A 102,175-nucleotide genomic window follows, 5' to 3' on the forward strand; every position below is an offset into this window, starting at 1 on the left:
ATGGTCATAAGCAAGGTTCTCTCCTCAGTGTAGGGTGGAAGTGTTGAGGAATGTTTAGGTGTCAGTGCCAACACTTTTGGGTTCCTTGTCAGAGCTAGGAGGAGTTTCTTGATCTGGCTGTGGTCAGAGCATTGAAGAGTTGAGAGACAAGCAAGGTGAGCACAGGGATCAGCCAGGGTGACGGTGAACTGGCAGGAGGTGGCACAGCTGGGTGGGCCAAGGTTACTGTGACTCTCAATTCATTAGTCTCCCAGCAGCGAGGGTGATGAGATGGAGGTGGGAGACCCAAAGTTTAAGGGTTACTGAGTCTAACACCTCATTTTACAGACAAGGAAACTGAGACTCAGGAAAGGAGGGATTTGCCCAAGTTCACAGAGTAGGGCAAAAGCTGAAGTGGGACAGGAATCCAGGCCTCCTGACTCCCATATGGGAAGGGCAGAGAAGTGGACAGGAGAGGAATAGGGACCTTCTCTTCCCTTCTCAACCCTTCATGCCTGTCATTTAGCTGTGGCCACGTGGATGATCACAAAGCCCTTGATGTCCGGGAAGTGGGGGCTGATGAAGTCTACCTGTAGCTGCCGTGGGCCGCTCTTGAAAGGGGTGATCTTGAATTGGACCGAGGCCTTCTCTTGGGGCTCCAGGCTGGGCACACTGGGGAAAGAAGATGGAAGAAAGACAGGCCATCAGTCCTGTCTCCTTCCTGAGCCTGGTCTGCCAGTCCATGGCACTCCAGAGCCCTCAGGATCAAGGTCATACTTTGTGGCTTGACATTCAAGCCTTTCAATATGCTTTCAGCTTAGTCGTCCCTTCCATTACTTCTCACTTATTTCAACCAGTCAGGCTAGTCTCCTCCCCGTGCCCTGAACATACCTTATACTTACCCTCCTCTAGGCTTTTGGATGGATTGTTCCTCCTACCTAGGGTGCCCTTCCCATTCCAATTACATCCAAGGCCCAGATTAACTTTTTCTTCTTCCAGGAGACTTTCCTTGACAATACCAGCCAGAGAGACCTTTGACTGGGAAGGTCTCCACCCTTCTTGATACCTGAAAAGCTCCCCAAGTCATCATTTAAAGTCCAGTTTAAATATCAGTTCCACTGGGGCTTTCCCCTGGTCCCACCCCATTCCCACTCAAAGGCTGCCTCTGAGCCCCTAGATTTTGGGGAATCCATCCTTTTGCACAAATCACACTGTCTTCATTTGAAGGGCCATATGTTGCTGGAGTCCTTCTCCATGCAGAACTCCATCTGTTCATCTTGGTGTTTCCAGCAGTTGACATATGAGTCAGGGTACAGGACCATGTGAGTGTGACTGAGCGAATGAATGAAAGAATGAATGAGTGAATGAATGACTGAGAATGAATAAGCAAATAGGTGAGTACACAGATAATTCAAATATGTGTGAATGAGTGAATGAATGTATAAATGAATAAATGAGTGTGAATGAATAGGTAAATAAGTGAGCGAATTAAAGAAATAATATGGATGAATGAACAGGTCAAAACTGAGTTGAGCAGATAAATGAATGAATGAGTGAAAACATGACTACAAGAGTGAATGAGTGAGTGAAGGAGAGAGTAAATGAATAAGAGTGAGTAAATGAATACATAAATGGGTAAATGAGAGAAAATATGAATGTGAATGAGTGGATGAGTTACATGATTGAATAAGTTAAATGATTAAATAAATAAATGAAGAAATGAAAGACTGATGTGTCTAGGCAGTGGGCTGGTTTCTCCCTCCTCCCCTTGCTGGCAGTGTCTTTACAGCCCGTTTTACATGGAAGGCAGCCCTCCCACCCCAGGCTGACACTTACTCGATGCTGAGCTGTCCCTGGAGAAGGCCACTGCCCTCCACCATCAGCGTACAGTCTTTCACTCTCTCCGAGAGCGGGTTAAGCACCATCACTTCTACTGCAACTGCCACCCCCACCACGGCCGGGCCAAGCACCTAGAGGGACAATATCCATAAGTCATACTACCTCCTCCTCATTCTCCCAGGAAACCCACGATCCTGGCTGGGTCAGGGAATGGGGAGTTAAACTTGGCTATCCTTTGCTTCTACCTACCCCATCACTGAGTCAGTCAGTCAGTTTAGTCACTCAGTCGTGTCCGACTCTTTGCGACCCCATGAATCGCAGCACGCCAGGCCTCCCTGTCCATCACCAACTCCCCCCCCTCTCCATTCACACCACTTGTCCCCACCCTTGAGAGCTGAAGCTAGAGCTAAAAGCACAAATCCCCAGCCTCTGATGCCCTCCTTCAGATCTGAAGGGGGCCTGCCAGGAATAGGTGGCCGATTCAGACGGTAGTCACCTTGATGGTAATGAAGTCCTCCAGAGTAATGTCCTTCTCCACCAGGAGCTTCTCTCCTTTGGTCACAAGGCACATGGCAGCCAACAGGATCTTCTTGTCTTCTGTCAGGTCTTCCTTATATTGAGAATAAGATATTGCAATTGGGATCTTTTTCTCTGGAAGGGAAAGCAGAGGTGGGAGTTGGGGGTCCAGTGTTCTTTTTCAAAGAACCCAGAAGAGGAACTCTATGAACCTTGCAACCAATGTGAGACAGTCATTATTATCATCAGTTCACAGGTTAAGAAACCTAAGGCTCAGAGAGGGTAATTTCTTGTCCAGTGTCACATAGCAAATACATCAAGGGGCCAGGATAAGGTAGGATTCAAATTCAGGCCAGTCAGCTACCATGACACCAGACTGTCTCTCTAAGAGCTTCTGGAGATGTGTTTAAAATTCCCCCAATCATTTCAGGTGGAGATATCACAATCCATCAGTGATTCATCCATCAGGAATTCACTCACTGTTCAATGAGCACCTACTATGTCCCAGGTGCAGAGAAGAAGGAGGCCAAAGGCCTCCGTCAAGCTTCCTACTCAATGAGGAGGCCAACTCCTTACAGCTTCTCTAAATCGTCTCTCCCCAGTAAGGCCCAGTTCCACCAGCTGCGGAAAGCCTTCACTGATGCACTTACCCAATGATCTTGTGCCCTCTGCCTTCGGAGTGCCTATGGTTCTGACCATGTCTGTCTCTTTCTCATCAGCTACAAACTCCCTGCTTATGTAATCTCTTCTTTTGAGCATGTGTCACACAGGCCATAGGTGACTGTTAGTCATATATATATTTGATCACTGTATATTTTTCTTTAAGGTACAACACATTCTTTCCAGTTTGCCTAAGCTCTACTATCCCCTACTGTTCTATCGCCACTGCTTCCTTTATTTCTGTTTCCTTCCTGTCCCCAAAGGTGTCTGAATATTCACCCTGTGGGAAAGATCCATAAATGTTTCAAACTCTCTGTTCCTCAGAGCTTTGCGTATAATACATGCTTCTTGAAAGATCCACAAGTCAAAGTTCTACCTTAACAGGTTCTCTAAGTCTAGCAGGTTCTACCAGGAGAATCTTTACTACAACAATAATAATAATTAATAATTTTAAAAGCTAAATTTTACTGAGAGATTAAAGTGTGCTAGGGACTTGCAAGCACATTCGGGGATTATCTCATTTAATCCTCACAACAATTGCATGAGCAAGTATTATTATTCCCATCTTATAATAACATCAACAATACTGATGATCACTACCATAAATTAAATGTTCTTTAGTGGTAGGAATTGTTAGAAATACTTTATATATGTTATGTCATTTGTTCCGTGTACGGTAGGAGATAAGTGGTTCTCAAAGTGTGGTCCCGGGGCCAGCAGCATCAGCATCTCCAGGGAACTTATCAGAAGTGCAAATTTTACGGCTCCAGAGTCAAGAATCACCAGATGCTCCCACTTATGCACATGAAGAGAGCTTTGGATATTAGTTCAGACCATGGGAGAAGGGAAGAGAAAGACTGTTCCATACAATATTCAGAAGAGAGCTTCATTAAGTTCTCTGGGTCATGAACTCCATTGACAATCTAATAAAAGCTGAGACTCTTTTCATTAACAAATGTTCCCAACAGTCCCATCAACCATTAGATAGAACTGATGACTATAGACTACTTCATCCAACAAGAGCAGAATACACATCCTTCTCAAGTTCATACTGAATGTTCCCCAAGAATGATCACATTGTGGGCTATGAATAACACATGAACAAATTTTAAAGAATAAAAATTATACAATGTATCCTCTCAGACCAAAATAGAGTTAAACTTGATATCAGTAACAGAAAGATAGCTGGATGACTCCAAAATATTTGGAGATTAAGCTACACACTTCTAAATGACAATTAGGTCAAGGAACATACATCAAAAAATTTAAAAACATTTTGAACTAAATGAAAATATAACAATTTGTGGAATGCAGTAAAGCATTGCTTATGTAGAAATCTGTAGCACTGAATACAGATATTAAAAAGGAAGAAAGACCTAAAATCAACAAATCATAAATTTCCATCTTAAGAAATTAGAAAAAGAAGAGCAAATTAAATCCAAAGTAAGCAAAAAAAAAGAGAAATAAAATTTAGAAAAAATTTAAATCAGAAATCAATAAAATTAAAAACAAGAAATCAAAAGAGAAAATCAACAAAACCAAAAGCTGTTTTCTTAAAAAATGATCAATAAAACTGGTAAGTCTCCAGCCAGGTTAAATAAGAAAAAAAGAGAAGACACAAATTACTAACAACAGAAATGAAAGAGGTGATATCACTATAGGTCCCATGGACATTAAAAGGATAATTAATATTATGAAGAACTATATGCCCACAAATTTTATAACCTAGATGAAATGTACCAATTCCTTGAATACATTTTCTGCCAAAAGTCACAGAAGAAGAAGTATACAATCTGAACAGGTCTATTTTTATTTAAGAAATCAATAGTGAATCAAAGAATCAATAGTGAATAACCTTTTAAAACATAAAACATTGTGCCCAGATGAGTTCACTGGTGAATGTTTCCAAGCATATAAGGAAGAAATGCCATCAATTCTCTACAAACTCTTCCAGAAGATGGAAGCAGAAGGAATACTCCCTAACCCATTCTATGAGGGCAGCATTACTCTAATACCAAAACCAAAGACATTATAGGAAAAGGAAATCATAGACCAATATTTCTCATGAACACTGATGCAAAAATCCTCAGCAAAATGAATCCAGCAATGTATAAAATGAATTATATATATTGACCAAGTGGGATTTATTACAGGTATATGAGGTTGGCTCAACATTCCGAAGTCAACTAATGTAACCTATCACATCAATAGACTAAAGAACAAAAGTCACATGAACATATCAGTAGATGCAGAGGAAGAATTTGACAAAATCTAGCACCATTTCATGACTAAAATTCTCAGAAAACTAGGAATAGTTGAGGAAGTTTTCAACTTGACAAAGAACATCTACATAACTATTAGTCCAAAAAAAAAAAAAAAAACCTACAAAAACCTACAACTAACAACATACTTAATAGTGAGAAACTCAAAGCTTTCCTACTAAGAAGGAACAAGGCATGGACGTCTTTCTCACAACTCCTTTTCAACACTGGACTAGAAGTCCCAGCTAAGACAAAAATACAAGAAAAGGAAATAAAAGGTGTACATATTTGGAAGAAAGAAATGAAACTGTTCATAGATGACATGATCATCTATGTAGAAAATCTGAAATAATCAGCAAAAAAACTCCTCAAAGTAATTATACTAATTACTAATTATAGCAAGGACACAAGATATAAGGTTAACATGCAAAATTCAATCACTTTTTAAAAATACCAGCAATAAACTAGTCAATTTTAAGTTAAAAATGCCACTTATATTAGCAGCACCAAAATGAAAAACTCCGGCATTAATCGAACAAAATATGTCAAAGATATACATATATCAGGAAAGCTAAACAAACAAACAAACTGATGAAAGAAATCAAAGACTAAATTAATTAATGGAGAGATATTCCATGTTCATGGATAGGAAGACTCAATACTATCAAGACGTCAGTTCTTCCCCACTTGATCTACAGACAAGGTAAACCCATCAGAATCTCAACAAGTTATTTAATGTATTTCAACAAACTGATTCTAAACTGATTTATGTGAAGAGGCAAAAGACCCAGAATAGTCAACATCATATTGAAGGAAAAGATGAACATCAGAGGATCAACATTACCTGACTTCAAGACTTAGTATAAAACTACAGTAATCAAAACAGTGTGGTATTAATGAAAGAATAGACAAATAAATCAGTGGAACAAAACAGAGCTCAGAAGTAGATCCACACAAATATAGCCAGCTGATCTTTGACAAAGGAGCAATGCAAATAAAATGGAGAAAAGATAGTCTTTTTAATATATGGTGCTGGAACAACTAGACATCCGCATTTAAAAACAGATTCTAGACACATACCTTAACCACTTTATGAAAATGAAATCAACATCGATCTTAAGCCTAAATGCAAACTGTGAAACTATAACATGTCTAGACAATAACAAATGAGAAAACCTAGATAATCTTGGGTATGATGATGATGACTAATTTTTTAGATACAACACCAAAGGCATGATCCATGAAAGAAAAAATTGATAAGTTGCACTTGATTAAAATTAAGAACTCCTGCTCTGTGGAAGGACTGTCAAGAAAATGAGGAGACAAGCCACAAACTGGGAGAAAATATCTGCAAAATACACATCTGATAAAGGACTATTATACAAAATATACAAAGAACTGAAACTTCAATAAGAAAATGAACAACATGATTAAAAGATGAGCAAAAAATCTATACAGACAACTCACCAAAGATGTATAGATGCACAAGAAAAGATGCTCACGTCATACATCATTGTGAAATTTCAAATTGAAACAACGAGATAGGACCACATATCTATTAGAATAGCAAGAACCCAAAATACTGACACCATCAAATGCTGGAAAGGATGAGGAGCTCTTCATTCATGAACTGCCATTCATTAATGGTGGGAATGCAAAGTGTTACAGCCACATTGGAAGATAACTTTGGCAGCTTCTTAGAAAACTGAATATATTCTTATCATACCGTTAGCAATCATACTCCTCAGTATTTACCCATATAAGTTGAAAACTTATCTTCACACAAAAACCTGCACATGGATGTTTATCGCAGCTTGATCCATGATTGCCAAAACTTGGAAGCAATCAAGATATTCTTGATTGTGAATGGGTCAGTCAACTGTGATATATCCATATAAAGGAAATTCAGTGATGACGAGAAATGAGCTGTCAAGCTATAAAAAGCCATGGAAGAATCTTAAATATACCTTCCTAAGTGAAAGAATCCAATCAGAAATGGCTACACACTATATGATTTCAATGATATGACGTTTGGGAAAAGCAGAACTGTGATGACAGTTAAAAGATCAGTGGTTGCCAGAGATTTGAGGCAAGGGAGGGAGAAGTAAATAGAGGAAGAGCAGGGAATTTTAGGGCAGTGAAACTATTCTGTGTGATATTCTAATGTTGGATACACGTCACACACTTGTCAAAACCCACGGAATGTACAATACAGAATGAACCCTAGACTATGGACTTTAGTTAATGATAATGTACCAGTATCAGTCAATTGTAACAAATGTACCACACTCTTGCAAGATGTTAGTAACACAGGAAGATGGGAGGTGGTGAGGGAATATATGGAAACTCTTGGGACTTTCTGATCATTTTTCTGGAACAAAAACTGCTTTAAAAAGACTGTTAATTTAAAAATTATAAATTTTTAATAAATTACATATATTAATAGTTACACCATTTGGCTTAGTAATTTCATTTTTGTGAAGCTATTCTGAAAAAAAGCAGTCCAAAAATCTAGACCAGAATACAGGAATTTTTTTCACCAGAGTGCTTGCTGCTACTGCTAAGTCACCTCAGTCGTGTCTGACTGTGTGTGACCCCATAGACGGCAGCCCACCAGGCTCCCCCGTCCCTGGGATTCTCCAGGCAAGAACACTGGAGTGGGTTGCCATTTCCTTCTCCAGTGCATGAAAGTGAAAAGTGAAAGTGAAGTCGCCCAGTCGTGTCCGACTCTTAGCGGCCCCATGGACTGCTGCCTACCAGGCTCCTCCGTCCATGGGATTTTCCAGGCAAGAGTACTGGAGTGGGGTGCCATTGTCTTCTCTGAGTGCTTACTTTAGTCTTTTTTAAAAAATAGCAGGATGGGGGACACAAGTACACTCATGGCTGATTCATGTCAATGTATGGCAAAAACCACTACAATGTTGTGAAATAATTAGCCTTCAATTAAAATAAATGAATTAATTAAAAAATAGCAATAGATAATAACTACCTCAAAGAAGGTAACAGATAAAATAAATCACCATATATTTATTTACAGATTATACATCTGTTAAAATGATGTGAGTGAAGAGCTTATAAAAATATTTATATTATAATGTAATATGAAAAGAGCAGAGCACTAATGAGTTTTTCAAAAAGCAACAGGCTTTAAAAATTTGGAAGGAAAACATGTTAACAATTTGTAGGCGGGTGGCAGGATCATAGGTGATCTTTCCCTTGTGCTAAATCTTTAATGAATGTGCATTACTTTTAATAAGAAAAAAAGTCAGGAAAAAGTGTATGTTAATCAATAAATCCTTGTGAAGTGTTATTTTGTGATTTAGATTCTGTGAAAAATAAGTGAGAGAAAAGCAAAAAATATGGGACACCTCCTTCACATATTTTCACACCTTGTCAAAAAACACAAGCTTCACTTACTGGAAAAGTGGTTCAGAGAACAATGTCTTTGATTGAATCCTTAGGGTTCAGAAAGTGTATGAGAGAGAGAGGGAGAGACAGAGAATATATGGGATGAGAGGAGAGGGGAGAGGATTCAGGGTGGTTGTAGGTTGTGCCTGATGCCTGCAGAATTCTCAGGACAGGGTCTCACATAGGTAGGCACTTAATAAACACCTCTTACTGGTCTCTTGAGAAACACTAGAGCCAGATGAGCTCCAAAATTTGTTGGATTTTAAAAAGGTAACACAAGACATATTCCACATGTTATGAAATGCTCCCAGCAGGTATTTATTCATTGGTAAGTATTCAAACTGAGTAGGAACACTTGAGCATTACATGTTTGCCACGAGATGATTGTGCACTTTTATTATTATCCTTATTATTCAGTCCCTCTGAACCTCAGTTTTCTCATCTGCAAATGCTCAGAAATATCCCCTTCTCTTCTGGGTAAAGGGGCTGGGCCGACCAGGTCCCACCCAGCTGGGGCGTTCTTACCTTCTTCTGGCCCTAGCTTCACTGTGTGGGATTCGTGCAGGATCTCTGCCACTGGCCTGCGGGTGTAAAGGATGGTGGCACCGCTCAAGTTGACTTGGACCCGCTGGGCCCGGGAGGTGAGGCTGGTCAAGCACAGGGCCAGCTTCAGGTCATGGCCCAGCACCGGTGGCTCCAGCACCTTGAACTTGCCGGTGATGTTGGGCTTGGTGGCAGGCTCCAGGAGGTCATCACGCCAGAGACCACGGCTGCCCCCTCTGCGGACCCGGGCCCTCCTTCCAGAGGCTTCCACACTGAACAGCTTCTTCACGGCCTTGCTGTACACCTGCCTCTCCTTCCGGGACCCTGCAGGGCATGGGACATCATGAGGCAGGCACCATCTTCTCTGCCACCTCTCCCAGGGCCAGCTCTCCTCATTTCCCTCTTCTCTAAGCACAACCACTACTCCATCCCCACTTTAATTTACCATGGCTGTCGGAGGTCTCAAATTGGCAGCCCAAGAGCCATATGCAGACCTCAGCATTGTATTTGGATCTGGGACTACTTAAATAAAATTTTAATCAGTTACCAACTTCAGATTAGAAAATTTCACATAACAATAGAGATTGGTAGCCCTCTGACATATGGATGTGAAATCTCATATAATAAAGATAGTTGACACTTTTGTAGACTTACTATGTGCCAGGCACTGTGGTTCTAGATGATATATATATATGTGTGTGTGTGTATATATATATATATATATATATATATATATTTCCACCCTGGCCCAGGATGAAGGTACTATTATCATCCCAATTTTACAGATAAGGAACCCAAGGCACAGGAAATGAAGAAAACTTGTAAGAGAGCTAAAATTTAAACCCAGGCAGTCTGGTTCCAATTTCTGTGTTCCTAATCACCCCCTCTTCCCAACCTCTACATGGCAGTCATGGCCTCGAGCTGAGGAAGCTGTGCTTTCTCCGGATGGGAACATACTCGCTAGTTCTCCATAGTCTCCACCTGTAATTCTCCTGCTGCTGGTCTGCCACACTGGGGTGCCATCTGCAAGCTCCTGAAGACATGAGTTTAGGATCCCCGATCTCCTACTTTCCCTGTTGCTAGCACAGACCTGTCCTCTTTTTTGATCTCCAGACCAATATATGACTGGTCCACTGGCCCACTTCCACCCCTGGGATGTCCCACAGGCGCCTCCAACCCAACCAAATATGCCATCTTCTGCCTGGCAGCATTCCCGTGTCAGCAAATGGCTCCACTGTTTACCCAGCATACAAGTCAGAAACTGGACATGTCCTTGACTCTTCCCTCAACCTTGCTACCCACAATTGGTCAGGTGATAAGTTACGTCCAACATCCTCACTGGCTCTGGAAACTGCCCCCTTTCCCCCTCACTCCTTTCCCCTCAGACCACCATGTAAACTGTCTCACCCTCAGGATAGTTTGCCGCCAGGCGACTGTGAACTTTATTTTCATTTACAGTCCCTCCAAGTCTCCGTTTCCCGTCTATGAAGTGGGGAGAAGAGGTGCACAGGCGAGGCCTGAGCACAGTGCTCAGGAATGTTCCTCCCTTCTGGAGGATGTGGGCTCCACGTCCACTCCAGTCTTTTTTCTACCCTGACCTGTTCAAGACCCATCTCTGACGCTTCCTCTTCCTTGAGCTCTGGGCTGTGCTCCTTCCCAAACGTTCTCCCAAGTACCTCACTACTGTGTGGCCTGGGCGTGAAGGGATTCGTGTGGACCTAAAGGTTCTTTAAGATGTCATGTTTTATTATTAAAATTTATGTGACGTTTTCAGTTTACTCCATAATTTACTTATAAAATATTTTTTACTAAGAAAATGTTTCTTTTCTCTGCCAAAAATTCTAATATGACTTTCTCAGGGAGGCCTTCTCTGACCACCTAATTTTTTAAAAACAGCTTTATTTGGATATATGTTAATTTACCAACACACAATGTACAGATTTAAAAGGACACAGGCCAATGTTTTTTTAATACATTCACTGAGTTGTGTACCCATCACCACAATCTAATTTCATAACAATTTCTGTCACCCTTAAGAAACTCTATGACCATTAGTGGTCACTTCCCATTCCTCCCTGCCCTGCCCCAACCCTAGGCAACTGCTATTTTAATTTCTAATTTGCCTATTCTGGGCATTTCATATAAAGGGAATCATATAATGTGTGGTCCTTTGTGACTGGCTTTTTTTCACTTAATATTTTTAAGGTTCATCAATATTGTAGAATATATCAGTACTTCATTCCTTTTTATTGCTGAATAATATTGCATTATTGGAGAAGGCAATGGCACCCCATTCCAGTACTCTTGCCTGGAAAATCCCATGGATGGAGGAGCCTGGTGGGCTGCCGTCTATGGGGTCGCACAGAGTCGGACACAACTGAAGCGACTTAGCAGCAGCAGCAGCAGCAGTGGATGTGAAGCGGTATGTTGTTGTGGCTTTGAATATTATTAATGCTGTTAAGCATCTTTTCATGTTTTTTGGACATGGGTATATTGTCTTCAGAGAAAGGTCTATTTAAATCCTTTGCCCATTTAAAAATTGGGTTATTTATCTTTTTATTATTGAGCTATAAGAAGTATTTATACATTCTGGATACAAGTCCCTTATTGGACACATGATTTGAAAATATTTTCTGTTCCATGGGCTATCTTTCTTTTTTCTTGATGGTACCATTTGTAGTACAAGTTTTTAGTTTTAATGAAGCCCAATTTATCAGTTTTTTCTTTTGTCATTTGTGTTCTTGATGTCATATCCAAAAAGGCTCTGTTAAACTCAAGCTTATGAAGATTAGCTCCTGTTTTCTTCTAAAACCTTATAATTTTAGCTCTTTGATACAGATCAGTGACCCATTTGAGTTAATTTTGTGTATGGTCTGATGTAAAAAGCCAGGTTTATTCTTGTGCACATGGATAATCAGAGGTCCCAACACCATCTATTGAAAAGGCTATTCTTATTTGCCCTTCATGGAATTGTCTTGACATCCTGTCAAAATCAATTGAGCATAACTATAAGGGTTTATTTCTGGATTCCTCATTCTTTTCTATTGATCTGTAAGTTCATTTTCATGACCGTATCACACTATCTGGGTTATTGTATATTTATAGTTAGTTTTGAATTTGGGAAGTTTGAGCCTTCCAACATTATTCTTCTTTTCTAAGATTGTTTTGGTTATTCTGGGTCTCTTGCATTTCCAAGTGAATTTTAGAAACAGCTTGTCAATTTTGGTAAAAAAAAAAAAAACTCAGCTGGAACTTTGATAAGGGTTTCATGGAGACTGTAGGTCAATTCTGGGGCATTGCCATCTTAAAAAAAAATCTCTCAGTCCATGAAAATGGGAAATCTTTCCATTTATAATTTCTTTCAACAATGCTTTGTAGTTTTCAGTGTACTAGTCTTGTTCTCCTTTTGTTAAATTTATTCTTAAATATCTTATTCTTTTTTTGCCATGCTGTGTGGCTTGCAGACCCTAAGTTCCCCAACCAGAGATTGAACCCAGGCCCCGCCAGTGAAAATACCAAGTCCTAGCCACTGGACAAACTACCAGGGAATTCCCAAAGTATTGATATTTTATTCTTTTGGATACTATTGTAAATGAACTTGTTTTCTTAATTTCATTTCAGATTATACATTTTTAGTATTTTGAAATACTATTAATTTTTAAAAATTGATTTTGTTTTCACAATTTTGCTGAAATCATTTATTGGCTCTATTAACTTTTAGTGGATTCCTTAGAATTTTATGTGTACAAGATTATATCATGTGCAAGAGATTGTTTTACTTCTTCCTTTCCAGTTGGGTTTTCTGCATCTATTGAGATGATCATGTGGTTTTTGTCTTTTTTATTGTTATAGCATACTATATTAATTAGTTTTTAATATTAAATCCACCTTGCATTCCTGCAATAAATCCCTTCCTCATGGCATATAATCTTTTTTATATGTTGCTAGATTCAGTTTACTAGTATTTTGTTGACAATTTTTGATTCTATGCACATAAGGGATATTGATCTCTAATTTTCTTTTCTTGTGATTTCATCATCTGGTTTTGGTATCAGGAATACTAACCTCATAGGACAAATTGGGAAATGTTCCCTCCTCTACTATTTTTTGAGGAAAAGTTTGTGAAGAATTGGTATTAATTCTTTTTTTAATGTTTGGTAGAATATTCACCAGTGACATGTGGGCTTGGTCTTTGTGTATGTGTGTGTGTGTGTGTGTGTATTTTTAAATTACTACTGCATTCTATTTATAAACCTATTCAGATTTTCTAATTCTTCCTAAGGCAGTTTAGGTAATTCTTAGAGAAATTTGTCCATTTTATCTAAAGTTATATAATGTGCTGGTATATAGTTGTTCATAGTATCCCCTAATGAACTGTTTTATTCACAACTCTTCTGACACCAAATGTGTGGGGGTTTCCCATACATACACAAGAAGGAAGGGAGGGAGAAGGGCACAGCACAAAAGTGGAGAAACAGAGAGCAGAGTAACAGAGAGGGAGGGAAAGGGTGGAAGGGGAGTTCCCTAGGGGCTGGTCACTGGGTCTCTATGGATCAGCCTCTGAGCTCCAGCCCCATAGTCACCGAATGCACTGTCCTCTGCCTGCCTGGCTGGCCAGGGCCTGATCAGCATCTGCTGGGTCTTCCCCCGTCACAGGATGAGGTGGGCAGAATAGTGTTCCCCTAAATGGTATGTCAAAGTCCTAATCCCTGGAACCTACGAATATAACCTTATTTGGAAATAGGGTCTTTGTAGATGTAATTAAGACTCCTGGGATAAGATCATCCTGGATTTAAGGTGGGGCGGACACAACTGAGCGATTGAACTGAACTGAACTGAACTGAAAGTCAATGATTGATGTCATTGTAAGAGAAAGGAGACGGTGATTTGAGACACATAGGAGAAAAGAAGGAGGAAAGATGGAGGCATGGAGTGATGCAGCCACAAGCCAAAGAATGCAGGGACCACCAGTAGCTGGAAGGATCAAGGAAGGACTCTCCCCTTAGAGACTTTGGAGGGAGTATGCTAACACCTTGGTTTTGTACTTCTGGCCTCCACAACTGTGAGAAAATAATTTTCCGATGTTTTAAGTAGCTACAGTTGAGGTAATTTGTTATGGCAGTCCTAGCAAGCAATATGCAGGCTCAGAGGCAGATGGCTGAACCGCCAACCTGGCTCCCCTGCAAGCCCCTGGCACCAGCCTCTAACTGAGATCTTGCCTCTGTGCTTAGAGCCTCTGACTAAAGATCAGTGGGGGGAAACTGCCTTCCTCCGCTCTACTCTAAAGCCTGTTGCAGAAAGCCCACCTGAATCTGAGGACAGCCAGTGTGTTCTTTGTAAATACAGTTTCCTTTGCTTGGAAAGCTGGTTGGTTCTTCTTTGCTCAGCATCCAGGCTGACTCAGGGGTAGGGACAAAGCACATTGCCCCAGGGGCTCTGAATCTATGCTTCAGTGAATGGAGCAAGTAGACGGGCCTTGCCATTTCATCCGTGGAATGGGAGGCCTGTGGTTTGGTTGAATAGCACTGCTTAGAGTGAATCTGGAGTCAGGATGCAGAGGGTCCTGTCTTCTCAGAATGTCTTCCCAACCCTTTATCTCCTGGCTAAATCTTGCTCCCTGTAGATGCTCTTCATGAACTCTCCGCCCTGGCTGGATTAGCAACCCCTTCTCTGTGCTTCTCCTTCTAGCCTCCCCTACACTGTGCTGATCACCCTGCACTGTCCTTACACTTACCGGATGGTGAGTTCTCTGGGCTCTTCTTTTTCTCCCTTGCCTCTGAATCATGCCTGATACTTAGGAGGTATTTTATATTTCTGGAATACATAAAAGAACCTGGCACAGTGCATGGCACATTGTGGGTAGTCATGGAAGAGACAGCAGTCTAGCAGAGTGGAGGACCAGAGGCTCTGAGATTAGACAGAAGCTCTAGTTAGCGCCCTGCTCTTCTAGGTTTTGGAAACTTGGAGAAGCTACTTAACCTCTTTGATTCAACTTGCTTACCTGTAAGATGGGATATTTATGAATATTAAATGAAACAAGTCATGGACATTGCTTACCACGATGCTTAACACAATTTAGATACTATTATTAGCCTAGATGTAAAATCAGCTGCCCCACAGTGGGCAGTCAATCAACAGTAGATTATATTATAATTAGATAGTGCAGCCAAGTGTAGAGGAAGAGCATCGTTGTGTTCCTTGGCTGAGTCCACTTTCCTCTCTGCACCTGTGTCTTTCCCTCTGTCAAATAAACGTTATATAAGTGTCTACCTTACAAGCTTGTGGGAACTTCTTTGTAAACACTTGTTAAATAAAAGCATTAAGTAACACGTGAACATGGCCAGCCCACAATCGGCACTCAGCATGGTGACTGCGGTTATTGTCATTACACAGCAGGATGTTGATTTCTCTCATGGCCATGGCTGATGCTTAGGACAGAAGGCCCCAAAGACCTTGTATTCTAAGTTCTAGAAACTCCCAGCAGATGGGACCAGGCATCAAACTGCGGGACATATGAGAGAAGTAGGAGTTTAGAAGAAGCCTTGCCACATACCACCCCTCTACTCCCCACCCCGTGACAGTGAGGAAGAGGCCTGAAGAGGAGAAGGTCATCAACATCAAGGGCCATGTTTCTAGAGAAGGAACTGAGGGAATATGGTAGTGTGTGTGTTTACGTGTGCATGTGTGTGCATATGTGTGTGGGGAGGTGTTTACAGATAGAATCAGTGTTAAAGTTTGGAGTGTTTGCAATAAGAAGGAGCTGGCTGGTAAAGGCTGGCAATGTCTATAGGAAGAGAAAGCTGGCATTTCATTCTGGTGGCATTTCATTTCATTCAGCTCATTACTGAGCTGTGTATTCCCTGAGCACAGAGGAAAAAACTGAAGGAAGATGGCAGGTGGATCACGGCCCGTCAAGAACTCTCTCCCCACCAGCTTCTAAGGGGGACACAGCAGCTGGATGAGTTTGGAGGCCACAGCCCTCCAGAATCTGGGGACAGAAATGACCACACATCAGAGAGAAGCTGTGGGATGGCCAGTGGGGCGGGAGGGGGTCTGCCGCAAGAGGGGCCAGTGTCTCAGGAATCAGCAGTGCCTGGGGCCAGCTTAGGCGTGAGTCCCAAGACTGCAGGCCATAATAGAGACACCATCTGTCCTCCCAAAGCTTCAGAGTGAGTAAGACAGCAGCACACGCCTGCCTTCAGGCCTTGAATCCTTGCCCCATGAAGTCAAAGGTATTTCTTCTCTCCTCTCCTCCTTGGCCTAATACACTAGAAGGCTCAGACTGGTGTTCTCAACTTGGCTGCACATTGGAATTGCCTGGGGTGCTTTTAAAAGTCCTGATGGCTGGGCCACACCCTCTAGAGACTGCAATTCAGTTAGCCTGGGTGCAGTCGGGTTGTTGTGGTAGATTAAAATGGCCATAATACTTTCTTTGCAACTCTTCTCATCAAGAGGTAGAGTGTACTTTCTGTCCCTTCCATCTGGGGTGGTTGTTTATTGTTTGACCAACAGAATGTAGCAAGGGTAAGTTCTAAGTAAAGCCTCAAGAGACCCTGTAGCTTTTGATGTCACCCGCTGGGCACACTGCCAGGATTCTGTGGGTCTGTAGTTGACCCACAGAATCCTGAGCAAAGGGTAATTGTTGTTCAGTCTGTATAACTAAGACTATACCCTAGGTGACTCTGATTTACATCCAGTGCTGCAAACCACTATACTAGAGGGGAGATAGTGGACAGTTGGAGGCAGCCGGAGCACACGCTGTCCCCTCCTTATACAGCAGCCTTCTGGGGTCACCGCCCCAGTTTGTGCTCAGAGGAGGGGAGGAGACTAGCTCTGACTCAGATTTGAACTTGAAGTCTTGATTACCCAAACAACATCCTTTTAACAGGCAAAAATGGCTGAAAAATGCACAGTCAGATCACAGCATTATTAAGGAACCTGTTACTTAGTGGGAAAAGGTGATTTTTAAAGTTTATAGCTGGAGGCACTGACCAGAAAAAATACATGTGTTTTGTGTTTGTACCCCAACAAGCACAGAATCTTCAGTAAGCCACTGACCCCCTAAATTAGTGACCATGGCTTAGGCCTTGGCAGATGATAAACAGGAGTTACTATTATTATTTGGTAGGGCCTATTTGTATGGACTTCCCTGGTAGCTCAGACGGTAAAGCGTTTGTCTACAATGCGGGAGACCTGGGTTCGATCCCTGGGTAGGGAAGATTCCCTGGAGAAGGAAACGGCAACCCACTCCAGTACTCTTGCCTAGAAAATCCCATGGATGGAGGAGCATGGTGCAGGCTACTCTCCATGGGGTCGCAAAGAGTCGGGCACGACTGAGCGACTTCACTTCACTTCATTTCTCTGGTATGTATCCTATTGTTTAGCCTCTAAGTTGTGTCTGACTCTTTGTGACCCCATGGACTGTAGCCCACCAGGTTCCTCTATCCATAGGATTTCCCAAGTGAGACTACTGGAGTGGGTTGCTGTTTCCTTCTCCAGGGGATCTTCCCCATCCAGGGATTGAACCTGAGTCTCCTGTATTGGCAGGTGGATCCTTTACCACTGAGCCACCAGGGAAGCCTCGGTATGTATCCTAAGTGTTCAATAAATAATACATGTTACTATCATCACTATTATTAGTGATTATTATTATCACATGTCAGAATACCTGGCACAGTACATGCAATATATATGTTAAAGGAAATGTAGCTATTGATATTGTCAGATGTGAGAAATCTATTTAGTAAACAAAGGAAGCTGTTAATATAAGCTAAAGACACTTGGCTCAAAGCAGAGAGACAGTGCCTAACCAGGCTGTCACCAACACATCTTATGAGAAAGGGCCTGGTCATGTTGCCCATCTGCAGCAGCCTGGCCACTGGGGAGGCTGATGTAGGCCACTATACGCCCTTACCTTCCGGATACTTGTAGAGGCTGGTGATGTCCACGCGGGAGTCGCTGCCCACCGCCTTGGTGCTGATGCACCGCCCAATTTTCTTCGTGTCTGAGTACACACGCTCCCGGCTCTCATCCTCATTCCAAAGCCAGGTGATGTAGTCCGCGTTGACCTCCGCAAACACGAAAGGACCATCGTGGGCCAGATGCACGTCGCCCTCGCGGATGGCGGTGACGGAGGCCGGGCCACACCGGAACACGCCTGCGCAGGAGGGGTGGGCGTGAGCATCTCCAGGAGTCAGAAAGCGGGAGTCCGGGACCCACCCGGCTGAGCCCGTACCTTCGCTCTCCTCCTGGGGGGTGGCATCCAGAACCTGCCAACCATTGTAAGAGGGGCCCAGGTCCCGCCGGGCAAACCAGCTCTCATTCCAGACATGGAAATTCCTGCCGCAGAGAGGAAGGGGCAGGGTGGCCTCTGGTGAGCAAGAGAGGTTCCCCAGAGAGGGCAAGTGCCTGTTGCCAGCCAGACCCTGGGCCCTGCTCTGTGGTTGAGTTTATGAACCGTCATTCAGCTGTATTGATGAATACATATCATCCACACAGGTACAGGCAGACCTTGTTTTATCCTGCTTCATTCACTTTATCCCGCTTTATAGATAACTGTGTGTGTGTGTTTTTAATAAATTGAGTGTTTATGGCAACCCTTCCTCACGTCTGTCTCGCCTGTTCCCAGCAGCATTTGCTCACTTCGTGTCCCTTTGTGTCACATTTTGGTAATTTCTGCACTATTTCAAACTTTTTCATTATTATATTTTTTATAGTGATCTGTAATATTTGATGTTACTAGTACAACTCGCTGAAGGCTCAAATGATAGCATCTAGCAATAAGTATTTTTAATATAATGTATGTATATCGCTTTTTAGACATAATGCTATTGCACACTTATTAGACTATAGTGTAAACATAACTTTTATATGCTCTTTTGGATTAAAAAATTCATGTGACTCACTTTATTGTGATATTCACTATATTGAAGTGGTCTGAAACCTAACTGGCAATAGCTTCAAGGCCTGCCTTTATGTATACATATATATGTCTATATCTATATCTATGCTGCTGCTGCTGCTAAGTCACTTCAGTCATGTCCGATTCTGTGTGACCCCATAGATGGCAGCCCACCAGGCTCCCCCATCCCTGGGATTCTCCAGGCAAGAACACTGGAGTGGGTTGCCATTTTCTTCTCCAATGCATGGAAGTGAGAAGTGAAAGTGAAGTCGCTCAGTCGTGTCTGACTCTTCGCGACCCCATGGACTGCAGCCTACCAGGCTCCTCCATCCATGGGATTTTCCAGGCAAGAGTACTGGAGTGGGGTGCCATCGCCTTCTCTGATCTATATCTATACCTATGTCTATATCTATATCTAGATCACCTATATTATATCTTGTTGTTCAAGGTCCAAAAATGCAACAGCCAATAAGACAGAAGACCCTTGTTCTCATGCAGCTTACATTCTAAGGAAGGAGACAGATAGGAAGACAGGCAAAATTAAGTAAGCAGATAATTAATAAAACAATAAAGTAACAATAAATGCTGTGAAGAAAGAGAGGAGCTTGAGATGGAGAATAACTTCTGGAGATCTTTTCTAAGTAAATGACATCTAAGATGGGACCTAGAGTAGAAAGAATTAGTCATAGGATGAATGAAGGGAACAGTGGTCCAGGAGGAAGGAACAGCATGTGCAAAGGCTCTTGAGACAAGAAAAAACTTAGTGTATTCAAGGAACAGAAAGTATATGTCTTTGGGCTATGTCAAGCACTAGGGTAGGTAGGTTTCAGATTATGCAGAGTTCTGTAGGCCTTGGTAGGGACTTTAAGCTTTAAGTTTCCTATGTTAAAGATGAGAATATGAGGCTAGGAAAAGTGACACCATTTGCCCAGGATCACACAGTAGAAAGCAGCAGAGAGAAACCCTGATTGGCCTGAGTTGGTGTCTTTTGTCTTTACAGCTGGCCTCCAAACTGTTCTTTGGAAAATATTATAAAAAGCCTTTGGAAGTAAAGGGGAGAACATATATAACCTGCATGGTGACAGAGATCCCAATAACAAAAGAATGGCCTGTCCATTCTGCATAAATAAAGAGAAGAATGAAAATGTTTTTGGTGCTACTGCAACGAGAGGGAGTGAAAAGAACCAAAAATAAGAGAAGAAAAGGGGAGAAGAGAGGCAGAGAGATGGTCTGAGGCTGGACACTAGCTTGGGGGGAAGGGGTCCTGGGCATGCTCCCCTGGGGAGCTGAAGGACATCCTAAGAAGAGGGATGCTGAGGCTGGCTGTGTTTCTTTCTGTACCACATGCTCTTCACTATTCCCCTGCTCTTTAGAAAGTTGGTTTTTCTTGGCAACTTGCACATGTATGAACAGACATTTGGACAAGGTTATTCATGGAAGCCTTGTTTGTAAAGGCAAATGTTTGGTCCGGCCACATGAGGTGGTTAAATAAGCAATGGTTTTGCTGTCCAATTGAAAAGCAGGCCAGGTTTGTAACTTCTCTTCCGCTCTCTAGCTGTGTGGCCTTAGGCAAGTTACTTGATCTCTCTGTGCCTTGGTTTTCTCATCTGCAAAACAGAGACAACAATACTACCTTGCTCACAAGGTTGTTTGAAGGAATACATGAATTTGTACACAGGTACGCCTTGGAGGTATAGTGGACTCAGTGCCAGACCACTACAGAGATGTGGATAGCGCAATAAGGTGAGTTACACAGTATTTTTGGTTTCGCAGTGTGTATAAAAGTTATGCTTGCACTATGCTGTCATCTATTGAGTGTGCAACAGCTTTGTGTCTAAAAAAACAACCTACACACCTTAATGAAGCTGTTGAAAAAATGATGCTGATAGACTTGCTTGACACAGGGTTGCCACAAACAAATCGTTTTTCGATTTGTTGAAAAACGCAATATCTATGAAGCACAGTAAAAAAAGAGTAATAAAATGAGGTAAGCCTGCATTGCAGCACTTAGAACTGGGCCTGGCATAGACTGTGCTCACCAAGTATGATGTTATTAAGTTTAAAACACTATGAAAAAAAAAATAAAACACTATGGAAATAAGGAAACTTTGTATGTACTGATATGGGATTGTTAAATGTAAAGCAAGATGAACAGTATTACATTATGTTGCTGATATTAAGTAGGAGGGGGAGGTGGGGGTGCGTGGAGACTGTGCATATGTGTGCGCCTGTATCCGCAGGGCTTCTCTCTGAAGAGATGTAAGAAACTAATTTCAGCCTTGCATATAGGAGGATGGGGAGGCTTGAAATGGGGGAGGGAGACTTAAACGCTGTAGCCCATTTGGTGCCTTTTGAATATTAAAGCACTGAATGTATCTTCTACTTTAAAAAATTAAATTAAGATGAATTTTGTGAAGCTTTGTGCAAAGAGTTTTGTTTGAGCTGAGAGAGGAGCTTTTTTCCCACACAGCATAGCGCACAAGCAGCCCAGAGAGCAGGAGCAGGCTACAGAGGTGACCCTGCAGAGGCAGTCACAAGAATCTAGGGGCTGGCTCAGAGTCCTGCAGAGTGGAGAGCTGGGGGTACAAGGTCATTCAACCTTGAGGCCCGTTCTTGGTCTCTCAGTTACATGTCCAGAGGCCCCTGTATCTCAGAAGAAGAGTCATCCTGCTGGGGACCAACCCCTCCTCTGCAGGGTGCCTGTCACCCCTTCCAGAACTGGCTCAGACCCAGTGGAGCTGGGCTGCAGATCTGGGTGGGCCACAGGGTGCCCCTGGGACCCAATAGCCGGGGACTCACCACATGCTGTCTTCTGTCAGGTCTTCCAGCGTTCGCCCGAAGGAGTCCACATACTTGTCCACACTCAGGTTCCTGTCCGTGTCATGGGCCGAGTTAAAGTTGGACACAACCCGTGTTGCGATTCCCAAGCACCTGAGGACTGAAAAGCAGGACGCTTACGAGGCTCCAGGACAGGCGGGGACCCAGCCTCAGGGATGGGTGGTCTGGCCCCCCTAGCAGGCGGCCTGTCTCACGTCTGGCCACAGCCCCCTCCCTATCTCTCCCAGGGCTGATGGCTGTCTCCAGGCTCAGAAACACCTCCATCTCCTGGACATTCTCTCAGGGGACTTCGAGAGTCACCACTGCCACCCCCCTGTGAATAGATGGGCTCTGAAGCTGAGAGGACCTTGGGAGCTGTATAATAACCCTATAGTAGCCATAACAGCCCATGAGGACTGGGGGCCCAGGACCACAAGACTCTCTCAAAGGCACTCAGTGAGCTTGAGATTCCTCAAAGATCAAAAGTCGCATAAATGAGGGATCTGGTTTCCCTCTTCATGAACCTGTCTTCTAGTCCCCCATCACTAATAAAGATATTTTTGGTGTGGGGGAGGGATTCTTATGAAAATATATGCAACCAAATGCAGTTGAGTTGACCGGGGGTTGGGGATCTTCTTTCTTGGGGTACCTGTGCACATGACTCCAGCGAAGACCCAGCACTGGCCATACTTGACTGGCTTGAACCTGCTCTTGAACCACTTGTGCAGAATGGCCACGCTGCCACGCCAGTGCAGAGGGCTGGTGCCGCCGCCGTACTTGCCCTGCCACTGGCCTTGAACCACACCCCGGTCGTTGTTGCTGTTCACCTGGACAGAGGAGGCCACAAGTCCACCCTCCGGCAGGGCTTCCCTCTTCAGGAACTTCACCATTGTAAAATCTCCAACTTTGGGCCACCCCCTTATTTGGGGCTACTCCTTCCTTTTAAACTGTCTGAAAATTGGGGCCATCTGCTGTCTTAAAATACTTATCTTTTGATGCCATTTATCATTTTCAGTTACCTTCCTTCGGGATGTTCTATTGTTGAAAATCAAATATAGTTTTTGAGCATTTCTTGTTTTAAGTGATCTGTTTTGGGGACTGTTGGTGGTAATAGCTATAGAGACCCTTTGTTGTGGTTTTTAGTCTCTAAGTCATGTCCGACTCTTTTGCAATCCTGTGGATTGTAGTCTGTCATGCTCCTCTGTCCATGGGATTTTCCTAGCAAGAACACTGGAGTGGGTTGCCATTTTCTTCTCCAACGGATCTTCCTAACCCAGGGATCAAACTCGCATCTCCTGCAGGCATCTCTTGCACTGCAGGAAGATTCTTTACTGCTGAGCCAAATGTTTACTATGTACCAGACACTGTTCTAAAGGCTTAGTACACACTATATTAATCTTTTAAACCTATGATGTACATTCTATTATCTTCCTTTTTTTTCAGATGAGGAAACTGAGATGCATAGAGGTTAGGGAACTTGCTCAAATTGCACAGAAATTTAGAAAGAGGTGACCTGCGAGTTCAGTACTTTGACTTGGGAGCCTGTCAAATCCCACAGGCTTGTAACGCTCTACTGTTTGGGACTGGTCACTGCTTTTGATTCTCTGAGCTCCGACATCTCTCTGAAATCTTGGGGAACTGAGAATATCAAATATGAAAAAACCAGTTTTATCTGTTTTTGGAATCACAGATACCCAGGCACTGACTTTAACAGCCACTTGCTATAGAGAGAGTTAGTAGGCCCTGTGGCTGCCTTCTGAGGAGGAAGCGCTGGCCTGTAACAGATTAAAGATGGCACTCTTCCCACAGCGAGGTGGTTCCATGTACCCTCTCCCTGAATCTGGGCTGGCCTGTGACTGCTTTGACCAAGGACATGGTGGAAGTAGTGCTGCGCCTGTTCCCTGGCCTAGGCTTAATGAGACTGGCAGCCTCTACTTCTTCTTTTTAGAATAATTGCTTGGGGAGGCACCAGCTGCTTTGTCTGATTACCCTGACACTGCCATGCTATGAGGAAGCCCAGCCTATTCACACGGAGGCACTACATGGAGAGACAGAGTGATGACTGCCCAGCCGCAGCTCATGCAACCATCCCAGCCCAGGGGCCAGACATGAGAGTGAGCAAGCACCTGGGCATTCCAGCTCCAGCAGACATGGCATGGAAGAGAACCAAGGAAACATTGACTGCTGGAACCAATGCCCTGGATATATAGTCCCCACAAACCATCCCAGAAATCTTCCAGCATTCAGACACCCCAGCTGAAGCATCTGGGAACAGAGATGTTCTGTCTTCCCAATGCCATGCCCAGTTCCCAGTTCCTGCAAATCACTGATTTGCAAAATTGTCAGCATAGTAAATGGCTGTTTTATATCACTGAGTTTGGGGGTGGTTTTTTTTTATGCAGCAAGAGAGAATTAAAACAAAAGGTGACAGGAAAAATCTTAGGGTTGTTCCTGAGGTTTGGCCTAGGGACCTATGAAGGAGAGTGCGTGCAGGGATGGCAGGTCTCCTCACCATGGCGCTGACGGCTCTGGTGATGTAGACGGGGTTATGGCGGTGGGACACGTCGGTGGCTGGGTCGTCTTGGTAACTAGGGGTTCGGTCCAGGATGGAGAGGCAGATGTTCAGGATGTCCTCCTCAAACTGTCCCCAGAGAGGCTGCTCTTAGAGGTCAGAGTCACACCCACAGTTCAGACCCTCTCACAACCTCCCCCAGTCATTTGTGTTGTGCAAGGGAGCTTGCCTACACTTCCTGCCCCCCACCCCACTCCAGGGGCACCACAGAGGACCCCCAAGTCTCAAAAACCCTCCCTCAAAGAGTTACCAGGAACCATATGCTCAGCCTTAATCACCTTTTTCCCCATGATTTTTTCAAATACACTTGAGTTAGTTGATAACATTTAAGAACTGGGAGATTTTTCACATACAAATTAAGATTTCTGGTCTTTGAAGATTTGGAAGGTCTGGGAACCCTGGGCTGATTTTCACACGTGTTGAGATGGCGTTACCCCTTAGATGGAATTAAACCTTCTGGTATATCATCCCTGCCCAGTCCTGAACCCTCAGTGCTTTCAACCCCTGCCCCTCAGCCTGAGAGTCAAGGTTCTCTACTTGCCCGGAGTCCAGGCAGACAGAGCTCCTCCACAGAACCTCTGCTACTCCCTGACTCCCCTCTTCCACTGCTCTGACTGCTCTTCCTCTGACTGTCCAGATTCTGCCTGACTTTGGGGACCCAACCCCAATATCATGAAGTCTTCTGTACTCCCTGAGGTGGTTTTCCTTCACAGTCTTTTAAATTCTTTCTGCTGCCATCTGTACCATTCTGACCGTGCCACCCCCTCCCACAACATTGCACCTTGCATTGTAACTGTTTATCTAAGCCAGTGGCTCTTGAAGTGTGGTTCCAGACCAGCAGCAGCAGCAGCAGCAGCACCTGGTGACTTGGAATACAAACTCTCAGGCCACCTCAGACCTAATGAATCAGCAACTTGTTGGGGAGGCACATGGATCCCAGCCACCTGTATGTTTTAATGAGCCCTCTGTGTCCTTCCTGTCCACACTCAAAATTGAGAGCCCCCGATCTAAGCTATTTATGTATACTCAATGTACCTTCCCTTCCCAAGGACCCAGTGTAGGCCCTGGTACAACTAATAGTAGAGACTGGATAAGTGGGCTTGGTCTGAGAGTCGGTCTAGTTGTACCTCTTGGGAAGAAGAGGACACACAGAAGGGCTCCTGCACTGACTTTGCTCATGTCCCCAGCCCTCCTTCTGCCTCTCATGCCTCTCACCCCCCTTTTGGTCTGGGCCCCTGGAGACCTGCCCGAAGTTCCAGCCTTGGGCTCGGATGCGCTTCTCCACACCCCGGAAGATGATCCCGCTGTCGTTGAGCACATACTCTTGTCTCTCTTCCTCTGAGTCCAGAAACACGTCGTCCTCTGAAAAGCAGTGGTCAGGCCTGGTGTGAGGGATGGGAAGGTGGAGCCCTGGCCTCACCGGCCTGGGGAAGGGGCTACATCAGGCATCAGCTGCAGGATGGTGCCTAGAGGCAGCTGGAATAGGAGCAGGCAAGAGGGGCTTGCCAGCTCCTAGGCTGCCCCCTGGCCAGGCCCTATTCTACCTGGCTGGTCTTTCCTCAGGCAGGGACCAACCCCACCCCAGGCCCAGATGGAAGGCATTTAGGAGTCCTGATGTCTTTGGATAACCTGACTTAATGCCAATTAAATATTAGTAAGAATTGTCATTCAAGTTCCTGCTTACTGACTTAACCCTCAGTAAGAGTACTGACCCCAGTACCCCTTATGATGTACCTTGCATACTACAAGCATTAGCTCAACGGATTCTCACCAAAACCCTAATAGGTAGACACTATTATTATTCACATATTACAGATGAGGAAACTGAGACTCACAGAGGGCAGCAACTTAGCAAAGCGGGGACTAAACAAGGCTGTCTGATGGCTAAAGCCTGATACTTACCCACTTTTAGGTCTTTCCTGCCATTAAGCCCCATCTTTGCCCCCTGGCCTCCACACGCTAATTCCTGTCCCTCTGGCACAGCACCTTTGGAGTGTCTGCTACCAACTTCCTCTGCCCAGGCCTGCCCCCACCTGGGCCCCAGGCTCTTGCCAGGCCTTAGCACTCATCCCCCTGTCCCCTAACCTGCCTCCCAGACTTTCCTGAAGGACAGTTTCTGGGAAAACCTCAGCCTCAGACTCAGGACCTCCTACCTGGGCACCATGGGTTGAAAAGGAGAACAAACTCGCCCAGCTTCCGGTCACTATGTTTGCGGCGAGAGGAAACCCTGGCGCTCAGCTGGTAACGGCCAATGACGGCATTGGGAGGGCTGGCAAGACTGAAGGTCGTGGTGTTCTCTGTCTGAGCCTCCTTCACTGCCATCCAGGTGTCACCCCGCTCCAGCTCTGATGTCTGGAACACAGCTTTGGTGCGGAGGGCCTCAGAAGCCTGGGGTCCTGGCAGAGAGGAGAGGGAATCAAGAGAGCCAGCCGGCTCCAGGAAGCTCAGCTCTGGAGAAATGGAAAAGCCACAGGCCCGGAAGGCCACCCTTCAGCACCTGAACTGCTGGACAGTGCAGTGGGGAAGGACCTGACCAAGATGCAGGAGGTGGCAGAGTGGAGTCCACGTTGGCTGTCCTGACTCCTGCCCACTTGCCAGATCAAGGAAGAAATAACAAGCCTCTCTGAAACCAAAGAGTGCTTGAGGAATTTCCATACCTTCCCAGAACGCTGGACTTCTTGGTGTGCATAGAATTCCAGAGTTGTCATCTTGCCTGTCCTACTGCCTGCTGGCAGCACCTTCCAACCACCCCAGAAAGCTCAAACCACCTACAGGGACTTGTTTTCTGCAAAGTCTGGGCTGATGACCACAGGGTTTCAGGTTGCTGGTCACCAGACCCATCTTTAAGACTGCAGCTTAGCAGCAGAACGCACTGACCAGTCGGGTACCTGTCTCCACGGTGAAGATGAGGGTCTCCTCACTCTCCAGGGGTCTGTTCAGCTCCAGTGTGAAGGTGAACCTCTGGCCCCTGCGGACCACCAGGTCGGAGCCGGGGTACTCCTGGGTGTGGTGTGCAGTGCCGTTGCGCAGCCGCTGCCAGTCCACCTCAGTGACTCTGAGCCCTGGGCAGGGAGAGCACAGGGAGATGGGACCCAGCTCTCGGACATTTCCCATTCACGCCTGGCTCACCTTCCGACAGCTGCAGGCTGCCTGTTGTTTGCTCTTGGAGTCACTATTTACCAGGTACAGTAGTTTCTGGTAAATTGTGTACCAGAAGTAGTTATTCTAGGTTGTTCTATAGTGTTCACAAACTAAGTCTGGGTTGATGTCCACTGGGCTAAGCTCTGAACTAGCCAGTACTGAACCATTGTTCCTGGGCGAAAATACAGGGCTTGGTTCCTGTGAGCCTCTGGTCACAACTTTTTCATTAACCGAACAAAACATAACCTTGTTTTATGTGTTTCTGTTTAAACACATCTTATTTAGTAAATTGTTGATTCATTAATATTGAACTCATGGACAACAGCACTGTAATTAATGCCCGAACAAAGCTTATCCAACACATGTGTTTTCTCCATAAGGCATGTCACACCTCCCTGTGCTTAGGAATACTGGACAGCACTTCAGAGCTAAACATGGAATCATTTTAAACAGCAAAAATCAGCAACAAAAGGGAGAACAATGCAAATTACATAGCACCAGATAGACCATGAAAGCCACTTGTCTGAGAGCTGAAACAGCAAGGCAGAGTGTGCTCATCTCTGGAAGGTACTCAACGAACATGTCTAGGATGAATGAAGATACCGGGGCTAAGGGAAGTGAAGCCACTTTCCAAAGGGCACACGATCAGGCTCAGGCCAGAGTTGAGCCTGCGAGCTGGTTTCCTACTTTTGACCACTGGTCTGCTGGCTTTCACAGTTTCCTTCATGATCCACTGAAGAAATAGTGTTACCTGTTGCCCCAGTGCCTGCAAACATATAAACACGTTCAGATATAGATAAATCGGAAGTTTCACTAATATTTTCCCTTATTTATTATGATGAGTAATGAATGCTGAAATTTTATGTCCTTTTCTGTCAAAGCTCTTGAGCCACAGACCACCAGGGACACAGCAGAAGTTGAACTAGTCTCATGGCGGTGAGAAAGCTCCACCCCCCTGGGGAACCAGGAAGTGCCTCAGAAAGGGGGTCCTGGAGAGAGCTTACTGTGGGATTTGGGCTGTTTTTAGATGGTTTTGGTGAGAGTTGAAGGAAGCAGGGCTTTGATCTGGACTGGATGCTGTCAGGAAGCAAGACAAGTCTATGTGTATCTTAATTATTCTTATGTAGAAGGCGGGAAGGACGAATGGAGGCTGAAGCTGTCGGTGGAGTGGCAGCATTCATTAGCCAGAATACAGGGGTGTTTACTCATTCTAGGGTGTGGACAACATTCGTGCTTTTGTCTGGTTTCACACAGGATTATGGCACGCTCTTTTTTGTCTTGACCCGTCACTGCCGCATTACATTGGTGGTGTTGCTGCTGCTGCTGCTAAGTCTCTTCAGTTGTGTTTTCTCTACTTCAAGAGGTGGAGAGAGAAAGTCAGCTTAGAACAGATTTTATTTGGAATGAATTCCCTTGAGTGACTTCCATTACTTACGTCTGTCTTTGGCCATCAGGTACCCACTCTCTGGGGTAAGGCATACAGAACCTGTGTGGCCTGGCAAAGATGGCTCCTCTAAGTCCTGCTTGGTATATGAAACTAGACAGGTTACAGGTACATTCACTATAAGGAGGATCTCAGGAGGAAAAGAATCGAGGTTCCCAAGTTCTTGCCTTTTGAGGTTCAATATTACTGGAAGTTTTTTGATAAAATGAATTTGTCTTGATTGAGGTTGGCAGCTGATGTTGCCCAGATTTACATCTCTACTCTGACTTCTTTGAAATCCAAACAATATATCATCTACTTGCATTTGGTGGTCTTCTAGGCAAATCCAATCTAATGCGCTCAAAGCAGAACTCTTGATTTCTTCCTCCGGGATCCCCAAATCCATGCTCTCATGCATCTTGGTAGACAGCACCCCATCTGCCCTGATGCTCAGGCCCAAACCAAAGAATCTTCTTTGATTCCCCTTTGCGCTCACATCCCTCATCCAAATCACCATCAAGCTCAATAACCATCACCACCTCAAAGGTGTGTGCTCAGTTGTGTCTGACTCTTTGGCAACCCCATCAACTATAACCTGCCAACTTCCTCTGTCCATAGAACTTTCCAAGCAAGAATACTATAGTGGGTTGCCATTTCCTTCTCCAGGGGATCTTCCTCACCCAGGGATCGAACCTGTGTCTCTTGCATCTCCTTCATTGGCTGGCAGATTCTTTACCACTCCACTGCATACCCCAATGGCTCAGTGCATAAAGAAGCTGCCTGCAAGGTAAGAAACACAGGAGATGTGGGTTTGATCCCTGGGTGAGGAAGATGCCCTGAAGTAGGAAATGGCTCCAGTATTGTTACTTGGAAAATTTCATGGACATAGGAGCCTGGTACTGTCCATGGGGTTGTAAAAGAGTCAGACATGACTGTAGCCAGTGACTCTAACTCACCACCTCTAAAACCTGCCCCCAGTTCATCACAGGTCTCCATCTCCACCACTAGCCTGGGCCAAGCTACCTGATGTCTCTCTTGTCTAGATGGCACCAGCCTTCTAACTGCTCTCTACTTATGAGCAGCTGGGCTGTTGCTACCATCTCAAACTCAGGCCTGGGACTCATAGAAAAGGCTACTCTTGCTTGAGCTCAGCTGGCAGGCTTAGACTGACATCATGGTTTGGGGGTAATGACTGAACATGAGAAGGGAACTTACATACTGACATGTGCCCTAGTTTGAGAGCTCCTGCAGGCACCACTGTATTGTGCAGGACCAGTGTTCAACAGCAACCCCATGCGTCAGGAGCCCAACACTAGTGCCAGGGACTTCCCCAGAAGCTGGCCCATTCTCCCATTTGAAAGTAGAACTGAAGCCTTCACATGTAGTGAGTCCAGGAGCTCTTGGGCAGAATAGACCACTCAAGCCCCAGAAATTTGAGCTCAGATGGTCTCTGTTTAGTCTGAACACACAGGAAGAAACTCCATTTACCTTGTACATAAGGTTGTCTAATCTAATACCAGCAAAGCTGAAGGGCCACGAGAAGCCCAGGTTTCCATTTTATTGACAGAAACTGAGACCCAGAGAAGAGAAAAGAAGGGCTTCCTGCTTGAGGGCAGATTGGAGCCACAGCCTATGAAATCTAGCCACTTCCTCTGTGGGGACCGGCTGGAACAGAATGCAACTGCTGGCTTTTTTTTTTTTTTTTCCTCCATAAGATGAGTCAGGAGCAGGGGATGAGGCTATTATGTGATAATTATCTCCAGTATGCCCCAGGGCTGCTTGGTGGGTGGGGGGAAGGGCTTAGGATGTGGTGAGTGTTCCTGGACCCTGGGTCATGGGTTCAAGCCCTGAGGAGTCCATCTCAGCATCCTCTTTCCCTGTCACAGCCCAAACTGGCTCCCACCAGCCTAGGGGCATCTGTAGGCTCATCATAGGGAGTGGCGTGCGTGAGTGGCGTGCATTTGGGGTTGATGAGTAAGAACTTCCATCATCACTATCCTCAAACCTCAGAGACTGTCTCTCTCACAACTTCCTGCCCAGATCAATTCCCTCAGCCGAATTCTTAATGGAAACTTGATCATAGTTCCAGCTTCATACGTCCAAGAGGTGGCTTGTCTGCTGCCCTGATGTTAAGAAGTCTTTCCTTCTGCTGAACCAAGGTTTGTTTTCTTACAACTTCTCCCCACATGTCCCCACTCTTACCCTTACCCCCACAGAACACACCTGTTCCAATTGCCCCTTGATGATTTTATAGTGCTATTACTGAAAAGTCCTGACCTGTCACCTCCACCAGTTCTACATTTGCCCTAACCCAGGAGGTTACAGATCTGGTCCCTGGGTGATCTGTCCCTGGAGCTGCTACTTAGATGATGTAAGTCACCTGTACGGTCAACATTACTCTCCCATGACCTGGTGGGCTGATGGTCAGGGCTGGGGGCCAGGACCCTACAGGGAGAAAACAGCAGGTCTAAAGTTACAGCCAGTTCTTCCCTAGGAGAGTCCTCCCCAGCCCTCATGGGGACTGATGGACTCAGGGGAGGGGAGTTCTATGTACAGGGCAGCCCAAAGCAGGGAGATAGATGTATATGTAGGAGGATTTCTGGATCCCCATCAAAATAAACCCAGTGATTACCTCCTCTATGTGCTCAGCTTGACTTTTCCTCTCTGAGACATATGTTTCTGTCTTCAGAAAATCATCAAGGCATTGGGATTATAGCTGTTTGCCTACACATTTCTCTCCTCCACTGAAAGGTAAGCCCCATGAAGGCAAGGTCTGGGTCTCATTCTCTGTGGGTCGTTAGAGCCTGGCTCAGGGCCCAGGGCATAGTGGATGCTTGGTGAATGTGGTTGGAAAATGAATGGCTGGGATAAGAGCAGCTGATGCTCACAGCTTCCTGGCATGGCCTCAAGGATCAGCATCCGTGCCTCTCCACCTGCTCATGCCCCAGCTTCCCCACCCATCCATAATCCCTCTGTCTTAAGCTGTCACATTTCAAAGCCTGCCCTTCCTTCCAGACTTCCTTCCCTCTGCGGCCTTCCTTCCCTTCTCCATCCCACCTTCCTCTCTTAGCCTTCCTTCCCACACTGCATAGTGGTTAGGAGCCTGATTTCAGAGGCACACAGTTGAGTGTAAATAAAAACTTTACCACTTGCCAGCTGTGTGACCTGAGGCAGGTGACTGATCCTTTCTGAACTTCAGTTTCCAGATGAAAATGGTGGTGATAATAGCTGCCTCCTTGGGTGGTGAGGATTAAATGAAATAATTCACACAGAATAATTAGAAAAGCACATATGAGGTGCTCAGTAAATGTGCATGTTATTAATCATATTATTATTGTTATATTTGCACAAGAATTCCTGGCTGCCATTCCAGGGTTCTGATAATCAACGCAATTCTTAATCTTTAACTTATTGGCTATGTGACTCTGGATAAATTAGTAGACCTTTCTGAAGTGGCTTCCCCGGTGGCTCAGACAGTAAAGCGTCTGGCCTGCAGTGCGGGAGACCTGGGTTCAATCCCTGGGTTGGGAAGGTCCCCTGCAAAGGAAATGGCAACCCACTCCAGTACTCTTGCCTGGAAAATTCCATGGACTGAGGAGCCTGGTGGGCTACAGTCCATGGGGTCGCAAAGAGTTGGACACGACTGAGCAACCTCACTACTTTCACTTGGCAGGCAGTGGTGGCTTAGAGGTTAAAGCATCTGCCCACAATGCGGGAGACCCGGGTTTGATCCCTGGGTAAGGAAGATCCTCTGGAGAAGGAAATGGCAACCCACTCCAGTATTCTTGCCTGGAGAATCCCATGGACGGAAGAGCCTGGTGGGCTATAGTCCACGGGGTTGCAAAGAGTCGAACACGACTGAGTGACTTCACTTTCACTTTCTGAAGTACAGATTTCCTTACCTGAAAAGTGCCAATAATAATACTTTCCTCATAGGATTTTGGGGGAGGATATGATTAAATAGGGTAATGGGGAAATGCATTACCTAAATCTGTAAATTCTGAGAGTGAAAGGAGAAGCCATTAATAAACACCCTAGGACAACAAGCCTCAGCCAGGTGAGTGGTCTCCTTACTTATAAGGTACTTAGCACTTATAAGGTACTGTGCTTGGTTCACAGTTTCGAGATCTGTAGATGGGGTTTTATATCATCACCTCTTCCTTTCTCCCCCACCACTTTGGCCCTCTTCTCCCAATTCCTACACACATTGTTTTTCTTTTTGTTCCCTCTTCACCTCTTGCTTAAATTACTTCATGGCCCCAGGAACCTGAGAACATTTTCAACTGTTTGACCCAACCCGTAACTATGGAGAAATTGAGAGTCAGTGAGAGAAGGGATTTCCCTGTTGCGTGGGGGTCAGCATGTCATTTCCCCTGCTCAAGAGCTGTCAAACCCACGACCATTATGCTGGCATTCAAGGCGTACCTACCACTCCCTCCCCTGCCAACCTAGCCTTCTGCTCCCCAGCTCACTTGCTCACCAGCTGGCCTAAGAAAGAGTTCCACTTAGAAAGAAGGGTCCATGGGCAGAGGATTGCCTGCTAACCTCAGCCCTAGCTCTCCCTGGCTGTTTTTCCTCTTTCCCTTGGGTGACACCAAGCAGCTGATGATGCTCTGCTCCCTGGATCTCTGCTCCAGCCGGGGGATGAAACCCAGTGGGACTGAACCCAGGAGTCTCTGCTAAAGCCAGCACCATCTCCCAGACTCTGGACTCCATATAATTGGTTTTTAATGGGTCTCATTATGACCCTATCCTTACTGTGCGTTATGGGTGCCTGACCTTCACACTAAGTGATTAACCAAGGAGTTGCTAACCTCAGAAGCTGCTGACCTCTCTCTCATCAGTAGGCAGTGGCCCATCAACTCCAACCCGGTGTCCCAGACAGACAATCCCACATAGAATATCCTTAGAATTTCTGAGCTGAAACATTATTGTAATTCAACAATGACAAAAAGGGTCCAATTTCATTTGCTAATCAACTGGTAGGGACTACCTGAAGAACTATATTGAGAATTCTGGGGCCACATCCAGGCTCTTGTAGGGAAGAGCTCTGGCATCAGCTAGTGATGTCCGTCAGGGACAGTATGAAGGAGGGTGAGAGAAGGAGAGGCCTGCAGGTTACAGACTTTAGATCCAGGATTTGAGATCTCAGTCTTTCACACACAGATTGCATAGTAGGCTTGGTCTACCGCTCTCAGGAGCAGGTTCCCAAGAAGCCAGAAGGACCCAGAAGATTGGGGAATTGAATTCAACCTACTAGTCAACTTATACACTAGACATGATGGAGCCAACCTTGATATTTTACATGTGGAGAAATCGAGGTTCAGAGAGAGGAACGATCACCCAGCGAGTTAGTAATGACCTGACATGGAACCCCCTGTCCCCAACTTTGCTCATAGAAGGATCCTTTCTCAGCAGTTAAACTTGGCCAGATTTAAGGCTGATAGTATGCTAAATATTGAGGGAAGAGGGACCTCTAGCTGAGTCCCAAAATATACATCCTGAAGGAAGCAAAAGCGGTATCTCTCATCCAGAACCAAAGGGAGAAGCTGCCCTAGCTCTTGAAACTGAAGCCTAGGGTAGCAAGTTCTGGTCATTATAGAACAGACCTTCCCAAGAGCCAGAAGGGCCCAGAATGCCAGTAATGTTCCCAATTGCCAGGTGACCGTAAGAAGAGGAAGTTCAAATATGATAAGGAAATTAAAATACCAGCCTTGAAAGTCAAAGAGTAAACAGGACTTGATTCATATAACTGTTACATAATACTGAACAATCGAAAATAGAAACATCTTTTAAAAACCTGTGAAAGTAGGATCCCTGCTTCCGCTGACCTGCTCATCACTGGAGCCCAGCTCCCAGCACAGAGTAGGTACAAAGTAATTATTAACTAAAAGACATATTCCTGGGGAAAGGCAGGGAATTTACCTCTCACTGTATTGGGGCCCTTGGGGGAGGCACATTTTCTGAGTGTTATGTTGACAAGGCCCCACATGAGATACTGCTGGGGCTGTGAATACTTGGTCTCATCAGTTCCTCACTGCAGGCCTGTGAGATGATCTGAATTATAATACCCATTTTACAGATGAGAAAAGTGGAGGCACCAAGGGCAAATTCTCTTGTTCACACTCATATTGCTCTTTTCACCTGGGCTAGAGCTGCACTCACCCTCAGCTCTTTGGAGTGGGGATTAGAAGAGGATGCAGCCCATGGGTGCTTCACTGTCCTTACCCAGCCCACAACCCCCAGCTCTGCCCAGACATGCTTCTGGATCCTTGTAATGTACACACAGAGTGTGAGAAGATTTCAGACCTTCTACGCTTCCCTTTCTGCTCCCCCTCCTCCAGTCAGTCCCACAGGATGTGTTGGGGAGGCCTGGCCCCAGTTCAGGAAGGACTTGCTTGCTGGGTGGTCGGGGCAGGCTCTTACTGTCTCTGGGCCTCTACATCCTTATGAACGTGAGGAATAACTCATGGACTGGGCCACACCACGGTGCTAAGAAGCAGTGACCCGAGTGTCTTTCCACAGACACCTGCTTCCCGAAGTTCCTCTCATGGGCCTGGTGCCCTGAGGCCCCCAGGCCCTGCCCACTCACCTGCCATGACAGGGCTGCCCGACTCCTTGCTTCCTCTGCTTGGTGGTGTGTGAACTGTCAGAACAGCGTTTTTGAGCAGCAAACCAGACCCACGTTAACGAGGCAAGTGTTGGGACACTCCTAGGCAGGACAGTCAGAATTCAGAAGGAGGCGTGGCCCTGCTACTCCAGCCGTGACACCTACGAGACACCTAATCACCCAGTAATTGCCTTGGTTTGCACCTAGAATTTGTCCAGTGTGGGAGGGGCTCCAGCTAAGAGGCTTCCAAATGCAAAGTTGAGAGCCGGACTGTGAGAGAAACAATCCCACAAGCCTGGGAACAAGTTTTATGGTCTGCTGTTCTTACAAGAAAACAGAGGCTCAGAGAGGGGGCCCTAAATGTACATGGCTACCAGTTGCAGAGCTGGAATGGACCAGGCCTCATGGCATCCAGTCCAGGGCAGTTTTCTCCCCTCCTGGTTGAGGAGAGAAGGTTCTGGAAAACACAGTTCTCTCTTGTGTGGGCTCCAGAAGCGTCTACAGGAGCAGTGACCTACGATCCTCTCCCAGGGATGTGCCCTCACCACGTTCCCACCCGTAGGTTCAGCCTCCACAGAGGAGCCCTTAGCTTCAGAGGAATAAACTTTAGATCCAGCTGGCCCAAGTTTGAAGGCCAGCTCCTGCCCCTGGTCACTCTGATCCTGCAGAGGTCTGTGATCCCCTGAGTCTTAGTAAAATGAAGACAGCAACCTTTCTTTATCTGGTGACTAAGGGAATGAGAGGGGAAACTCTGGGGCAGAGCCTGGGTGCTTAGAGAGCCTGGCTCACTGGTCCCCTGCTCTTACAGTCACCCATACTTTGGGAGTTGAACCATTCCAGCTTGTCTGGCCCTTCAGTGTTGGGATCTCTGAGCTCTGTAGAACAGAGGTGGGGACATCATGCTGCCTGGGCTAAATCTACTCTGGGGATTGAAAGGAGACCCTCAGCCTGAGTTCTTGTGGGATCTTCTATCCTTTGGACTCCTTGCAGGGCCTCCCTGTGACAACCCAACTGCCTGGAGTGGTGTCAACCTAGGCTTTTGGGAGGAAGTGAATAATAAAGAGGGGAGAGGCCCTCTGGTTCAAAGCGAGGCTAATTCACTGATCTTTGTGAGCTGGCTCCAGCCTGGAACTTAGAGACCTGAAAGCCACTGGTGCCCCATGACCTTGGATAAGACCTCTCCATCTGAGAATGCTGTCTTCCTACCCTGTGAACTAAAAAGGACTTGGCTAAAGTATTCTTAAAGGAATTTCTAGTTCAAAGTCTAAGATTCTAGGGCCCAAAGACTCTAGACTTGTGTGGAATGAAATGGGGGAAAATTTATTTTCAGGGGAGCTGGGAGGAGAGTTTCTCTTTGTTGGGGAGTGCCTTGAGAGGAGGCCCTGGGGCCATCAGAGGCCAAGTGCGGCAGGCCAGGGAGGAAAGAATAAGTGGGAGGGAGTAGACTCCCTGAGATGGGCACGGACGGGCAGGCAGTGGTCTATGCCATGCACCCTTGCTCCCCCCTTGCTTGTGTGATCATCATTTGGGAAAGTGTATAAAAATCCCAAGGTGTTTGATGTGGTTGGTTTTCTTACAGAAAGTGGCCAAGTGGTTGCGTTATGCCTGCTGGTTTGATGCAGGCCAAACATCTTTATGGGCTCTTTGCAGGCTCACATGCCTTTAATTACTGACATCTGGCATCTGGCTCCTTCTCTCATGCCTGCAGCCTGCTGCCCTGGGCGCTGGGCAGACCTGGGCCCTCCGAAGCTGTTCTTCTGCCTATATAGGGTCAGACTCCTCCCTGCTAATGACAGTCTCACTCAGGGCCCTTTTATCTTTCATCTTGGGTTTGCTCGCCTGGACTGGGGCTTCCAGAAGATGCCAGGGCATTCCAAAATCACCCCTTCAACAAACCCAAACAATTCATTGTCAGATTTAGGGGAAAGCAGCCTTGGAGTAGAGCCCTGGGATGAAAGCCAGGAGATTGGGCTTGGTATCTCTGGGCCAAACCGGCTGTGTGGCCCACAGCAAGTCACTTACCGTTTCTGAGACTCTGTGTCCTCATCTATGAAATAAGAGTGTGAGCTGGATCTTATTGGTTCTAACATTCTCTGATTTTAAATGATCAGACTAGAGATGGTAGACAGGAGCCAAAGACGGAAAACTCAGGATACTCCAGTGTCCATCCAGCATATAGTGGGTGTTTCACAAGTTAAAATCTGTGCTATGGAATAAATATGCTTTAAAATAATTTAATTATTTTTCTTGCTGTAAAGAAAACTATACTCATAGAAAATCCAAGCAACACAGAGGAAGAAGAAAGCATACATGCATATTGCCTCAAACATATGTAAAATAAATTTCCATAAATCCCATTGTCCAGAGAAGCTCGTTTGTTGCCTGCGCTTTATGCTTAACCATATAAATGCTCGTTAGATGCTTTCTTCTCCAATCATGGACTGCACACGCACTGTCGTCAGCAGTGGTGTCTCTTGCGCGAGTTTACAGAATTTAGTTAACCCTCCCCAAATCGATGGGGATTTAGTTTGTTTCCAGCATTTTTGTCCGTATAAAGAAACAGAATACTATTTTTCCTGGTATTTGTGAGTGCTCCCTGTTTCCGTCTCCTTGACTGAAGAGCATCTTGAGGGCTTTGGAGTTCCCTGTCCTCCCACCTGCTCCCAGCACCAAGCCCTAGATCTGGTGGAGAGAAGGTCCTGTTAAGTAGCCCTGTCCTTTTGGTAGTGGTAGCAATGGCGCCCCACTCCAGTACTCTAGCCTGGAAAATCCCATGGACGGAGGAGCCTGGTGGGCTGCAGTCCATGGGGTCGCGAAGAGTCGGACACGACTGAGCGACTTCACTCTTACTTTTCACTTTCATGCATTGGAGAAGGAAATGGCAACCCACTCCAGTATTCTTGCCTGGAGAATCTCAGGGACGGGGAGCCTGGTGGGCTGCCGTCTATGGGGTCACACAGAGTCGGACATGACTGAAGCGACTTAGCAGCAGCAGCAGCAGTACGGAAAAACAGAGGCCTCTAGAAAAACAGAGGCCTTGGAGAATGCGGGAAAACTTTCTCAGAGGCCTTGGAGAATGGGGAAAAACTTTCTCCAGGAAGTGAAGCAGCTAGAGGACTAGGCAGGGCTCTTGCCCTTTAAGCAATAATGGATTATCCACATGCTTGAGACCTGCAAAATGTGAGCACCAAAAGCAATTTAAAAAATAATTAAAAATTTAAAAAATCAAACTGATCACCTTGGGAAAAATAATTTTGTTGGGTTTGTTTAATTTCAAATTTACTTGTGTTTTAGTTATAGGGATATTGGGAGGGCATCATGGCTTTTCCAGGACTCAGGGCAACTATCTGGCCCTGCCTCAGAGAGTTGCAGAGGCACAGCTGAGAATCTGTGACTGTGGTCTGCAGACTAGCAGCAACAGTATCACCTGGGAGATGGTTAGAAATGCAGGCTCCTGGGCCCTACCCCGGAACCCCTGAACCAGAATCTGCATAGTGACAGGTGATTTGCATGCATTCTAAAATTGGAGGAACTCTATTCAGACCTTCCCTGAATGAATAGAATTGGAGGAATTCTATTCAGACTCTATTCAGGGGCTTCTCTGTGGCTCAATCAGTAAAGAATCTGCCTGCAATGCGAGAAACCTAGGTTCGATCCCTGGGTTGTGAAGATCCCCTAGAGGAGAGCATGGCAACTCAACCCAGTATTCTTGCCTGGAGAATCCCCACAGACAAAGGAGCCTGGCTGGCTGTAATTCATGGGGTCACAAAGAGTTGGACGGCTCAGTGACTAAGTACACACAATTCAGACCAGCTATTCAGGTCCAGGGTTCCCAGGACTCTTTTGGCCAATCTGCATGGTCAAAATTATTTTCATAATATTACAACTTTCTGGGGCCTATTTCACTTTCATTGTCTCATGAGTGTACAGTGTTTTCCAGAGGCTACATGATATTGCAAAAAATTGAATGCAAAAGCAGATATGAGAATAGAGTCTTCTATTTAAAGAGATCTGCAAAAAGAGTAAAACAATGCTATTCTTATTTTTTGTTTTTGAAAATTTAATTATTTTTCATAAATACATGTTTTTTGTCTTAAGATGCAATGAGCTTATTAGTTTTTAAATGAGTTAATGAATAACATTTTATAAGTTTCTCAGTGTTAATTTCCAATTTGGTAATTATTCAGAAATATAACCCACATAAACAAGTGCTCTTTGGAATTCTCAATGATTTTTAAGGGTAAAAAGAGGTCCTGAGACCAAAATGTTGGAGAACTGCTAGACTAGAATATGGTTCCCCTCTAGGATTTCAGTTCTGTCCCTCAAGAAAAAAGCCATAAACTGACAAATCAGAGAGGAGGGGCCTGAGGCCATGCCCTCAAGTCCAGATGAGGCCATAGGACAGACAAGTCCAGGGGCAGCTGTGTTGTGCTTGGGGCAGCCCGCAGAGTGCCCTGGTGCTGGGAATCTTCATTTCCAGAGCACCGTGGCTCCAGCAAATATGGACAGGTGCTGCTCATGGGTGAATCCAAAGGTCTGAGCAGTCGGCTGGAAATATGAGTCCCTGTGTGCTTAGGATAGAAGTTACCTCCACTGTCTTGGGAACTCGTCCTCATAGGATCATGGTGGGTCAGAGGGACCCACCAGGACTAGACCTGGACTGGTCTGGTGGTAAGCCATCCCTTCCCCTCTCTGGGCCTCTGCCAACCCAGCCTGTAAAATGGAAGATGATTCTGTTCCCCTCCCAACACTGGGTGAACTCACTGGACAGCTAAGACTGTGAAGCTCTAACTCATTGCTGCATCACCTCATCCTGAAAGCAATAACTATGGTGATGTAGACAGAGTTCAGACTGTGAGAGGGAAGTTCTTGCCCAGTAAGAAAGCAAGTTTCTCTTCTACTATCTTCAGGAGACCTTGTTACTGCCTGCTGTGTGTGGACCAGCAGCTGCAGGGCAAGCCAGGAGGTTAGAGGTGGCCTCATCTGGCCCTCAGTGTTCAGGTATTACCTTGTTTATCCATCTGTACTTCTGTCTAAGATCACTGAAACCACTAGGTGGTGTTTCAAGGGCTCCAAGGAACTCCAGTCCTTTATGTTCCAGTGAAGAAAGAATTCAGCAAGAGGCAAAGAGTAATTTGTTAGAATAGGGCACTTGTAAGAGAAACCCAAGTAAGACGGTAGGTGTTGCAAGAGGGCATCAGAGGGCAAACACACGGAAACCATACTCACAGAAAACTAGTCAATCTAATCACACTAGGACCACAGCCTTGTCTAACTCAATGAAACTAAGCCATGCCCATGGGGCAACCCAAGATGGGCAGGTCATGGTGGAGAGATCTGACAGAATGTGGTCCACTGGAGAAGGGAATGGCAAACCACTTCAGTATTCTTGCCTTGAGAACCCCATGAACAGTATGAAAAGGCAAAATGATAGGACACTGAAAGAGGAACTCCCCAGGTCAGTAGGTGCCCAATATGCTACTGGAGATCAGTGGAGAAGTAACTCCAGAAAGAACAAAGGGATGGAGCCAAAGCAAAAACAATACCCAGCTGTGGATGTGACTGGTGATAGAAGCAAGGTCCGATGCTGTAAGGAGCAATATTGCATAGGAACCTGGAATGTTAGGTCCATGAATCAAGGTAAATTGGAAGTAGTCAAACAGGAGATGGCAAGAGTGAATGTCGACATTCTAGGAATCAGCGAACTGAAATGGACTGGAATGGGTGAATTTAACTCAGATGACCATTATATCTACTACTGCGGGCAGGAATCCCTCAGAAGAAATAGAGTAGCCATCATGGTCAACAAAAGAGTCCGAAATGCAGTACTTGGATGCAATCTCAAAAATGACAGAATGATCTCTGTTCGTTTCCAAGGCAAACCATTCAATATCACAGTAATCCAAGTCTATGCCCCAGCCAGTAATGCTGAAGAAGCTGAAGTTGAACGGTTCTATGAAGACCTCCAAGACCTTTTAGAACTAACACCCAAAAAAGATGTCCTTTTCATTATAAGGGACTGGAATGCAAAAGTAGGAAGTCAAGAAACACCTGGGGTAATAGGCAAATTTGGCCTTGGAATACAGAATGAAGCAGGGCAAAGACTAATAGAGTTTTGCCAAGAAAATGCACTGGTCATAACAAGCACCCTCTTCCAACAACACAAGAGAAGACTCTACACATGGACATCACCAGATGGTCAACACTGAAATCAGATTGATTATATTCTTTGCAGCCAAAGATGCAGAAACTCTATACAGTCAGCAAAAACAAGACCAGGAGCTGACTGTGGCTCAGATCATGAACTCCTTATCACCAAATTCAGACTGAAATTGAAGAAAGTAGGGAAAACCACTAGACCATTCAGGTGTGACCTAAATCAAATCCCTTATGATTATACAGTGGAAGTGAGAAATAGATTTAAGGGCCTAGATCTGATAGATAGAGTGCCTGATGATCTATGGAATGAGGTTCGTGACATTGTACAGGAGACAGGGATCAAGACCATCCCCATAGAAAAGAAATGCAAAAAAGCAAAATGGCTGTCTGGGGAGGCCTTACAAATGGCTGTGAAAAGAAGAGAAGCGAAAAGCAAAGGAGAGATATAAGCATCTGAATGCAGAGTTCCAAAGAATAGCAAGAGAGATAAGAAAGCCTTCCTCAGCGATCAATGCAAAGAAATAGAAGAAAACAACAGAATGAGAAAGACTAGAAATCTCTTCAAGAAAATTAGAGATACCAAGGGAACATTTCATGCAAAAATGGGCTTGATAAAGGACAGAAATGGTATGAACCTAACAGAAGCAGAAGATATTAAGAAGAGGTGGCAAGAATACACACAAGAACTATACAAAAAAGATCTTCATGACCAAGATAATCACGATGGTGTGATCACTCACCTAGAGCCAGACATCCTGGAATGTGAAGTCAAGTGGACCTTAGAAAGCATCACTACGAACAAAGCTAGTGGAGGTGATGGAATTCCAGTTGAGCTCTTTCAAATCCTGAAAGATGATTTCGTGAAAGTGTTGCACTCAATATGCCAGCAAATGTGGAAAACTCAGCAGTGGCCACAGGACTGGAAAAGGTCAGTTTTCATTCCAATCTCAAAGAAAGGCAATGCCAAAGAATGTTCAAACTATCGCACAATTGCACTCATCTCACATGCTAGTAAAGTAATGCTCCAAATTCTCCAAACCAGACTTCAGCAATATGTGAATTGTGAACTTCCTGATGTTCAAGCTGGTTTTAGAAAAGGCAGAGGAACCAGAGATCAGATTGCCAACATCTGCTGGATCATCGAAAAAGCAAGAGAGTTCCAGAAAAACATCTATTTCTGCTTTACTGACTATGCCAAAGCCTTTGACTGTGTGGATCACAAGAAACTGTGGAAAATTCTGAAAGAGATGGGAATACCAGACCACCTGACCTGCCTCTTGAGAAACCTGTATGCAGGTAAGGAAGCAACAGTTAGAACTGGACATGGAACAACAGACTGGTTCCAAATAGGAAAAGGAGTACGTCAAGGCTGTATATTGCCACCCTGCTTACTTAACTTCTATGCAGAGTGCATCATGAGAAACGCTGGACTGGAAGAAGCACAAGCTGGAATCAAGATTGCCGGGAGAAATATCAATAACCTCAGATATGCAGATGACACCACCCTTATGGCAGAAAGTGAAGAGGAACTAAAAAGCCTCTTGATGAAAGTGAAAGTGGAGAGTGAAAAAGTTGGCTTAAAGCTCAACATTCAGAAAACGAAGATCATGGCATCCGGTCCCATCACTTCATGGCAAATAGATGGGGAAACAGTGGAAACAGTGTCAGACTTTATTTTTTGGGCTCCAAAATCACTGCAGATGGTGACTGCAACCATGAAATTAAAAGACGCTTACTCCTTGGAAGGAAAGTTATGTCCAACCTAGATAGCGTATTCAAAAGCAGAGACATTACTTTGCCAACAAAGGTTCGTCTAGTCAAGGCTATGGTTTTTCCAGTGGTCATGTATGGATGTGAGAGTTGGACTGTGAAGAAGGCTGAGCACTGAAGAGTTGATGCTTTTGAACTGTGGTGTTGGAGAAGACTCTTGAGAGTCCCTTGGACTGCAAGGAGATCCAACCAGTCCATTCTGAAGGAGATCAGCCCTGGGATTTCTTTGGAAGGAATGATGCTGAAGTTGAACCTCCAGTACTTTGGCCACCTCATGCGAAGAGTTGACTCATTGGAAAAGACTCTGATGCTGGGAGGGATTGGGGGCAGGAGGAAAAGGGGATGACAGAGGATGAGATGGCTGGATGGCGTCACTGACTCGATGGACGTGAGTCTGAGTGAATTCCGGGAGTTGGTGATGGACAGGGAGGCCTGGCATGCTGCGATTCATGGGGTCGCAAAGAGTTGGACAGGACTGAGCGACTGAACTGAACTGAGGCTTACACGTGGGCGGGTGAGAGGATGCCTTACCCCGACAACTTAGTGGGGTACAGTTTTATAGTCAAAGGAAAAGTGGGGAGGGGGAAAAAAACCACTTTCTTCCTGATCCTTGAGTAGATGTCATGCTTCTAACATCGGCTCCTCCTCCAGGTTAGGCAGAGGAGCTTTTTTGTCCCTACATGGTCAAGCCAGGACTGTCACGGCTCTATGGGAAAATTATTTCAGGTCTCAGTACAACGAGCATCTTTTATTTTGAAATATCACCTTTTTAATAAATTATTATTTTATGCATGCAGAGAGCATGTCCAGGGATTATTAAGTCCTTGAACTCACTGGGCAGGATGTGGGTCTCAGGCCACCATTATTTTATTGTTTTACAATATGTCTCAAGCTTCTGTTGCATGGTTTTGTTGCTAAACAAGCCTGCTAGGTTTTGTGGTTAAGTAAACCTGCTTTCTTGAGTAATCAGTAACTTACAGGGGTCACCCACATTTTTTTCTACTTACAATCCCCTAGTGGCATTAACTATTTAATTATCTACTTTGTTCCTTTACTCTATCATCATCAGGACCTAGAAGCTGCTATGAAGGTATTCAGAGCTCACTGTGTTCTTGCTTTGGGTGCTCATGATCCACTCATGATTAATTTTTCATTCATTCACTCCTTCCAAATTAGTTTGACAAATACTTCTTCATTCCCACCAAAGGGCAAATCACTGTGAAGTCTCCAGAGATATCAGTGGTTGCTGCAGTTTTTCTATCAATGTCTAGATAGCAACTGATTTTAGCTTCTCCCCTTGGTTCATGTTGATTCACTCATTCTGTAATGGGGACAGTGTTTTGAAGTATTTTGAACTGTATTTCCTATAAATTATGTTGCCTGGAATTCCTCATCCACTGAAGCCAAAGATGGAGGAGGATGAGAACAGTGGGCTACTGCTCAGCATTGGCTGCCTGATTGAGTTCTGTTTTCTGTTTGTTTTGTCCCTCACAAGACAGTGGTCTTCTGGCTTTGCTGGAAAAAGGCTTAATTAACCCTAAATTTGCATTAAGAAAAACCAGACATAATGGATTTTACCCTCAAGGTTACTATAAGCCAAGGCCAGAGATCTCTGGATGTACCACTTAAGGAAGTTCTTTCCATCCAGGAAGGGAAAGAAACCAACATCTGCTGATTGTGAGAGGAGGAAGGGGGGTCAAATGAGACGAAGCAGACAGATTTATCCACCTGACTTCACTTCTCTGGACCAAGTTTCCAGAGCAGCAGGAGGGCAGGTGGGGAAGTATTGGTAGCTCCTACTTTGAAGGAAAAGCCAAAATTAAAAAGGGTTTTGCCAACTAACCTTTGATGGGAAAAGATCAGAATGGTGGTTGCCTTCGGGGTGAGTTGTTGATAGCGGTTGACTTGGAAGGGTCAGGAAGGAATTTTCTGCTGTGATGGGTTGATTGAGATAGTTGATTGGGAGTCTCAGGTGTTTGTTAAACTTCAATAAATGTACACTTAGGATTTATATATTTTGTTGTATGTAAACTTAATATCCAAGAAAAAATCTGTAAGCAAATTTCAAGCTTTAGTTAATGATAGGCATGCTGAAGGAGAAGGCAATGGCACCCCACTCCAGTACTCTTGCCTGGAAAATCCCATGGACGGAAGAGCCTGGTAGGCTGAAGTCCATGGGGTCGCACAGAGTCGGACACGACTGAGCGACTTCACTTTCACTTCACTTTCATGCATTGGAGAAGGAAATGGCAACCCACTCCAGTGTTCTTGCCTGGAGAATCCCAGGGACGGAGGAGCCTGTTGGGCTGCTGTCTATGGGGTCGCACAGAGTCGGACATGACTGAAACGACTTAGCAGCAGGCATGCTGAAGTGTTTAGAGAGAAGTGTATCACCAAAAAATGATATGGATGGGCAGATGTGTGCTAAAACAAATATAGTAAAATGTTAAAGGAGAATCTAGGGGATGGTATACAGTACTTAATAAACAATTCTTTTAACTTTACTGCATGTTTGATAATTTTCATGAAAAACTGAAAAAGGTTTTTTGCTTCATGTGATATAACCTGGTGTAGCTGCTGAGCCCCTTTTGAATGCCCTTGATGTGTTTTGTGAATTTCCAGGCTTGAGTCCCAGTATCCAAAGGCAGGACACAAAAAACTGAAAACCCACCCTCCTTGGCAGCTAGGATGCCAGCCTGAGACCCATATGCATCAAATTACACCCAGACTCTAGCTCGGAAGTGTGTGATTTGATGAGACTGACTCCTCACACAACCTGTGTTTATTGGCATGGGTGGTGGCAGGGACCAGCTTCTGTGGTGATTGTGCTTTTCCAGACACTGCCAAGATGAGTTCCTGCCCCAAAGGTGCTATTGGCAGGGTGGGGAGGTGGGAGCATCAGTAGCAACTGTTGTTTCTTTTTGTGAGGCTAGTTGTGAGGTTCCAGACATCACTCCTGGAAGCTGAGTACTTCTGATGATTCTGTGGGTCCTCCTTGTACTTTTAATAAACTCATTTTCTGCTGAAAACAGCAGTTGCAGAAAGAGGATGCCTGAGAGGCACGCCTGAAACAACCGTGTTTTATATATCAGGTAGGAATCCAGATGTTCCCACATATCTCAGGAAGTAGAGATGCCGAAAGGGCCCATGGAGGAGGTCTTCTGGCTCCTGTATGGCATGTGAGGAGCTTTGCAGTGCTCATGATGTCCTTAGAAAAAGTAAGCAACCAAAAATCAACAACTCTACTTAGATCCATCAGAGAAATGAAGTTACAGGGAAAACTGCTGCCCCTTCGAGTTTGAGGAACAGACAAGCAGATACAGAGAATGCCAATTTACTGGAACAGAAACCCACCAGTAGAAACCATGGCAACCTATCCAGGAATAGAAAAACCTAAACTGTGATTGATGAATTGCTGGAGGCTCAGTGTGGATAAGATTGAGAGCTACAAACTCCAAGAGGCTCAGTCACAGAGAGGACCATGTGCTTTTGTGAGTTTTACCTCTAGGAGCCCACTAGGTTCTCACAGTGAATAATGGAGAAAAAACCTCTCAAGTTTCAGGCAAAGGGAGAGGAAAAGGAACCATTATGAAACATACCCTAGCTTTTCATCCTTAACAAGGCTTGTCTGTAAGAGAAACTGTTTCATTAGATGCTAGTGAAGTGAAGCTGCTCAGTCGTGTCCGACTCTTAGCGACCCCATGGACTGCAGCCTACCAGGCACCTCTGTCCATGGGATTTTCCAGGCAAGAGTACTGGAGTGGGTTGCCATTGCCTTCTCCATCATTAGATGCTAACCTACTGGATAAGAACCTAACTGATCTGGGGCAAGGGAAATACCCAACTCCAGCCCACCCTAGCCATCCTGACTAAAGGGGTGGGGGAGAGACTGAGAAGTGCTTGTGAAGGTCACAACCCAGAAATGCAGGCTTCCTAAAAGAGTGAGACCTAATCAAAGGATAATAGAATACCTCCCCACCCCCTCAGCTTTATTTATATTAATAAAGGTGTATTTTACCAGAATTCTTTTTAACCAGTCCAACTTTCAACAAAAAATTTTACAGCATACTAAAAGGTGAAAACACAGTTTTTGAGAGAGCAAACATCATAACCAGATGTTTGATACGACAAGGATTTTGGAATTATAAGACTGAGAATTTAAAATAACTAAGATTAATATGCTAAGGGTCCTAATGGAAAAAGTAGACAATAAGCAAGAACAGATGGATAACGTAAGCAGAGGGATGGAAATACTAACAAAGAATCAAAAAGAAATGTTAGAAACACTATAACAGAAATGAAGAATGCCTTTGAGGGCTCATAGTAGACTAGACACAGCTGAGGAAAGAATCAGTGAGCTTGAGGTTATGTCAACGGAAACTCCCCAAACGGAATAACAAAGAGAAAAAAAAGTGAAAAAAGAAGAGAACAGAATATTCAGAATTATGGGACAATTACAAAAGGTGTAACAAATGCACGATGGGAATGTCGGAATACCAGAAAGAGGAAAAGGAACAGAAGAAATATTTGAAGCAATAATAAGTGAGAATATCCGAAGCTCCAAGGGCACCAAGTAGGCTAAGTAAAAGGGCTAATTGAACTGAGGTGGCCTAGGACTGAGACAGAAGCTGCAGAAAGCAAGAACTTCTAACTGGAGGCACATGGTTGGAACCACAGCCTCCAGTCCTGGGAGCCACCCTCATTCCCAGAAGGCCAGATGGGGTCATGGACACATCAGCTGTCACCAGTAAAGACTTATCAGGTCAGATAAATCTCTCTATAACAGAGCACTCCCTGGGGTAAGCCCCCACCCCAGGGCTCCCAGACAGACCTGGAGAGGAACAGGAAGAGGAGAAAGATCCGAGAGACTGAGCATTCATCCGTCCTGCAGGGGCTGGATCATTACTGTAGGTCACATGAGCTGGAAGTGTCTAAGGTATGGTTGATCCAAGTTTAAAATGTGTTGTTCCTGGGATTCAGCAGGACCAGGGCTCATGAAGTTTCGAACAATGATAGAGAATTTTAAAGCCATATTTTCTTATCTTTTGAGAAATTATAATAGCCACCATTTATTGCGTGCCACTGCTCTAATCTGCTTCTTATAGATCATTTGGCACGTGTTGTCCTCATTTTTCAGAAGCAGAGACTGAGGCTTGGAAAGGACACACATTTCTTAGGGTCACAAATCTAAATATTGGTGGAATCAAAATTTGAACCTGTGTAGCCTGAGTTTAGAGCCCATATTCTAAATATAGTGTTACACAGTGAATTAACTTTCCAGCCTCACTGAAATTCTTCCATTTCCTTATTTCTGCAACAAAAAGCAAGTGCTGTTTGTTGGGAAAGGAACAGGTATAGCTGGAATACAGCAGGAATACAAGGAGGTAGCCATGCTCTTGCCTCTCTGGTCCAGTCATCACTGTTTAAGATTCCTCTCCTTCTCTTGCCAGCCACTGAACATACTAGATCTTGTGTCAGGAAAGAAACCGTGGAAGGTTGAGTTAGACACACTCCTGCCACCAGGTCTTATATAGTTCAGAATCCCTTAATTAATTCACGCACTCATTCTGAGACAAGCTGGGACCTGGGACCCGGGACCCTGTGCTGCCGTGCTAGAACTTGGACAAATATCTCCTTGAGCAGCAAAATGCAAAGAAATTATAAGGGACTAAAAAAACTGCATGCATGCAAAGTTGGGGCTAATTATGAACAACAAAATACGAAAGACCAAAAAAACCCAACTGCTACTTCTGAAGAATCCAGAGCAAAAGCACAGTGATGGGAGCAAAAGCAGGGTACTGTACATGACCCGTGAACACAACACTGCCAAAGCAGTGGGCAGACCACTTAAACCACCCCTCTGGCCTGACACCTACCCTCATCCCATGTAAGGTACCAGCTCGCCCCCACCTTGGGGAGTGAGCAAGCAAAGGAAGCTGTTACTTGTTCTCATTCCCCTCTGCTGCATCAGGGGCCCCAGTGAAACCTTGCCTGAATTTGTCTGGCCTCTTATCAATTTCTGTTGATTTAGGACGCCAAGTAGGCTTCCCTGGTGGCTCAGATGATAAAGAATCTGCCTTCAATGTGGGAGACTTGGGTTCGATCCCTGGGTTGGGAAGATCCCCTGGAGAAGGAAATGGCAACCCACTCCAGTATTCTTACCTGGACAATTCCTTGTACAGAGGAGCCTGGCCAGCTAAAGTCCATGGGGTCACAAAGAGTCAGAGTGACTAACACACACACACAAGGAGGCCAAGAACAACTCAGTCATTTATAAAATGCTTATTAACACCTGCTCTTGGCAAAGTGATAATGAAGGTCTGGGAAGGTGGGGGAGATAAAAATGAGTAAGACACACTCTCCAGCCTTAAGGAAACTCAATGTTTATAAGAAAGAGAAAACAAGTACATAAAATAATTATGGACATGGTAGAAATGGATAATTCCTAAGAAGTGCATAAACAGAAAATGTGTTAGAAGTGAGAGAGGCCATTACCAATAAGTTTCTTGGGAAACAGAAAAAAAGTAATTTAATTCTACTGGGAAAATTATGTTCTTTTTGTGAGTCCTTAAGTGCTCTTTTTTTTTTTTTTAAATTAAATCTCAAATCTAAAATACTCTTGCACCTAACTTCCCACTTTCCTGTCCTGAAGCATTCTTCAAGCTCTCAGGGAGAGGAAAACAGAAGAAGATGATGAAACAGTTAAAAGTGATAGTCTTTTGGCTCTATGTTCAGGCCAGCACAGCCTGGATGGTCCTCAGACCAGTAACTTCAGAAAGCCAGATTCTCCTCTCACAGAGAGGTGTGAGGGGTGACTTCCAGGTAAAGATGTTAAGAGTGAATATATACAGTCATTTCCTGAAATCCCGCCAAAATGGCAGGAAGGAATTCCTATGCAAAAATCATAAATGCACAAGGATGGGATAACTAGGCTGAAGGTCACAGCAGCAAAACTTTAAATAACAGAAAGAAGAATGGCAACTTACTGCTGCTGCTGCTAAGTCGCGTCAGTCGTGTCCAACTCTGTGCAACCCCATAGATGGCAGCCCAACAGGTTCCTCTGTCCCTGGGATTCTCCAGGCAAGAATACTGGAGTGGGTTGCCATTGCCTTATCTGGGGCAACTTACTAGCAGATCTGAAAAAAAGAAAACCTATCCCTTACCTGGCAATAGAGAAAGCCAGGCGGTGGAGGAAACCAACCCAACAGTCATTGTGAAGTTTCCCAAAGACTCCAGAACTGACAGCTCCAGGCACCTCTGTAAATGGAGGTTGGAGTTGGAGATGGGGCTTATGGGAATAAGTAAGAGTTGGTTGAAAATCTGTTTATGAAGCAGTCAGCGCCAGGTCCCTCCCTCATTCTGTGAACTGAATGATTTCTCCTTCCCTGTGCCAGGAAATCTTTACTCGTTGCATAGAATACAATAGCATGCACATTTGAGGTCTAGAGTCCTGCAGTGAAGCTAAGGGTACTGAGGGGATGTTTCCATACTAGATGTTGAGATGCTGGCCCATCACACCTCTACCTTCTTCTCACACTTTCTACCTATGATGCTGGCAGCTGGGAGGAAGCACTTCTCACAAGGCTGACCACTTTAAAAGATCTAAAAATACTGAGTTGGAGTTTCCCCAGTGAAATAAGCCTAAGTAGTCATCCTATGACACTTGGTCCACAAGCTTCACCTACCCTCTTGGAGCTTCCCATCACCAATCATCACTTCAGTTCCCACTCTTTTTTGAAATTGATGTATCATTGATTTGGGCTTACCAAATGGCTCCATTGGTAAAGAGTCTGTCAGCAATGCAGGGGACCCAGGTTCAGGAAGACCCTCTGGAGAAGGGAATGGCAACCCACTCAAGTATTCTTGCCTGGAGAATTCCATGGACAGAGGAACCTGTTGGGCTACAGTCCATGGGGCTGCAAAATGTCAGACATGACTGAGAAATTAATACTTTTACTTTCCATCATTGATTTACAATGTTGTATTAGTTTCCTGTGTACAGCAACATGATTCAGTTATGTATATGTGTATATGTACACACACACACACACGCACACATATACAGGCTTCCCAGATGGCTCAGTGGGTAAAGAATCAGCCTGCGATGCAGGAGATGTGGGTAAAGAATTCCTGGGTTGGGAAGGTCCCCTGGAGGAGGGCATGGCAACTCACTCCAGATTTCTTGACTGGAGAATCCCATAGACAGAGGAGCCTGGAGGGCTACAGTCCATAGGGTTGCAAAAAGTTGGACACAACTGAAGTGACTGAGCACACATGCACGTATATGTATATTCTTTTCCAGATTCCTTTCAATTATAGGTTATAGAAGATATTGACTCCAGTTCCTTTGCTATGCTTCCCTGGTGGCTCAGACGGTAAACACATCTGTCTACAATGTGGGAGACCCAGGTTTGATCCCTGGGTGGGGAAGATCTCCTGGAGAAAGAAATGGCAACCCATTCCAGTATTCTTGCCCAGAAAATCCCATGGATGGAGGAGCCTGGTAGGCTACAGATCATGGGGTCGCAAAGAGTTTGGACATGACTGAGCGACTTCACTTTCACTTTCCTTTGCTATGCAACAGGTCCTTGTGGTTTTCCTAAGGAAATGGCAACCCACTCCAGTGTTCTTGCTTGGAGAATCCCAGGGACGGGGAAGCCTGGTGGGCTGCTGTCTATGGGGTTGCACAGAGTCGGACACGACTGAAGTGACTTAGCTTAGCTTAGCTTAGCTTAGTGTGTATCTGTTAATCTCAAACTCCCAATTTATCCCTCCCCCCCTTTCCCCTTTGGTAACAGTGAGCTTGTTTTCTTTGTCTGTGAGTCTCTTTCTGTTGTGTTCATTTGCATCATTTTTAAAGATTCTACATATAAGTGATGTTGTATGATATTATTCTTTGTCTGACTTATTTCACTTAGTATGATAATCTCTAGGTTCATCTATATTGCTGCAAATGGTATTATTTCATTATTTTTATAGCTAAGTAATAGTTCATTGTATGCATACAACATCTTCTTTATCCACTCATCTGTTGATGGACACTTATGTTGCTTCTATGTCTTGGTTATTGTAAATAGTGCTGCTGTGAACATTGGGGTGCATGTATCTTTTCAAATTAGAGTTTTCATCTTTTCTGGATATATGCCATGAGTGGGATTGCTACATCATATTTGTAACTCTATTTTTAATTTTTGAAGGAATCTCCATACTATTGTCCATAGTGGTTGCACCAGTTTACATTTCTACATTTTCTCCACACCCTCTCTAGCATTTATTGTTTGTAGACTTTTTGAGGATGGTCATTCTGATTGGTGTGAGGTGATATACCTCATTGTAGTTTTGATTTTCATTTCTGTAATAATTAGTGATGTTGAATGTCTTTACATGCCTGTTGGCCATCTGTGTGTTTTATTGGAGAAATGTTTGTTTAGGTCATTTGCCCATTTTTTGATTGGGTTGTTTGTTTTTGATATTCAACTGTATGAGATGCTTGCATATTTTGGGAATTAATCCTTTGTTGGGTGCATTGTTTGCAAATATTTTCTCCCATTTCATACGTTGTCTTTTCACTTTATTTATAGTTTCCTTTGTTGTGCAGAAGCTTTTGCATTTGATTAGATCACATTTGTTTACTTCTGCTTTTATTTCTTTTGCCTTGGAAAACTGACCGAAGAAAACATTGGTATGATTTATGTCAGAAAATGTTTTGCCTGTGTTCTCTTCTAGGAATGTTATGGTGTCATGTCTCATATTTAACTCTTTAAGACATTTTGAGTTTATTTTTGTGTGTAGTGTGAGGGAGTGTTCTTACTTCATTGATTTACATGTGAGTATCCAGCTTTCCCAACACCACTTTCTGAAGAGACTGTTTTTTCTCCTCTGTGTAGTCTTGCCTCATTTTTTGAAGATTAATTGACCATACGTGTATGAGTTTATTTCTGGGCTCTCTATTCTGTTCCATGCGTCTGTTTTGGTGCCAATACCATGCTGTTTTGATAACTATAGCTTTGTAGTATTTTCTGAAGTCTGGGAGGGTTATTTCTGCAGCTTTGCTTTTTTCCTGAAGGATTGCTTTGGCAATTCTCAGTCTATTTTAAATCTGTAGATTGCTTTGGGCAGTGTGGCCATTTAAACAATATTAATTTCTTCCAGTCCAAGAGCGTGGAATATCTCTCCATTTCTTTGAATCATCTTCAATTTCCATAATGTTTCATAGTTCTCAGTGTTTAAGTCTTTCACATCCTTGGTCAGGTTTATTCCTAAACCTAGGAATTTTCTTTTGGTGTGATTTTAAATGAGATTGGTTTTTAATTTCTCTTTCTGATATTTCATTATTAGTGTGAAGAAATGCAACCAATTTCTGTATTATAATTTTGTATCCTGCCACCTTGCTGAGTTCATTTATCAGTTCCAGTAGTTTTTGTGTGGCGTCTTTAGACTCTTCTATATAGAGTATCTTGTCATCCGCACATAATTATGATTTGACTTCTTCCCTTCCAATTTGGATATCTTTTATTTCTTTTTCCTTTCTGATTGCTATGGCTAGGACTTCCAATACCATGTTGAATACAAGTAGTGAGAGTGGGCATCCTTATTCCAGAATTTAATGGAAAGGCTTTCAGATTTTTTTCTTTGGTGTATTGGCTGTAGGTTTCTCATAAATAGCTTTTATTATGTTCAGATATATTTTTTTTCTACCCATAGTTTGACAAGAGTTTCTTTTTTTTTTATCATGAATGAATGTTGAATTTTGTGAAATGCTTTCTTTGCATCTATTGAGATGATCATGTGGTTCTGTCTTTTCTTTTGATGTGGTGTATCACAGTGATTGATCTGCATATGTTGAACCACTCTCGTGACCCTGGGATAAATCCAACTTGATCATAGTGTATAACCCTTTTTGTATGTTATTTGATTCAGTTTGCTAATATTTTGTTGAGGATTTTTGCCTCTATGTTCATCAAAGATATTGGATTGTTATTTTTCCTTTTTGGTAGTGTCTTTTTCTAGTTTTGTTATCAGGGTGATGGTGGCTTCATAGACTGACTTTGGGAGAGTTCCTCCCTCTTCTGTCTTTTGGAAGAGTTTGAGAAGGGGTCATAAAAATTCTTCTTTGTATATTTGGTAGAATTCCCAGTAAAGCCATCTGGTCCTGGACTTTTGTCTGTAGGGAGTTTTAAAATTACACATTCTACTTCACATTTAGTGATTGATCTGTTCAAATTATCTTTCTTCTTGATTCAGTTTTGACAGGCTGTATGTTTCTAGAAACCTGTCCATTTCTTCTAGGTTGTCCATTTTTTGTTGGCTCTTATGGTATTTTGTGTATCTATAGTATAGGTTGTTATTTTTCCTCTTTCAATTCTTCTTTATTTAGGTCCTCTCTTTTCTTGGTGAGCCTGGCCAGAGATTTGTTGATATCATTTATCTTTTCAAAAGACCAGTTCTTGGTTTTATTGATTTTTTTCTATATTTTAATGTCTGTTTTAATTTCTCTCTAATCTTTATTATTTCCTTCCTCTGCTGTGACTTTAAGTTTTATTTGTTATTCTTTTCTTAATTCTTTTAGGTAGTAGATTAGGTTGCTTGTTTTGTATTTTTCTTATTTTTTTAAGGAAGGCCTGTATCACCATGAACTTTCCTTTTAGTATGGCTTTTGTCACATCCCATATTTTGTATGATTGTGCTTTCATTTTCATTTGTCTTATGGCATTTTACAATTTCCTCTTTGATTTCATTGTTGAATTATTAGTTTTTTAGTAGCATGTTTTTTAGTCTCATGTAATTTTTGTTTTTGTTTCTTGCTTTTCTTTCTGTGGTTGATTCCTAGTTTCATGTTATTGTGGTCAGAAAATATGCTTGAAATATTTCTATCATCTTAAATTTGTTGAAACTTATTTTGTATCCTAGTATGTGGTCTATTCTTGAGACTGTTTCATATACACTTGAAAAGGATGTGTGTTCTGTTTTCTTAGATGTAATGTCCTAAAGATCTCAATTAAGTTTAACTGTTCTATTGTGTCATTTATTTATTTTTTATTATTGTTTTTTCTTTTTTTTATTTTTTAACTTTATAATATTGTATTGGTTTTGCCATATATCAACATGAATAACATGAATCTGCCACAGGTATATCTCTGTTGCCTTATTGATCTGTCTGAAATATCTGTCCATTGAAATCAGTGAGAATGTTAAAGTCTCCTACTATTATTGTATTCCCATCAATTTCTCCCTTTACATCTCTGTTAGTATTTGTTTTATGTGTTTAGGTGTTCCTCTATTGGGTGTAATATGTTAATGAGTGCAATACTCTCTCCTTGTATTAATCCTTTTGTCATTATATAATGTTCTTCTTGATCTTTCTTTGTGGCCTTTGTTTTAAAGTCTGTTTTGTCTTACATGAATATGGCTATCCCCACTTTCTTGTCATTTCCTTATGCATAAAACATCTTTTACCATCTTCTCACTTTCAATCTATATGTGTCCTTTGCCCTAAGTTGGGTCTCCTTTGGCAGCATATTGTATAGTTTTGTTTTATTATCCAGTCTTCCACTGTTTGTCTTTTGATCAGAGCATTCAGTCCATTGACATTTAAAGTCATATTGATAGATGTGTATTTATTGCCATTTTAACTTTGTTTTCCAGTTGACTATGTATTTCTTTTTTGTTATTTTCTTTTTTTTTTGTTTTTCCTTTTGTGGTTTGATTTTTTTTTTCCTATTATGCTTGAGTAACTTTCTGTTTGGTTTTGTGAATCTATTGTATGTTTTTGAGTTGTAGTTACCCTGGTTTTCAAGTATATTAACCTGTCATTATATCTGTGTACTTTAGACTGGTACTCATATAAGCTCAAACACATTCATAAAGGTCTACATTTTCTTACCCCTTTCCCCACATTTTGTAATTTTCATGTCTTATTTTACATCATCATGTTTATCATCTTGCTATTCACTGTAGTTAAAATTGCTTTCACAGAATTTTCTGATTTTTTAAAAAAATGTAGGTACTGGCTAATTTAAGTGATCTTCAATCCTTATGTATTTTTACCTTTCTTATTGTCATTTTCACTTTCCTATAGATTATCTGTTTCTTTCTTTAGGTTTGAGAAGTTTTCAGTCATAATTTCTTCAAATAAACTTTTGATCCCTTTTCTCTTCCTTCTTTTGATTGTCATGCTTTCTATTATCCCATAGATGTCATATATTATTTTGATTTTTTTCATTTTTCTTTCTGCTGTTCTGAGTGGTGATTTTCACTATTCTACCTTCCAGATCACTTATTCATTCTTCTGTATTATTCAGTTAGTTATTTGTTGCCTTTGGTTTGGTTTTCATCTTGGCAATTGAGTTGTCTAATTTTGATTGGCTTTTCTTTATAGTTTCTAGTTCCTTGTTACAATGATCCACAATTTCTGTCAGCAGTCTTTCTTAATTCCTTCAGCATTTTTACTACCTCCTTTTTGAACTTGGGATCTGGTGGTTTGGAGAGGTCTGAGTCACTGTTATCTCAGGGGATTCCTCTTGTTCTTTTAATTGAGGGTGGTTCCTCTGCTTTTTCATTTTATTTGTACATTTCTGGCTTTATGAATTTAGAAGAAGCAGTTGTCTGCTATGGTCTTGAAGGGCTCCTTTTATGTAAGAGTGTCCCTGTTGCCTACGTGAGTCCAGTAGTTTTGGTGCAAGGATTATTTTTGGTGTGGATGCCTACCGCTTCTTTCTTCAGAGTGTGCTGGCCATTATCTCCTTGATAGGGGGTATGTTTGTTGTGGTGACGTCAGTGCACACTGGATGCTGGATGGGGCCTCCTCTTTACTCTGTGGATGTCATGGCCCTGTTGGGGGCAGGGTCTACTCCCAAAATATTGTAGTAGAAGTCCCCAGATCCAGTTCTAAACTGCAGTGTGAGGTAGGTGGGACTGGAGTGCTCATGCTGGGAAAGGAACTGCTGCATATTCCTCCCCAGGAGCTGTTCCCTGGGTTATGCACTCTGTGACATCACCTGCCACCTGGTGTGTATGCCCACAATATACACTGTTATTCACACTGCCCTTAGCCCCACCCCTACTGTGGGAATGTTGATACTAAGCTTAGATGTCCCTCAGGTGCTGTGCTCACAAATCCGCTGGTATAACCTGCTGAGGCCATGTGCCCACACCTACTGTAGGAGTGCTGAGAATTGGCTTGGATTTTGGCCCTACATGTGTGTGTACCCTCAAAGCCTGCTGCTGCTGGCTCCAGACGTGCCTAAGCTACAGGCACCAGTAACCAGCTTGGATGTCTCTCAGTCACTTTGGTCACAAAGCTGCTGGTGTAAATCATGAAGCTGCATGCCCATACCTGCTCTAGGAGTGCCAGAAGCTGGCTTTAAACTTAAACTGAAAGTATGTGGAACCAGAGCTTGCAGCTTTGGACTCATCCCCACTGTGAGCACGCAGAGAGTGAGGCTGCTAAGGCAGGACCACATACTTTCATTTGTGTCCTTTGACAGTGGAGTTCTATGGTGGACCTGGACTCTATCCTGCACACACCCCAAGTTATGGCCCAGACCACACTAGTCTCTTTGGACTGGCTCCATGCAGCCGAACTTAGTCCTCACCCTGGGTTTGTCCACTGAAGCTGGAGTTTCAGTTTCTGTGGACTTATTGGGCTGGGAAGTGAAGCCAGATGGCTAGGACCATCTGTGCTGGTTTCTTTCTGTCCTGCCCACTATGAAGAGGCTGCTGTCCTCTCCTCTGAGTCTCTGAAGCTCCCTATCCAACCCAGTTGACCTTCTAGTTGGTGAAGGAGGTTCCCAGGGTGAGGGACCCTTCCCTTTGGAGAAGATGGGGAGTCGTGTTTACTTCATTTCATCCTTGCCCCTGATCTCTTTGCTCTCTACAATAATGAGTGGATCCTTTGGTGAAGTTGGCAACTCATCCTGAGTTTTATAGGTTGCATTCTTCAGGAGAGCAGGTTGTTGCCTTTCTTGGAGAACTGCCTTCTGAAACAGCCCAGAGAGACTTGGTGGCTGTCAGGGGTGAATAGATAGAACAAATTCACTTTCTCTGCCTCCCTTGTGTAAGCCCATGGCAGACAATGTCCAGGTGTTGTGCAGGCCTGGCACAGTTAATGTCAGGAGTATGGAACAAACCTGCCCTTTGAGCTGGGTCTTGAAAAATGCTTCCAGCAGGTACAGGGTCATATTCATGACCCTGTTTTTGGTTTTCTTCTTTTATTCTCAACTCTATAGATAAATGTGTTTAAAAGAACAACAAAAAAAGTGTATTTAAAAACAGAAAGTGGGGAGAACACGATGGGGGAGGAGTAGTTGTACATAGAGTACATCTCTCTCTACGGATACATCAGGAATACACCTTCAGACACAGAAGTGCATGCAGAACACCAGCTGAGAGCAGACAGGAGTACCTGACTAGCAGAAAAGAATATATAGAACTACACAAAACTCAGTAAGATGAAGGAAATAGGGGGAAAAATAGGAGTGTTACTAGGACTGGACTTGCCCTTGGTGGGTGGGGGAACTGAAGTAGGGCTCTGATCCCCACATTGGGGCAATTGTCTGAGTCAGAGGAGAAACATTTAAGGCTGAGAATGAAACAGCTGATCTGTGGCAACCTAAATGAAATGAGAATCAGACAGTCCTTGCTGCAGCCATATGTACCCCAGACAGGGATACAGGTCCCCTAGAGGGTGCAGCAGCTGGGAGTTGGACCTTAGGGATTGTGGAGCAATCCCAGGGCAAGGGCTGCTGTTGACTGCAGCAGAGATGGACTGAGGGGATGTGAGGGAGGAGATTGTGGTGGGAAATGCCTGTGGAGAAAAAGCCAGGCAACCATGGAAGCGAGCCGATACTGCTGAGTCATGTGGAGGGGGTGGAGCCATCACCAGAGCTTCTCCCTCCCCACACACCAGCTTTGACAGCTGAACTATAGAGAGGCTGGCCCATCAAGCGCCTGATGCAGGGAACTACAGAGCACCCACCCAGGGTGCTCCTTTAATTGATGCGCCAATCTACAGAATAGGACCCCAGTCAAGGGGGCCCTGTATGTGCCTGATGTGCTGAACAACAGAGAAGGACCCCAGGCAAGGGAGCCCTCTAAGTGACTGAATGGGTGGAGCTGTGGAGAAAAACTAGTCAAAGAATCTTTCAGATCGCCAGCTACAAAAGGGTTGAAAAAAGACTCTGATAGGGCCATATCTCCAGTGACTGAGGCAGTCCATATCCCTGCACACTTGGCACCACCAAGGTCCCCACAAACCAAGCAGCTGCACTACCCTCATGCTCAACCCTTTCTGGGACAGAGCTGCCACAGGCAGAAAAAAAGTCTTGTGTCTATGCATGCGGGGTTGCTTTGGTCTTGTCCAACTCTTTATGACCCTGTGGACTGTGGCCTGCCAGGCTTTTCTGCCAGGGAGGTTCTCCAGGCAAGAATACTGGAGTGTATTGGCCAATATTGGTTGCTATACCCTCCTAGAGCTCTATATTTCCTGCTGCCCTAGCTGCCAACTCCCCTGAGTACCTGGTGCTGCCAGAACCCCTGTGACCCAAGTAGCTGCACCACCTCCACACCTGGCCCTCAGTGGGGCAGACCCAAGTCCTCCAGAGCAGGCTTAGGAGCAAACCCCAGTGGATGACCCACATGCAGAGGTGGAAATAAAACCATAATTGAAACCAGAGGCAGTGTAGTTAAGGAAGAATACCCAAAACCTTCCCACTAGCTGTACAAGCTGCAGATTAAATCCACATGATCAAACTCTGTGTCTACAGAATATGTAAAAGGACACTGAGAGCTCCCACAAAAGAAAACTCACTAGTTCTGATAGGTGTGGACATTGGAGGCAAGAACACACAGGAGTAGGACCAGATTAGAATCTGAGCTGCCCCCACAGCAGGTCCAGAGACCAGCACAGTGTTGGAGGGCATTCTAGGGAGGTGAGATGGACTATGACTTCCAGTGAGGGAAAGGATCCTGACAGCAGTGACTCAACAAAAACATTTATTATCCTTATGCTTTGACTTGTTCTGTAGTTTCATTTGGATTTTTAAATTTTTTCTCCCCCTCCCCTTGTTGTAGTTGTCAATTTTATTGGTACTATGAAATCTAATTAAGCTTTTGAGCTTTTTTTTTTTTTCCAGTCACGCTTTTTACTGTTGTTATAAACCTCTGCCTCTACATTGGTCTTTTGCAGTTCTGTGGAGTTTTCCTTTTTTTTTTTTTTGGTCTCCTTTTCTTCTTTTATTTAATTTTTAATTTTTTAAACTTATTATTATTTTTTTCTACATTTATTCCTTTGTTTGCTTTTCCTAATGTTCTTTTCCCCTTGCAATTAATCTTTAATATATGTAAATCTTGTTTATCTAACTCTATTTAGCTTTGCATGTCTATTCTTTCTTTCCTTTCTCTCTTATCCTCTCAACATATGTTAGTTTTGCTTTCATTGCTTTATTCCCCAATTGGCGTCTTGCTTTAGTTTTGTTTTCCAGTTTGTGCTTTAGTTAGTTTTGTTCTTAACTGGTGGATACACTTTTTGGTTTCCTTTGTTGGGTGGGTCAATCTATTGTACTTTATTTTTGTTGGACTGCTTTGATTTTGCTTATGGATGTATATGTATATATTCCATTATTTTAATTATTATTTGCCCAATTTTGTAACTGCCATTTGTCTGGGGTTCATCTTTTGTTTCTCATTTTTGGATATATGTTTTAGTCTCAGTGCCATAACAAACTGCTTGTGGAATCTTCATTCCTGACCAGAGATCAAGCCCTGAACCTTTGGAGTGGGAGCACTGACTCCCAGACCCTAGACTACCAGAGAACTAACCACAGTGGGTATCAAATAATGAGGACTCCCACAAAGAAAATCACATGAATACAAGACTCGGCATCACCCAACCAGTAGCACCCTGTGTAGGATGCCTTATCCAAACAACAAACAAAACAAAAATACAAACCCAATCATCAGCAGACAGGATTACCACCTCACTCAGCCTTGCCCATCAGAGGAAAAACAAGCAAACAAAAAACTTAGAACAAATTTCACCCTATATGAAGTTTACACAAACCACTGCACCAACCTTAGGGGAGCAGAAACCAAAAGGAAGAAAGAATTCAGCCTTGAAGCCTGGGAAAAGGAGACCTCAAGCACAATAATTTAAAAAAAAATAATGAAAAGGCAGAGAAATACTGCACAAATGAAGGAACAAACTAGAAACACAGAAGTCCAAATAAATGAAATGGAAATAGGCAAACTACCTGAAAAAGAATTCAGAATAATGATAGTAAAGATGATAAAAAAAAACCTTGAAAACAGAATGGAGAAAATGCAAGTATCAATTTAAAAAGACCTAGAAGAATTAAAGAATAAACATACAGAGACAAATAACACAATTACTGAAATTAAAAAACTCTAGAAGGAATCAGTAGCAGAATATCTGAAGCAGAAAAATGAATCAGAACTGGAAGATAAAATAGTGGAAATAATTTCTGAAGAGCAGAATAAAGTAAAAAGAATGAAAAGAACTGAGGATAGCCTCAGAGACCTCTAGGACGATATCTAATGCACCAACATTCAAATTATAGGGGTCCTAGAAGAAGAGAAAAAGAAAGGGTATGAGAAAATTTTTGAAGAGATTATAGTTGAAATTTCCCCCAACGTGGAAAAGGAAATAGTCAATCAAGTCCAAGAGTCACAAAGAATCCCATACAGGATAAACCCAAGGAGAAACACACCAAGACACATACTAATCAAATTAACAAATATTAAACACAAAGAATATTAAAAGCAGCAAGAGCAAAGCAACAAGTAACATACAAGGGAAACCCCATACGTTTAACAGCTGATCTTTCAGCAGAAACTCTGCAGGCCAGAGGGAATGGCAGGATATATTTAAAGTACTCAGAGGGAAAAATCTACAACCAAGATTATTATACCCGGCAAGGATCTCATTCAAAATTGATGGAGAAATCAAAAGTTTTTCAGACAAGCAAAAGTTAAGAGAATTCAGTACCACCAAACCAGCTTTATAGCAAGTGTTAAAGGGAATTATATGGTCAAGAAATACAAGAGAAGAAAAAGATCTACAAAATCAACCCCCAAATAATTAAGAAAATGGCAATAGGAACATATATATCAGTAATTACTTTAAATGTAAATAAATTAAATGCTCCAATCAAAAGACACAGATTGGCTGAATGGATAGAAAAACAAGACCCATATATATGCTGTCTACAAGAAACCCATTTCAGACCTAAAGACACATATAGACTGAAAGTGAGAGGATGGAAAAATATATTCCATGCAAATAGAAAGCAAAAGAAAGTTGGAGTAGCAATCCTCATATCAGACAAAATAGACCCTAAAGAATATTGCAAGAGATAAGGAAGGACAGTACATAATGATCAAGGGATCAATCCAAGAGGAAGACATAAAAATTGCAAATATTTATGCACCCATCTTAAGAGCCCCTCAATGTATAAGATAAACACTAATAGACATAACAGGAGAAATTGACAATAATAGTAGTTGACTATTATAACACAATAACACAGTAAAACAATGATAGTAGGAGACTTTAACAGCCCACTCACACCAATGGACAGATCATCAAAACAGAAAATTAATAAGGAAATGCAAGTCTTAAATGATACATTAGATAAGATGGATTTCATTTATATCTTCAGGACACTCCATCCAAATGCAGAAGAATACACCTTCTTCTCAAGTGCACATGGAACATTCTCCAGGATAGACCACATCTTGGGTCACAAATCAAACCTCAGTAAATTTAAGATTGATATTGTATCAAACATCTTTTCTGACCACAATGCTATCAGACTAGATATCAGTTACAAGAAAAAAAAACTGTAAAAAACACAAACACATGGAGATTCAACAATACATTTCTAAATAACCAATAGATTACTAAGAAATCAAAAGGGAAATAAAAAAATTTCTAGAAACAAATGACAATGAAAACACAACAACTCAAAACCTATGGGATGCAGCAAAAGCAGTTCTAAGAGGGAAGTTTATAGCAATACAATCCTGCCTCAAGAAACAAGGAAAACATCATATAGACAACCTAATTTTACACCTAAAACAACTGGAAAAAGAAGAACAAATAAAACTCCCAAAATTAGCAGAAGGAAAGAAATCATAAAGATCAGAGCAGAAATAAAGGAAAAAGCAATGAATCAAACAGTACCAAAGATTAATAAAACTAAAACCTGGTTCTTTGAGAAGATAAACAAAATTGACGGACCTTTAGCCAGACTCATCAAGAAAAAAAGAGAGAAGAATCAAATCAACAAAATTAGAAATGAAAAAGGAGAGGTTACAACAGACAATGCAGAAATACAAAGGATTAAAAGAGACTATTATGAACAACTATATGGCAATAAAATAGATAACCTGGAAGAAATGGACAAATTCTTAGAAAAGTTCAATCTTCCAAGACTGAACCAGGAAGAAATAGGAATTATGAACAACCCAATTACAAGCACTGAAATTGAAGCTGTGATAAAAAATCTCCCCCCAAAACAAAAGCCCAGGACCTGAAGGCTTCACATGAGAACTCTATCAAACATTTAGAGAAGAGCTAATGCCTATCCTTCTAAAACTCTTTCAAAAAATTGCAGAGGAAGGAACACTTCCAAACTCATTCTACAAGGCCACCATCACCCTGATACCAAAACCAGACAAAGACAACACACAAAAAACTACAGGCCAATATCACTGATGAACATAGATGCAAGAATCCTCAACAAAATTTTAGCAAACAGAATTTAACAACACATAAAAAACCATGATCAAGTTGGGTTTATTCCAGGGCTGCAAGGATTCTTCAATATATGTAAATCAAGCAATGTGATACACCACATTAACAAATTTAAAGATAAAAACCATATGATAATCTCAATAGATGCAGAAAAAGCCTTTGACAAAATTCAGCACCCATTTATGATTAAAACTCTTCAAAAAATGGGCATATAAGAACCTACCTCAACATAGTAAAGGTCATATATGATGAGCCTACAGCAAACATTATTCTCAATGGTGAAAAACTGAAAGCACTCCCCCTAAGATCAGGAACAAGACAAAGGTGTCCATTTTCACCACTATTATTCAGCATAGTTTTGGAAGTCCTAGCTACAGCAAGAAGAGAAGAAAAAGAAAGAAAAGGAATCCAGATTGGAAAAGAAGAAGTAAAGCTCTCACTGTTTGCAGATGACATGATACTGTACATAGAAAACCTTAAAATTACTATCAGAAAATTACTAATCAGTGAATTTAGCAAAGTCACAGGATACAAAATCAATACACAGAAATCACTTGCATTTCTATATACTAACAATGAGAAATCAGAAAGATAAATTAAGGAATCAATCCCATTCATCACTGCAACAAAAAGAATAAAGTAACCAGGAATAAGCTTATCTAAGGAGACAAAAGAACTGTACCCAGAAAATTATAAGACACTTATGAAAGAAATCAAAGATGACATAAACAGATGGAGAGATATTCCATGTTCCTGGGTAGGAGGAATCAATATTGTGAAAATGACTATACTACCAAAGGATATCTACATATTTAATGTGATCCCTATCAAATTACCAATGGCATTTTTCACAGAACTAGAACAAAAAATTTCACAATTCATATGGAAACACAAAGTACCCTGAATAGACAAAGCAGTCTTGAGAAAGAAATGGAGCTAGAGGAATCAACTTTCCTGACTTCAGGTTATATTACAAAGCTACAGTCATCAAGACAGTATGGTACTGGCACAAAAACAGAAATACAGACCAATGGGACAAGATAGAAAGAACCAGAAGTTAACCCATGCACCTATGGGTACCTTATTTTTCACAAAGAAGGCAAGAATAAACATTGGGGCAAAGACAGCCTCTTCAATAAATGGTGCTGGGAAAACTGGACAGCTACATGTAAAAGAATGAAATTAGAACACTTCCTAACACAATACACAAAGATAAACTCAAAATGGATTAAGTGCCTAAATGTAACACCAGAAACTATGAAACTCTTAGAAGAAAACATAGGCAGAACATTCGATTATATAAATCAAAGCAAGATCCTCTATGACCCACCTCCTAGTTCAGTTCAGTTCAGTCGCTCAGTCGTGTCCGACTCTTTGCGACCCCATGAATCATAGCACGCCAGGCCTCCCTGTCCATCACCAACTCCCAGAGTTCACCCAAACCCATGTCCATTGAGTCGGTGATGCCATCCAGCCATCTCATCCTCTGTCGTCCCCTTCTCCTCCTGCCCTCAATCTTTCCCAGCATCAGAGTCTTTTCCAATGAGTCAGCTCTTCACATCAGGTGGCCAAAGTATTGGAGTTTCAGCTTCAACATCAGTCCTTCCAAGGAACACCCAGAACTGATTTCCTTTAGGATGGACTGGTTGGATCTCCTTGCAGTCCAAGGGACTCTCAAGAGTCTTTTCCAACACCACAGTTCAAAAGTATCAATTCTTCTGCACTTGACTTTCTTTATAGTCTAACTCTCAGATCCATACATGACCACTGGAAAAACCATAGTCTTGACTAGACAGACCTTTGTTGGCAAAGTAATGTCTCTGCTTTTTAAATATGCTGTCTGGGTTGGTCATAACTTTCCTTCCAAGAAGTAAGTGTCTTTTAATTTCATGGCTGCAATCACCATCTGCAGTGATTTTGGAACCCAGAAAAATAGTCAGCCACTGTTTCCCCATCTATTTGCCAGGAAGTGATGGGACTAGATGCCATGATCTTCGTTTTCTGAATGTTGAGCTTTAAGCCAACTTTTTCCCTCTCCTCTTTCACTTTCATCAAGAGGCTCTTTAGTTCTTCTTTACTTTCTGCCATAAGGGTGGTGTCATCTGCATATCTGAGGTTATTGATATTTCTCCCGGCAATCTTGATTCCAGCTTGTGCTTCTTCCAGCCCAGCATTTCTCATGATGTACTCCGCATATAAGTTAAATAAGTAGGGTGACAGTATACAGCCTTGATGAACTCCTTTTCCTATTTGGAACCAGTATGTTGTTCCATGTCCAGTTCTAACTGTTGCTTCCTGACCTGCATACAGCCTAGAGTAATGGAAATAAAAACAAAAGTAAACAGTGGGACCTAATTAAACTTAAAAGCTTTTGCACAGCAAAGGAAATTATAAGCAAGGTGAAAAGACAACCCTCAGAATGGGAGAAAATAATAGCAAATGAAAAACTGACAAAGGATTAATTTCCAAAATATACAAACACCTGATACAACTCAATATCAGAAAAACAAACAATGCAATCAAAAGGTGGGGAAAAGACCTAAAAGGACATTTCTCCAAAAAAGACATACAGATAGCTAACAAACACATGAAAAGATACTCAACATCACTCATTATTAGAGAAATGCAAATCAAAACTACAATGAGATATCACCTCACACTGGTCAGAATGGCCACCATCAAAAAATCTATAAACAATAAATGCTGGAGAGGGTGTGGAGAAAAGGAAACACTCTTGTACTGTTGGTGGGAATGTAAATTGATACAGCCACCATGGAATACAGTATGGAGATTCCTTGAAAAACTAGGAATAAAATCATCATATGACCCAGCAATCCCACTCCTAGGCATATACCCTGAGGAAACCAAAATTGAAAAAGACACATGTATCCCAATGTTCATTGCAGCACTATTTACAATAGCTAGAACATGGAAGCAACCTAGATGTCCATTGACAGATAAATGGATAAAGAAGTTCTGGTATATATACACAATGGAATATTACTCAGCCATAAAAAGGACACATTTAAGTCAGTTCTAATGAGGTGGCTGAACCTAGAGCCTATTATACAGAGTGAAGTAAGCCAGAAAGAGAAAGATAAGTATCATATACTAATGCATATATATCGAATCTAGAAAAATGGTACCGAAGAATTTATTTGCAGGGCAGCAATCTAGAGACTAGACTTACAGACATGGGGAGGGGGGAAGAGAGGGTGAGATGTATGGAGAGAGTAACATGGAAACTTACATTACCATATGTAAAATAGATAGTCAACAGGAATTTGCTGTATGTCTCAGGAAACCCAAACAGGGGCTCTGTATCAACCTAGAGGGGTGAGATGGGGAGGGAGATGGGAGGGAGGTTCAAAAGGAAGGGAATATATGTATACCTATGGCTGATTCATGTTGAGGTTTGACAGAATACAACAAAATTCTGTAAAGCAATTATCCTTCAATTAAAAAATAAATAAGTTTAATAATAAATATATAAATAAATAAATTTAAAAACAGAAAGTGAAAAGCTCATAGAAATAGAAAGTAGCAAAATGGTTGCTGGCAGCTGGAGGTGGGGGGTAATAAAAAGAGCTCATAAAAGGGTACAAAGCTCTGAGCATCTAATATAAAATATGGTGGCTTTCGTTGATAACATTGAATTGTACGCAGTAAGTCCTCTACATATGAACCTTCAAGTTATGAAGTTTCAAAGATTCACACATGTATCTGGTTCCAGCAAGGAACCAGAACCTGTGCCATCAATATCAGGCATGAGTGAAATTGCAGCTTGCCCTCCATCTCCTATTGCTGGACGATCTTTCAGCTCTACCATCTGTCACCTGATCTCCCTCCTCCAGTCAGTAACTCTTCTTGCCTCTTCACTCTACGCCAGCCCTGTATGCCAGTTGTTGTACTATACTATTGTACTTTTGAAGGTATTGTACTGTAAGATTTAAAATGTTTTCATTATTTTTGTTTGTTTTTAATGTATTATGTTTATGAAATGTATTATAAACCTATTATAGTACAGTACTATATAGCCAGTTGGGTTTCCCAGGTGGGACTAGTGGTAAAGAACCCACATGCCAATGCAGGAGACCTAAGGGACACAGAATTCAGTCCCTGGGTCAGGAAGATCCCCTGGAGGAGGGCATGGCAACCCACTCCAGTATTCTTGCCTGGATAATCCCATGGACAGAGGAGCCTGGTGGGCTACAGTCCATAGGGTCACAAAGAGTCAGACACAGCCGAAGTGACTTGGCACCCACGTCTCAATCTTGACTGTACATGGAAAGCACCTGGTTTCCGGGTCTGGCGTTTGCTAGTTGTTGAATGCTGGAAGCTGACTCTGGTCTAGGTCTCCCTCTGTTGGTTATCAGAAGGATTGCAGTGGGTTCAGAGCAACTGAGTCTTTCAAAATCCAGGCTGCAGCTCAGCATCTGTCCCTGTGATTCTTCAGAGAAGGAAGCCTTTGCTTTACTCTGGGCAGACCCTCAGAGCTCTGAGTTGAGCCCCAGCCTAAGTTTCTCCCTGGAGCCACGGATTCAGCCTTGATTAGACCTCTTCTTACCAAAGGAGAAATCAAATCTCATCTCCTTCAAAAGTCCTCCCTGTAACCTCTAGGCAGAATGATTGTGTCCTCTCTGGTACTCTCAAATCCCGGTGCTCTGGGGTGGGAGGGGGGATGGGGAGCTCTTTGACTAAGACGAATGCCTGACCCTGGAAATAATAATTAAAGGTGACCTTTTTGCTCCCCACCCCCCCACCCAGATTTCCCATGTCTTTATTTAGTGATGGATTATGAACCATCTGCTGGCAGGCTATGTGAAGGGTTCTTCAAACACCTTATAACAGCTATTCTTCAGAAGCACATTCCTAATTCTACTTCATTAAGTTAAGCCTCTGTCAAGAATTCCTTCCCATCTTTCTCCAGCTTACTTCTCACTAATTTTAAGTGCCTACCGTGTACTGAGCATGCTGCTAAAGACTTCACGTGGATTATCTCATTTAGCTCTTAGACAAGGCCTCTGAGTTAGATTCTACCGTTGGCACCTGATGCAGATGAATAAATTGCAGTTTTGAAACGACAAATTGCTTCTTGAAGCTGTGTCACTAAAGAAGAATGAAGGCAAAGACATGTAAGTAACTTAAATACCCATCAACAGAGGAGTAGATAAAGAAGATGTGGTACAAATATACAATGGAATATTGCTTAACCATTAAAAAGAATGAAATAATGCCATTTGCAGCAACATGGATGGACCTAGAGATTGTCATACTGAGGGAAGTAAGTCAGACAGAGGACAAATATCATATGACATCCTTTAGTTGTAGAAACTAAAAAGAAATTATACAAATGAACTTACTTACAAAATAGAAACAGATTCACAGAAAATGAACTTATGGTTGCTGGGGGAAGGATGGGGGAAGGGATAGTTAGAAAGTTTGGGGTGGACATGTACACACTGTTATATTTAAAATGGATAACCACAAGAACTTACTGAATAGCATATGGAACTCTGCTCCATGTTATGTGGCAGCCTGGATGGGAGGGGAGTTTGGGGGAGAATATATGTATGACTGAGTCCCTTCACTGTCAACCTGAAACTGTCACAACATTGTTTGTTGATTGGCTGTGCCCCAATACAAAATAAAAAAATTATTAAAAATGTAAAATATAAGAGTTAAGGCAAAACTAATGCAGTTCTTGATGATTCTATAATTCTTCACTTTAGTTTCTATGGTCCTACTGAGGCTAATTAAGGAAGGAAGTTGTTGATATTAATAATATTAAGGGATATAAACAGTAAAAAACAAATCAAACAAGCAAAGTAATATTAAGAGAGTTGACTTGAGTATACATTCCGGTATGTATAAAGGATGATCAGTGCAAGTTCGATGAGTGAAGTAGGGCAGCCAGAGTCACTGCTGTGTGACAACCTGGAGGGATGGAATGAGGAGAGGAGTGAGGGGGGTGGTCAGGACTGGGGAGACACATGTGTACACATGGCTGATTCATGCTGATGTATGGCAAAAAACAGTATTGTAAAGTAATTACTTTCCAATTAAATAAGTTAAAAAATCAAGAAGTGATATTTCCAAATGAAGATTTTATATACCAAATGCAAACATTGTGTGTGTTTCTAGAATATGAATAAGTCATTTAAGTACAGAATGTAATCTTGTGCTTTTAAGAGTAAAAGAAAATTTAGCATTTGATTTTTTTTTAACTGGGTATTTTGGAACCATTTGACTTACAGAATCATTTTTAAAATAGCACAGAATACATTGCAAAAACGGACACCTCTTCCTTGGTGTTCAGACTGAGAAATTAACATTGACAAATAAAAGGGGAAAAAATGGAATCAGTGACAGATTTTATTTTCTTGGCTCCAAAACCTTCGTGGATGGGGACTACAGTCATGAAATTGAACGATATTTGCTCCTTGGAAGGAAAGCTATGACAAACCTAGACAGTGTATTAAAAAGCAGAGACATCACTTTGCTCACAAAGGTCCAAATAGTCAAAGCTATGGTTTTTCCAGTAGTCATATATGGATGTCAGAGCTGGACCATAAGGAAGGCTGAATGCCAAAGATTTGATGCTTGTTGAACTGTGGTGTTGCAGAAGACTCTTGAGAGTCTTGGTCTGCAAGAAGATCAAACCAGCCAAAAATCCTAAAGGAAATCAACCCTGAATACTCATTGGGAGGACTGAGGCTGAAGCTGAAGCTCCAATACTTTGGCCACCTGATGCAAAGAGCCAACTTGTTGGAAAAGACCCTTATGCTGGGAAAGATTGAGGGCTTAAGGAGAAGGGGGTGACAGAGGATGAGATGGTTAAATGGCATCATCAACCAATGGACAAGAATTTGAGAAAACTCTGGGAAATAGTGAAGGACAGGGAAGCCTGGTGTGCTGCAGTCCATTGGGTTGCAAAAAGTTGGACATGACTTTGTAACTGAACAACAACAAATAAACTGAACTAAACCACAGACTTTGTTTGTACTTCACCCATTTTCCACTTCTCTCTTTATTCCAGGTTTCAACTCAACATCTCAAAAAACTGACCTTCACTGAACACTTAGCTTTTTGCCAACTGCTGTTCTAAGTGCTCAACACATTTAAATCACTGATCACAACTCTATGAGGTGGGTACCTTCATTATCTGCATTGTATAAATGAAGGAATTGAGGCACAGAGAGTTTAAGTAATTTGTCCAAAGTCGTACAGTTAGTTGTGAGACAAACCAGAATCTCCAGGGTATCTGGTACTATAAATTGGAGTCAGATCCAGTAAAATTAAGATTGATGTCAAGGAGATTACCACCTATTTTTTCTTCTAGGAATTTTATGGTTTCAGGTCTTATGTTCAAGTCTTTAATCTACCTTGAGTTAATTTTTGCATATGGTGTAAAATAGTGGTCTAGCATGTGGCTGTCCATTTTTTATCAACCAGATTTTTTAAAAAGACTGTCTTTTCCTCACTGTATTTTTTTGCCATTTTATTATAAATTAGCTCTTTGTATATTTGTGGTGTTATTTCTGGACTCTCAATTCTGTTCCATTGATATGTTTCTATTATTATGCCAATATTATACTTTTTTGATCACTACAGCTTTGTAATATAGTTTGAAATCAGAGTGCATGATACCTCCAGCTTTATTTCTCCTTCTTAAGATTGTTTTGGCTCCTCAGGGTTTTTTGTGGTTCAATACAAAGTTTGGAATTATTTGTTCTAGTTTTGTGAAATATGCCTTTGAATTTTTTTTAAAATTATTTATTTTCTTGGTTTTCCTGGATCTGTGCTGTACTTGGTCTTTCTCTAGTTATGGTGAGTGGGGGGCTACTCTTTAGTTGTGGTGTATGGTCTTCTCATTTTGGTGATTTCTCTTGTTCTGGAACATGGGCTCTAGAGCGTGGGCTCAGTGGTGCATGGGCTCAGTTGTCCCTTGGCATATAGAATCTTCCTGGTCTAGGGATCAAACCTGTGTCTCCTACATTGGTAGGCAGATTCTTAACCACTAGACCACCAGGGAAGTCTGCCTTTGGAATTTTTATAGAGATTACATTGAATTGAATTTGACAGTAGATTACTTTGGGTAGTATGGACATCCAAACAAGTTTAGTTATTCTCATTTATGAGCATAGACTATCTTTCCATTTACTTGTGTCTTCAATTTCCTTCATCAGTGTCTTGTGGTTTTCAATGTACAGGTCTTTAATTTCCTTGGTTAAATTTTTCCTGTGTATTTTATTTATCTATTTTTGATGCAATTGTAAATTGGATTCTTTCCTTAATTTCTGTTTCTGATAGTTCATTATTAGTGTATGGAAATACCACTGACTTCTATAGCTGCTGCTGCTGCTAAGTCGCTTCAGTCATGTCCGACTCTGTGCGACCCCATAGACGGCAGCCCACCAGGCTCTCCCGTCCCTGGGATTCTCCAGGCAAGAACACTGGAGTGGGTTACCATTTCCTTCTCCAATGCATGAAAGTGAAAAGTGAAAGTGAAGTCACTCAGTCATGTCCGACTCCTAGCTACACCATGGACTGCAGCCCACCAGGCTCCTCTGTCCATGGGATTTTCCAGGCAAGACTACTGGAGTGGGTTGCCATTGCCTTCTCCAACTGATTTCTATAGACTGATTTTCTATCCTATAATTTTACTAATAGTTCTTTTGATAGAATATTTAAGGTTTCCTATAATATATAAAGTATCATACCATCTGCAAATAGTGACATCTTTACTCCTTTCTTTCCAATTTAGTTGTATTTTATTTCCTTTTCTTGCCTAATTGGTATCATTAGGATATCCAACAAAATGTTGAGTAAAAGTGATGAGAATGGACATTCCCATCTCATTACTGATCTTGGAGGAAAAGGTTCCAGCTTTTCACCATTAATTATGATGTTAGCTGTGGATTTGTCATATATAGCCTTTATTATGTTGAAGTATGTTCCTTTGACTCCCACTGTGTTGAAAGGTTTTCTATAAATGGATATTGAATTTTGTTAAATGCCTTTCCTGCATCTGTTGAGATGATCATATGCTTTTCATCCTTTATTTTGTTAATGTGGTGTATCACATTGATTGATTTGTGACTGTTGAACCATTCTTGTGTCCTTGCAATAAATCCCATTTAATCATGATATATGATGCTTTTAATGTATTGTTGAATTGGTGTGCTAGTATTTTGTTGAGGACTCTTGCATCTATCTTCATTAAGAATATTGACTTGTAAGTTTCTTTTTTTATGATACCCTTGTCTGGTTTAAATAGCAGGGTAATGCTGACTTTATAAATTGAGTTTGGAAGTACTGTTCTTCAATCTTTTGGACAAATTTGAGGATAGGTATTAAATCTTTTTTGAATGTTTGGTAGAATTCACCAGTGAAGCCATCTGGTCTGGAATTTTATTCATTGGGAGATTTTTTTTATTACTAATTCAATCTTTGTACTAGTAATTAGCCTATTCAGATTTTCTATTTCCTCATGACTCAGTCTTGGAAGATTGAATGTTTCTATGAATTTATCCATTTCTCCTAGGTTGTCCAATTTGTTGGCATATCATGTGGTAGTCTTTTATCTTTTCATATTTCTGTGGTTTCAGTTATAAGGATTCCTCTTTCTATTCTTATTTTGTTTATTTAGGACTTCTATTTTTTATTGGTTAGTCTAGATAAAGATTTGTTAATTTTGCTTGTCTTTTCAAAGAACCAGCTCTTAGTTTCATTGATTTTTTTTGTTTCTCTTCCATTTATTTCTACTCTTATCTTTATTATTTCTTTTCTTCTCCTAAAGTTGAACTTCATTTGTTCTTCTTTTTTTAGTTCCTTTAGGTGTGAAGTTAGATTGTTTAATTGAGATTTTTCTTATTTCTTGCAGTAGACCTGTATTGCTATCAACTTCTCTCTCAGAACTTCTTCTGTATCTCATAGATTTTGGTATGTCATATTTATGTTTTCATTTCACAAGTGAAATTTTTTTATTTCCTCTTTGATTTCTTTGATGACCCATTGGTTGTTTATGTGTGTATGCTTAGTCACTCAATTGTATTTAATTCTTTGTGACCCTTTGAACTGTAGCTCACCAGGCTCCTCTGTCCATGGGATTTTTCAGGCAGGAATACTGGAGCTGGTTGCCATTTCCTTCTGCAGGGAATCTCCCCAACCCAGGGATCAAACCCACTTCCCCTGTGTCTCCTCCTGCATTGCAGGCAGATTCTTTACCCACTGAGGCATAGCATGCATTAATCTCCACATTTCTGGGATTCTTCCAGTTTTCTTTTTGTAGTTGATTTCCTGTTTCATATCATTGTGGTCAGAGAAAATGCTTGATAGAATTTCAGTCTTCTTGACTTTCTTGAGACTTGTTTTGTGACCTAACATGTGATCTATCCTGAAGAATGTTCCATGTGACTTCAGAAGAATCTGTATTTTGCTGCTTTTGGATGGAGTGCTCTATGTATATATCTACTAACTCAACTGTTGCAATGTGTCATTTAAGGTCAATGTTTCCTTGTTTATTTTCTGTCTGATCTATCTGTTGATGTATGTGGGATGTTCAAGTCCTCTACTATTATTGTATTGATGTCAACTTTTCCCTTTAGGTCTGTTAACATTTGCTTTACATATTTTGGTGCTCTTTTGATGGGTGCATATATGTTTATAAATATTATATATTTTTTCTGGATTGATCATTTATCATTATGTAATTCCCATCTTTGCATTTTATTACAGTCTTTGTTTTTAAGACTTAAAATTTTTTAAAATTTATTTTTATTTATATATTTTTGGCTGCACTGGGTCTTTATTGCTGTGCACAGGATTTCTCTAGTTGTGGTGAGTTGGGGCTTCTCATCGTGGTGGCATCTCTTGTTGCGTAACATGGGCTCTAGGTGCTTGGGCTTCAGTAGCTGTGACACAGGGCTCAGTAGTTGTGCCTCATGGGCTCTAGAGTGTGGGCTTAGTAGTGGTGCACAGGCTTAGTTGCCCTGCAGCATATGGAATCTTTCCGGAGCAGAGATCAAATCCATTTACTGTGCATTGACAAGTGGATTCTTAACTACTGGGCCACCAAGTAAGTTCTGTTTTAAGATTTTTAAAATCTAATATAACTATACTAGCTTTCTTTTTATTTTCATGGAGTTTCTTTTTCTATCTTTAACTTTTAGCCTGTGTGTATACTTACTCCTGAAGTTAGTCTCTTGTAGGCAGCATATAAATGGGTCTTGTTATTTAATTCACTTACCTATTTTATATCTTTTGATTGGCGCCTTTAGTCCATTTACATTTAAAATTATTATCAATAAGCATGCACTTGTTGCAATTGCAATTTTGTTAATTGCTTTCTGCTTTTTTTTTTTTCATAATTCTTCTCTGTTCCTTTCCTCTTCTCATTCTCTCTTCCCTTATGGTTTGATGCCTTTCTTTAGTGTTAAGTTTAGATGCTTTTCTCTATTTCTTTTCTATATTTCATTTTGTAACTACTGTGAGATTCATATATAAAACTCTGTATGTATGATCCTTTTGAATTGCAGTGCTGGAGAAGACTTTTGGAGGATTCTGGAGAGTCCCTTAGACTGCAAGTTTATCAAACCAGTCAATCCTAAAGGAAATCAACCCTGAATGCTCATTGGAAGGACTGATGCTGAAGCTCCAATACTTTGGCCACCCGATGTGAAGAGCCAACTCATTGGAAAAGACCCTGATGCTAGGAAAGATTGAGGGCATGAGGAGAAGGGGGTGACAGAGGATGAGATGGTTGGAAGGCATCACTGACTCAATGGACATGAGTTTGAGCAAACTCGAGAAGATAGTAAAGGACAGGGAAGGCTGGCTTGCTGTAGTCCATGGGATCACAAAGAGTTGAACATGGCTTAGCAACTGAACAAAAAAAAGTTTATAACAATCTGTTTAAGTTGATAGCAGCTTAAATTTAAACACATTTTTACTCCCTCCCACCATGTTTTGTATTTTTGATGTCTCATTTTACATTGTTTTATTTTGTGTATTCCTTAATTAATTATTGTAGTTTTAGTTAAGTTTTACTATTTTTGTCTTTCAACATTTGTATTTGCATTATAAATAATTGATTCACTATTTTGCTATATATTTATCCTTTTCAGTGAATTTTTGCTTTTGTGTGTTTTCTTGCGGTTAATTAGTGCCATTTCTTTTCAGCTCAAAGCAGTCTCTTAAACCTTTCTTGAAAGGCTGATTTAGTGGTGATGAACTTCAGCTTCTTATTTGGAAAGCTCTTGATCTCTCCTGATCTGCTGATAGCATTATGAGGTTTCCCTTGTATATAAGAAGTTGTTTTCTCTTGCTGCTTTTAAGATCTTCTCTTTAACTTTTACCATTTTAATATAATGTGGATTTCTTTAGGTTTGTTTTATTTGAAACTCTCGCCTTCCCCACATTAGGAAAGTTTTCAGCCATTATCTCTTCAAATTTGTTTTCTGGTCCTTCTCTCTCTCTTCTTGTCTGGGACCCCACATAATGCAAATGTTATTCTCCTTAGTGTTGCCCCAGAAGTCCCTTAAGAAATCTTCACTTTTTAAAATTCTGTTTTTATTTTTGCTGCTCTAGCTGCTTGATTTTCATTGTCTTCCAATGGGGTCCAGAAACACAAGCCCTTCTGTCCACCAACACCCAATGTTCAAGTAGTGTCCATTGTGTGGGGTGCATGCACCTTCTAGATCTAGTGGGGTGAGGCTGCTGTGGATGAGAGCCAAGATGGGGCAAGCCCATCTGCTAGATCTGGTGGTGCAGGGGCTGTGCTGAACAAGTGCTGGACTGGGGTGAGGTCACACTCTGAGTCTGGTGGGATGGGGTCTGTGGAGGGTGAGCACCAGGCTGGGTAAACAGTGCTAGTATAAGATTGAGAGTGCTGAAAAGGATGCCTGCTAGCACCAGGCTAACAAGGCAGAAGGAGAGTTAGAAAACTGGTTATAAATGCCAGCACCTGCCAGCACCTCTGTCCCTGGAGAGACCTCCAAAAGACCTTCACCCTCCAGTATGCATCCTAAGATGAGTTGCGAATCTCCCTCGTACATGGCACAGGTGCATCTCAAGCTACTGCTTCTGTGTCAGGACTTGGAGAGAGTGAGTCTGTGTGTAAGCAAGAGAGGAGGCTCAGTTTCTGACCGTCCTCCAGCTCTCCTGGGTGTAAGCCCTGCTGGACTTCAGAGCCAGTCATTCCAGGGGCTCACCTTTCTGGATCAGGTCTCACAGGCTAGGGACCCCCGTGTGGGGCTGAACCACTCACTTCTGAGGGAAGAGCTCTGTGTTGGCAGCATCCCTCCTGCTTGTGGGTCACTGTACTGGGGCGTGGGGGTGAGTCCTTGGAAGATGGCACCTCTGCCTCTCTTATCCATTTTGCTGTGCACTTATCCTCCTCTTTTGTCTTTTGTTGTGGAATAGCTGTTTTGCCAATCTTCGGGTCTTTTCTGAGAGAATTGTTCTATAGTAGTTGAAACTTTAGTGTGTCCATGGGAGGAGGTGCGCTCAGGAGCCTCCTCTGTCAGCATTTTAAACCCTTTTCCTGTGGTGAAATTTTGACTGTCATGCCAGTTACGTGGCAATCATTTGCTCCTGCTCATTTTCTAAGCCTAGTCCTCTGTCTTCTCTCTTTAATGAGAGTTCCCTTTGTCCTTTTCTCCTCTCCAGCCAGAGTCATTTTCCTTTGCTTGCAGGCAGGTCTACCGTGCTTGGTTTCTTCAGGTCTCAGCTGAAACAACCCTTCAGAGAGACCTCCTCCAACCAGAGGGGAAGTAGCCTATTACTCCCCAGGACAACACCTGTGTTTTTGCTTCATTCCACTTATAACAAACTGTCATTATTTTATTTGCTTGTTTACCTGCTTCTGTCTGATTCCCCATTATGATGTAAACTTCATGAGGCCATGGATCATTGTGTTCTCATGCGTGCAGTGTAGTGCCTGCCAGTAAGTGTTTAAGATGGTTGTGACTGAATAAATGCAGAGATGACTGAGGGATGCATGGGTGGTTAAAGAGGCTTGTTTTGGGACAGAGCTGACCTGGGAGGCACCTGACGGGCAGATAAGCCTTAAGTCACATTCCTTCCTCCAGAGTCACCTCAAGTCTCCCAGTTCTCTTCCTCCACGATGAGCAAGCGTATCATTTCTACAAGACAGCATCATACAGAGAGAAACTTATTCTTAAGCAGAACCACAAGGGTTCTTCCTGTCCTTCACTGGGAGTGTTCCTGCTTTCCCAATAAACAGCCAAGCACAACATGGAACAATAATAAGATACTATTTAGATAAAAGGTTATAATTGGCTTTAATGTTTTTGCATAATACCTACTTAGACATTGATAACCCTGTAAATGATAGGGACACATTAATGACACTGGAAAATTATTCACCAGACTGACATGCACTGAAGCTTGTGACAGTTACTATAAATGCATAACACATTACCCCCGAACTTTGTGGGGTAAAATGTTCATGTATTGTTCTCATGAGTGAAGATTTCAGACAGGGCAAGGTGGGGATGGCTTGCCTGCATTCCATGAAGTTCAGAGCATTGGCTTGAGGACTTGAGGACTGAGGGTAACTCTGTCTGGGGCTGTAGCTCCTGGAAGTTCACTTACTCGCGTGGTTGGCAGTTGATTCTGGCTGGTGAACCTTAGCTGGTTCACGCCTACATGAGGCCTCTCCATGTGCTTTGGGCTTCCTTACAACATAGAGGCTGGGTTCCAAAGATGAGTGCTGAGAGAGAGAGAGAGAGGAAGAGATAGAGCCAGGCATATTGTCTTTTAAGCTTTAGAAGCCCCATAATGCTACCTCTGCTGTATTCTGTTCATCAAGGTGGTCTCAACGGACCACTCTGACAAAGGGAGAAATTAGATTCTACTTTTTGATTTAGTCTTCAAGAACACATGAAACTATAATTGTGATCTTGTTTGGAAAATATTATCTGCCGTACTGTTCCTCCCCAGCTCTGCCCTGCCAAGTTGAAATGAACTGGCCAGGCAGAGTCAGGCTTTTCCAAGTCTTCATCTACTTGCCCCTCCAGCCTCACATCTGTCAAGTTTAGCAACACATCTTCCCTTCTCATGTCTCCCTATGCCAAGGTCCAAGGTCTCCTGCCTAAATATGAGGAAGTCCCAACATCTTTCAAGGTCAACTCATCTGAGAAGTCCTTCTTGATTGCTCCAGTCTCCCATCTACACCTCAAGTCTTTTCTCTCTGAAACCTGCTCTTCCTTCCAGGACTGCTCTGGAACTCTGAACACCTGGGACATCAATCACAGAAGATGCTTCCTGTGCTTAGGCCAGGGTCCCAGCACAGTGGATAGGGAGCTAGACACAGAGAGGTCGCCAGTAGGGGGCCAGAGTGAGCCTGGAGGGAGAGATAAAGAGCTTCTATTTTACAGTCCCTCACAGCTCACCTGGTGGTTGTTCAGTCACTCAGTTGTGTCCGACTCTTTGCGACCCGATGGACTGCAGCATGCCAGGCTTCTCTGTCCTTCACCATCTCCCAGAGTTTGCTCAAACTCATGCCCATTGAGTCGGTGATGCGACCCAGCGATCTTGTCCTCTGTCATCCCTTTCTCCTCCTGGCGTCATTCTTTCCCGGGAAGAGCAAAAGAGCTTGCTCCATAAGACCTGGAATCACTGAAATGCTCAGGCTAATAGGTGTTGATGTCAGTTACATGCCTCCTTTCTTCATATCCCACATCTAATCCTTTGGGATGTCTTATGGGTTCTGTTTTCTTCACCACTTCTCAGTCAAGGCATTGCTACCACCCTGGTCTGAGCTACCATCACCTCTCACCTGGGTGGTTACAGTAACCTGATTACTGGACTCCCTGCATCAGCCAGAGGGTTTCTTTTGAAACACAAGTTAGATCCTGACACTTCTCTGCTCAAACCCCCTGTGGACCCCCCCATCTCACTTAAGATAGAAGCCAAAGTGCCACAGTGGTCTCAAAGACCCTGTGGGATCTGTGCCCCCCACCCCACCTCTCTTTCTTCATTCTGATTACTCTCACCCCCACTTCTCCCCTATCAGTGCATTGCTTCCTTTGTTCTGATTACATACCAGGGATACTCCCATCTCAGGGCTTTGGCCTGCTGTTCCTGGAACTCACCCTTTTAGATCTTTACATGGCATTCCTTCACAGTTAATTTTAGGTTTCTATCTAAACATCATCTGTCAGAGGGTTGCCCTGCCCAGTCCCTCCCCAACCCATACCCCTATCCTGACTTTTATTCATTAGTGTACTAATAGTTACTTAAAGATAAATTTATTTATTGGACTGTGCATTTTATTATCTATCTTCCCACATCTACTCCCATACCTCTGTCTCCCCATGACAACAAACTTCCAGAAAACACAGGTGATCATCTGTGCTGAGTCCCTAGAGCTTGATCACAGTAGGGGTTCATGAATCATCTATGATTCAATAAAATCTTGGAATTTAATGGCTTGGTGACCTGGGAGTTTACTCACATCAGGTGACTTGGATTGCCCATGTCATAAACAAAAATGCCAAAATCTTGCAGAGTTATGTCCCTGGTCTCCATAGGGGTATCAAGATTAAACAGAAGGTGGGACTTTCAGTCTGAAGTGTGGACCATCAGATGATTTTACAAAAGCCTGTAATTCTCACCACAGCACAGTAGGAGACCTCAACTTCCCTCAAGAGCCCAGAAATTGGGAGGTGCATGCTCCAAACTGACAACTTGTGTGTTTTCTGGAAAAAAAGAGTAGAAGAGTGGGGGAGAAAACTATTTCCCCACTCTCTTACTTGCTTAAGCATTTAAGGAATTTTTATACTGTGACTATATTTGTATAAATATTTTAATAAATGTATCTGTATATGTTAAACATATAAAAATGTTGCAGCTGAAGCTCCAATACTTTGGGCACCTGATGCAAAGAGCCGACTCATTAGAAAAGACCAGGAAGCTGGGAAAGACTGAAGGCAGGAGGAGAAGGGGATGACAGAGGACAAGATGGTTGGATGGCATCACTGACTCAATGGACATGAGTTTGAGCAAGCTTCAGATGGTGAAGGACAGGAAAGCCTGATGTGCTGCATCCATGGGGTTGCAAAGAGTCAGACATTACTGAAAAATTGACCACCACCACCAACAATTTACTACAGGTTGGCCATCAAGTTAAAAGACATAAGCAATATTACTTAATTTTATTCCAGATTGAACGCCCTTGGTTCCATCTCCTGAAGCATGCTAAAGTTGTGGGTTTATTCAGCAAAAGTCAGAGACACAGTTCACCTGGGAAAGCATGCAGGACTCCTGGAATTTCTGTGTTAATGCTTTAATTTCATTGCAGTTTTGCAGAAGACAAATTATGGTGTACAATAATTCAAACATGTTGAACTTATGCAATGTCACTGAATAGATCGTATATTATAATGTGATATCAATAAATCATTTTTATACACAGTTGCCTATGTTTCTACCTTGCATAATGGCAACTATTGACAGATAAATGACTGCAATAAAGGTGATCATAAAGGTATGTGAGGGCTAGTATGAGAGCAGAGAATGGAGAGAACTTGCTAAACCTCTGTTTCTGCACTGGTATAAGGAGGGGGGTAAATAGTGTCTGCCTATGAAAGCTGCAAGGAGGAGAAATGACATAATGGCAGGAGGACCCTCTACTTATGGGGTAGGTTCCAGGAGATGCTGGTTGAATTCAGCTGTTTGAGGTTTGCTTCTGAGGCAGATGTGATCAAGGTTGGGAGGAGAAGTAGCTGGGAGCCAAAAGCAGGGCGGGTGAAGAGGCTGCTTCTGGGAAGAGGGACTCTTAGCTCCGCTGCTAATGACATGTATTGAATGTGGAAAGAGAGAGCCCGGAATCAAGTCGTTGCAGGAAAGTAGCCTGGGAGGAGGCATCCAAGGATGCCTCTCCAGGGCTGGGTTCTATGGCAGAGGCACACTTCCTTGAGTTTCTCGTCTTTTACCTCCCCATCTCTTTGTAAACCTGTGATGGCATTTGTTACTGGATACCTTTTCAGAATGTGTGTAGGTAGTAGAGCATAACATAGAGGTTGGCACTAGAGCCAGTCTACCTAGGCACTAGCACTGCCACTTACTAATTCTCCTGTGACCTAATTAAGTCTTGAAGTCTTGGTTCCCTTATCTGTAAAGTGAAGATTATTGTTACTCCTTTCCTCAAAGATTTGTTGGGAAGCTTAAATCAACAAACACCTATAAAATGCTTAGGATAGACTTCTAGCTTCCCAGTCTAGCATTTAAGAAGCTTGGAAGTCACCACTCTGTACTGTCAACAAGTAAAAATCTGAACAAACTGATAAAAAAAAAAAAAAAAACCCTCTTCTTAGATCCGTAAGAGACGTGAGGTCACAAGGCAAACTGCTGTCCCCTAAATTGGAGAGACTGGTGAATACAGAGAAATCCCATGAGCACAACCTCTACTGGAACCAGTGCCAGAGTAGGAAAATCTGAACCGAAGTGACTGTTTTGTTCTTTTTTTTTTTTTTTTTTTTGCTTTGTTTATAAGATTTTAAAAGTAATTCATCTTAAATGAAGTCAGTTTTTACAGGATTAATCTAAAGTAAGTAGCTATTGAACGAGGCTCAGTGTGGACAAGTCTGAAAGTTAAAAACTGCAGGGGACCAGAATTGAAAGAGACACGTGTACCCTAATGTTCATCACAGCACTGTTTACAATAGCCAGGATGGGGCTGGTGCACTGGGACGACCCAGAGGGATGGAATGGGGAGGGAGGAGGGAGGAGGGTTCAGGATGGGGAACACATGTATACCTGTGGCGGATTCATTTTTATATTTGGCAAAACTAATACAGTTATGTAAAGTTTAAAAATAAAATAAAATTTAAATTAAAAAAAAACAAAAACAAAACAATAGCCAGGAAACAGAAGCAACCCAGATGTCCATCGGCAGATGAATGGATAAGAAAGCTGTGGTACATATACACAATGGAATATTACTCAGCTATTAAAAAAATTTCTTTTAATCAGTTCTAATGAGGTGGATGAAACTGGAGCCTATTATACAGAGTGAAGTAAGTCAGAAAGAAAAACACCAATGCAGTATATTAATGCATATATACGGAATTTAGAAAGATGATAACAATGACCCTATATGTGAGCAAAAGAGACACAGATGTAAAGAACAGTCTTTTGGATTCTGTGGGAGAAGGCAAGGGTGGGATGATTTTAGAGAATAGCTTTGAAACATGTATATTATCATATGTGAAATAGGTCGCCAGTCCAGGTTCGATCCATGAGATAGGTGCTCAGGGCCGGTGCACTGGGATGACCCTGAGGGATGGGATGGGGAGGGAGGTGGGAGGGGGGTTCAGGATGGGGAGCACATGTACACCTATGGCTGATTCATGTCAATGTATGGCAAAAACCACTACAATATTGTAAAGTAATTAGCCTGCAATTAAAAAAAAAACAAAAAAAAAAACCTCCAGGGGGACCCAGTCATAGAGGATCCCAACACTTCTGTGGGTTTTCCCTCCAGAAGCCTTACCAAATTTTCTTGGTGAACATCAGAGAAAATTCCCCTAATGATTTTCTTGTTTTTATTATTATTAATTGATCTAAAAGATAGTAGTTTATTCAAAATAATAATGGCAACAATATATTTGACTGTGTATTTATATATCATGTATGGTGTATATATATATATACTTGCATAATAACAAAATGAAGGACAGCAGTGATATGAGGGACAGGAAGAAAGACTTTGGATTATTATTATAAGGTACTTGCACTTAAAAAAAGAACAAAGGGTATGCTATGCCAGGAGATAAAATGGAATAATATAAAAGGATCAATTAAAAGCACAAGAAGCAGAAAAATAGTGAGAAAAAACTAGGAACTATGAACAAAGACAACAAATAGAAAACAGTAATAAATATGGTAGATAGTAACCCAACTATATCTAGTTACTTTGAATGTCAATGATCTAAATACACCAATTAAGGCAGAAATTGTTAGAGTGGATTGAAAAACAAGATCCAAATATGCTTTGTCTAGAAGAAATCCATTTTAAATATAAAAATGTATATAGATTAAAAATAAATGAATGGAGAGAGATACACCATATTAACACTAACCAAAAGAAACTGGGAGTAGCTATATTATTTTCAGGCAGAAGAGATTTCAGAACAAGGAAAGTTATCAGAAATAATAGAGGGCATTATATAATGATAAAGGGGTCAGTTCTCCAAGGAAACATAACAGTCCTCAACATATGGAGCATCAAAATATGTGAAACAAAAATGGATAGAACATGAGGAGAAATAGAAAAACCCACTATTATAGTTGGAAACATCAGCATGTCCTTATCAGAAATGGGCAGATCCAGCAAGCAGAAAAGCATAAGGATTTTCAACAGTGCCATCAATCAACTGGATATAATTGGCAACTATAGATTAATATACCTAAAAACAGACTACACGTTTTTCTTAAGCTCATATGGAATATTCACCAAGATATAACATATGCTAGACCATATTCTAGACCATAAAACACCTAACAATTAAAGGAATAGAGATTGTGCAATGCATGCTCTCAGACAACACTAGAATTAAATTAGAAACCAAAAACAGAAAGATAACTAGAAATCCCAAGATGCATGGAGATTAAACAACACAATTCTAAATACACGAGTCAAAGAGGAAATTTCAAGAGAAATTAAAAAAAAAATTGAGCTAAATTAAAATGTAACTTAAAATTTGTAAGATGCAGCAAACCAGTGCTTAGGTGGAAATCTACAGCACTGAATGCATATATTAGAAAAGGAAGATCTACAGTCAATAATCAAAATTTCCACTTTATGAAACTAGAAAAAGAACAAATAAAATCAAAAGTAAACAAAATAAAGGAAATAAAAATAAAGAAATTGAAAAATAAGAAATCAAGAGAGAAAGCCAACAAAACCAAAAACTGGCTCTTTGAAAAGATCAGTAAAATCAATAAGACTCTAGCCAGGCTAAATAAGAAGAAAGAGAGAAGACACAAATTACTAATATCAACATGAAAGCGGGGACATCATTAAGTTCCATGAGCACTAAAAGGAAAATAGATAAATATTATGAATAACTCTATGCCCATAAATTTTATTAATATAATCTAGATGAAATGGACCAATTCCACAATCTGTCAAAATATACAGAAGGATCTGAAAGGCTTATATGTATTAAATTTCCATCAAAGAAATTGAATCAGTACAAAACAAAATGCACCAGTCCAGATGGGTTCACTGGTGATTTCTACCAAACATTTAAGGAAGAAATTATACCAATTCTCTACAACCTCTTTCGGAGAATAGAAGCAGAGAGCCTACTTCCTAACCCATTCAATGAGGCCAGATGAATACAAAAACCAGATAAAGACATTACAGGAAAAGGAAATTATAGACCAATATCTCTAAGGAACATAGATGCAAAAATCCTTGACAAAATAATAGCAATATAAATCCCACATTGTGTAAAAATAATTATGTACCATAATCAAGTAGGATTTATCCCAGGTTTGGGAGGTTGGTTCTACATTCAAAAATCAATTAATGTGGAAGGGATAAATTGGGAGATTGGGGTTGACATATACACACTACAGTATATAAAATAGGTGACTAATAAGGACCTACTACATAATGCAGGAAACTCTACTCAATACCCTGTAAGGACCTATATGGGAAAAGGATCTTAAAGAGTGGCCGTTTGATCCCTGTGTCAGGAATATCCCTTGGAGGAGAGAATGGAAACCTACTCCAGTATTCTTGCTTATAAAATCTCACGGACAGAGGAGTCTGGTGGGCTACATCCATGAGGGTGCAAAGAGTTGGACACAACTCCACACTATGTATATGTATAACTGATTCACTTTGCTGTGCAGCAGAAACCAACACAGCATTGTAAATAAACTATAATCCAATAAAAATTAATTAAAAATCAATTAATGTCATCCATTACATCAATAGGCTAAAGAAAAATCACATAATCAAATCAACAGGTGTAGAAAAGGCATCTGACAAAATGCAACGCTCAATTCAAACCTTCAGTAAACCAAGAATAGAGGGGAATTTCCTCAACTTGATTAAAAAAAAATCTACAAAATCCTACAGACAGCATCATACTAACAGCTTTCCCACTAAGAACAAGAACAAAGCAAGGATCATACTATAAGCTTTCCCACTTCTTTTCAATATTGGAAGTTCTGGCTAATGCAAGAAGAAGAAAAAAAAAAAAAGAAATATATACAGATTGGGAATGAAGAAATAAAGCTATCTTTGTTCATAGATAACATTATTATTTATGCAGAAAATCCAAAAGAATCAGTCACAACAACAGCAAACTCCTGGGACTAAGAATCTATTAGAGCAAAGTTGCAGGATTTAAAATTAATATAAAAGTCAATCATTTTCTTATATACCTTCAATGAAAAGCTGAATTTGAAATTTTAAAAACCCATATTATTTAATTCACCGCCCTCCAAAATAAAATAGATAAAATTCTAAGAAAATTATACAAGATCGATATAAGAAAAACTATAAAACTCTGATGAAGAAATCAAAGTACTAAATATAGGACAGCTGCTGCTGCTAAGTCGCTTCAGTTGTGTCCGACTCTGTGCGACCCCATAGATGGCAGCCCACCAGGCTCCACCGTCCTTTGGATTCTCTAGGCAAGAACACTGGAGTGGGCTGCCATTTCCTTCTCCGATGCATGAAAGTGAAAAGTGAAAGTGAAGTCGCTCAGTCATGTCCGACTTTTCACGACCCCATGGACTGCAGCCTACCAGGCTCCTCCATCCTTGGGATTTTCCAGACAAGAGTACTGGAGTGGGGTGCCATCACCTTCTCCAAAATACAGGACACATAGTCCATATTTATGGATAAGAAGACTTAATACTGCCAAGATGTAAGTTCTTCCCAATTTGATCTGTAAATTCAAAGCAATTGCAATCAAAATCTCATTGAGTTATTTGGTCTATATCAACAAAATGATTCTAATGTTTATACAGAGAGGCAAAGACCCAGAATAGCCAACACAGCATGGAAGAAGAATAGAGTCAAAGGACAGACACAACTCAACTTCAAGACTTGCTGTAAAGCTACACTTATCAACACAACGTGGTATTGCTGAAAGAATAGACAAATAGATCAGTGGGATGTAATAGAGAGCCCAGAAATAGACCCACATACATATGGGGTCTGTACACAAAGCTAATCTTTGACAAAGGAGCAAAGACAATACAATGGAGAAAAGATAGCATTTTCAACAAAAGAGTCTGAAACAATTGGACAGTCACATGTAAAAAAAGTGAATCTAAACACAGACTTTATGCTTTTTACAAAAATTAACTCAAAATGAATCACAGACCTATATTAAAGATGTAAAATGCTATGACTCCTAGAAGATAACATAAGAGAAAGTCTAGATGACCCTGGGTTTGGCAATGGCTTTTTAGATACAACTCCAAAGGCATGATACATGAAAGAATTAATAAGCTGGACTTCATCAAAATTAGTAGTTGCTCATCTACAAAAGACTGTCAAGAGAATGAGAAAATGGCCATAGACATTAGTAGAAAATATTTGCAAATGATATATCTAATAAAGGACTATTATCCAAAATATACAAAGAACTCTTGAAACTCAGCCATAAGAAAATAAACACCCTGACTAAAATATTGGCCAAAGACATTTACCAGACACTATACCAGGGAAAATATATAGATGGCAAATACGCATATGAAAGGATACTCCACTTCATATATCATCAGGGAAAGCAAGTTAAAACAATGAGTATATGGAGCAACAGGAACTCTCATTCATTGTTGGTGGGAATGATAAGGTATAGCTACTTTGGAAGAGAATTTAGCAGTTTCTTATAAAAATAAGTATACTGCTATCGCATGATCCAGCAATTAGGCTCTTTGATATTTGCCCAAAAGAGTTGAAAACGTATGTCCACACAAAACTCTGCCAATGGATGTTGACAGCAACTCTATTCATAATTGCTGCAAGTTGGAAGTATCCAAGATATCCTTCAGTGGGTGAATGGATAAACAAACCGTGGCACATCTAGACAAAGGAATATTATTCAGGAATAAAAATAAGTTAGCTATCAAGTCATGATAACATATAGAGGAAACTTAAATGCATATTACTAAGTGAAAGAATCAGGGCTGACAAAACTACCTATTGTATGATTCCAACTATATGGCATTCTGAAAAAGGGCAAACTATGGAGACAGTGGTTGCCAGCCATTAGAAGAGATGGAGGGAGCACAGAGGATATTTAGGACAGTGAAACTACTGTGGTACTACAGTGGTAGACTGTACCACTGTATTAGAAAAGTATATGAACCCATAGAATGTACAACAGCAAGTTCAGTTCAGTTCAGTCACTCAGTCGTGTCCGACTCTTTGCGACCCTATGAACCGCAGCACACCAGGCCTCCCTGTCCATCACCAACTCCTGGAGTCCACCCAAACACATGTCCATTGAGTCAATGATGCCATCCAGCCATCTCATCTTCTGTTGTCCCCTTCTCCTCCTGCTCCCAATCCCTCCCAGCATCAGGGTCTTTTCAAATGAGTCAGCTCTTGGCATCAGGTGATCCATGTATTGGAATTTCAGCTTTAGCATCAGTCCTTCCAATGAACACCCAGGACTGATCTCCTTTAGGATGGACTGGTTGGATCTCCTTGCGGTCCAAGGGACTCTCAAGAGTCTTCTCCAACACCACAGTTCAAAAGCATCAATTCTTGGGCACTCGACTTTTTTTATAGTCCAACTCTCAAATCCATATATGACCACAGGAAAAACCATAGCCTTGACTAGATGAACCTTTGTTGGCAAAGTAAGAGTGAATCTTAACGTAACAATGGTCTTCTGTTGATAATGATGTGTCAACATAGGCTCATCAATTGTAACAAATGTACTATTCTAGTTGTTGTTCAGTTGATTAGTCATGTACAACTCTTTGTGACCCCATGAACTGCAGCACACCAGACTTCCCTGTTCTTTGCCATCTCCAAGAGCTTACTCAAACTCATGTTCATTGAGTTGGTGATGCCATCCAACCATCTCATCCTCAGTCATCCCCTTCTCTTTCTGCCATCTTTCCAAGCATCAGGGTATTTTCTAATGAGTCAGCTCTTTGCATCTAGTGGCCCAAATACTGGAGCTTCAGCTTCAACATCAGTCCTTCCAATGAATATTCAGGGTTGATTTCCTTTAGGACCGACAGGTTTGATCTTCTTGCAGTCCAAGGGATTCTCAAGAGTCTTCTCCAACACCACAGTTCAAAAGTATTAATTCTTTGGCACTCAGCTTTATTTATGGTCCAACTCTCACATCCATAAATGACTACTGGAAAAACCATAGCTTTGACTATACAGACCTTTGTTGGAAAAGTAATGTCTCTGTTTTTTAATATTTTTTTAAATTTTATTTTATTTTTAAACTTTACATAATTGTATTAGTTTTGCCAAATATCAAAATGAATCCGCCACAGGTATACATGTGTTCCCCATCCTGAACCCTCCTCCCTCCTCCCTCCCCATTCCATCCCTCTGGGTCGTCCCAGTGCACCAGCCCCAAGCATCCAGTATCATGCATCGAACCTGGACTGGCAACTCGTTTCATACTTGATATTTTACATGTTTCAATGCCATTCTCCCAAATCTTCCCACCCTCTCCCTCTCCCACAGAGTCCATAAGACTGTTCTATACATCAGTGTCTCTTTTGCTGTCTCATACACAGGGTTATTGTTACCATCTTTCTAAATTCCATATATATGCGTTAGTATACTGTATTGGTGTTTTCCTTTCTGGCTTACTTCACTCTGTATAATAGGCTCTAGTTTCATCCACCTCATTAGAACTGATTCAAATGTATTCTTTTTAATGGCTGAGTAATACTCCATTGTGTATATGTACCAAAGCTTTCTTATCCATTCATCTGCTGATGGACATCTAGGTTGCTTCCATGTCCTGGCTATTACAAACAGTGCTGCGATGAACATTGGGATACACGTGTCTCTTTCCCTTCTGGTTTCCTCAGTGTGTATGCCCAGCAGTGGGATTGCTGGATCATAAGGCAGTTCTATTTCCAGTGTTTTAAGGAATCTCCACACTGTTCTCCATAGTGGCTGTACTAGTTTGCATTTCCACCAACAGTGTAAGAGGGTTCCCTTTTCTCCACACCCTCTCCAGCATTTATTACTTGTAGACTTTTGGATTGCAGCCATTCTGACTGGTGTGAAATGGTACCTCATAGTGCTTTTGATTTGCATTTCTCTGATAATGAGCGATGTTGAGCATCTTTTCATGTGTTTGTGAGCCATCTGTATGTCTTCTTTGGAGAAATGTCTATTTAGTTCTTTGGCCCATTTTTTGATTGGGTCATTTATTTTTCTGGAGTTGAGCTGTAGGAGTTGCTTGTATATTCGCGAGATTAGTTGTTTGTCAGTTGCTTCATTTGCTATTATCTTCTCCCATTCTGAAGGCTGTCTTTTCACCTTGCTAATAGTTTCCTTTGATGTGCAGAAGCTTTTAAGGTTAATTAGGTCCCATTTGTTTATTTTTGCTTTTATTTCCAATATTCTGGGAGGTGGGTCATAGAGGATCCTGCTGTGATGTATGTCAGAGAGTGTTTTGCCTATGTTCTCCTCTAGGAGTTTTATAGTTTCTGGTATTACGTTTAGATCTTTAATCCATTTTGAGTTTATTTTTGTGTATGGTGTTAGAAAGTGCTCTAGTTTCATTCTTTTACAAGTGGTTGACCAGATTTCCCAGCACCACTTGTTAAAGAGATTGTCTTTAATCCATTGTATATTCTTGCCTCCTTTGTCAAAGATAAGGTGTCCATATGTGCATGGATTTATCTCTGGGCTTTCTATTTTGTTCCATTGATCTATATTTCTGTCTTTGTGCCAGTACCATACTGTCTTGATAACTGTGGCTTTGTAGTAGAGCCTGAAGTCAGGTAGGTTGATTCCTCCAGTTCCATTCTGCTTTCTCAAGATTGCTTTGGCTATTCGAGGTTTTTTGTATTTCCATACAAATTGTGAAATTATTTGTTCTAGCTCTGTGAAGAATGCTGTTGGTAGCTTGATAGGGATTGCATTGAATCTATAGATTGCTTTAGGTAGTATACTCATTTTCACTATATTGATTCTTCCAATCCATGAACATGGTATATTTCTCCATCTGTTAGTGTCCTCTTTGATTTCTTTCACCAGTGTTTTATAGTTTTCTATATATAGGTCTTTAGTTTCTTTAGGTAGATATTTCCTAAGTATTTTATTCTTTCCGTTGCAATGGTGAATGGAATTGTTTCCTTAATTTCTCTTTCTGTTTTCTCATTATTAGTGTATAGGAATTCAAGGGATTTCTGGGTGTTGATTTTATATCCTGCAACTTTACTATAGTCATTGATTAGTTCTAGTAATTTTCTGGTGGAGTCTTTAGGGTTTTCTATGTAGAGGATCATGTCATCTGCAAACACTGAGAGCTTTACTTCTTCTTTTCCAATTTGGATTCCTTTTATTTCTTTTTCTGCTCTGATTGCTGTGGCCAAAACTTCCAAAACTATGTTGAATAGTAATGGTGAAAGTGGGCACCCTTGTCTTGTTCCTGACTTTAGAGGAAATGCTTTCAATTTTTCACCATTGAGGATAATGTTTGCTGTGGGTTTGTCATATATAGCTTTTATTATGTTGAGGTATGTTCCTTCTATTCCTGCTTCCTGGAGAGTTTTGATCATAAATGGATGTTGAATTTTGTCAAAGGCTTTCTCTGCATCTATTGAGATAATCATATGGTTTTTATTTTTCAATTTGTTAATGTGGTGTATTACTTTGATTGATTTGCGGATAATGAAGAATCCTTGCATCCCTGGGATAAAGCCCACTTGGTCATGGTGTATGATCTTTTTAATGTGTTGTTGGATTCTGATTGCTAGAATTTTGTTAAGGATTTTTGCATCTATGTTCATCAGTGATATTGGCCTGTAGTTTTCTTTTTTTGTGGGATCTTTGTCAGGTTTTGGTATCAGGGTGATGGTGGCCTCATAGAATGAGTTTGGAAGTTTACCATCCTCTGCAATTTTCTGGAAGAGTTTGAGCAGGATAGGTGTTAGCTCTTCTCTAAATTTTTGGTAGAATTCAGCTGTGAAGCCGTCTGGACCTGGGCTTTTGTTTGCTGGAAGATTTTTGATCACAGTTTCAATTTCCGTGCTTGTGATGGGTCTGTTAAGATTTTCTATTTCTTCCTGGTTGAGTTTTGGAAAGTTGTACTTTTCTAAGAATTTGTCCATTTCTTCCACGTTGTCCATTTTATTGGCATATAATTGTTGATAGTACTCTCTTATGATCCTTTGTATTTCTGTGTTGTCTGTTGTGATCTCTCCATTTTCATTTCTAATTTTATTGATTTGATTTTTCTCCCTTTGTTTCTTGATGAGTCTGGCTAATGGTTTGTCAATTTTATTTATCCTTTCAAAGAACCAGCTTTTGGCTTTGTTGATTTTTGCTATGGTCTCTTTTGTTTCTTTTGCATTTATTTCTGCTCTAAGTTTTAAGATTTCTTTCCTTCTACTAACCCTGGGGTTCTTCATTTCTTCCTTTTCTAGTTGCTTTAGGTGTAGAGTTAGGTTATTTATTTGACTTTTTTCTTGTTTCTTGAGGTGTGCCTGTATTGCTATGAACTTTCCCCTTAGGACTGCTTTTACCATGTCCCACAGGTTTTGGGTTGTTGTGTTTTCATTTTCATTCGTTTCTATGCAAATTTTGATTTCTTTTTTGATTTCTTTTGTGATTTGTTGGTTATTCAGCAGCATGTTGTTCAGCCTCCATATGTTGGAATTTTTAATAGTTTTTCTCTTGTAATTGAGATCTAATCTTACTGCATTGTGGTCAGAAAAGATGCTTGGAATGATTTCTATTTTTTTGAATTTACCAAGGCTAGCTTTATGGCCCAGGATGTGATCTATCCTGGAGAAGGTTCCATGTGCGCTTGAGAAAAAGGTGAAATTCATTGTTTTGGGATGAAATGTCCTATAGATATCAATTAGGTCTAACTGGTCTATTGTATCATTTAAAGTTTGTGTTTCCTTGTTAATTTTCTGTTTAGTTGATCTATCCATAGGTGTGAGTGGGGTATTAAAGTCTCCCACTATTATTGTGTTATTGTTAATTTCTCCTTTCATACTTGTTAGCATTTGTCTTACATACTGCGGTGCTCCCGTGTTGGGTGCATATATATTTATAATTGTTATATCTTCTTCTTGGACTGATCCTTTGATCATTATGTAGTGACCATCTTTGTCTCTTTTCACAGTCTTTGTTTTAAAGTCTATTTTATCTGATATGAGTATTGCTACTCCTGCTTTCTTTTGGTCCCTATTTGCATGGAAAATCTTTTTCCAGCCCTTCACTTTCAGTCTGTATGTGTCCCCTGTTTTGAGGTGGGTCTCTTGTAGACAACATATGTAGGGGTCTTGTTTTTGTATCCATTCAGCCAGCCTTTGTCTTTTGGTTGGGGCATTCAACCCATTTACGTTTAAGGTAATTACTGATAAGTATGATCCCGTTGCCATTTACTTTATTGTTTTGGGTTCGAATTTATACCCCGTTTTTGTGTTTCCTGTCTAGAGAATATCCTTTAGTATTTGTTGGAGAGCTGGTTTGGTGGTGCAGAATTCTCTCAGCTTTTGCTTGTCTGAAAAACTTTTGATTTCTCCTTCATACTTGAATGAGATCCTTGCTGGGTACAATAATCTGGGCTGTAGGTTATTTTCTTTCATCACTTTAAGTATGTCTTGCCATTCCCTCCTGGCTTGAAGAGTTTCTATTGAAAGATCAGCTGTTATCCTTATGGGTATTCCCTTGTGTGTTATTTGTTGTTTTTCCCTTGCTGCTTTTAATATTTGTTCTTTGTGGTTGATCTTTGTTAATTTGATTAATATGTGTCTTGGGGTGTTTCGCCTTGGGTTTATCCTGTTTGGGACTCTCTGGGTTTCTTGGACTTGGGTGATTATTTCCTTCCCTATTTTAGGGAAGTTTTCAACTATTATCTCCTCAAGTATTTTCTCATGGTCTTTCTTTTTGTCTTCTTCTTCTGGGACCCCTATGATTCGAATGTTGTAGCGTTTAATATTGTCCTGGCCTGGAGGTCTCTGAGATTGTCCTCATTTCTTTTAATTCGTTTTTCTTTTATCCTCTCTGATTCATTTATTTCTACCATTCTATCTTCTAATTCACTAATCCTATCTTCTGCCTCTGTTATTCTACTATTTGTTGCCTCCAGAGTGTTTTTAATTTCACTTATTGCATTATTCATTATATATTGACTCTTTTTTATTTCTTCTAAGTCCTTGTTAAACCTTTCTTGCATCTTCTCAATCCTTGCCTCCAGGCTATTTATCTGTGATTCCATTTTAATTTCAAGATTTTGGATCAATTTCACTATCATTATTCGGAATTCTTTATCAGGTAGATTCCCTATCTCTTCCTCTTTTGTTTGGTTTGGTGGGCATTTATCCTGTTCCTTTATCTGCTGGCTATTCCTCTGTCTCTCTGTCTTGTTTAAATTGCTGAGTTTGGGGTGTCCTTTCTGTATTCTGGCAGTTTGTGGAGTTCTCTTTATTGTGGCGTTTCCTCACTGTGTGTGGGTTTGTACAGGTGGCTTGTCAAGGTTTCCTGGTTAGGGAAGCTTGTGTCGATGTTCTGGTGGATGGAGCTGTATTTCTTCTCTCTGGAGTGTAATGAAATGTCCAGTAATGAGTTATGAGATGTCTATGGTTTTGGGGTGACTTTGGGCTGCCTGTATCTTGAAGCTCAGGGCTGTGTTCCTTTGTTGCTGGAGAATTTGCTTGGTATGTCTTGCCCTGGAACTTGTTGGCCCTTGTGTGGTGCTTGGTTTCAGTGTCGGTATGGAGGCGTTTGATGAGCTCCTGTCAATTAATGTTCCTTGGAGTCAGGAGTTTCCTGGAGTCAGGGTTTGGACTTAAGCCTCCTACTTCTAGTTATCGGTCTTATTTTTACAGTAGTTTCAAAACTTCTCCTTCTATACAGCACCATTGATAAAACATCTACGTTAAAGATGAAAAGTTTCTCTATTGTGAGGGTCACTCAGAGAGGTTCACAGTGTTACATGGAGAAGAGAAGTGGGAGGAGGGAGTTAGAGGTGACCCAAATGAGATGAGGTGGAATCAATAGTGGAGAGAGTGGGCTAGCCGGTAGTCACTTCCTTATGTGCACTCCACAACTGGACTGCTCAGAGATGTTCACGGAGTTATACAGAGAAGAGAAGAAGGAGGAAGGAGACAGAGGTGGCCAGAAGGATAAAAGGGGGAAATGAAAAGGAGGGAGGCAGATCCAGCCAGTAATCAGTTCCCTAAGTGTTCTCCACCGTCTGGAACACACAGAAATTCACAGAGTTGGGTAGAGTAGAGAGGGGTTAGGGAGGAAATACAGGCGACCTGGTGGAGAAAACGGAGAGTCCAAAGGGAGAGAGAGCAGTCAAGCCAGTAATCTCGTTCCCTAGTGAAAAATGGGTCCTGAAGATTGGGTTCTTAAAGGTACAAAATTGGTAACAAATACATAAAAGCAAAAATTAAAAATCTAGAGTAGAGTTTGGAATTTCAAAAATGTGATGTTAATGAAAAGAACAAGGAAAAGAAAGAGAGAAAAAACGAACAAAGAAAAACAAACAAGGTTGTGAAAGTTATAAAGAAACTACAGGTACAAAATTGATAACTAATACCAAAAAGCAAAAATTAAAAATCTAGAGTAGAGTTTGGAATTTCAAAAATACAATGTTAAAAAAAGAAGAAGAAAAATAAAGAGAGAAAACAAACAGACCAACAAAAACAATGTCACAAAAATTATAAAGAAAATACAGGTACAAAATTGATATCAAATACCAAAAAGCATAAATTAAAAATCTTGAGTAGAGTTTGGAATTGCAGATATATGATGTTATATAAAAGAAGAAGAGAAAGAAACAGAGGGAAAAAAAAGAAAAAAAAAGTCACAGAAATTATAAAAAAAAAAACTATAGGTACAAAATTGATAACATATACCAAAAGGCTAAAATTAAAAATCTAGAGTAGAGTTTGGAATTTCAAAAATACGATGTTAAAGAAAAGAAGAAGGAAAAGAAAGAGAGAAAAAACGAACAAAGGAAAACAAACAAGGTCGCAAAAATTATAAAGAAACTACAGGTACAAAATTGATAACTAATACCAAAAAGCAAAAGTTAAAAATCTAGAGTAGAGTTTGGAATTTCAAAAATACAATGTTAAAAAAAAAGAAGAAAAATAAAGAGAGAAAACAAACCAACCAACAAAAACAATGTCGCAAAATTATAAAGAAAATACAGGTACAAAATTGATATCAAATACCAAAAAGCATAAATTAAAAATCTTGAATAGAGTTTGGAATTGCAGATATACGATGTTATACAAAAGAAGAAGAGAAAGAGACAGAGGAAAAAAAAAGTCACAGAAATTATGAAAAAAACTATAGGTACAAAATTGATAACATATACCAAAAGGCTAAAATTAAAAATCTAGAGTAGAGTTTGGAATTTCAAAAATACAATGTTAAAGAAAAGAAGAAAAAGAAAAAAACAAAACAAAACACGGTCAAAAAATTATAAAATATATACATGAAGTTTGCTGAAGAAGAAAAAAAAATAGGGTCTTTTTTTTTTTTTTGCAAAGTAATAGTTATAAAAGTGAAAATTAAAGGACAATAGAGGACTTAAAATTTTTTTTTTTAAATTAAAAAAAAAAGAAAAAAAAGAAAGAAAGATTGATCGTAAAAATAGTAAAAATATATCTAGGTCTTTCTCTGGTTTTGTTGTGAGTATTGTGGGTTCAGTTCATTTTTGGCTAGTTCCTTGGTCTGACTTATATTTCTCAAGATCTATAGGCCCCTTCCTATGTAGTCCGTAGTAACCACAGGGTTTTAATCTATGGCCTGTAGCTTCCAAGGCGTTTCCCTCTGTTATAGCTTCTTCTGTTTGCTGGTCTCTTCAGTATCTGGTTCCCGCCCTGACACAAAGGGGGCGGTGGAGGACACTATTTTTCTTTTTTAATTTTATTTAGGCTCACTTGTTCAGCCGTGCTGTGGGGAGGGAGGGAGGGATGCTGCAAACAGATAACACTGGCGTGCGCTCGCAGTGCCTCAGCCACACTGGGTCTGCCCCCACTCACGGCGCGTGTAGCCTCCCTGCCCACACTGCTCGGGCTCTAGGTTGTTCCGCCGGGAACAATCAGAGGCCGGCCCTGGGCTGACCTCCCAGGTCCAAGCCGCTCAGGTTCAGGCACTCGGGTAGTCCTCAGAGGCGCAGACTCGGTTGGGCCTGCGTTTTGTGCTCTTCCCAGATCCGAGCAGCTCAGGTGATGTGTTTGGCGGGCGCCAATGCTGCGACTTATCGCCTCCCCGCCACAAGGTTATCTGGGTGTAAAACCGGCGCACCTTCTCAGGCAGATGTTGACCGTCCAGACCCCCAAGAAGTTTTAGTTAGCAAAGAAACCTGCTTACAGTTTTATAGATAGTGTCTCTCTTGGGCTGCGATTGACCCCTTACGGCTCTGGCTGCCTGTCACCGGAGGGGGAAGGTCTGCAAACGGCTATCTCTGTTCAGTCCTTTGTTCTGTGCGCAGGCCTGGCGGTGTCTTAGGTTAGGGCTGGCTTTTCGCGTGGTAGATATCCCACAGTCTGGTTTGCTAGCCCAAATTATTTCGCTCAGATAGCGCTCAGGACATTCCGGCCGATTCTTACTCTAAGGGACACAGCCCGCGCCACGCCTCCCTGTCCAGCCCCCGCTTGCTAATGCCATGTGCAGGCGTCTGCGCTGCTTCTCCGCTGGGGGAGTTACCGTAGGGCTCACAATCTGCGATTTTTAACTGTTTATTTATTTATTTTTTTCTCCCTTTTATGTTGCCCTCTGTGCTTCCAAAGCTCAGCACAGATTCGGCAGTGAGAAGGTTTCCTGGTGTTTAGAAACTTCTCTCTTTTTAAGACTACCTTCCCGGGACGGAACTCCGTCCCTCCCTCTTTTGTCTCTTTTTTTGTCTTTTATATTTTTTCCTACCTCCTTTCGAAGAGTTGGGTTGCTTTTCTGGGTGCCTGATGTCCTCTGCCGGCATTCAGAAGTTGTTTTGTGGAATTTACTCGACGTTTAAATGCTCTTTTGATGAATTTGTGGGGGAGAAAGTGTTCTCCCCGTCCTACTCCTCCGCCATCTTGGCTCCTCCCCCCTGTTTTTTAAATATTTTTTAATGTCTAGGTTTGTCATAGCTTCTCTTCTAAGGAGAAAGCATCTTTTACTTTAGTGACTGCAGTCACCATCCACAGTGATTTTTGGAGCCCAAGAAAATAAAATCTGTCACTGTATCCCCATCTATTTGCCATGAAGTGAAGGGAGCAGATGTCATGATCTTCACTTTTTTAATGTTGAGTTTTAAGCCAGCTTTTTCACTCTCCTCTTTCACTTTCATCAAGAGGCTCTTTAGTTCCTCTTTGCTTTCTGCCATAAAGGTGGTGTCATCTGCATATCTGAGGTTATTGACATTTCTCCCAGCACTCTTGATTCCAGCTTGTACTTCAGCCAGTCCAGCATTTCCCATGATGTACCCTGAATGGAAATTAAATAAGCAGGGTGACAATATACAGGCCTGACGTATTGCTTTCCCAAATTTGAACCAGTCTGTTGTTCCATGTTGGGTTTTGATTATTGCTTCTTGACCTGCATACAGTTTTCTCAGGAGGCAGGTCAGGTGGTTTGGTATTCCCATCTCTTTAACAATTTTCCACAGTTTGTCGTGATCCACACAGTCAAAGGCTGTAGCGTAGTCAATGAAGTAAATGTTTTTCTGGAATTCCCTTGATTTTTCTATGATCCAATGGACATTGGCAATTTGATCTCTGGTTCCTCTGCTTTTTATAAATCCAGTTTGAACATCTGAAAGTTCTTGGTTCACATGCTGTTGAAGCCTAGCTTGGAGAATTTTGAGGATTACTTTGCTAGCATGTGAGATGAATACAATTGTGTGGTAGTTTGAACATTCTTTGACATTGCCTTTCATTGGGACTGGAATGAAAACTGACCTTTTCCAGTCCTGTGGCCACTGCTGAGTTATCCAAATTTTGTTGGCATATTGAGTGCAACTCTTTCACAGCATCATCTTTTAGGATTTGAAATAGCACAGCTGGAATTCCATCACCTTCACTTGCTTTGTTTGTAGTGATACTTCCTAACGCCCACTTGACTTCTCACTCCAGGATGTCTGACTCTAGCTGAGTGATCATCATAGTTATCAAGATCTTTTTGATCTTTAAAAAGATCATCAAGATCTTTTTTGTATAGTTCTTCTGTGTATTCTTGCCACTTCTTCTTAATATCTTCTGCTTCTGTTAGGTCCATATCATTTCTGTCCTTTATTGTGCCCATCTTTGCATGAAGTGTTCCCTTGGTATCTCTCATTTTCTTGAAGAGATTTCTAGTCTTTCCCATTCTATTGTTTTCCTCTATTTCTTTGCACTGATCACTGAGGAAGGCTTTCTTATCTCTCCTTGCTATTCTTTGGAACTCTGCATTCAGATGGGTATATCTTTCCTTTTCTCCTTTGCCTTTTGCTTCTCTTCTTTTTTTCAGCTATCTGTAAGGCCTCCTCAGACAACCATTTTGCCTTTTAGCGTTTCTTTTTCTTGGGGATGTTTTTGATCACCACTTCCTGTATAAAGTTATGAACCTCCGTCCATAGTTCTTCAAGCCCTCTGTCTATCAGATCTAATCCCGTCAATCTATTTGTCACTTCTGCTGTATAGTATTAAAGGATTTTATTTAGGTCATACCTGAATGGCCTAGTGGTTTTTCCTACTTTCTTCAATTTAAGTCTGAATTTTGCAATAAGGAGTTCATGATCTAAGCCACATGAGTTCATGAGCTGAGCTGATCTGAGTCAGCTCCTGGTCTTGTTTTTGCTGACTGTATAGAACTTCTCCATCCTTGACTGCAAAGAATATAATCAATCTGATTTTGGTATTGATCATCTTGTGATGTCCATGTCTACAGTCATCTCTTATGTTTTTGGAAGAGGGTGTTTGCTATGACCAGTGCATTCTCTTGGCAAAACTCTGTTAACCTTTGCCCTGCTTCGTTTTGTATTCCAAGGCCAAACTTGCCTGTTACTTCAGGTATCTCTTGTTTTCCTACTTTTGCTTTCCAGTCCCCTATGATGAAAAAGATGTCTTGTTTTTGGTGTTAGTTCTAGAAGGTCTTTCAGGTCTTCAAGGAACTGTTCAACTTCAGCTTTTCCTGCACTTGTGGTTGGGGCATAGACTTGGATTACTGTGATATTGAATGGTTTGCCTTGGAAATGAACAGAGATCATCCTGTCTTTTTTGAGATTGCACCCAAGTACTGTATTTTGGACTCTTTTGTTGACTATGAGGGCTACTCCATTTCTCCTAAGGGATTCTTTTCCACAGTAGTAGATATAATGGTCATCTGAATTAAATTCACCCATTCCGGTCGTCCATTTTAGTTCACTAATTCCTAAAAGGTTGATGTTCACTCTTGCCATCTCCTATTTGGCCACTTTCAATTTACCTTGATTCATGGACCTAACATTCCAGACTCCTGTGCAATATTGTTTACAGCAATGGACTTTGCTTCCATCACCAGTCACATCCACAACTGGGTTTTGTTTCCACTTTGACTCAGCCTCTTCATTCCTTCTGGAACTATTTCTTTGCTCTTCTCCAGTAGCATATTGGGCAACTGCCGACCTGGGTCGGCATCTTCAGTGTCATATCATTTTGCCTTTTCATGCTGTTCATGGGGTTCTCAAGGCAAGAATGCTAAAGTGGTTTACCACTTCAGTAGGAATATTTATAATGGGGGAGGCTATGCATATGTGGGAGCAGGGGATATGTGAGAAATGTCTGTACCTTTTGTTCAATTTTGCCATGAATCTAAAACTACTCTAAAAGATAAAATCTATTTAAAGAGAAAGGGAAAGAACAAAAATAAGAATAATAGTGATTGCTACTCAAAAATGGTATATAGGATTCAGTAAGATAATGGATGTGAAATATTGAGCACAATATCTGGCACATAACAAGCACTCAATAGATTTTCAAAAATCCTTAAAACAGTAACTTACAGATTTACCCTCTCAATGAAGGTTAGATATTACTTTTTTTTTTTTAGTGATTCCAATTGGTCACTTCATTCATTCATTCATTTATCCATCTACAATATCATTCACTTCTTTGGTCTTTAGTGAATATCTATGAGTACTTCATCTACACCAGACGCTGCTAAGTGTGGAGGATGCAGAGCTAAAGAAAACCTTATTTTTTCCCATGACTAGTACTGGTCTAAGATGGGGAGAGATGACCCAGATGGCTTTAAGCCAGGTGGTCTAAAAAGACACGGTGAAGGGAGTCACAGATGAAGGAGAGGCCAACTGAGTTTGGGTGCAACAAGTTGGGAGGAAAATGGAGAAGGTTTTTCAGAAGAGGGAACATTTTCCTGGAGAGCACATAAATGTATGCATGGAAATGGGAAAAAAATGGATCCTTTCCTGTATAACAAACCGCAGGAAAACATACTGATAAAACAGCCACCTGCTCGGTGGCTGGTTAGGCTCCTGAGCAGTTCCTGCTGGTGTTCACTCCAGTTTCAATTTCTTCAATAGATACAGGGAATATTTACTTTTCTTGAATGAATTTTGATAGTTTGTGTCTTTTAAAGAATTCGTTTTATCTAAG

The 102,175-nt window shown here is 41.8% G+C and overlaps 1 protein-coding gene and 1 long non-coding RNA gene across 2 annotated transcripts; one reads left to right on the forward strand and one right to left on the reverse strand.

Annotated features, from left to right (window-relative positions):
• Positions 1 to 402: 402 nt before the first annotated feature.
• On the reverse strand, positions 403 to 27,610 carry TGM6 (transglutaminase 6). Its single transcript, XM_055543307.1, has 12 exons — positions 27,385 to 27,610; positions 26,650 to 26,892; positions 25,740 to 25,858; positions 24,437 to 24,565; positions 22,574 to 22,751; positions 21,907 to 22,045; positions 18,442 to 18,545; positions 18,121 to 18,363; positions 9,189 to 9,530; positions 2,315 to 2,469; positions 1,816 to 1,949; positions 403 to 651 (listed from the first exon to the last, which is right to left on the reverse strand). Exons 1-12 carry the CDS (start codon positions 27,608 to 27,610, stop codon positions 498 to 500), a joined length of 2,166 nt encoding a protein of 721 aa, XP_055399282.1. The 3' UTR covers positions 403 to 497.
• Positions 27,611 to 31,087: 3,477 nt separating this feature from the next.
• Positions 31,088 to 76,383, forward strand: LOC129624993 (uncharacterized). The gene is made up of 5 exons (XR_008701217.1): positions 31,088 to 31,219; positions 31,750 to 31,811; positions 51,902 to 52,102; positions 71,412 to 71,520; positions 75,913 to 76,383. It is a non-coding gene; the product is annotated as an uncharacterized LOC129624993 (long non-coding RNA).
• Positions 76,384 to 102,175: the final 25,792 nt, after the last annotated feature.

The sequence above is a fragment of the Bubalus kerabau genome, chromosome 13, assembly GCF_029407905.1.
Source record: "Bubalus kerabau isolate K-KA32 ecotype Philippines breed swamp buffalo chromosome 13, PCC_UOA_SB_1v2, whole genome shotgun sequence".
Classification (NCBI taxonomy): domain Eukaryota; kingdom Metazoa; phylum Chordata; class Mammalia; order Artiodactyla; family Bovidae; genus Bubalus; species Bubalus kerabau.

Bases quoted from the DNA above. Each gene is read 5' to 3' on its own strand.
- TGM6 (XM_055543307.1), bottom strand. From the start codon at position 27,610: ATGGGAAATGTCCGAGAGCTGGGTCCCATCTCCCTGTGCTCTCCCTGC. The intron at 18,546-21,906 runs GTGAGTCCCCGG...TCTCTGCGGCAG, and splicing joins CTGACAGAAGACAGCATGTG to GAATTTCCATGTCTGGAATG. The intron at 652-1,815 runs GTAAGTGTCAGC...TTCTTTCCCCAG, and splicing joins CAGGGACAGCTCAGCATCGA to TGTGCCCAGCCTGGAGCCCC.